Consider the following 142,064-nt stretch of genomic DNA (forward strand, 5'->3'; position numbering starts at 1 on the left):
AATCACTCTTTCAATAACTTTCATTACTTGATCAACCAACTTCAAACCTCTATAGTTACCCCTTTCTAATGCATCACCCTTGCCCTTGAAACAATTCACTATTACACTCGACTGCCACTCACTCGGAATAGCACCATCCTTTATAATCTGGTTAGCAAGACTTGTAATAAGCTCAACTCCAATATATCCAGATGCTTTTACCATCTCTGCAACAATACCTGATACTCCTGCAGCCTTGCCAATCTTCATTTTCCTAATAGCCTCCACTACCCATTCTGTCTTGATCTGCATAGCTGGCCCTTCTACGACATCATCATCAGACAAATTATCCTCGTCCCAATCAAACTCAGTGTTAAGCAACCTCTGATAATGATTCTTCCAAGCTACTCTTTTCTCCTCCTCTGTGCTAGCCAAAACACCTTCATCATTACGTATACACTTCTCACCTACAATATCTTGATTAGTCTTCTTCATTTGCTTTGCTATCTTGAATACCTCATTGCGCTGGTCTTCCCTTCTTAACACATCTGCAAATCTGTTTCTCTCTGCTTCTGATTTTGCCTTATACACTGCTGTACGAGCCCGACGCTTAGCTTCTAAGTAAATATTTTTACTACCACCTGACTTCCACTCTTTCAAAAGTTTCCTCTTTTCCTTTATACACTGGTCAACCTCATTATTCCACCACCAGGTCTGTCTATGTCTAGCTGGTCCTTTCGTCCACCCACAGGTATCATCAGAAGCTTCCAGAAGACAATTCTTCAAAGTAGTCCAAGTACTTTCAACATTGTCACTATCACATTGACTATTGTAGGCTAACTGCTGAACTTTTGCACTAAATTGTCTTGCTACAATCTCTTCCTTCAGCTTCCAGACTTTTCGACGGGGCCTGTACTTTCCCTTGGCTTCTCTGACACTCTTCAAGATAATATCACAAACCAGCAACCTATGCTGGGAAACACACTCTTCCCCCGATATAACTTTCACGTCCTTCACTACTTTCTTGTCTGACTTTCTAACCAAAAAGTAATCTATCTGTGTCTTACAACCACCTGACTCATATGTTATCAGCCTACTCTGTCTCTTACTGAATGATGTGTTGCAAACCACCATGTCCGTTGCCATTCCAAACTCAAGCAATCTCTCCCCTTCCTTATTTCTGCTCCCAAATCCATAGCCTCCATGCACACCTCTATAACCTTCAGATGACTTCCCAACATGACCATTAAAGTCGCCGCCCACCATGACAAGTTCAGTGTCTCCAAACTTTGATGTGACTGCTATTAACTCATCATAAAACTTATCTTTATCTTCCTCACTGAGTCCACACTGTGGAGCATAAACTGACAGAAAAGTGACAATCCTATTACCTATCAAAAACTTTATCACTATAATACGACTATTAACACGCATAACATCTATTACTTTTTCTACCCACTTCTCTGCAACGAATATGCCAACTCCTCCATATCCATCACTATTACCAATCCAAAAAAGCTTATACCTTGCCCTCCTACCTTCCACAAATCTCACTGAAGCTCCTCTCCACCTAACTTCCTGAACACAACACATATCAACAGATCTACGTTCTAACATTTCAACTACTTCACCTGCTCTACCTCTCAGAGTACCAACATTTACACTAGCCATCCTCAACCTAGTGTTATCTACCTTGTGATGTGATAGCTGGGTAACGGTCTGACGATGCTCACATCTGACATCTGTCCTACCGTGCGCGACACCTTCACTCCTTAGAGTTCCAGCCCCGTTTACGCAGTTTGTCTGACTAACTATTCTTACGGCCATTAATAAAGAGTTTTGGCATTGTTTTACAGCTGGATGCCCTTCCTAGCGCCAACCGTTCACAGACCGGACTGGGTGTTTTTTAAAGTGACACCATCACTATGTGGCATTTCATGGGACTTCCACAATCGCCCCTTTAAACTAAGGTATGGTGGAGGACGTTCAACTCCTCTCTTGTCTCTTAAGGAGACCCTTCACCGAAGTTGTGCAAGGAAAATAAATAATTTTTGAGAAAGTTTGTGCTAAATTTAGTGCTTTCAATTTTATTTTGTTCTTTCTTTTTGCTGCAGATTTGGCGAGTTGTCAAATATTTAAAATTATGTTAAGTACCGTCGAATTTTATCCGCGTTTCCAATTTTGTTAACTTCTGAAACATACCGTCTTAGTGGTCAAAATTTGGTGACTATTCATTCTAAATCACATTTCACAATGTCAACTGAACAATGTCTTCTTTCCCATTCCTTATTCGGACAATAAATAAAAACATCCGTTTTTGGTATTTGTTGGTATTTATTTTTGTATTTGTTGGTATTTTGACAGCACGCACGGTTTTATATTTACAAATTTCACTTCACGTAAGAACGCTTGCATTCTGTTAATTTCTAACCGTTATGTTCTTTGACAACTCATATTTTACATTATAATTTTTACAAGAAACAGATGCAGTAAAGCCGGGAGCGAAACCAAAAGCGGATATTTGTGATGGAACATCCACACGATCCATGCAGTACTGCTACCCAATCGTGCACGGGTTCCTTAAACTCGTTTATACATAGATTGTATTAGTTCTGTGTAGCGTTGTGCGTCGTTTGAATAACTTGACTGGTTGCTCTCCTTCTCTTCATCCTGCTGAACGCGCTTGTTACCATGGACACATGAAAGAGAAATATATTTTAGCTAAATAAATAAAAATAAAAAACGAATGTCTTTGATGCTGTCCCAACAATCCGAGGTCTCACAAGTTTAAAAACGCTCTTTTTAAATGCGTCTTCACGGCGCATGCCTGAAGACATCTCCTTCGCAGATGCAAATCTTCCTTCAACGGAAACGGAAAGAAACTTCATTTCCTTCTTTTTCTGCGCAACGAAGGAAATTTCGCATCTCACAATGTCAAATTATATTGAAGCATTTGATACAATTTGATGAAGGTAAATAAAAGTAAGTCATTTGGAATGTTTGAAGTTTTCTGGGGTAGTACCCTAGACGCTGCGCTCATCCTCCAAGACCAAACAATATCTCTGACCACATTGTTGATAAACGGTTAATCATTAAAACAGAAAATTCTTCAGGTTTGGGGACTTCAAGTTTCTTCCGTAGTACATTATTATAAGCAGTTATGTCAAATTCTTGTTTGAATTAACACCACTTTAAGATCGCATAAAACAAAAAGTTTTTAATTTTAACGAAAGACACACAAAACCACTATAGAGTCGAAATGAGGATTACCCGAAATGAAATGTGCCATAACTTTGTACACATGCACAATAATCGCCATCAGGTATACAAAAAAAAACAAGATTTTTAGGATTGAAATTGGTTTACATGGTTATCCTGAGGGCAAAATTAAATCACCGAAATGAGTTTTATTTCGCCAAACAATTATAAGTCCGTATATTACTAAGGAGCCATTATGATTCTTTAATAGGGGGACTGAGTTTTTCACGGAATCTTTGTTTTCTTACTTCAATCGTCTTATAGTGTAGTTTTAGGTGAGTTTTTGCTAATTTAGTTTAATTTAGATACTTGTAGTTCTTGTTTATTCAAATCTTCTTTCGTTAGCGTTTAACCGTGAAACGTCTGTGTTTTCCTCCAATCAAAAGTTGTACCACGTGACATTTCGACCAAGAGAATTCTAGTATTGAGTTTGTTGCATTTTGCACTGTGTGTTTCGCGCTTTCAGTATATTACTTTTAGCTGACATTTTATATTAAAATACAGTGTGTTCACGCTTTTCACGTATGTTATATGAGTCTCAATATTGCACTTAAAATTACCCGACCTATACTTGATTTTGATTGCCCACCCTGTAAAAAGTTTAATGTTTCAAAGACAACTTTCTTTTTGTGTTTTGTAAGATCATGTCAATCAAGAGGGTAGATTCAATTGTGATGACGTCATGCTGTATTTGAAATAAATTAAAGAAGAAAGTTAATTTTGATGTCACGCTCGGTTATTTTTATTTTCTATTTCATACAATATATATTGTTATATTCTTCCTTCCACACCCTTTTTTCTATGTAATTTTATTTTCATACATTTTTTTTTAAGATGGCGATGTATAGTTTTACTTTCCCTCACTCCTTATAAAAAATTTATAGCAAATAATTTTAAATATATTTTTAAAAAAAAGTATATAAATATAACATTACACTCTATTACTTGTCTCCTCCTAGACCATTTTCTACGAAGGATGTAAAAATTACATGTTTACAAGAAAATATTAGGTACGCAAAAAAATTTGGAAGAAAATATGTAAGTAGATTTTAATTATTTTAGGATAGGGCTATTTTATTTTCTGTAAAGCAATTATAATTATTAATTCTGTTTTTATATTTTGAAACCGAAAGTGTGGTATTAAATTAATTAACTTCTTATAAACTCTCTATATGAAAAGGCTAAGATTAATCAAGACAAGTCTATTTGCCTTGTTTAACCTGATTTTTTTCCTCAGTTCTTCATTTAAAACCTTATTTAAACGCATGGAATATTGCTAGCAAAGACATCCTACAAATCCTAGTGGTTGATCCCCCAATCTCCCCTACTCCGAGCCCCACAGTGTTAAAGGGCCTGCAATGGTATTCACCATTGATAATACATATTATTTTTAAGACAACAAAAATGAACGAATGTTAAAGAGAACGAGGTGTTGTCACAGTCGAAAATACGATGTCGATCAATGATAAGATGGCATTTTTAAATTCCCGATTATCATCCAGTTACATTTCATAATATGGCAGATATGCAGTAACCAGTGCTTCTTGTAAAATAAACGCTGACGTTCATGGACAGTCCATATTAGAAGAACATCAAAAGGTTTTGTTGTTCAGGGAATAAAATCTAAAAGCAAGAGAGTATTCCCTTTTTACTCAAATTTTGTTGTCCATACTTTTTGACTAAAATTAATTCAAAAACCGTATATTTTATACAACTCTCTAATCGCAGTAAATTGTCATTTTGAAATGTGTTTTCCTGTAGAATAAGGTACAGTGTGAACTAAGCCTAACTTCCTTTCTTGCTCAAGTCGTCTGCCGTTTATTATTTATGGTTATTAATAACTCACACAGAACGAAACTAGATGATTTCGTTTCCCTTTCGCTTAAAAATCGCCATTAATTTTTAACGTCATGTAACACACGGCACGAAATACATGGCAAAATTTTCCTCCATGTCAGGCTTTTGATTTCGACATACTAAAAATGATAATAAAATTTTGAAGAATAAATTAATAAAGTTTTTTTTAAAAATCTTCATTTTTTCCCTAATTTTTCTGCGTACAGCGAGAATCGGTTTCATTCAAAGAGAAAAAACATACTTAACAAAGTTCGATGAATTCTTAGGCGTTTTATAATCGCTTCCAATAAGTTGAATTATTAAAATTGAGATGTTAGGTACCAACAAACTTAGATGCACAGATAAACCTTTTTTTTTATACATTGTGAAGCTAATATAAAAGTTAGTAAACTTTGATAGTACCATTTACATGAGTCAGACATTTTCTCAAGCCAAAAAAACTTATATTGTGTTTCTAAACATGCAAACAACATTTCTGATCAAAGAAAGAAAAAAATCAACAGTGATTTTTTCGTCTATTTTGTTCTCGAAATAAAATGTATTGAAAATAAATTTCCACGCAAAAAAGGCTATGACAAAATAATAAAATATAACTTCTATTTTCGGTGAAAATGCTCCCATACAGAGAATATATATTTAATGAAGTGGAAATTTCTTTTTAATTGCGTATGTGTAAAATATTTCACAATATGCCAACAAACGTATTACCAGCGTTCGCAGATTTTTCACTAAAATCTGAGAACATAATACAAAAAAGAAATATTTCCACAGAAGAAAACTCACCTTTCGCAAAACAGATGGACTCTAGTGGTGTTGACATCAGAAGGTTTGTTTTTTGAAAAATTTGTTTTCATCACGACTGGATCCAGATGAGTTGGTACGGCTTTTTTATCTATAACTTTATTGGGACAAGCGTTTAAGAGAAAGGCTATTTATTTCAGAATCGAAAAATCGAAAAAAATGTTGACGAGGAACTTTCACGAATGTTTGATTTGAAATCAAAGATTTAGCTACGTTAAGGGATGAAGTGAATGCGGAATTAATGATTCCGAATTTGACTTTTATTCATAAACTTAAATTCCGAATTCTTCTTAAAAAGACAGACATTCTAAATCTTGTCCCAAGTATTTTAACTCTTTCCCGATTCGTTTGCATTATTCCTGTAAAATTTTATTTAGCCATGAGTAAAACATTAGTTATTTGGGGCTGTTATCAAACTCTAATTTCGCGATCTCTTCTTCTATCAAGGTAGTTGAAGTATAAAAAGAAAAAAAATTCGTTCCTAATTTAGTAAATCGATAGTTATTTCGCAAAAATATCCAAATTTTACTATTTTAATAAAAAACGGTAATTTTCAGAATTAAAAAATAAAAGCTTTGAACAATGCGGTCGTGACACAAAATAATTTTTTGGATCCATAAAATTGGTCAATTTTTCTGCATAACAACAATATATATAAAATAATTTTTTTTACAAAATTATGTTTGCATTAATATTTTTTCTCTCTCTTTCAAGACAGTAGAATATAAATATGCTAAAAACATAGTTTGTTTGCAAACACATAGGTATAAAATCATCTTGTATGAACATTTCGTGTTTCATCTGCTATCTGCAAACAATCTTTCAAAATGACCCTAATATTTTCATCCTCTTCCTTCTGTGTGAGAGCTGATTTGGGAAATAGGATCACTTATTCACTGTTGGAAATTCTTTATTAGTTTAATGCGACAAATTATGAACTCTCTTTTCCATTTAAAGTTTATGTTATATAAAAAAGAAGAATTATTTCCTTGATAATCTCATTAAATATGAAAGAAAGATTTAGCACTGGTTTTTATTTTAATAGCCTTCTATTGAAAATAGTGTAATTTTATAATATTGCAGTTTACATGCTGGGAAAGATTTTCTATTAATATTCTCAACGTTACGTCTTCACGAGCAAATGACAAGGCTTCTTCTTCTTCTTCTTCTTCTTCTTCTTCTTCTTCTTCTTCTTCTTCTTCTTCTTCTTCTTCTTCTTCTTCTTCTTCTTCTTCTTCTTCTTCTTCTTCTTCTTCTTCTTCTTCTTCTTCTTCTTCTTCTTCTTCTTCTTCTTCTTCTTCTTCTTCTTCTTCTTCTTCTTCTTCTTCTTCTTCTTCTTCTTCTTCTTCTTCTTCTTCTTCTTCTTCTTAAATTTTTCATTTTGTGTTTCTTTAGATTTAAACACATCCACTCAGCAAGATGTGGTTTACAGCTCCAGTATTCGAAACCTTTCGAGGAGGTCTGCACGATGTTTACGACATCATGTGTGGTTCCAACGATCATGAAGATCAAGACGCAGAAGAGGAAGGCTTTCTATCGTCCGACGCTTGCTCAGAGGATCCGCACTGTAAAACTGATAAAGTTTCCAATCTTCAAACATTTTGGAACATCTTCAACGCAAACCAAGGTGTAGTAATTTTATCCATGCCTTTTGTCACCTTGTCCGGCACATACATGAGTTTAATCTTTACCGCGATTGTGGCAGCCATGTCAAATTATACAAGTAAAAAGTTAGTGAGGTGTTTATACGAACCTGATCCAGCTACTGGTGTCGATATACGTGTCCGACACAGTTACGAAGAAATTGGAGAAGCATTCGGTGGAAGTTTTGGTAAATGGATGGTATACCTAGCCATGTTGGTTGAGCAGTTATCATATTGTACTCTACTCTTGATTCTATGTGGATCAATTTTGCACAGTTCATTTCCAAATGCGCCTTTCAACAAGATGCACTGGTCAATGTTGGCCTTCATACTGGTCATTCCAAACGCGTTCATGATGAATCTTGGACAAGTCGCTTTCGTGAGTTTGCTCACTGTTGTCATTGGTCAAGTTGTCTATATTACAGTGGCTGTTTACAGCTTCTGGCGATCTGATAACTGGTCCATTAGCGAAACACCTGACTGGGATATTGGAAAGTTCTTTATATCTATGGGTATTGTCGTTGTAAGCTATTCATCTCAACCCTACATGCCCGCCATTGAAGGAAGCATGAAAAAGAAAAAACATTATGGGAAACTTATGGACATTACATATATCGCAATAACACTGGTTAAAATCATTTTCGGTTTAATTGGCTATTTAACGTTCAAAGGAGACACAAAGCAAGTAATTACCAACAATCTCCCACATGGTCCCTTCAAAATAACTGTAAATATATGTGTTATGATGCTGGCTGTGTTCTCCTTCACCTTCCCAGCATACACCGTGTTTGTCTTGATTGACAAAATACACGTCAACCGAAAATGGTTAAACCAAAAAATGAAACGTTTGACATCGCCAAAGCAAGAAAGAAAACAAATGGATAGCGAAGAAGAAATATTGGAAAATACTGTTCTAATTGATAGTGAAGATGAAGAAGAATCCGAATCGGATGAGATGGAGCATGTACCTATGTCAAGACCAAAACGAGCATTTGTTCGGCTACTTCTCATCAGTTTAGCCCTAGCAGTAGCTGTACTCGTTCCACATTTCGGATTATATATGAGTTTCGTTGGAAACTTCACCGGAATGTGTTTAGCTTTCATCTTTCCGTGTTTATTTCACATGAAATTAAGACAATTGGGTCCGTTTGAGATTATGTTACATACAGTAATTATCATTTTCGGTAGTGTCTCAGCTGGAGCAGGTATGTATTACTCTACGAAAGCAATCATGGAGGCTTATTCTGAAGCAGACTAACTTAAATAAAAATGCATTTCATCACTAATGTATGTTGTTTTTATTTTTAAATAAATATATACAAATTAACTTCAATGGCGATATGTTTTCTTTGTTTTTGTTTCTCTATCTGCATTAAGGCGGATTTCCATTCAAATCATTTCCATGTTTACGCGTATTTATAAACTTAACATTAATCGTAAAATTACTCTGGCTCCTCGTGTCTTTTTTTTTAAAAAAAAGAGAAATCCTTCGTGCTCTGCTTCAGTATTGAGTCTTGTTTACACTATATAGGATTATGATTGGCTAATTTTTGAACAATTAACATTTTCACGATCGCACAAGTAGGATCTGTTCCTACTTTTTTGCGACCGATTGCACGCTGTAGAATAAAGCAATCACTGGTTTGATTAACATGCCCATATCGATTTATTGTCTTTATACGCCTAAGCATGAAAATAATTGGAATGGAAACCCGCCTTTAGTCCTTGGGAGTGCCAATACAAGAAGTTATGTCTAGCAGGCTAGCTTCCATAATGATAGACAAAACGTGTTTAGATTAACTGTTAAAATCAATGTTTATTTCACCTTCTTCAAGCGTAAGGAGATTGATAAACAACCTGAGTCTATGACTGCACTGTGTTATACTGACAACTTGATAAAAGCATTTGATTGAAATAATATCACTCCCGTCCCAAAGGTTAATCGTTTCATCATTAAAAGCGATGAAACCTAGTAAAACTGGAAGATTATCGCTAAATTCATGTTGGTACAAATATGTGGTGCAACTGTTGAAACGAACTGGTACCGTTAGAAAGTTAATGAAATGTAGTTTTAGAAACTGTCTTCACTTCTTCAATATATGTAATTTCTGCTTGAAAACGGGGCTTATAACTCCCAAAGATTCAGTATATATTTTAATTTTAATATTTTAATTTAAGCGTGTTTTACTTTTCTCTCTGGTTTAAAAACCTTGGAAGGGCCTGTATAAGATGCTACAGCTCCACAAGCTGTAATCTTGGTAAAAATCAGCACAAGTTTTTTATATTAAGATTCAATCATTTATAACTTATCAAAGTTTACTGGTCAATGTTCGCTTGTTTGTATTTACAACATCCATCTTCAATTATACATGTGCAAAAGCAGCGATTATTTGGACCATCTGACGCTTTTATCATATTTAAACAATGCCGTAAAAAACTTCCGTTGTATCGACAATTTCGTGCAACGACTGGAAGGTTTCGTGTTGGTTTATGTTGGACCTGACGCTTGCTACCAGTAACCTCTGACGCAACGCAATTAAAAACAATGCGCTATAAAATTCAAGATGGTCATATACTAGAAAAACTTTTGACGCCTTAAGGTGTAAATGGGGATGGCCAACACAAAATGCAAATCATTTTATCATTTTAAGAAATCTTGAGCAGTGGGGTATACTCCGTCTGGTTTAAAATTTTCATTTTTTTCTTAAAGAAATCAGCACTCTTTTAAAACTTCGTTTAAAAGATGTACTTGACTTTTAAAATATAAAAGCTAACTAGCTAGCTGTTATGTATCAGTATATTTCAACAGAATCATTAATTAGTATCATTTAATTCCCCGTTCCCTCTATGCGACAAATGCGCAATGCATTCTGGTAGTTGTAGTCAACATAATAAACAATATGGCGGAACATACGGACTTCACAGTGGCAGAAAAATCAGATAAAAACTTTATTACACCGGCAGAAAACAACAGTTTTTTTGAAAACTCATTTCATTCTCCTAATTTTGTATCACCAGTCGAGCCTCCTGTATGCAATGTATCGTGCACAACTTACAAAAATGGATTAGCAGAAGATTAGCAGGAAAGATTTTAAACCTTCAGTGGCACACAGAGTATGTTCAGCACATTTTGTGGGAGGTAAAAAAACCTACATGAACAACATTCCTACTATAGTGCCAAAAACTATCAAGCCATCTGTCACCATACCTAGAAAAACTCTTAATAGTAAAGGTCTAAAGAAAGAGTACATTCCTGTAGCTAAAAAAAGTAAACTTGAACAGAATGACCCTCCTAATGCTGAGCAGGAGTTACAAAATGAAATAGACAGGTTAAAAAAAGAAATGGATAATTTAAAAGTACAAATGTCATCAAAAGAAAAAGAATATGAACAAAGAGTAAAACATTTACAATCAGAAATACAAGGTCATAAATTTACAATTGACCGGTTTAAACATAATGAAATGCACTCTAGGTTCTATACTGGATTTGAATCTTACAAGTTATTCACAGTTCTACTCGATTATTTAAAACCTGGTGCTAATTCACTAATATATTGGGGGTCAAATACAAATATGGAAAAAATCATATCACCAGATTGTATAAAAAAAGGGTGTCCAGGAACTTTATCTGTTGAAGAAGAATTTTTTTTAACATTATGCCGATTGCGATGTGGATTTCCTATCGAAGACATGAGTGTGCGATTTAACTTATCAACAAGTCACATCAGTCGTATATTAATAACATGGATAGACTTCCTCTACTCACAATTACGTATGCTGCCAATATGGGCTACAAAAATTAAAGTTGTTGAAACAATGCCGAAGTGTTTCAAAGAACTCTACCCAAGCACTAGAATAATTTTAGACTGTACTGAAATATTTATCGAAATGCCAACTTCGTATAGAAGCCAATCTGCTACATTTTCAAACTACAAACACCACAATACAGCAAAAGGTTTAATTGGAATAGCACCAAATGGGGCTGTTACATTTGTTTCAGATTTATATGTTGGGCGCATTTCAGACAAAAAAATCACAGCTGATAGTGGTATTTATAGCTTGTTAGAACCAGGAGATTCTGTTATGGCTGACCGTGGCTTTGAGTTAGACGATGATTTACCAGTTGGCATGTGCATGTCTTTCACAGTATAAACAATAAAGTCAATCTCTTGTAGCTCTGTAATGGCTAAAACGCCTTGACACTGAAAGAAATGTACATGATTTTTCTTAAGCTTTGGCTGTCCATTGTCGAGTTGGAGAAAGAATTTTTTATCCCCACAAGCTTCAAGTATTGACATGTTAATTTTTGAATAGGGACACTTAACCTCTATCGCCTTCACTGAATCGCCACTTTTAAAAATGCCATCAGGACTTGCACCCAGCCATGGCCATTTCGGATTAACAAAAAAGCCACACTTTTCAACTTGAACTTTAAATTGTTTCTCATACAATAACAATACTTCGGATTCGTTGTTCTTGCCCCACTCACAAGCAGTTGACTTTATTTTACCTAAGTTTTCAGGAAAACATTTTTGTACTATTGATTTAGGGTATATGTTTTTACGTCTATTGATAACATAACCAAAATTTGAAGAAATTAATCTCTTTTTTCTTTCGTCATACCAGGTATCTGATAATGACTGTTGTAACGTGGTAGACTCAATTTGAGCAACATCTGCATGTGACATCTGAAGTTTGCGTGTAACAAAATCTTGATCATCAGACTTAAGCAAATTAAGTTCTAAAGAACCATTTAATGACTCTACCACTCCACTGACAACTTGTCTGATTTCTATTTGGTCTACTTCCAAATTATTATATGTCGTAATTGACGTTTCATAGAAGGAAGATCGAACATAATTATTACTTTCCAATAAATTGGCAAAAACAACACCTTGACCCAAAGCAAATAAATCATCGCTTAGTTTTTTAATTTTTTCTTGTGAAGGCTCATGTGTAAAAATTGGGGATGCACAATAATCTCTTTTACCACACACAATAGGTCTTTTTCGTGTCGACAACAGATCTTTCGTTATGTTAGCTTTTTCGAATTTCAGTTCTGAAAATTTTATTGCCTCGTTTCTGCCCTCACCAGGAACATGCCATTGCTGCAATTTATCAGTACAAGTTTTATCATCTGGAATGATATTTAAATTTAACTGTTTAAATTCCACAAGTTGGTAGAGTAGTGCTGCAACATGTTTGCAGCATCCGCTTGCACCAGCTTTGCAATTACATTTGGCATACAGAATGTCTCCAGATGCTTGACACAAATGTACATAAACAGTGTATCTATCTTTCCTCATTGAAGCAACCACAAAACTTTTCACAATGAAGGATAATTTCTCAGCCTTTATGTTTGGCTTTACCCTAACTTTCTTGACATAACCATCTTTAAATAGTTGATAGCCAGCAATTTTATGTTTTATAGCTCCTCTCTCCTTATTGTCAAAGCTTTCTCCTAAAACCATATAGCCATGTATTTTTTCGTGACTTAAAGGTGGGAGAAGCTCCAAACTTTGTGACCAATCTTTAATCTCTCCTTGCACCTTTTCTTCGATATCACAGGAGGAATATTCCTCGTTAGTAATCTCTCTAAATACTGGTCTTGTACCCGTGCAAGAGTTTTTAGAAAAACTAGGGTCCAAGGTTGTTGTTGATAAAATATTTGAGGATGTATCTTCAGGCTGTAATAATTTGTCCATGGTGCTACTGCTTATTTAAAAATGGAATCACAGTATAATGGCGTTAAATCTTTTTTCCGTTATTTCCATAGCAAAATTATATTTTTAAATGCTGGAGATAATATTATCCCCATAGTAGTTTGCGTATTTAACAGATGTAAACAAACTACGCTATTGCGAGCAAACTTTTGCTAATTTGCTGTTGACTACAACTACCAGAATGCATTGCGCATTTATCGTATAGAGGGAACGGGGAATTACACGCTATCACATTTTCTTGATTACAATGCTTCTTTAAAGATTTCATCACTATAAAATATAATTTCAGGATAAACAATCTCTTTTCATATCATCCTAACAATAAATTGGAACAGAAAAAACAACAGTATTGGAGTAACTTATTATATTGGATTGGTTAGGTAATTGGTTGGCAAGAGTGGTACATCGCATGACATATTTTATAAAACATATTTCATACCTATTCATCACAAATCTTTGCACTTGACATCGACTTGTGACCAGCAACTGGATTAAAAACTTTCTCGGTATCTACGGCCAAATGTGGATTGCATCTTTTGTGCGTATTTTCCAGGAAAGAAAACCGTGAAGCTGGTCACTTTACAGTTGTGGATGTCCGTCTGTTCTTCTTCACGCTAACATTTTTTTGATTATTTGCGCCGGTGAGGTACATAAAACGAAAATTGCATCAATTAATATTAATGACAGCTAAAGTAGACCGAGGCTTGGCCGAGGATACAACACGTGCATTTATACTATGCTCATGCGCATGCGCATAACCCGAAAAGTCGGGCTACATTGTAGTGCAGAATCGGAAAAAAACTTCGTTCCCGACTTATCGCAGAACGTCGGAAACAGAGCTAATAACTTGGTTTGAGACAAAACTTTCTAAAGCCAAGCATTGAAAAACATATACAACCAAGATCCAAAATTATCCCCATGTGCAAGTGAAGAACGAGGGCTTGATCAGGCTACTATTTTAGCCACAGAAAATGTGTAAGCAGGACAAATCAGTAATTATTCATAGTAGCCAATACACCTCTACCAGGGTCTTGTTGGCCTTCAAGTAGGTGTTAGCAGGTTTGACATCAGGCAACAAACACTGGGAAAGAGAATGCCCCACTGCTATGAGTTTCAGTGTGCTGTTCCGAGGTGGCAAGTTAAAACGTATCGCTCAACCTCGTTCCCAGGGCATTTTGCCTTTTTGATGAAAATGATAGCGGCGAAAAGTTGTTGGCCACTCCGTAATAACGGTTCAGGGGCAACAAGACCTTGGAGACGAGGTTGCGTATCGCCTTGTACGGAGCTCCGTGTTACTGTGTGTCAAATAATAATTATCAAATACATTACCACTGAAGTGGTACCACCAACGGACTCGATCCATACGTTTCTTCTTCTTTTCTTACATCAGCTGTATAATAGGTGTCACAGGACCTAAACAACCTCAATCCCAGGACCCGCAGCATTTTTTTATATCAGGATTCGTTGTGCATTTTTTAGGTTCACACAGCTAACACATCAATAAAAAGGGAGCGTACAAAGTGCAACTAAAATATAACTAAAGATACGGTAGCCGATTGCTATATACAGGTTGAAACAGAATCGAGTTTCAGGGCTTAATACATATTCTTGAGGTCCTTTATTTTATGTCTATACAGATAGATAAAACACACTTTTCTTATAGATATATTTCTTAAATATAACACAGGCAGCTAGATTCTAGCACACGACCTTGTACAGATGTCTTAAACTATCAAACCTGCTCACAATCAGCAAATCAAATGACCAGCTGCGTATAAATGTTGAATATCTCGATTAGTAATTAATGACTCGCTCATTCATGTTGCATCCTCTACTAAAACTTAATGTATGAAACCAACAAAGAGAACGCGAAAACTTATGAATGGCTGATTTTATAGTGACTTATGTATACAGAAATAAAACGGGGGTATATTTATCTTTAACAGCTCCGTATTTTTAAAAAAATTCCAAATAAAAATATATCTATTTGTAAATTTCTTTTTTTTTTTTTTTGCGTTACTGTTATTTATCACTTAATGATTTTTTTTGAAAAATATACACAATTTTTTTGGAACTTGATATCAAATAAATTTATTATGAAAAACCCCCGTCCGTTCTTTAAGCGTGCTGTGCTTTTTTATTTTGATCACAGATCCTGTAGATGGTTGTGACTGCTACAACGTTTTCTCGTACGAAGTTTTATAAAAATAGATAAACTTCTATATTTAATTTAACAGAATGTAGCGATACTTTCCTCTGTTTTCAAATACCTTTATATGATGTCACGTCATCATAAAAAGAAGCGAGAAAACTCGACAAGGCATCGATCAAGTTCGAAACGACGAAGCCGACGCCGTAGCACGAGTGAAGAAAGCGAGAACACTGAAGAAACGGAAGAGACTACAGAAGTTACTGATGAATCTACTTATAATTGCAAAAAAAAGAAAAAGAAGCAAAAAACAAAATCAAATGACGCCAGATCAAATCAATCATTTACAAGATCAACGCGAATGATAGCTATTTCAAGTCCCTCCACGTTTAACCCTGACGCACGCGTGTCGATAACTACAGATACTTCAGAGCTTCCTCCACCAGCGCCTTCTTCGAAAGAAAAACAACAACACCAACATCAAGGGAGAAAAGATAGCAACAGACACAGTAAGTCACCACGACGGAGAGACTCCTCAAAATTAAGGGATGCGAAGAAATCACCACGAAAAGACAAGCATAGGAAGAAAAAGAAAGAGTCTAGTAAAAAGGAATGCGTGGTCACACCATGTTGCCCTCTTTGTACAAAACCCTACGAATGTCCGATTTTGTTACAGTGTGCCCACACGTTTTGTAAAGACTGTGTTACCATATTTGTTGAAGCAAGTGATGGAACATTTTTCAAATGTCCCGTTTGTTTGACAAAAATAAAATTAACTGGAGATGATGAAGAACTGTTTTGTCCAAATTTTGCCATCCTGAAGCAAATCGAGGGCGCGAAAAACGAAAATGAAGATCTTATCTGTTCAGTATGTGAAGATGAAAACGAGGCTGAATATTTTTGTGAACACTGCTCAGATCTTTTGTGCGAAGAGTGTGTTGATGCGCACAAAGTTGTCAAGTATACTAGAGAGCATCTTATTAAAGAAATCTCAGAGATGTCAGATATTTCGAATTTAATTCAGAAGCGATATTTTTGTACTCAACATAATGAAAAGTCACTTGATGCATTTTGCACAAAATGCCAACAGTCTGTTTGTTCTGAATGCGTATCAAAGCATCACTATGGCAACCAACATGACTGCATATCAATACAAAATGCCTCGAAGATTAATCGAGACGAAACGAAAAGAAAGATACTAAATATTAAAAGTCATGCACCGAACCTACAAATATCTTTGCTAGATATTAAGCGAGTCAAAAGAACTTTGAGAAAGCAAGTCAATTCAGTGAGAAGCGAAATCTCGGAAAGTATGAAACGACTGATGGCTGTCTTGAAAGATAAGGAGAAAAACTTATATCAAAGTGTGGATCGTGTATACAAATCGAAAATTAATCGATTAAATTCGCAAAAAGAAAAAATACTAATCGAGTTAGAGAAAATCGAAGCTTGCGGTCGAGTTTTAAACGAAATGGAAAACCATAAAAATGATGTTGAAGTGCTACAGATGAAAACCACTCTTGAGAAGTGTTTGAATGATTTAGAAAGAAGCAACCCTAACTTAACCGTGGACAAGGAAACTTTTTTGCTCAAATCGAACGAAAACAACATCAAAAATGAAATTTCAAAGCATGGTCAAGTTTTCCGTGTGGGCGACCCGGTTAATGACAATAAAAAATCGAAATTTTTAGGTCAGAGAAAAGGAGAAAGACATTTAGATGATGCTGTATTGATTAGTGATTTTGAAGATGAAGCTAAGAACAGTCAATTAAACAGTAAAAATCTTTTCGCGAAATTTGTCGATACTTCTTGTGATTATACTAAAGGGAAGCAACTAAAAGCGAAAGGTAATTGGTTGATTGTGAGATCACGTGTTAATGATATCATCAAATATGGTAAACTTCGCGATTGTATTAAACACAAACCGAAGAAACTTTCACAATCTGATGTATACATGAAGAGATTGAGACGTTCAAAAGCGAGAACAATGAAGGCGAAAGGTAATTGGTTGATTTTGAAGTCTCATTTATCTGATGTTTTAAAAAACAAGCCACCTCCCAAACTTGCGCGACAACGTATCAAACAAATGAACGCTTTGAATGTTTGGAGTTCTTTAACCAAAACAAGAAAGTCCATTAGACCACATGCTATTAAAGCGCGTGCTAGAGCCAACTGGCTTCTTGTACGGTCACGTGTTAGAGATATCGTAGATTACGGACGAATAACAGGTGTTTTACCACTAACGTGTGGTATGTTTTTAAACATGGCGAGCAGAAAACGTGAAAGCAAGACTTTACTAAAGTTAAAACGTTTTCGCGCCATTACAATTCGAGCACGCGCGAATTGGATGCTTGTGTCGTCTCGTCTAAAAGACATAACCGCGTACCCCAACAAGACAAAAAGGAAACCTTCCAATGCAGCAGAGAGCTGGAGAAATTATCGAGAGAAATTACTGAATAATCGAGACAAAGCCACTCGCAATAAACAAATAGCAGGTGGTATCAGAGCGAAAGCAAACTGGTTGATTGTTAAATCTCGAATTCCCGATATTTTATTGTATGGTTTGTATAGAGATCATTTGAATGCAAGAGACAAAGGACGAGACAAAAAGTCTAGAAGTCGTTCAATATCGCCAGTAAAAGACGTCGGGAAACTGAATAACCAAGGCAAAACACAATCAATCAGTCCGACTAAGTCTTTAAACGCAGTTAAGAGCAACTGGGATATTCTCATTAAAGGTACGAAGCTAAAAAGACCGCGATCAGCCAGCCCTTACAGAAATTCGGAGAAACAAAAAGCAAGCTGGGATAGGCTTATAGGAAGTATCCCAACTGAAGATACCATCGCACTTACAAACTGGGACAAACTCATTAGAGGTGCGTCCAAGACATCAAATAGCAATTCTAACATCATACCCAGAAAAAAAGAGGCTGTCAACAATTGGGATCACCTCATTAACAGTCCAGTAAAATCAGTAAAGAAGAATGAAGCATTAAGAAATTGGGCATGCTTATCAAAAGGTAACATGGATGAGAGTAACACCGAAGCGAAGAGTCGAGATGCTCTGAGAAGCTGGGATGCCTTGATATACCATACACCATCTCTAAGTAAAAGAAAGTCAAAAAGTTTTGACTCTCTGAATGATTGGGACAAACTAATAGCAAGAACGCCAATAAATATAAAAGAAGGACTGAAAAACAAGAAGGAAGGAGGGCTAAAAAACAAGCAGCATGCGTCAGACGAAATCTCCAAAAAAAGTTGGGATGTTCTTATTGAGGGTACAAAAATAGACGATACTAAAAGTGGGAAGGATCACTGGGATAAGTTAAAAGTTGGACTTGGACGAGCAAGAAGTAAAGACAAGATTAGTGAAATGGAGAAGAAGTGGGATAAGCTGATTGCAAATGTCGAACCAGAACAAATTAATAAAATATATGAACCACTAACAAAAAACCAACGAAAAGTAGATACTCAATCTGCTGAAAAACATTGGCTAAAATTAATTAATGGAACTCCGGGAAAAAACAACGAAGCAGAACGAAACTGGGATAAGTTAATATCGCGAACAAAACCAGATGATTTGAAAGCTTTAAAACACTGGGATATGTTGATAGCACACAAAAAAGATGAGAAAGTGTTACAACGATGGGACAAACTACTTCAAGGTAAGAGTTCTATTTAACCTTGTTCCCAGGGCATTTTACCTTGTTGATGAAGTTGAATAACGGCTCAGGGGCCACAAGACCCTGGGGACGAGGTTGAGTTCTATTGTGTACATAGTTGAAATGTCCTTTCAACGTTGTGTACATAAAAACAACACAATTTATCGATAATTTACCTTATGTTTTCGTATTTACTGCTTAATATAAACACCCGCCTACCCTTTTTGTCTCTAATAAGCCTTTCTCTAATTAGCGCCCCTTTCTGAATTTTTAATAAGCGTCCCCCTTTGGATAAGCGCCTTCCGTTTTAAATTTCCCTGAAACTTCCAAAATTTCTATTAAACGTCCAGGTGCTTATTAGATCAAATATAATATTTGAACATACAATCTGATTATATGATATTCCGTATTAGCGGATCTATACATTGTTGACACTACCAAAACATATCTAGGGCCCAGCGTGTAAATCTGCTACACTGTAGCCAAATTTAGAAAACTACTTTTTGGCAGATTTTTTATAAAACTGTGAGAACTTTTAATTCCATGGGATTGTAATATGTTTCCTATACTTAGGGACTACTATCGATAAAGATAGCGAGAATAACAATGAGGCTATTCACAATTGGTTAAATCTTGTCCAAGATACTTCAAGCAACGACGAAGAGCGGGCACTCCACCACTGGGATAAAATAATTAAATCTGGAAATAAAACTCAACCAAGCAAAACAGCTTATAAACACTGGGATAGATTACTAGAAGGTAAAATAATCAAGCCTAAAAGAACTTTTGAAATATCCCCAGCAAAGAACTGGGACATATTAATCGCATCACCAGCTCCGATTGTTTCTCCTGTTCCCAGTCCCCTATCGTCCAGATCATCAAGTCTATTTCGAAACTGGCACAAGCTTACATCCAAAACACCTCCGCTACCAAAATCAATGAACGCAGCAAAAATGAACGAAAATGCTGTCAAGAACTGGAATACTTTAATTAGGAACAGAGGGGACAAAGAAGAACTAGCCATCGAGAATTGGGGTACGCTATTAAGTGGGGAGAACCCGTATGAGGCGTACATAGATAAACAGCCTCCAGGAGTAACTAAATTGTACGAAAAGCCTACACCCCGTGGAGAAGAGACTAAAATGTTATCTTTGAATATAAAGAACTCCAAAGGAGAGTTTCATAATGTTGACTTGAAGTTATCATCTCCTGATAAAAGTATCCTTTCAGCACATGTGGCGGAGAACAGCGATGGAACGTTTACCATATTTTGTTGTCCGAGGATCGACAATGACTTTAATATGTTTGTTAGTCTCTCAGGTAAGCAGTTTAAAAACGAAATAAAAGTTGTTAACTTTTATGGAAGTTTTGCCGGCTTACGAAAACACGAGGTGGATTTAGCCTGCAGGACGATTAGCCTGTTACGTTGGCATTTAACGCCAGGACTTCTTACAAAAAAAGGAGACAAAGTAGTGGCACGCAAAGGCAGTATCCGATAAATGTGTTCTTATGATGTGCTGGCAATTAATAGCGAAAATTTATATCAAAATAAAACGAATTTTTAAAATCTTGTTTGCTGTTGGTTCATACTATTGAATGGATTTTCTTTGACAACTTCTTTGACTTTGCACAGACAACCCGTTGGGAATAATAATAAATTTGAATTTGAAGAACAACCTTTATTGTACACATTTTTTAGGAATATTATATTCAATTACATACAAAATGTTCGACCTCTTTATCACCACCTTTTTTCACCGCCTTTTTTCTCGTGAGAACAAGATAACAAGTGAGGATATCCCAAGTACCCCAGAACGAAAACTTAATCACGTAATTCAAAGTAAAATAGACAACCTCGATCCCAGTATCTCTTCTCTCTTTCTATATATCGGACGGCGAGGTGAGTCAGAGCTGTCTATAAGGGCAGCGTAAGTAAGGAAAAAAAGCCCTGGGGACAAGGTTATAAGATGGAAAAAGTTAGAAACTCAATTCAAAAGCTGTATTTCGATTTAAATTTCGGAACTTGCTCTGGCACATTTACATGTCTATGATTTTGCATGGATGCAGAATTTCAATATTCTGACCCAATTTAGTTAACTACGATCGTGAACATAAATTATGAGACAAATCAGAAACTCATATAAAATTGGAGTTTGTCACTCCCCCCCCCCCAATCTCAATGTTGTGAAGTCAAAACATCTGTCAAATGCAAGTCTAGGCTGTCCACAACATTGAGAAAGGGAGAGGGGATTTTTGAAGAAATTTTCATCCAAAAATGTCTCGATATATTATGTCCACGATTGTAGTCTAGCTTTGATCTTTCTCCAAGCTTTGGTCAAACGAGAGATGAATCGACTTCAGTGGAACAAATATTTTCAATAAAATTTATACACATATATTTTTTAAATTAAAAAATCTTATATTACAAATTTGCTGAGTCAGCATATATAAAAATACTTCGTGAAAAAAAATAAACACAAAATGAGAATTGTTGTTTATATTTTTAGCGATTTTTTACGACCAAAAAAGGGCCTGTCTTACATCTGACGCGCAAGGAAATTTTTTTCCAAACAGAAAGTAAAAGAAATGCAACCCGTTTTTCCGATTTGGTTTTCCTCCAATGGTTGGTATCGCAATTGTAATGAATAATGTTACTATTAATAAATAAATAATAAAATAATTTTGTTCTTTTTATATCTCTATGGTGGAGAGTGTCTTCAACAGTAAGCTCGACGCTCTAGTTTATCAACAGGCTGCATTGTAAAATTCGCAGCAAGTTTCGTTTTCTTTTTTCAAAAATGTCAACGTTTTCTTTTGCTTACACCAACGTGTTACAGCTGAGTGTGCTCCTCCGCAAGGTTTGTCTTTTGTCTTGTTACAATTATGTGCACTCGTCCGCAGATGTTGCTTTCTCTATAACTTTCTTCTTTAGTAGTTTGATTCGTTCATCTGCTTCTCTTTCACACTCTTCTCTTGAGCTAAGATCGTCAAATATTAGTCTTGTTTCAGAGTTGGGGGAACCGTGCTCACCATGCTCGTATAGTTCGTAGAAACCATCCGAGTTACGCGCATTTTCGTAGCTTACTTCATCCTCCTCATCATCTGACGTATCTTCAGATCTTTCTTGTATCGTTGGGTGTGCATATAGAGGATACGAATCAGAAGTTACTGACGTTCTTCGATTGACAGGCAGTAATCTTGCTACTGATCCGTTTGGATGTTGACATCGACCATTGCTGTTGTTCACCATGGTTACGTGGGTACCATATTCTGCCGGATGAGCTCGTCTAATAACCGGTTGACGAAATCCATTTAGGGGAAGTATTGGATAGTATGCTTTGACGGGATCTGTGAAGATAACCGGTCCGTTTGTGAGCGTTGTGGCCGGATCTTTATTGAAAACACCTCCATTTTTGCATAATGTTTTTGGTCTTTCCTCCTTGCTTGTTTTCTTAACTCGTAATGTACTTGGTGGGGTAACTGTGCATTCACTCTCCTTCATTGAGCTGTTTTGTGATTTATGACTAAACTCGGAATTTGTATCTATGACAGAGTCTGCTTCGCCATCTGTAGCCGTTGTGCTGTAAGCTGGATCAGTGTCGAGTGATTCAAGTGTGTGTAGGCTCTCGTTGTTACGTGAGTCAGTAGACGTTTGGTACGGTTGACTTGAAGATGCGCTCGCCTTGCATTTCTGGTAACCAAAATCGTCAATTTTGTCGGATATGCTCTGTTTTGAGCTGCTTCCTACAACTGTAGGTGCTGACGCTGTACGACTACCCCAACCTGTTAATCGTTTAAAACGTCGTTTACCACGAAGGTCTTCTAATGTACGCACGCGAATACCGACACTTTCGTCATCTGTCGGCCCATACGACGGCTCGGGGGTACTGGTTGGAAAAGTAGTAGATAATCTATATATATCCCAATCAGATTGATCTTCTGTAGCAGTTGAGTAGCGATTATAATCTTCAATTTCGATTCGTGGTTTAGTTACATGGCTTCCGTAAACACATTTCATGAAAATGTCACTGATTTGCTGTCGAAACAACAGAAACACCAACAAGACAAGCAACAAACAAAGAAGCACGCCCACCACCAGTATCGTGATCAACCATGGTTTGGAGAACAACGAATCTATACTTTCAGCTTGTACCTTTTCCACAAGAACAGTCTGTGTTGATACTTCGGTTGGCTTCGCGTTTCCAGAATTGTTTACAGACACGGTGCCTCTAGTTATGTTTACAATGAATGGATCTATCATGCTTGGATGTATGGAAGGTAGAATGGAGTTAGTTAAAGATGTACTAGCTAACATTGGTGATGTAGGCTTCGGCACGGAACCGTAACATTTCAACGCTCCAACGGTGATCATAGAGTTCTCGTTAGTTTCAGGCCCACGACTGACTGTTATTTGAGAGACGGGAAGTTTTGATTTGTCCTTAAGAAAACCAGAATCCGATCTCCATTTTGAATCAAACATATCGCAATTGCAATATTTCATGTAACCTAGACAACAAAAGTGATGTTCGTCAAAAGAATGGGAAAGAAAATAAAGTGGATTCTATAAAGGAAAAGGAGCCAGACTTACCGAACCTGTCTCGGGCACATGAGTTGTCCATTGCGCATCCACATTTACGACTGTCTGGCGATGCTCCTCCCCAATAATGTTGTATGTCATAGTCACGCGATAACCAACGAACACCTTTGTAATCTAAATATCTGCGTCTGCCCACTCCTCCTAGTAACTTCGATTTAAAACAGTCATAACGTACATATTGTTCGCAATGCGTGCTCACACTCATTAAATTAATTATGGAATCGATAGCCACAGGATACTCATAGTCAATTTCGTAGAGGCCGTTTTCAAGTGAATCGTGCGTCTTTGCATCTTCCAAAGCTGTTTCATTTTTTGTTGAGTGATTAATAATTGTCGCCCCTGTTTTCATGTCACAATATGCCTCGAAAATTCGTTCATTGGTGGGACATAGTTTGTACATTTTACTGACCTCTTCCCCTTCGTCTTTATATTCCTGACATGTTCTTTTGTATTTACATATGTTACATGTTGCACCGATATATCCAGTGTTGTTACAGTTACATATAGCTTTTCCCATAGATTGAGTGCACGTAGAACCATGTTGACAAGGGTTAGGAAAGCATACGTCTTTCGTCTTGCATTGATCACTTACATCATGTACTGATTTTACATCCGTTGAGTTTAGAGTTATAATTTTTCCGTCGTTCTGAATTTTTCGGAAACACGTTATTAAACTGGGTAGTTCCGGCGTGTTTCCACCAAACCGGATGATTTCCATGTACCATCCTAGTTCGGATGTAAATTTAAAATGTGGAGGGGCTTGGTATGTCTTTTTAACTTGATCGATCTTTAGCATGACTAAACTTTCTTTTCGTTTTATTACGAGTTTTATCGTGTGCCAATTTCCATCATCGATTTTTTGCGATGAAGGAATCGATATAGCGTTTTTTTTCGATAAGCGAGAAAAAGATAATGTCACTTCAACTTTTCCTTGCCTAATATCTACTTCAATGCCACCGTTTGTGCATTTTTGAGTTGCAATATGACCGTTAGGCTCGAACGTGCGCAACTCCATTGTTAACGATAACTCGTTACGATTTAACAAGTTTCTTTTAACGTCCAGATAAGACGAATATTTGGACAAACCGATAATATCGTACTTTTTCGTTGGACACGTAAACATCATATTTCCAAACGTTTGGAATCCCGTAAATTTCTCGCTTGCTCCATACAATAACCCGTTACTATTAAACAAAACATTCGATAAACACCCGATATAGTTTTTTATTCGTGTTACGTTATAACATCGATTTTTGCCGAATCTTTCACTGTTACCCACTCCACCAATGTAAAGAAAGTTGTCTAAGTTTAGCTGTTGAAACTGAAGTTCGGAATTTAACGATTTTGTATCGTGATCTATCGTTAGTTGGACGTGTGTACCGTTTTCGCGAACCAAGTTTAATCTGTGCCATTTATTATCATTATATTGCTTGTCTAATACGATTGTGTGGATTCCAGACTCTTCCTCTGTCGAACCAAAGTTAGCAGTGTACCTTTAAAAGAAGGTATTAAGTTTTCAAATATGGCGTCGAAGTTGCGCAGTGGCCATCACAACTTGACTTACGTTAAAGCAGAATTTGACATTTCTAGTCATAATTGGAACAGTTAGCTAGAACTCTAGAGTGCACTTCTCAGGAAAAAATAAATAAACAGATTTTCATTTCAAAATTTATATTCGGTTGTTCAGAAATGGCAACCTACGAAGCCCTTCAAGGGAATTTTGCTATTCTTGTTCTGTGTTTTCAAAATATAAAAAGTCAAATAATTCTGGTACGAGTCCGTTTACTCTAAGATGGATACGACCTTTGGGTAAATTTATAGATGGAAGAATTTGCAGTCCAGAAAGTGGTTGTGATGACTAACAGACACGTCATTTTATTATTGAATATCAGATCTAGACTGATGATAATAGCAGTTCCATCCGCGCAAAATCAAAAGTTATTCATATGAACACCACGCCTATCTAAAGAAATTATTCAGTCGAAAATTTGATTGATAAAGATTTTCAAACTATTTTAATTAACTAGCTCATTTTCTTTTCTTCTTCTTCATAATATGCTGTTATTCTTTATTGGTATTAAAAGCACCTGCGTATAGTAATTTCATAATGGCAGCTTCAAAGCTTCTTTATGGACATGTTATTTTTCTTGTTTCAAAGTCACAAAAAAGCGACTTCATTATTTTATTTATTGATCGGTAAACAAAAGCAGATTCCAACTGATTTCACCTTAGGATGCTTTTGTTGACGAGAAACGAGATATCTTTAAACCCATATCGAGTATTAACTCTATACTCATATCGGGTTAGTTTAATTTTGTTGTTTTGACTTAAAATTTAACATCATAGAACAATTTGTTGGTTATCTTTCAAAGAAAGGTGTTCTCTTTTAGAGAGAGGCTTAATAATTAAACTAGCCGTTCGAATGATATTGTAGCTGTCAAAATAGAAAATTTACCGGCATGGACAAGACATTTTTTCTCTGGTCGAGTGAGACACAAAATTGTCGAGTGAGACGCAAAATGATAACTGCTTGTCCGAAAACGTTTTCTTTTTACTTAAAAAATCACGTCGTGAAATTTGTACGTGCTGGCGAAATAAAAACTCGCGTTCCATTGAAGTTAAAACACGTGCAGAAAACGTAAAAAGGGAAGCAAAAGGCGCCATTTAAAAAAAATACGCAGAATAGAAAAAAGAAACGTGATAAAGAAATCTTCTTGTTTTTCCTTTTTCTTAGAGAAAGAAAAAGTGAAATTTATAATTTAAAGGATCTGGTACTTTGGTTGCTAATTAAGGGAATTTACATTAGTTGAAGTTCATATTTGCTATTTTTCATAATTAACTCAATTTAAATATATTTGAACTCACTTGAGATAAACAAGCAAAAAAACAAACAAGTCAATAAATTAAATAAATAAATAAATTGAATGTAAGAACAACGCGTGAAAATATTGAAGTGCAGTGGTGCCAATAACATAACCTCTTTACCAGACTTCCCATTTCGGTTACTGTTGCATTAAAAATTATTATTTCAAAGGAGTTGTGCACTAGTTACCTGCATACCTTTTTTTATTTCAAATTTTAAATTCTTACTGTTATGCTTCAGGAGCTACGTACGCGTTTGAAAGCTACATAACTCATTTTAGGTGTCCACTTGAAAATGTCCCACCCATATTTAACGTCAAAAAATACAGCTGTCTTAAACAAAATAAAATCAATGAAAAAATGTCGTTATTTGCTTACAAGACAGAAGGACTTCATATCTCTCTCATACGGAAACACAAAAAAACACCTTCGTACCCAGGATTTTTTATTAGTATTTTATATTAGCATTATCGTCAAGCAAAAAGTCTGGAAACAAAGTTGTGAAAACACAAAATACTCAACATGATTTTTTTCCTTGCTAAATAAAATATTGAAAAGGAAAGAACTTAACATCGCTTTCAAGGACAAGTATCAAGCTTATTGGTGAAAATCGACGAAACAAAAAGTAACTAAGCAGGCTTTAGAATTTCAGAAAAAATTGTTACAAGTTACATAATGAGAATAAGATGCACGTTTTCCATGGTAGTTTCTCGAAAAACACAAAAAATATCATTAACACCTTTTCCATTTCAGCAATTTGAAAGTGTGAACCAAATGTAATTTACACCGTAAAACACGATTAAGTTTCTCAAATTTATTGTGCTCACTTCATGTTTTGTTTCCATGACAACAAGTGAGAGAGCGTTAAACTTGTTCTGTTGATTTTTTTCCTTTTTGCGTTTTTTAATTTGGCAAGAACGCAGTGTAACCTTACTTATGCGGTTCAGTGTGACCTGACTATAGCGGATACGTTTTGTAGAATGTAATTTTTGGTATTCATTTTACTTGAATGCAGGCGAATTGCATGTACCTTCCTAATCGAATTAATCTTTCCAAATTACTCTTTATCTATACAATTTAAATAATTTGACGGCAATTTTGTACATTAAAAGCTACTTTAGTGAATCAAGTTAACGATACCGCAATATAAAAGTTATATATGTCGGTTTTTAACTAATAACTGCGTGCGTGACTGCAGGAAGTTGCAAATTAGTGAGTTCGAGATAAAACATGTTAGGTGCCAAAACAAATAGAACATGTTGGGAAAATACTAAAATGTCGTGAATGGAAGAAAGCTTGCATTTAGTAACTTTAGTTTGCATGAACTGCGGAAGCCATTCTACGCGCAGTAATGCCTTTAAATCCTATAGTGTTTAAAAGAATAAATACTTACACGACTTTTCCACGTTTTAATTCGAGCAGAATAAAATCTCCTTGCTCTCCACAGCCATACATCATAACACCAAACGCTTCAATCGTTTTAAACATAAACGCTACTTTGTCCTTTCTCGTAGCGTGAATATTCTTGATCTTGTACTGCACATACTGCGAGCCGTTGAAACTAGCTGTAACATCGTAGGCTGTGGCAACCTCCACCAGGATACAGAGAAGGAAGAAGCTTACCAAGAACAAGTAGCTACCCATAACATCAATGTATTCAAATTTTGTTCAAATTGTTTGCAAAACAATTGCGAGAGATGTTGATTAATGTTTAAATTATCAGGTTGTAAATATTTCGTCGCGGTTTTGGGTAATGTGTTTCGCCTAAAATAAAAAGCTGGCTTTTGTAAACTCACGTTCTGTTTATATACAACAGCTGATTTGACCGTTCCAATGAATGAGTCGGAAAAAGTCAAAACATGTTCTTTGTTGGTTCTTCTATACTGGCAACAAAAACGACACAAGTTTTGTCCAAGCATATAATCTAATGTCGCCTTTGTTTTATATAGATTCGTATGCTCATAAATTATGCATGTTCCTTTTAATGTATTCACGTACAGTAAAGAATCGATTGGTTGTTGTGTGTAATTATCTCTTGCATAAATTTAATTAAAGCATAGCTGTATCGTCGGTTTATGTAATAAATAACAGAAGCCAACACAGAGTTGAAGCGTTTTTTTATAAATTAGTATTCGATTGTGCAATGAAATCTTATTCTTCACTGTGGTTTAACTGTATATGATCTGAGTTGCACGGTTGATAAAATCATGAAAAATACTTGAAACGGTAACCTCGGACCTAGGACTCATTTTCATTCAAATCTGGTTTGCTATGTTTCAAATAAAATAAATGGACAAAGGAGCGTGGGAACGAAGTTGTTGAAACTCTCCAAGCGTCTATTGCGTTTTGTATATTACATTTTATTAACTAAAAAGGCTTTACTTCTTGGTTTAAGAAAAAAAAACTGGTAACTAATTTGCTCTTTGTACATAATCAAGATTAGCTAATTATATTTGAGGAGATTGCACGTGGTTTTGGATAATACTTTTAAGTTTTATCCAAGTTTAAGTAAGTAATCCGCGAAAAAAGCCTTTCCTTCATTAAATCAATCCATTTGTGTCCTTAACCGAAAATATTAAGCCGCATAATTGTCTTAAAGTGAAATTTATCTCCAGCCATTTGTCTGGATTTCTTTTTTGAGAGATGAAATAGAATGAAGATAAAAAAACCCGAGGATAACCAAGCTATAATCAATTCAGACATGACGAAATCAACATATAACATTTGTCTCTACCTAAAAGATGCAGAATTTCAATGAAAAACATTTTCTTGATGTTTCATGCTTTAGTGGAACTAGCTTCTAGCGACATATTGTTTTCCCTAAAACGTCAACAAAATTTCACGTTGCGAGGATCCTCTTTATTGATATGATATCAAAACAATAAGAAAAGAAAAAGTTGTGACTTAATAAAACCTAACAAAACATCAGATGTTTCTTTAAAATTCAGCTGAAAATAAAGACGATAAAATTTGCGGAGACTCTCCTCCGTGGTTGATGACATGATTTACTTTCGTATCACTTTTTCTTCAAAGTTCGTTCTTATTTACGTTTATTTATATATTTTCAAATTATATGAGACAGTATTATATTTCAGTTGGATATTTCGATATATCTTCTAAAGCTCATGCCATGGTGTTGCATATATACTCTACTTTCCTGTACCAAAGGAGGAGAATACAAAAAGGTGAATCGATCAATTCTATCGAAAAAGTAAAGATTAATTTTGTAGCTCGTGTCGCGTAAATAACTTTGAAGGAATTTATTTTTAACTCTAACAAAGAAATTGATCCCATTGTAAAGACCATTGTTAGAAGTATCACATGGTCAGCGGTATAGAACGTTTTGTTTCGCATTATGACGTATCTGGGAATGTTTGACCGTTATTCATTACAGCGATGTGTTCAGCATGCGCCTTTATAAATAAATTTAAACTTTTTGGGTTAAACGAGGAACATTTTTTGCAACTTCCTCTATTTTTCTGAAAGTGTTCACGGCTAATCAATAATAAAATCATATCATTTGAAATTCTTTTTTTTCTCTTGGCGATCAAAACAAGTAAAGAGAAGTTTTCCTCCCGTTTATTAGCAGGCCATTATTTTTATTTTTATTTTATTAAATAAAATTTACATTGGTTGTCGTAATAAATATGATGATTTTATCATCGAATTTATAACAGAAAAACACACAAAAGACGAACAGCGAACAAAACGAGGTAAAGATTCGTGAAATGTTACATGTGGTAACTGCTGACACGAGGATAGTTATGGCATATGTTCTGCAAAATAGAACATTGTGGTCCTGAAAATACAAAAACTCTGGTCTGCACTATATACACCTATATAGTGCATATCCTTGGTCACGCAACATTTACTAAAATACCTGAAACAACAATAATAACGCTGTTCTCTTCGGACTTTCTGATAAAATTTTTTATTTCAAATATCTTTAATTTACCAGCTGAAGAAAAGTGTGTTCTAAGGTAGCATGTGCCTAGTCGAGAGAAAAATCCAGAAGGGTATGCACATTATTTGCTCTTTATGTTTTATCCTTTTCGCCAGAAAGAAGAATTGTTAAGCAAAAACTCGTGTACTTACTCAGAGAAATTATTGGAAAACGGTGTATCAGAAATTATAAATACAAACAAAAGAATATGCAAGCCATTCGGTGAAGTTGTTAAAGAAGCAATGATAAATTTCCACATGATTGTAAATAATCTTGATTCCTTCGCTAAACAAGAAAATGACGATGTTTATGATGAGATGAGCAATATAAATTACCAAAGCAATGACAAAGTTCCAAATTAAACCGAAAACCTCACAGTTATTGGGAACACTTTTTCATCTGTTAGTAAACCTAGATTTTCCAATGACGAACTCCATGAAAAAATTCGAAAACTAAACGAATCTTAAGGGGAAGTTTTTGAAGTCGTAAATGATTGGGTCAGAACTTACACAAAAAGCTTGGCATGTAACGTACACCATAAAATTGAGCCAATTCACATCATTCTAGCAGGACTTGGAGATTGTGGAAAGTCACATTTGATAAGAACAATTTCTGACGTGCTGAATAAAGCACTTTCTTATCGCGCAGGAAACTTAGAAAAAGATAAGATTCTTATTATGGCGCCAACTGGTGTTGCTGCTATCAATGTAGAGGGACATACAATACATTCAATCTTAGGTATACCAATTGATAGAATTTTTACTAAAAACATTTTTTAAATTGAATGATAAAAAGAGCTGCATGTTGCGAAATAAGCTTTCAGAGCTAAGCATTATCGTAATAAACGAAATCTCAATGGTTTCAAACAAGCTGCTTTTGCATATTTACCCACAGCTAACTGAAATATTTGGATGCTCAGATGAGATTCCATTTCCAGGAATATCTATAATAGCATGTGGTGATTTCTACCAACTTCCACCAATTCAAGCAAGACCAATTTATGCAGACTACAAAGATGTATTGTTAAATCTTTCGCATTGCTGGAAAGCATTTAAGATTGTTGAACTGAAGTTATGAGACAGCGTGGTGATCAATGTTTGATTGAATTATTACACAATATCAGGATAGGGAGATTAGAAACGCGACATGAAGATTTACTGAAATCTAAATTTATTTCTCAAAATGACCCGAACTACCCAGAAGATGCTATTCATATCTTTGCTGTAAAACCAACCTGCCTCTAAACACAACAAAAATATGCTAAACAATATAGCATCGGATAAAATAAATATCAAGGCCATTGACAAGATTTCAGAGAATATTCCTGTGCCAATGGTGAAAAAATTCAATAGCCGCACTCAAATGGAGACAGGTGAAGTAGCTCAAAACCTTCTTTTAAAACTTAACGCGAAAGTCATGTTGACATCAAATATCGACATATCAGATAAACTTATTAATGGACAGATTGGGACTGTTCATCGTATAAAAACCGATGGATTAGGAAAAGTAACAAAGTATATTTGAAAATGGAAGACAAAAAGCACAGGAGTTAAACCATGAGAAAAGATCCATATGCTATGCAAGAAAATGTTATTCCAATAAGCAGGATACAGGGGCGAATCCAGTGTACGTCAGCGCCGTCACGCGATTGACATAATTTTTACTAAGAATCGTAAAAAATAATAGGGTACTGTGATCCTGCAGTCCCTGCGACCGTTGTCCTTTATTTTATGGACCTTTCTCTTATGTGACTGAGTTGATGGATACGGCAAAAAGCGACTTACATCCGAAGAATTTTCATGCAATGTGATTGACTTGCTGGCCGAAATAAGGCGTTCTGATTGGTTTACAAAAAACTGAGGACTTTGACCCATATTTACGGCATTCGAAATGTGACACAGCATGTATTTTTCAATAATCATTGAATTTTTTTGTTACCGATGCCGTGTAATTTGAATTTCGGACCAAACGAAAGCAATTAGGAGGGTTTTTTCAGACCAAATGGAAGCAATCAAGAGATTTTCGGACCAAACGAAAGCATGCAACAATGTATGGTGACTCACCATGTATGCTGCAATGAGATGCGATAAATGTGCAAGAAAGATACGTAAAGTTATTACATTAAATCAAGTCTTTATGTCAAAAATATAATTACAGTTGCTTAGCTATAGATATTGGAACATATGTAGCTAGCTAGCTAGAGATTTCAATGCAGAGTGGGTTATTTTTTAAAGTTGTTGTTGTTGACCAAAAACTTAGAGAGTTCTGCAATTGCTTTATGTTAAGAAGATAATGCTTTATTATTCTTGTTATCTTAAACACTTGTAACATATAGCTAATAAGACCATGCACCACCTAACTTTCATATGAAAAATCCTTTTTATACTTAATTTTTAGTTTTCACGAAATAGGCCCAGAGCACACGTAGACTGATAATAACTTCCTGCAGATGTTTATAGCTTACTACTAGGATATATCATCTGAGGAATTTTAATATTGGTACAAGTTTGTCAATTTTTTAATTTAATTTTATGAGTGGGTAGTATAAAAAAGCATACTTTTCGCTATGGTAAAAGTCCAATAACTTGTGCAAAAATTAAAACAATAGCTTAAAACTTGATATGGTATAGTTTTAGACCAGAGCAATGAAAGAGAGCCCAATTTACATTGACCTATCATTGTAGTTCTTAAGTTTTTTAATTTAGGAATTTTCGGGGACGAGGCATTTTTTACAGCATATCTGTTTTAACACAGATACAAGTACAAAAACCATTAAAAGCAATTTTTATGATTGAAATAACTCAGATAGGAATTGATAAAACTAGTTTAAGCCCAAATATTTTAACCAGTCCAAAGAAATTGTAAAGTACCGGAATATTCAACTTAAATTATGTTGTTACAAAAGCTTAATCATGATTACGACTACGGTTTAAGTGATAAAATTTTTGTTTGTCCTTTGTTTATTATGTTATCAATTGAATAATATTTGAGCAAATGAATTTTGCAGAATAGGCAGTGACCAACCAAAAGGGTGCATATATGTTTTATTCTGTAGTGCTACATCCAACATGTTGTACAATACAGAAGCTAGTTTCGACAATTTACTTATTGCCTGGGATAATTATTTTAGCTCTTAAAGTCACTGGAGATTTGTTTGTACAGCTACATGTCCTAGCTACATGTTGGTAACAATACACTGGTTGACGTGCTGCAACATTCCATCATTAGGGTTTTTCCTTTACCCTGAGGTATATATATATAGTAAGAATTCTGTTTTACTTTCTTGCTAAGAAGAACATCAAGGTAAGTCATTTATGTATTCCATCGTACATATGATGACCCCGCTTTGTACAATTAAACTGGTGTAACACAATAGAATTTGTGGGGAATGAAGCTGTTTTTACTTGTACTATCAGGCTTGGTTTAGTTTGTTTTGGTAGACTAGTTGCGATAGCATGGTTAGTACTCTGAACACATAAAATTTTTGCCACCTTTCGCCAAATACTTTAATTTCCCAGTGGTAAGAAAAATTATGCTGTGCCTCCAGACTGTTCAGATACATCAAAAACCAAAAACCAAATTTCCTATTTTCTTAAATGTGGTGCAAAGTGCAAAGTTGAACCTGTATTTACATCATTTAATGCTAAAAATACTTATGCTCAAGCTCATATTCTGTTTTGTCTGCAAGGTGTGGATGAAGGATGTGATGATAATTTTACAGCCAACAATGTTTGTAATTTTGGTTAAAACAATTCAGCTTTCCCTAGTTAAGCCTACTTTAGCATATAGCAGACTGTCCATGTCTGGAATAGCTAATATTACGTTATTAGCCATTTCCTAGACATGCTGACGACCCCTGTTATTGGGCGAAACAGTCTTAAAATATTTGAACTTAAACTGTTGTTTTTAATTTTCATACACCTTTTTGTAACCCTTTAAAAGAAGGTTTGTTATTTTCTTGTCCATTCAAAACTTTAGAGCAAAAAACGTCTCTAACAAAGCTAATAATTTGGACATTATTTAGGCCGTTTTTAATGCGTAGAGGCTTAAAATAGCGAAAGTTTGCGGGGCTGTGCCCCGGACCCGCCATGGGAGGCTTACAGAGCCCCCCATGACCCCCAGCTGATTTGGGGGCAGCAAATTTATGCGTTTTTTTTTTGCTTCGCAAAAATTGTGATGTTAAAAATGTTGTGATGTTAAAAATGTTGGAACCGCCCCTGGGATAGAAAAGGACATTAAATTTAATAAATAGAATCTAACTTCTTCTACTATGAAACGAATGCATTCCCACTAATGCTTTCATAGGCTTGTACTGTTGAAAACGTTTGATAAATTGTTGTTTGTTTTGATTTAATAAAGCAACGAGCCTTTCACTCAGGACAAATCGATGTTGCATTAAGTTACAAGCTTAGAGGGTTTATACCTAACGGGAACATTTTCCAGATCAGCTATTAAATCAGACACACGAGCAACTAAGCAATACAATTATATGCGAGAACACTCAAAATTGAAATCAAAAGATACTGGCGTAATTAGTGTAAATTCTATAATAATAACTTTGCTTAATACAAGATCCTACAGCAAACATAAAATGATATAAAATCCAACCGCGTTTTCATGGAAAGTGATTTATTATGCCTAACAGAAACTCAGATACCATTTAATTCATACTGCGACACAAAACTAGATTACTTTACTTTAATTCCAGACAACAATGTGGATAGGTTTTCTAGTTTTTTTAGTTGGTCATAACGAAACTATAGAATTGTTTGATATTGTGAAAACTCCAGGTGCAATATTTTTTAAAATGTCGAAAAAAACATTTCATAAGAATGCTGTTATTTTCTACTACTACTATATCGTAAAAATTCTGTTAATTGAGATGAGTCATTATACCTTCTTCAACATTTTTTGGGAAACGAAATCGTTGATGTTATACTCGGAGATTTTAATTTAAATGCATTTAGTGACGGAAACTATTTCCTTGATTTTCTCACTGATTATAACAAGTTGTAACCTCTCCAACTCATATATCTGGTTCACTTATTGACCACATATATGTCCATGTGAATGTCCTCAACACCTTCGATGCACTCGTCAAAAATGTATATTTCAGTGATCATGATGTAGTCAGGCTTAAACTTTCTCTAACATAATGTTTACGAAATCTTCTAGAGGGGTCATTTCAAATCAATTTATTTATTTTTTCAAGATATTTACGCTGGGTTAAAAATGAATCAACTCGCTATGGTTATGTAGAATAATTCCAGTCAAATATTCCTATAACGAAAATTCAAACATACTCTAATGAATGTTAAAAATTCTACTATTACTTTAATCATTCATTTTTTTTTTCGATGCAAGTCTCATTGTAGTTCCTGGTGATATAAAACCATTGTTGAGCTAGCAGCATCGGGCCTTACTTTTCTCATATGCCCTCAATACACCAATTCGACACGACAGTACCGCGCTCGGAATTGGAAGTTTGGACTCTAATTACCTTGGTTAAAAAATATTAGCGCGGGTCATTTAAACTTCAGAAAACGAAGTATAAACATATAAATATATACAAAGTATAAACATCCATTGTTTTTATCATCTTATATTATGATATGATATCTCGTATAAATGTGGAAGAGCTTAAAAAGTATTTAAGACTGCAGGTATTAAAAGTTACTGGGATGAAAGAAGAGCTTGTTGCTCGTGTATTTTCTGCTGTTGAAAACAACGTGCAACCAGTGTTGTGTGCTGCTGAAGTTACACAAAATTTGCAGATAAAATATAAACAAAATATAAGCGCAAATTAAGATTGGATTAAATTGAAATTCCTGATCCTTATCTCATCACTGATGGTTGGATAAATGAGCAAGATGGTTTTAAGTTGTAGCCAATGGTTTTATATCTTGATATTTTTAATTACTTAATGTTTTTTCCGTAAGAAAGTAAAGATTTAAATGACTATAAAAAAACTCATAGACCATTTTAAGTAATGGGTGAGTAACAGTTGGTTCACCATCAACAAAATGTTCAGAGCATACTTGGTCAAGGTTTCTATTCTGAGCTATCTCTATTTACCCTTCGTAAAGCAATGATCCATTTCTATCGTTTTTCATAATTTCTTAACAGACTAGGGAAGCAGTATAACTTTTAGGGGGGGGGCTTAACCAACATCCACACTCCTTTCTAGTTTTTTCCTCGTGAACAGAACAAGATTTAGCTCTCCACTTATAAATCCTGGCATTGCTGTTACAACATCCATTAACTGCACAGTTTGAACCTCCCATATTTAAAAGAAGAAAAGTTAAATTACAGTGAACTTCATAAAAATTACCCAACGTAAAACAACAATATAAGTTTTCTTTTCTAAAATCATCTATATTAAAATGCCCGTAATGTCTGTCTGTCACGCAAAATGAAATCTTAGCTGCGCAAGTAGCGAGACGCACGTGATGCGGTATAAAAAATACAGCAAAACGGAGGAGGGCAGAAATTTGAAGCGAAAGTTCTATTTTATTCTAAGCCAAATAAGTTTTGATTCTGTGACAATTTTGGATTTGTATTGTTATTTTAATTTCACAAGATGTCTTCAAGATTTGTCTTGATTGCTTTTCTCAAATGTTGCAGCGATATACCTAAGAAATGGTTTTTATTCATCTAAATAAACATCCAGGATACAAAAATCCTAAATGTTAGCAAATCTTTTTAAAAGTATTCGAAAGTTCACATATTGGCCAAACATATATCGTTGTCTTGCCACAACGATGATGCAAACAACAACATGATTGGTAATTAGTATTAAGTATGTTGTAAGAGCATATTTCGAAGCTGAAAAATAAGTTTTCATAAGTATACTGAAGCTTAAAGAAATCGAAGTGGCTACAAGTACGTGACCGTATTTTAATTTTTTTTTTGCTACAAGTACGTGAATGCGTAAAATGCTGGTCAGCGTACATAAAATCACCGCTGACGCCCTTTGCGTGTGGCGTGGAGAATATTGCAGAAGGTGCGAAATAGCATTCCTCGTGAGTTATTTACAAGTGAAAGAATTGTTGTTGATTAAAAAAATAAATTTATTGAAATGAATGTTGGTAACGAGTTTTGTAGTTTTGACGAATTGCTAAAGGCTATTAACGGAAGAATTTAAATCAGCTTCTACTGGAAAGCGCAAACATAATGCGTAAGTTTTTTTTTATATATATTGCTATCCGTATTTTTTTCGTTTTAAAAATTATTTTTCTGTGAAAAGATTACATTACTATCACTTTTTTTGCAACTTATTAATTATTACCTGGGATTTTACTAGATTATGTAATTTCTTTACCAGTGCACTTGCCAATACTTGTACCTTCTGAATTATAAATTTTAGAACTTACAAAATGGGATGTACATACCTTATCAAAGTGAGGGTAAAAAGTTCTGGACAAAAACTGTATGTGAAATCAATTACAGGAGAGCATAATCATCCTGTAACTAAAGTAAGTCACCTTGATTGTATGCACAGAAAAAAATCCGACCGTATATCATACTTGCGGCGAGTCAAATATTCCGTTTTTTCTTACAGGAATGTTTTGATGAAAACCTTTCGCTGCAGGTATCACAAATGTTAAAAGTGAAAGCCAAAAAAATTAATTCAAAACCATATTTCCAATCTGTGTGGGAGAAATGTTATCTTGAAAGACCTTCATAACATGAACTCAAAAAACAACGAGAGTGGCCGAAATAATGTACAACAGCTACTCGAAGAAATGAAAAGTGTGCCAGGTAAATTTGAATGAAAGTGAGTGTAGTTACTATTCTTCTATAATAAAAAATTCCGATGCGAAAATAAATGTAAGATAATAACTAACAAATTTTCTTTAGGGGCAACTGTGGTAGCTGGAGACATAATATCTTTATTTCAATCGTCACAGCGACGAAACAATTAAAAAACATCATCTGGCACATTACTTTCATAGTGCAGCGTTTACCGAATCACAATTAGACACATGCATGAAGTGGCTGTGTTCTTCATTCCCCACATTAACGCTGAACTATTTGACAAAGGTACACATATTTTCGTTGCAGCCTGAATGTTCTTTTTTTTGACTAATATGAGCATCATATCTTCATGATAATATTCTTAACATGACCGTAGCCTGAAAACATGTAATCAGCCTTGTAACATACATAGTCAAAGTTGTAGAGATGTAAATAAAAGCTTTTAGTACAGAGAACCCTAAAAAGAAAATATCTTTTCATCGTCAACTCTCCAACCAACCCGCTGGCCAAGTGACTTCTAGAAAAAAGAAATATGTGAGTGCCGTACTTCCAGCAAAAGAAAGTAAAAAATACGTAAATGCCGTACTTCTAGCAAAAAAAGTTAGAATACGGCCACGTACTTGTAGCCACTTCGTAAAGAAATATTCTGATGAGATTGTACTCTTGATTAATCCTGCATGCGTATTAAAGGTTTCTTCTATATGTAATACATTTTTGGGGGCTTTAAAGGTTCTTCATCCTTGTCCTTCAAACATTGATACAATTCCTGACATCATTGTGTAGTGCTGTGAGACTAAGCTCTGGAATACGATACACAACATTATTTCTATCAACACTTGCTATTACTTGCGTGTATGTTTCAAATAACAGTCTATATACATTGTGCAGGTATTGATTTTTTTAGCTCTAACACAGTAATTATTTCTATAGAAGTTGCAATTATGGCAACATCAGCAACTGGAGGATTTATTACCCAAACTTTAATTACTAAAAATGAATATCAAACAAAATTAGTGATGCTTATTAACTAGTGTTGTGAGTTTTTGCGCTCAATTCTACATGATCCTGCACGTGGTGATATGTCAAGTGATGAAAAACAATTATATCAAGCATTGTTACCTTCCAAGAAAGATTTAAAAAAAAGGTCTAAAAAAAGACCAGTTGGACATAGCGTTTCCAAAGAGTAAACAAACAAATTCGGAACTGTTTGATATTTCTATTTTGTGTGATATTTTAATTAACTGTTGTCCTAAGATACAAAGTCCAATTGGTGGATGGAAACCAAAACAGTGCAACTAAACGATTTAGTGATGGTGCTGAAATTATCCGAATACGAAACGCAAGAAATGATGTAAATTATGTTATGCATGCAACAGCACTAACGTTGACACAGTATTATCAGTTATGGAACACCCCAACAGGTGCAATGAGACTTGTTTACAATATTACCAACATAATTGACCTGAAAACTCGCTCGTTAAAAGACTTATTTTAAAAAAAAAGAGTCGATTAAAATAAAAATATTGCAGGCAGAAATTGCAATTCACAAGAAAAATATAAAAGTAAATAGAGATGACATCAAGCAAAATTGTGATAGAATCAAGCAAAATCTAGATGGTGTTAAACAAAATCAACAAAATATCAAACAGAATCAGGATGGGATAAAACAAAATCAAAATGACATAAACCAACATCGAAAAGATATTAAAAAATATAGGGACGAAATCAAACAGAATCAAAACAACATCAAATGGTTAGAGGAAGACATGAAGACTGTCAAAGATTTCCTCACTTCATCATCGTGCAATTTTGAAACTTCTATTTTTCCTAAAACTACAAATAAGTAGCCTGGGTAAAAATCCCTTTTTTTATTACTTGTGCGTGTAACATTTTTTATGTGAGTAATTTTTATAATCTTTAATAACTATACATTTTAGTTAAGTTTTGTTCAAAGTGATCTGTTCTCTGCAACATATACAAGTCAGTAGTACTTAAAATTTAGTAAAATATTCGAAACAGCTTAAGGTAAATATAGATTACATTGTGGAAAGCAAAAATGGTGAAGTAATGCTTATCATTTACAATTCCAATGATCATATCAATGACTTATCAATCTGTTTAATGGACGATGAAAATAAACTAACATGTGTTTCAATCCTAGGTTAGTCATGCAACTATATATTATAAGATTATATATATTTTATAATCATTAATGAAATGAATAATGGTATGATGTTCTATTGCATTGTCTGAAAGTCTACTTGATGATGTATGCAACGACCCGTTGATACATAAAAAAATTAAGTGCTAACAACGAAAATTTAAGGAGAAGCCTTTAAATATTTTGCTGGCGTCAACAAAAATCCGCAAATTTACCCCAAAATTATTTATTTGAAAATTTGTTTGACAGTTGTTTTCATTGGTTAGGGCTTGAAATGGTGATCAAGGAGATCATCTTTATAGAAACATTTTCTTTTGACAAGTGGTTACAGAGATTTGAGATTTAAAGGCATTTTTGATGACGTCATCAACCCGTCGGTTCCGAAACGGGTGAGTTGACCCAATTTTGTGGAACTTATCCAATTTGGATTCAAATGAAATGACGTCAGTTTTTTCCATCCGTTTCCAAGTTATAAGTTATTTGGCCTCAAACTTAAAAGTGCACTGCAATCGATTTACCAAGTTTAATAATACCAGCAACAATAGTAGTTAATGTTCAAACAGCCTATAAACAAATTAGAGACAAACAAGAGTGCGCATTCTTTAGGAGAAAAAAATTTCTTCTTTGGAAAGCAGAATTTTTGACTGCTTTAGTATTTTTAGTCACAGACAAACGTTTCGTATCAATATTAATGACGTATTAACCGTTTAGCCGCTCTATGCGGGAAAATATAGACCGAGGTTATGACGAATTTGTGTTTCTACGGCATAAATATAATGGCTTCTCATGATGAAAACACGTGGTTAACTGATAAGGAATATTCAAAATGGAGTCGATCCAACCGTATATAATCCTTGTATGATGTAACATCGCCCAAACGTAACTCTTGAAACAAATTATGAAACATTCCTTATCCACTTCTCTTTTAGACCCAAGGTTTTACCCATACACAATGCAATGCAAGCTTGTGTTTGCGTTCTCTTTAAAGGGATTTTGAATTTTATACTTCCTGCTGCACAATATAAATTGAATATAAAAAAAGAATATAAAACATATGTGTGGCCACAGATAAAATTTGCTGCAAAAAACTTGCTGCATTTTTTTGCTGTGCGTGGACGAAAAATGCTGGGCATGGCCCCGAAGCTTAATATTTTTGTATGTATTAATTTTCAAAAGTAAATTATATTGTGATTTGTCAGCACAAAATTTTTTTCGCAAATTATATATTTTTTCATAAATGGCAAAATTGTAGAGAATTAAGATGCATAAGTTTTATAAACAGAAATTAAAAAGAAAGAACTCAAAAAAAAAAAAAAATGACATTTACGGAATTCGATACACACGAAGAGAGATACCAATACTTTAGATAATGATTTTTTATTAGATAATGCAATGATGACCGCACATCTGTGTACAACCAAGCATGTAGGTGTTATAACTCACAACATTGGTATTGTATCAAAACAGATCGAGACTATAGTAAACAGGCAAACGGAAGCTGCAGATGTTGAATTTGTATGTGATGAAAAGCTTATAAGAATTATACATGCTTCTATATCTCTACATTCTGTTCATCACACGTTCTGTCTTAGTGTTTAAACCAGTAGCTGATACTTCTATGATCTTATCGAATTTTTTCGGAAAGCACGAAATTATTGAATTGAAAGTCGCATTATAATCATAGTAAAACCCCCTTGTTTAAGCAAATTTTATTACTTCATACTAACAAGCAGACAAGGATGTGCGAAATAGCGATGCGGAACTATGTACGAAAGTGAAATTTTTCACGTAATAACGGCTAGTTTATTACAACACTGGTTTCCTTTCATTTAACCTTCATCCCCTGGAAATGTCATCAATAAAATCTGCTCATATTTATCAGACACATCATGTAAATTAACTTGGGAAAAGGATGCTGATAAATATGCAATTAAAAAAGAAGCCAGTAACAGTTCAGATCGGAGAATTTTAGCAAGTAATATTACCTCGAACACACATACCGTGACTGTTATAAGGGTGGAAGAAATGTGCAAATTTTTCATAGTTGCAAACAACCGAGTTGGTCAATCTGATGACTGCACATTATCATACCGACAAAGGTAAGAATAAAATTATTCTTAATCTAAAACTTAAACCTTAAAACTTTTGATTTTATTTACACGCGTGTGTTGTTGAGAAGTATTGTTATATTGTTAGATAACATTGAATACTTATATTCACTTTTTAGGCGTCCATTTGTTGAATAATATTCATATCACATCTTAGGGATTGTTTATATTTGTCAATTCCCTTAGAATGCAATAAAACGTCAAAATAACATTAATTAATTTTAAGAAAATTTACCCAATATTTATTGTCTCTTATGTATCAATAAATATTTTTTATGCTAAAAATTTCTTTATTTTTTATTAATGATTTAGAAAAAATTACAAGACAGATACAGAAAATGAAAAAATACTAAAAGTACGACATTTAAATAGGTGATAGACAAACCTAACTACCAAAATAAACAAAAATAAAATATAAGTAATATACAATATATTTTAACGTTTTAAGAAAAGGGCAAGAAGTTTAAGAGAAGGGTTTAAAAAGGACTGTTATCTCAAAAAAAGAGGTCCCTCAAATCTTCCCGACGATTTAAGAAACACAATTGTGTTATTCAGTATAGATACGTTTTCGACCACGGAAACTTTTGTTCGAGCGGAGAATGATTTTTTCATTTATGACGTCAACAATAATCCCGTCCTTATGCTAATGCCTGACGTCAACAAAGAACAATGTTTGTTCTCGAAAAAGAGTTAAGCCATAATTTCCAAAAAGTGTTTTAACATTACTCTTCGTAAGTTTAGCCAATAAAACGATTTAGCGTTTTATTACATAAGACTAGCGGAGCCCTGAAAAAAAATATTAATATTTGAATGCTTAAGAATGAAACAAACTTAACTTAATTAAAAATAAATCGTTAATCAAGTGAATTTATTGCAGAAAACGTCGTAAAGACAACAACATACGCATCGAGAGAATATTTATTAACCAAAAAAACCCTTGCGCAATTTAAACTAACTGAAGATATCCAAACAATGCACCTTCTTGTTATTTTAAGACATTTTGGTTTTCGATACTCTAAATGGGAAAAGTAAAAATCAGCAAAACGCATTAGTCGTCAAAAGAAGAAATCAGTAAAATTGGTCGGTAAAAAAAACACAAAACTGCGTCAAATTTATCGACGTTTTTACCGCATCACATTTATTTTTAGATATCGAGAAACTTATTAGAAATAATGATATAAACAAGTTACAACGGTTACTCTCTGTTGACCCAAACATCGTCCATATGACAGATATATTAGAATTCACACCATTGATGTTGATAACAATGAACACCGACGACAATGCATCAATGGCGGAACTTTTAATCAAATCTGGAAGTGATGTTTGGGCCGAAAACTTAAACAAATGGAACAGTTACGATTATGCTGCATGGAGAAATCACTACAAAATTCTGGATGTGTTATGTCGTCATGCTGTAACATACATCAACCTTGGAGATGTTAGTAACAAAACAGCATTATATCATGCTGCAAATCGCGGTCACATCTCATGTGTTGATGTTTTGTTGCATCATGGTAACGTGGATGTGAATACAAGAAGTGATGAAGGAAAAACTGCGCACGATGATGCAGGAAGAGCGTTAAACCTACAAAATAGTGAAATAATAAGACGGATGATAAAAGATTACGAAGTAAGTTCACTTTATTTAGTGGTTTGGAAAGAAGAAGAAATTTATATTTAGTTGTAATTTAATGTTAAGACAGGCCGCAAGTTATGAAAATTCACGAAGTAATGGGAAAGTCGTGGAATTTAGTTGGGTCTGAAAAATGTCATGAAGAAAAGCAATAAAATTGTTGACAGTGATTGCATTTTTATATCTCTTTCCATTACCAATTATTTTATTCTTTTTAACTTGCATACCATTATGACCGAAAGACTTATTTTATAATTTTTATAGTTTGGAAAGCAATTGTGAGGAGTGTAGCAAACAAGCATGTTAATGCATGCATTTTAGCTACAATCAAGAATAAGATTTATTGATTTTATTAAAACTACTTACTTTAAAAACTGCGCATCTGATGTTTGGGAGGCTTTAACCATCTGAAATCTGAAATCTTTCCCAATATTAAATAAATATTTACTTAAAACAGGATAGCACAACTTTGACTTTTCTCGAGTTATTAGGGATTTTTTTTTAACTTCTCTACGTCCTAAACGCGCCATTCTCTAACAAAAACTTGAAAGAAACAACGCATAACCTGTTGGAACTGGCTTACAAATTGTTCCTGTAAACTGACAATAAAATGCAATGTTACAATGTTATCAACAAATATATATGGAATCTTGTGCCAGTAAACTAGCGCCATTTATAAGGAAATTTTTAATGCTTTTGTTTTCGTTTTTCCCTAATGCAAAATCAGGGAATGCGTTTAAAAATTATTAACAAGTTTTTCGCGGTAAAAAAACTTCAGGGATGACACAAAACTGTAATTTTAACGCTTAATTTTTCTGTTGAAAAATTTTGGCTGATTTTTTTTTCGCGGGCATGCCTTACATTTTGGACTAACTCGCGGTAGTTTTAATTTGTAAAAAATTCTCTGTAGTTTTGCTTTTTGTTAATTCGAGGTAGTTTTAATAAAAATCGCTATAACGGAGTTCTTGTTGCGGAAATGTCCTTTATTTGAGTACTTCGCAAATTTTTAGTTTTTAGTTTTTAAATCGCGCCCGTGGGAAAGTAACTTGTTAAAAAGGCTGTTTTGATCAAACAAAATTATTTCAATAACTTGTCTCCTTCTATCTCCTGGTAACATGTGACATGGGTTGTTTTCGGTTTGTCTGACTGATTCACTGGGACTCGTCGTTTTCAATAAAATTTGGCACAAAAATATATACTCCCATCACCTAAAAAAATTTTAGACCAAAATTGGTCCTAAAATTACACTGTTCTGTTTTCAAGAAAATTTAATACAGTAACCAAAAAGTATTCTGAAAATAATGGTGGAATCAAAAGTTTGATTTTAAGTCATCTAAAAATATCATGTTAAACCAAAACGGCGTCTCTCTGTCTGGTACTCTAGACAGAAAGGATATAGGAACAATGGAACTGTTATATAAGGACCCTTATTTTCTATTATTTTTTGCAAAACAACAAGCATCTGTTTAACAAAAAATTTAATCTATTTTTTTTTAGAATCAACAGTTCGGGTTATAATATTTTTCATTTTATTCTATTTGTAATTTCTATATGTAATATTTTGATGAACAGATGAGCAGAACAAAAACAAAAACTACAGCTTTGCGTGCGACTCTGAGTTCCAGGTACTTACAATTAATAAATTGCTTTGCTTCTCACTAAGAAAAAGTTTTCTTTAGATGGAATATCTTGCTATAACGTTTTTACAACCACACAGCGAAGTAGTCATTACCACGATTTAGTTTATTGGTTAAAACTTGCTAATGTGCATATATTCCTACGACAGCATTTTAAAATCAATTCTGTTCTTTTGTTTAATAATTAATTTAGTATTGGGCTATCATCGCATTTTCTGCATGCATCAATCCAGTCTGTGACAACAGATAAAAATGTTCTCTTATATATTCAATGTAATTCAATTTATATGATTTTACAAATATTTGTATCAATTTTACGGTATCTTTAACATCTATATCAACGTTGTTTTTTATTTTTTTGGTTTTTGTGTGGCAAATCATATTTATTTGAAATAATAAAAAGCAGTTAAAACGTAAGGACGCTGATGGAAGCAAAAAATAATTTACTTGCAATTTTTGGTGAAGAACAAGATTGCAGAAAGTTGCGTCGGTCGCTATTTCTTACGGTTAACATTTCTTTTGAGGATATAAGAGGTAGAGTTTTGGGATTCCATGTGAATATCAGCTGTTATTTCTTCAAGTACTTCTGGTTGGCTGTCATTTTTATCTTTTGGTTTCAGTTTTAATTTCATAGAGTAGCTTGACAGGAACTCTGGATTTGGTCTATCTATGTATCTATCCAAGATATCAGTACTGTCTGGTGGCAAACTTAAAATCTCTTCTTCGTTAGAGTTAAGTTTTCTTCATTTTTAAAAGATTGTGGAAGAGATAACTCTAAGGATTCATCAGTCGTAAACCATTGTGACGGAAATATATCGTTTTCAAACAGTACAGATTTTTCTCTTTCGAAAACGAATTTCACATGCTCTCGCAAGCGTTTGAAAGCTATTTTGAGAACGGAAAGATCCTTCCAAACAATGTGCGACCGATTTTACCAAACGCCTATAATCTTTATCAGCACCAAGAAACAACCTCGACAGGGTTTGAGTGCTATAAAATCTAGTTCTACGGTCAAACCTATACAAAAAAACATACCGTAGTGATGTCTTAAAACAACCTTGACAGAGTTTGTGCGCTATAACGTTTTATTACCTGGGTAAAAGGGCGCCATCAATATCTTCCAAAATCAAGCAATGTGATTGATTAGAACTTACGTCATAGAGAGCAACATTTCACGGTATTGCCCGCTACCATAGTAACCATGTTTAAAGTTTAAATATGGTAGCATTAAATGTAAATAAACAAGGAAAGAATAAACAAAACGCGAAACAGAAGTAAAACTAGCTACACAATAAAGACCTGTAATGCTTACACGATATTCGATTTAAAAAAAATATATTTTAGTTCGAATGTACGTTCCATATGGGAATAGTTTCTACGAAGACATGTTTTTTTTGTCTCAAAATGCAGTAGCCGGATAATAATTCCTATAAAATTCCTATAAAACTGTTTATTTCGGGCAATACGGGAGAATATTAAGCGATGTCAAAGTATTGTCAAGTTAGCTCGGACAATACTTTGACATCGCTTAATATTTAATATAGTATTGCCCGAAATAAACAGTTATAATAGGGTTATAGCTCCACAGCCAAACCATCACGGAAACAATCTTGACAGGGTTTGTGTGTTATGAAGTTATAATTTGAAAACACTGGAATTAATTTCGGAAATTATTTCTCATGCACTGCAGCGTAAAATTTAGATCATTTTTTTTTACTACGTGGCGTGACAGGGTTGACATCCCGCGCCTGCGCTCGAGAATAACTAACGAACCTTGAAAAAAGGAAACTGCCATAAAGAAGTACCGATTGTCGGTGTGATACAAGACAATGGACGAAATAATGATAACATAAATAATATCTTAGGAGATACTCGCGGAGTAACATTAAAGGAGAGTTAAAGTGATTCTATTAACTTGTAAGGCTTTAAGTCAAAGAAATAGGCTGTAAGATGTCCGCCGTGTAATATTAAACAAACATACGTGACCCGTCATTTGCGACAAAAACACAAATGGAGTTGGGCTAGTGCAGCAGCTGCACAAGTCAGTTTGTATGACATCAAAGTCAAAGATTCCATAACAAAAACAAAATAAGGAGAAACATCAAAATTATCATCACAAAAGAAGTGCTGCGTTGAAAATTGCATGGCTGTAAGATCAAATATGCCTGATCATCTTCAAAAGTACCAGAAATTAGTAAAAGTTCCCACGTACTTTCAGCTGCTAAAAACCTCCTAAAAAGCTGTTCAATGTATTTTGGAAAAAATCTACACCTTTTCATCTGCTGTTACTTTAGGAAATGTTATTTATCCTATTTCACTGCAACAAATGTCCTCAACCGTAATATCGACATCTCCTGTATCTCCGGAAACAAGTACAGACATAACCAGCAGAAAAAAGCTTGATAAGTTCTGCTACCTTAGAAAACATCTCAACAAAAAGTCGTATTAAGTAGTAAGCGCAGGTCTTTCGATAATCAAACTAATTCTGTTTTTTCACAAGCAATACTATCTATGCGTGAAGAACCTGCAGAAAGGAAAGATAAAGCTGCAAAGCGCTCAATCAATTTTACAAACTCCGGCCCTACCAAAGCATCGGTTGAACTTTGTCAATTAAGACTAAAACCTAGATTTCAGAGTGATAAGCAAGAAAAATGTCACGTCTAAGACAGCTGAAAAAGAAGAAAGAGAAATGGTTTATGATGATATTGAAAATCAAGTGCACGATAACATTGAGGATTCTTGTAGCGAATGGAACCTTTTGATGAGGATACTGACAATAATGAAGATAGGAATGGTCGAGCATATGTCTGTTGGTGCAGATGTCGAATCGCTAATGCAAGAGTACCACTGAGCGTTATTAAACTGTCCATTAAGTTTTAATTTTAAATTTATGAGGAAACAGTAAAATAAAAATGTTTTAACATAAAAATGGTTTAACATATGCCAAATGAAACGCACTTAAAATATACCAAAAATTTAACAATCTTATCATACCATTAGTAATCTCTTTATAACTGTGTTAATTACAATTTTGTGAAACTGCTGGTTAAAAGCTGTAAAAGTCAACATTTTGTAGATTTATTTTCTCAGTCTTCATGTGCACAACTAGAATCCTAAAATTTGATCATAACCAAACTCGTTTCCATGTTGTTCTGTATTTTGGCAAGTGTATCTAACGGAACAGATAAGAGTATTTTCTAGCAAAAAACATGCGCACAGTAAATTTTGTTATTAAAGTTCTCGCTTACATTTTATTGTATTACAAAAGTACGGAGTTTGTTTACAAACATTTATATCTTAGAAGAAAGCGAGCAATAAGCTGAGTGGAAGATTCTTCCTGCGAAAACTGTATGGGACTTTTAGGAGATGTATGTTCGCAGTTTCGACGTAGATTTATTGAAGAATGATCAGCAGCTTGCTTCGTAGTAGCTTCGTGTACGTTACACGATGCATATAATCATTGTAAGAGTTTCTAAATTCCTTTCCCAAAATTTTTATCCTTGCTTTCGAATTTTGAATGTCGTTTTCCACCTTCAACTGCTCTGCAAGAATTTCTGCATTTTGTTTCTTCTCAAGGTAGTCTGCTTACCTTTAATTCTGCAACACGTGCTTCTTCTTGAACCACCTGACAAAATAAATTTTTTTGATGCCTTTGATGTTTGTGACATCACTGTTTTTTTTTTCGTTCAGATTTTTTTTGGCATCTTTTAACCATTTGTGGACGGCTTCTTTAAACTCGACCATTGTTCGATATTTTTCGTCAATCCCAGTTTCGGCAGCTTCAAGTTGCTTATCAGAGAACAAGACTTCATACCTAACATTTTCAGCTAACAAATCCCTGAATATTTCGTTTACAGTTACAATTTCGTCCTCCATTGATTCTGCGTTTTCGCCTGCCCTTTCCCCTTATCTCAAAGTCGAAATACCTGGGTCTCTAACATTAAAAAGTAGGGGCATGGGGCTTTTATAATACAATTTTAGGCTGAATGTGTCCTAATATATTATGCACATAATATTAGATTTAGAAAACTGATTTGTGTTTTTAAAATTACCACAAAATTTTGTGCCCGATAAAAAAATTTTATGGCAAGAAAATGAACAGAAAAAACGCACGCCTTGATTATAAACTTAGCAAAAGTGCCATGTGTCGCATGGTTTACTCATTGAGAAGTCTGTAATGGTCACTTCGCATAAATATTATTCCTCAAAGCTAGAGTTGTGTTCAGTGTCGGGAGTGTGAATCAGCATGTAAATGTTGCAAAGAAAAAAGAAAGATATAGCGACCATTTCAAGTTTATGCGAACTTACGTCCGCCGACGAAGAAGAAATACCAAACATATTGTTATTAATTTCAGCAAGTGCTGGTATAATGAATGAAGCTCTATTTACTTTTTCCGAACTAACGATTGAATTTAAACGTGTGAAATGCTTTAATCGCAGCAACTTTTTATATTGGGATTTCCGGCCTTTTCCACAAAACTTGGTACCAAAAGCCAACCTCGTTCCCAGGGCATTGTGCCTTGTTGATAAAGTTGATAACGGCGAAAAGGATCATTGTTGGCCACTCCGTAATAACGGCTCAGGGGCCACAAGACCCTGGGGACGGGGTTGACCACAAGTTTAATTGGCGAAAACTTTTCAAGTCCTTTTTAAAATGTTTTGCCTTCGAATCGTCAAATTTAAGGATAAAAATATCGAATATTAAAAGGACGAAAACCATCTTAGCGCTCTGTACTTAAAAGTAATATTACTGTACAACCAGTGCTTCCGTAAATGCTTGCTTGACGCTTCACTCTCAAATAAACGATTTCATTTTATAAAAACTTGCAGCACCCTTGTCGATTAGGGCGCCTCGTCGTCCAAACTAATACATTTTGGTACCAAAAGACGGGTTTAATTTATTTAGGGAGGATTTATTACGCTGACAGTGATTGCTGGTACTTGAAACTTGCGGGCAAACCATTAAAGCTTTTAGTCCCTTACTTTTTTTTATATAAAATCAAAATTTAAAAAAGTAAAAACAAGACTCCTTTACTTTATCTAATATATTTAGCCTTCGCGATAGAATTATCCAAAAATGGTGCATTATATCATCTCACCATATTCACAATATAATTGTCCATGATCTTCATTTAAAAAGATTGTTTAATATTCTGCTGAAACCTCCCAAATTTTCTATCGGGTAAACAATTTCTAACTTCAACTTAAAATGGGCTACTCTACAATCAGTAAAAAAAAAAATGGCCACAATTTTTGAAGTCAGTCGCCACAAGATTCACAGTGGGATATTCACCAGCGAGATATTAAAAACACGATATTCACAAGACATCGGTTAATTATTAAATTTAAACTCTTAAGCTGCGCTAATTGTTGCTCACATATTGTAGATGGTCCGACATTACTCGTTTTATAAAATACGTGCAATCAAATATTTTATTTATAAAATTCAGAAAATATCATCCAGTTCAATAACAAATAATAACCTGGGTTTATCTCCCTTTTGAAACGTGTTCAGAAATTACAGCTAAATCTAAAGTCTCATGTAGGAGCAAATCTGTTTTCGTCTTGCCACCACAAGAAACAAAGAAAGCAACACAAGTGTTGCAAACGTGATGCAAATCAATTGGAACTGATAAATAAATGACGGGAAAAAACCAATAACAAGACACAGCATCAAACTAATTGAATGACCATTGCTTTTCGCGTGACTTTCTTTTGATGGATGGTAGATATCTGCGAGGAATATGCTAAGTGAAACCACTTCAACACACCATGCCAAACATAACATAATTGCTAGAGTTGCGGAAACAGGGCAACTGAAAGTGCCGTGGCTTAACAGTGAAATAAGAAATGCCTGTACACTTGCAAGAAAACTTATGACAGTCACTTGGATATATATTTCACTGTCATTGACAACTGCGTATTTTTTCACAAATGACGACACTAAGATGAAACATACACCAGTTGATCCAAGCACTAAGCTCATTCTTTTTGGTTCCGACAAATTGTAGTTTTTATCCTTGGAGAATGCTATATCTGATGAATACAAAGATTGAAGCCTTGCTAATATGATTGTAAAAATAATAACATTCAGCTCTAAATTGTAGAATAGTTGCATTATTGTATGCAAAGCCTTCTGACGTTTAGCAGTGGCAACTTCAGCTTTAGTATTTCCACTTGCATTCGGTTTTTCTTTAATAGACAATTGAACAGTTTCTTCGGCGTTGTATCGTTGCGAAGTGACAAAATAGTCGTCAGAATAAATTTTAGAATTATTCTCAGCGAGAAGATTTTCCATATCCATTTGCTTTTTTTGTTCCGACACAGTTTCGGAACCTGAACTAGCATAATTCTTATCCTCAAAACAGTTGTAATCAGCTGAAATGTCATCCAAATTAAAAAAGGAAACAAGCAAACATAACATCCATAACACGCACAATACCAAACTTGTGATGTTTGCATTGTTGATTTTCATACCAAGAACATGCAAGTCCACATGGTCAAGCATTATGTGCAAAGCAGGAAAAGACACCAATGTAATAAAGTTCCATAATTTTAAAGCTGCTACCTTTCCAATGGCACCCTGCGTTGAATAAATTCTTCCTAGCTGTCCAGCCATAATTGGTAATGAGGCCTGGCAAACACCTTGAAGTGTTCTACCAAGTAGAGGAAACCCTACAGAGATTGGAATTGCATACAAGCCGTTACCAACAACTCCACATCCACAGAGTATCAATAATGACTTTCGATGGCTTTTTGTTTGATTCACATACTTTGGTAGAGTGATACAACCAGTTATGGCCATGACGTAAAACGAAACGATGGTAAGCGAATAGAAAACATCAGGATGTTGCGTTTGAATCACTTTTTTCAAGTAGTACCACAATGAAGGTATGATAAAAGCGTACTCAGCTCCAACCAGCGCAGAAACGAAACAGAATGAGTAAAATGTGCTTTTGCTTGGTTGTTTCTTCGACATGTTGTTGCAAGCTAAAAAACAACTGCTAAAATAATACAGTTCACTTAATTTGAGTATACCTCGTATAGAAACGAAGAAGACAATGAGTAATGGGATGCGTTACCAGATAATAATTAAAGAAAATTAAATTAATAAATGTAATTATAGATAGGAGTGTTTGGTTTACTGATACCGTTATGAGGAAATGCAAACAACAATTTATATTTAACTAGGGCCATTATGTCGGCCGTCGATAAAATCTATATTATAATGTCCGTATACGTCTGTCTGCATTTTAAATGTCATTTTTTCATATGTTACTGGCTGTCGTTATTTACAAAACAACGCCGGCGTCGGTTTTATTTTTGTAACGACAAGGGGCAACGAGCTGCAATTGCTGGAAAAACACTGAACTTGAAGGAAGCTTTTTAAACAACAACAACAATAACAATGGTATAAAAACACATAAAAATCTGATCACTCCCAGTCACGCCCAAGAACTCCAATCAACTATGACTAAGCACTTTTTTATCACTATATTTTTTCTTTATCTGCAAAAATAACAAATGAATATTTTTTTCTTACAACTGCAGTTTAACAACCGGGCTGGCTCGGTAGGCAGGATAAAATTCTAGATAACCGCATGTCTCTAGCTGAAGTATATTTTAAAGGAGAGTCGAACAAAATATAATTTTTGTGGCAGCCAGAAAATAAATTTTAAGCGAGAGAAAAAAAATATAGATTTCTAAATCCTAAAATCTACTAAGGTTACTACTATAATAACGAACAAATAACGTGCATCATGCATCTCAGGTTGGAGCGGCTGACAGAATATTTTTGGATATTCGTGCAGTCGTTAGCCGAGAATCGAATATCTCAGCAGATATCCGATATCAAATATCTGTGCGAGATATAATAATGATAATATGGTGGCTTCATCTTTATTCATGAGTCTTTATCTTTACTCACAAAGTTAATATTTCTTTAGAATGTTTAGTAGCATAAAATAATAAAAATGTTCGTCACATGTTGTGTAATATTTTTTGTTATTTTGATCTTTAACTTTTCATTATTTTGTGCGTATTCACCCGTGACCATCACAATAAGGAGAAATACACTCCATTGTTTTTTAATTTAGCCACCCGATTGGCAAATGTGTGAAAGTAATGAATTATAAAAGAAACAGCACTTACAAAGATGTAAACAAAACTGGTATTTTTAACAGACTGTTTTATATTTTGGATCTAGTCTGATGTCGTTTTCCAAAGTTTTAGGTGAAAATTTACTGTTTTTATTTAAAAAAACATAAAGTTTTATAATACACCTTTCCCGAATTTCATTAATTATAATAATTATGACGTCATCCAAAATTTTATAATGGCTGTTCAAATAAAGATATTCAGATAGAATATCAAATTATCATGACAAAACTGAAGTTTCTAGAGCAATATAATACTCTGGTTGGATTTTATTTAGATTTGAAGAACATAATTATTTTAAAAAACGAGGCTATTCTTAGCTGAAAGCTCGGCTAGATGAAGGGTTTGACCGTAACTTTCAGTTCGCAATTGAGGCACTTAACGAACAGAAATATTTAGGGAGCAGAATGATTTTTAGTATCGACCTCTTTCATTGAGTTTGACATAATTAGGAAATTCGGGAAAGGTCTATTCTACGAATCAATATAAAAACATTCTTATTCTTTTTTTTAGAACTTTTTTTGTTATGATGGCTGTAACATGTAAATTAATTTATGATGTAGCCAGTCGGTCTGGTCTTTAAAGTCAACACTGTCATCATGAACTTGTATTCAGCAACCGTTTCGTGCGCAGTTTGCCTCTCTTTTAATAAGTAGATAAACTCTAGATAACCGCATACCTCCAGCTAAAGTATCTTTTAAATTAAAATAGAAAAATACAATGGCTAAAGATTTAATCATGTTGTAAAAGAAATTCCAGCTTGCGTGGAATTCTTTGCGTTTTAACATGAACTTTACGCTGATGATGCTGTTACTAAAATATCGTCGAAACTTAGCCCAATGTACTTTGAGTGTTTTCATTTACCTATCTGTGTTCGCCATTTTATAAATTTCTCACGCGTCAGCGAGCTGATCACCTACCGAGTTGTGGTTAGTTCCGCCATATAAGCCGGGTCAGCTTGACTCCATATAATCAGCCCCTTACCTAACACACTATAGTAAAGTTAAGTCTAGCATCTAAGTTACGGAAAAAAAGTTCCCTACTGGAGATTCAATTTATCTTTATTTTGATTATAATAAAAAATTTTTAGCCATGAGCCAGTTAATATCAGATTTTTTTTTTAAAAAAAGAATAGCTTGAATGGAGGAAGTTGAACTTATTAAGGTGAAACTAATTACAACATAACATCTGCAACGAAACTTCATTCCATTGGCCATATAATTATATCTTTTAAGTAACTTTTGATAAAATTAATGTGATTAACGATAACATTAATGTCATTTACGTTTTTTTTCATAAATATAATTTGTTTATCAACCACGCTTTTGACATTGCTAACACGCTGCCACATCCTCGTCCCCAGGATTTGTTGCCTGATGTCACAATGTCAAAAACAATAGTTTTGGACATCTATGTTGGAATAAAAGCGTAGCTATGTACAGGATATCTTTCCGTAAATGCGTTGCAGATGAAATAATTTTAAAAACCGAGTGCTCAAGTTTGTTATCTTCATACCGAAATTTAATTATTTGAAATAACTAATTCACATCCTTGTCCCCAAGAATTGTTGCCTATGTCGAAGTCGCAAGCGCTTACTTGACGTCTCGATGTCAAAAAGCCCCTGGGGACGAGGTTGACTAATACACACAGTATTTACATACAAGGCAAGGCGTGATCTCACCTCAGTCTCTATGTTATTTAAACATGGAGACTGAGGTGAGATCACGAGGTATTGAGACATTTCTGAAGACTAACGTTAACAAAGTAAATAAGGGTCTAATTAAAAGTAAAAGAAAGCATACTAAGAGAAGTTTTAGGGAAGCAGTTCATTGCAGAATTGGTGAAGGGAGGGTTGTATTGGCATTCTATAGCATTTGCAATGCTATTTAAGGTAGATCACTTTTTAGGTTGGCCTACAGCACGTTAAAACTACGTTTAGGATAACACTATTCTGGTTGAAATAAATTGTTACTGCAGAGACAGATGCTTTGCATAATGATGGGAATAATCAGTCAACAGACTGACGACAACAAGTCGATTTCTCAGCAATTAAAGAAATAAAAGAATTATTAAAAAAATTCCTTGTCAATGCAACAGCTTAGCCTAAATAATTAGCCTTAAAAAGAAAAGTATTAAAATTAAAGGACTGTTTTGTTATGACGCGGTAATAACAATGGGATGTAAGCTGTGTTTTTATTGCAGCTAAAGTTGCAGGACAGTTATTTTATGAACAATATATTACACCTAAAGCATATTGTGTGCATACTCCATTTATGACGTACTGTATATCTTTACTGAAGCGCTCCACCTAAATGTATGGTACTGTTCACGGATCTTATTAATTTCTTTATTTATTAATTGGTATATTAGGCGCTCAATATGGGGTTCAACCCCACGTTGCACAGTTACTTGTGGTATAACCCAGCGTGTCGACACCAGTACGCCGGCTAATCTATATAATAGTGTTTGGTGTGTTCAAAATGGCTGCGCAGCTTCTTTCCTGCACCTTCACTGGAAAACGACTAGTTTGTTATTTACAGTTGTAAAGTATAAAATTAGTATGAGTCGATTTAAAGTAATATTCCTGTAATATCCTAAGTATGAACTGATTTCTAATGCTTTCACATAAAATTAGGTTCGTACTGCATTCTATTACAGCTTTAAAATACTCAAATAAAGCCAGCCAATTACCCCTTCTAATGAGCAAATAAAATAGCTAAGCTTCTAAGATTATAACAATTCCAGACTTTTAATTTCATGTACCATTCCTAGTGGAAAAGCTCTCGCTTTTGGTTCGAAACGTTGTAGGTCCAATTCCAGGCAAAGTCATGCCAAAGAGTAACGTAATGTATTGTTCAGCATGAAAACAGACTTGATATCTTCGGCAGTTTTTTAGCTAAGCGATTACTGTGCATGCACTGCTTCTGAAAATTTAATAGTAGCTTTAATTGCACTGAATATCCTTCGCAGATAGTACCAAAAGGAAATAAAGAGGCTATTGTACGAAATAAAAAATCATCGCAAGAGTAATATCCATTATACATAATTAACGCCACTTTTTAATTAAATCCGCAAAATCAAATCCTTACGAGGAATCTTGAAAGTTGCTTAACAATAAAATTCCGACACAGTAAATGATACATTTATGGGACATCACAATTGCTTAATCTGGCTTTGTCAGTCAGTCAGTCGCAAATTCTCTTTGTCTCATCAAGAACTAATCTGGAAGCAGGCCCAAATATAGAGAGATATATAGAGAGACACGCAACAATTTTTTGCTCTAACACTAATAAGAGGCTGGCTTATTTTTAAGTAGAAAACAAATAACGGCGCAGCCATTACATACATAAGTTAACAGTATTTTAGTTGTAATTGTTCGAAATTAATTGTAATGGACTTCTATACGCTAATCTTATTGAGAAATGTTTTAAGGAACAATGGAAATTAAAATTTTCCCAATTTATTGCAAAATTTCCCATATCTAAACTTGTCGAAAAGACAGATCATGTTAACATGGAAGTTTTGAACTTTATAGTAATGCAGTTCCATGAAATCCATCATTTAGTATGAGAAGATCAACTTCATAACTTCGAAGAAAGCTTAACAAGACAAATGATATAAGCTAGTTCGCAAAACACAGACGTTGAAAGTCATAATGACATGAAATCAGATTACTCCAGGTGTAAAAAATTCAAAACATGTTCAGCATGTCCTTTCGATCAATGTAACAAATATCAAAACAAGACAAGTGTTGAGCATTTTATTTGTTATGTATGGAAATAAAGGGAGATAGGTTGTTTACATTATTTAAAGCTTTATATACAATTTAACTTCTTTTCAATAAATTGTATTGATAGATAAAATACAAGTTTTGTTAATCCTTATGGTAGTATTAAAGAAGGTGCAGTGACAGAAAACGACAAATGTTTGTTTTAAAAGAAGCTATAAATAGCTAGCTAGTAAGTAGTTAAGAAGCAGTATTACTTGTGAGTGATGTTGGCAAGAATAGGATTCTTTATTTTTCCATTTGTAAAAACAGACTAGAAAATATCCTCCTTAATCTAACAAAGCTTTAGAGAGCTGAACATTAGTAAACAACCCTTTAAAATTGTCAGTAGCTAGCTAGCCATACAAATGCTTAGTGAAGTCGGTTTTATAAGAGTTTTGCATAAAACTAGCTGGCTATGCGTGATACTATTGTTACGTAGCTATACATTGATTCTATTTTCACAAGAATGCAGAAAATTCAACAATTATAACTGAAATTTTATATTTTTTGTATTTGTATTGGAAGAAGAAAAGATTGCTAAACCTTCTTTTACTGGCGTACTTGAATCTTCATTCTGTTTTGAAACTGTTGCCAAAATCTAAAAATCGTAGTGCAAACTAAATATGAAGTATAATATGTCACTAATGGGTTTATTTGTAAATTTGAAAAACACCATTCTTAATCAAGGATTGTTTGACTTTTACTTTCACTTTTACGAAATTTTTAAACACAAGACAAGATGAAAAGTAGATTGCTCTAATTGTCAATTTTCTTACAACGAATTATTTGGAATCTTGGCGTTAGCATTCAAAAACATCGACTTGGTTGGTTGGCTAAAAAATATACTGTTACTAGCCGTTGACAGGCGGTGTTTCCATTTATAAAGTATTTAACACCAAGTTTGTGGTTGGTCGTTTAAAAACAGTATACTGTAACCAGGCGTTAAGAAAGGCGGTGAATTAGGACTGAATGCTGTGATATAATGTTGCATAACGTTTTTTATCCTAAGAATTTCGAAAACGATGCAGCGATTTAAATAATTTATTAATGCCATTCTAAAATCAATTGGGAGTTATTATAACTGAAATTTTTTTACAGAACAAATAAAAATAAAGTGTAGAGAGAGAGAGAAGATGTCTCTTGTATTGTTAACAATCATACTATACCTGTATGTTTTTGTAAAAATCATTATTTTTTATTTTTTTATTGTCACCTTAATCACTAAGTTTAAGCGCATATTTTGATTAGTTTTGTAAAACATTTCGTCAGATATATTTCGGCTGGAAGCACTTATCTCAGTACTAGCATGTTTTTAGGTATGACTTCAGCGAAGCATCAACTTGCAAATCAAAGTATAAATGCAAAGAAACCAACACGTCCGCTACATTTGCTTACATCAGCATGAATAAACTCAACAACACAAAGTTGAATGGAACCATACTATCAACACATTATGTTGAAAATACTACAAGATGTATTAAACTCTGCGCAATGCATGATGGATGTGTTTCAACTAATGTTGGTCCAAACAACGGATCAAATTTTGTTTGTCAATTGCTTGGTGGTGACAAATACACGAATCCAACTTTACTTGTCAATGCTACTGGATGGTCGCTTTTTACGACAGCTGTAAGTTTTTAAGATATAGTGGCCAAGAAAAGGAATTTGGTGGGATATTCTCTTTCATGCAATGCAGTAACCGTTTAACTATATAACCCCCCAAAAACGGATCTAAAGCGGATGAAAAACGAAAGACTATGTAGGGGATTTATAATTTCCAAATCCATTGGTAATAGTTTTAAGGCAACATTTAGGAGTAAAAAACATACGATCGACTTGAGATACACTAGGAAAAACGGTTGGGTAATTATACACCAATAATATTCAAGTTTAATTGAGCCTCAAAAAATTGTCTAATTTTTTTTTTTTAATACTGTTTTATATTTGTACAAATGGTAAGGTGATATGTCTGAATAGTTATGTAGGATTATTTTTTCACTTCGATAACATAATCACAATTATTTTCAATGACTTAATTAGAAGATCTTTCTATATTCAACCTTCAGACCAGATGCGATAACAATCCATGCAATGGAAGATGTTTACCACAAAATGAAACCTTCAAATGCGCTGCTTCCTTAAATCGTAAGTTGAGTATTTTAAAAAAAGTTGATACCTTCGAGAAAACGTGTATAAGTTGAGTCATGGCAAATTTATTGTAACGATCAAGCTTCTTTTAACTCTCACGTGCAAAATTATTTGTATAATATGTGCACCAATTCATCTGAGTGATGCTTCAGCTCGGAAAATTCCTGCGTATTAATAAACATGTTTTTGAAAGCCGTGATTCATTGGATATATTCTGTTTTAATGTCAACAACATGGTGACACGCTAGGGATTTTAATTTTGCGCAAAATACTATTTTATTTATACCCCCATGTCGTATTGTTTCTTTTGGTCTCTTAAAGGTCTGATCCAACAGCTGCTTTTTGTTTTTATTTGCTTAATTTTGTTAGTATAGAATTGACTTTTTCTGGAAATCTTATCTCATTTTATTTTATTTTGTTTTGTTTGTTTGTTTTTATTTTGCAATGTATTCACAGGATGTACATTTCAAATATCATATCTATTATAAACGTGTGTAGGATCTCATTGCTCTCGTTGAGTTTAATTCATGGATTTTATTAGCATCTGTAGCTTATGACCGGCCTTTACTAAATTTCACATTTGATAAAGACTTTGGTTGCTCTGGTTGCCACGTTACAGCACATTGGGGAGATGGAAAACGAATAAATGTTCCTGACCGGATGAAAAAAGTATTGTATTTTCCTGAAAAAAGTGAAGGAGAACAAAGGCTTTTATTTCCCGGGGGATGCTTTAGGTGAGGATGTTTTTATTTACATATATATTATTGTGCTAAAAGTGGATTTACAAAAAAGAATAATTTTTTTCTCGAAGCAAAATAAAAAATTTCCTCAAAAGGTTTAAATATCTGGGTTTATGGTTCGAAATCCGTAATATATTTCAAAGCGTTTAGCTTCAACAACCATCATGATCACGTCAATATGTACAAATGCCTAAATATCGTTTGGTAAAGCAAATGTTTTATAAAATAATACACATGATAAATAAATTGAAACACATTTGTAATGCTTAAACAATTCTAAAGTGAAGGATTGAACAAATTTATTCCGCGGATTAATATAAAGCAAAATCGACAAAGGAAAAAAGACATCCTCAAAAAAGCGTATTTTCAAAACTCGTTTTGGACTGTCCAGTCTGTTTATTTTTTTTACCTAAGTGCTTTAAAATCCAAACTAGAAATGCTAGTTTGACTGGTTCTTTTCCTGGAATATTTTTGGTAAGGTTTTGTCACATCAGTGTTCTACGATGTCCTAGCTAGTAAAATTCTAGCGAAAAATATTATAACATCACGGCTTATTCCAACACTATTACACTCCCCTTTATATTAAATATCAATATCCAAATATTCAAATCTTTCGGGGGAAATTAGGTAACCAAATTAATTATCAACTTTTAGACCAACTGGCAAACCTTAGTATAAATTTTTGTTTGCTTTATTTAGAGATTTAACACCTGCGTTTCCTAGAAACTGCGACAGTGATGGATTCATATTTTCATTTTGGTACAGAACGTTCATGCGTTCGCTTGGTTCAGTGTTTGTTTTAGATCATTTGGTGAACGGTTTTTTAATAACTTTGAAGGAGAGAAATGCAAAAACAGGAACTGCGTCATGGATTTTTGTTCTTCGAACTACCCAACATGAGTACCGTTTTCTGAATTACCAAGGTCCAGACGCCTCACAATGGGTGCATTTACTTCTAAAATTCGATGTTGCGAATGACTTGTTTTCTGTTTATATTAATGGCAACCATTCAATTGATGGGATAAAAAGGAAAAGAGAGGGCGGTGGTATGAATTTCCATTAAATTATAATCCTTTGTATCATTTGATAACACAATTTTAACATTTTGTCGATGAAAGTCTTTTACTATCTTGTCAAAATTCAATGAATTAACTATCGCCATATAATATATAAGAAATGCCATTAAAATAAATCCATTTCAAGTTAGGATTTTTTTTAAATGTCAAAAAAAAAACTTTATCAAGAAACCTTATATTGAAAGCGAAATGAATTATCACTGACTAGTCGGTGGCCTGTGGAAAAAAGGACGGCGAAGCATTGCATTGCGTGCTCCTTGCTACTTGCGGTATCATTTTGCGTGACAGACAGACAGACGTATACGGGTATTATAATATGGCTGAATGATTCTGATATATTTTGCATTGTAATCAGTGTCTCTTTTGTTATTCTTCTTCAACTTAAAGCTGTTTCTTAAGAAATGTATATTTCAGCTTCCTTTTCTAGTCATTCTTTTGATCCAGTGTAAAGCAGTTCCCTACTCAAGAAGCTAGAATATGAGAATTTATTTGAGAGGGTAGTCACTCTCACAAAACTATACAACATTTTTAATGATGGAGTTAAAACAAACTGTTCGGTTTGCCTACTGTATTGAAACATGAGATGTTTTTATTTATTAAAAAAAAATTTATTTGAAAACATTTTAGGTTTATATCATGCAAATCATATAAAACTGGCTTCTGTCGGCGTATATGGTAAAAGATACTACGCAATGTTTGATGACATGGTGTATTATAATCGTTTGCTTACAAATGAAGAAATTCTCAACCTGCACAAAGTAAGTTTAAATAATAACTTTCTTCTCTAAAAAATTTTCTAGCCATTACCTCCATCTCTCGTTAGTAACTTTATTGTCACTGTACCCGCTTATCTTAACGTTAACCTCAAATTCTTTTTCTTTCTTTTTATTTTCAGGAGCAATCAACGCATTGATGAAAAATATATATAAATCATGGTGCAGAGACAAACATAACGTTCGTATGACATGAGATTTGAAAAAAGAAACAAATTGTTTTAACGGCTTACATTCACATATTTTTATTTGTTGTTAAGCACGAAAGTAGACAAAAAAAAGTTTGCTGTAACATGTTTAATTTTTTTTTATATTATTGTTTGCGCACAGTTAATTTGAAAACTACAGTCTTTTTTTAAACTACGAATTAATTTTTGAACTTTTACGAAAACCTAACTTTAATTCAACCCATATTTGTTGGAAAGTTATATTATGAAAAGAACCAGCAGCGGATTTAGGATTTTTTTCAGTGGTGCGAAATATCTTTGAGAAAACTAAATCAGCTGTTAGTGTGATCAACACAACTGGGGGTGTGGAGGACGTTGTACACCAAACAAACGCCCTCTAACGTCTCACAGCAGTTAAAAAGAACTCCTGGGCTTGTCCATGTGAGTTGGTAAAGTTGTTAATTTTACTTCAAATTCTATATTTTTACAATTTAATTCACAACATAAACCATGGGTACCGTGACGTACTCGTCATAACGGTTATACATTTTTACGATCGTTTTTTATATAATTCCAGCATGTCTTACCAGGACGTCTAAATTGTTAACGAAACTTATTCAATCTTTTTTTTTGCTAATGTCCAAATGTCAACTTGCAAAAAATGTCTATCATAAACCGCAACACAAAGACAATACTATCCCTAAAAAAATTAAACCAGTTATGGTTTAATCCTCCCTCTAAAAAATCTAAATTTAAAAATTGCGTGTCCGCATGCTATGTTAGCTGAACAAGTCGACACTTACTTTTCCGTATGTGTGAACATCGACGCAAAAACAGTATTGTTTTAATGCTTGTAACTGTGAATCAACCATGAACAACGTCAACATAATTTCATCAACAATTCGATCATTAACGTATTTAATGACTCCCAACTCTCTGGATTAATGAACTGAAATAGTAAATACAAATGACAAATTTTGAATCAGAGCATTAAGTTGTAATTGTAACGACTACAAGATTTTTTTGTACGTCTAGTCTGAATTTATGTTTACTGTTTTTTAACTGTGCATCTTTTTAGTTATAGCCTAATGATGATATAAATATATTAAAATAAATTGGAAGAATATGAGTTGATAGACCTATTTCCATATCTATTTGGTTCCGCGAAATATGCATATTCAAAATGCAGAATAACACGAAAACGAGATTAGTTATGAGCAAAATTTTAGTTTGCAGCGAAGTAGTGCAGATATCGTTTGTTTACTTGCAATATTTGCAAAATTAATTTGTCATACAGATTGTTATTAACATTTGATGATAATATGAGATAATAGCATGCATCATTGGGTAGTTCTAATGCTTTTGTTTATTATTCTTCGTGGTAAATGAGCTAGGTATTAGCTAGCTTTGAATATGATATGAGTAGCTAACTGACTGACTTGTTTCAAACAACCTTGAAATTTCAAAATGTTTACCAAAATTGGCGATGTTGCTGGTATATATCTTGTGTCCAGTTATTGAGTGTACTTTATTTTTCAAACAACATCTGTGAAAATAACATTAGCCAGACTTACTGACAGTGGTTTTAAAATAGTAGTTGTGTTGACCTTGCCTTAAATTGTTAATTTTTTTTTTAAGTGAGGGTAGTTTGGGAGGTATTTATAACTCACATTTTACACATTTGTGATTTTAGAATTAGGATACTAATTTGACTTGATGGGAAAAGTTGGACTTTAAACCTTTCTTGGAATGTTCTTCCTTATTTGTGTTAAATTTTAAGCCTCTATCATAGATTTAATTTGGTTAAAAAAATTATCTAAAACTTTAAAATATAAGGTTGACTAAAAGGATTTCTTAAATTTTGTATTCAGAGAGTTCCCATCTCGGTATTTTTTTCAGGCAAATAAAATTGTCCAGTGATTGGTCAGAGACAAATTATTTCTTGAGAGGATCACTTTACAAAAAAATTAAAAAATTGTTGGTTAAAAAAACACAAAACATTTACTGACATAATGTCTAGAATTAAAGATATTTTTTTTAAAATTTTGTCCACCAAATGCTTGTCATATCAAACTTTAATAAGTGAAAACAATTTACTTTGATAAGTGAAAACAATGTGAATTTTTTTGTGACGTCCAAAACAAAATTTTTGGTTTTGTATTTTCACTTTGGAAATATTTCATTGAGATTATTTTCTGTAAATAAACAATTGGAATAATTCTGCAAGATTAATTTTCAAGATTTCAAAAAAGCAAGAAAACAAAATACATAAGGATCTGGTTTTTAAGAACATTGACACTAAAAGTTTGACAAAAATTAAGCACGTTTACAGCTGAAATCTAGACATCATTATAAGAAAGTCTAATTTTATTTTCCTTTTTTGAATAAAAACCTAAAAAAATAGGGTGCCATTTAAAAAAAGAAGGGGATTTATTATAGCTCTGTGCTCTATCAATTCATAATACTTAAGGGTTAATCATCGCAATGTTTGATACAAATGTACGATTATTAACAGTCTGTAAGAGAGGGAGTAGTGACAGAGGGAGTGCGACAGTTACATAATCACAACAGCCAATACCAAAATATTAATTTTAAATATCAGTTTACGCAACAAATGTTGAAAAATGATTTGTTGGTAACTCATGCAGCTAAGCTATAGCTACAACCCTGGAAAAATGCTTGTGAAAATGCTATAAGAAAATCCAGCCTTTGAAATCTCTTTTCTGTGCCATCCCCTTTCCCCTGAAGTCAATGTTATTTTTTTTTAGGTTTCTGGAATTCTGTTAGCATCAGTCAAGCATATTCAATATTGATTTTTGGGGAATTGAGAGCTCAAAATGGTATTTACAATATGTTTTTCCAGGGTTATAGCTTAGCTGCTGGCTACTTTTTGGCTTAGCTATACTAACAATCTAATTTTTTAACTGATCAGAAGTAATATAAAGTGCCACTGAGCGTTAGTAAACTGTATATTGAGTTTTAGTTCTAAATTTACTTGGAAACAGTAAATAAAAATGTATTCACATTATTCTGAAAATGGGGCTAGGTTTAACGTGGCTAGGAGGTTATAGAGGTTTAGCTAGCTAGCTAGTTAGCTAACATATACCAAAAGATACGCCCCTAAAATCTGCAATATTTTAATTTTTTTTGTCACATTACCACTACCAAAACCCTCTTTATAACTGTGTTAACTACGATTGGATATGGATATGAAAATAGGTCTATTGTTGAATTGTATGAAAAACATGGGGCTGTAGCTACGCACTTCTTCCAAGTTAAGATGTTGAAATAGATTTGTAGGAAGCTGATTTATTTTGAAAACAACGAACGCTCTTAAAACAAACTACAAACAACAACAAACTTTTTAGTCAACTTATTTTCGATATTTAATAACACACACACAAAACAATATTAAGCAAAAATATTTAATGTGTAAAATAAACCTAGAAACATTTTTATGAATGGGATGGCATCTGAAAATTATGATGGCCCAGTTTAATTGTGTGTAATCTAAAAATATGATAAACTATCCATTCTGTGTGTAACTTCCTTAGCACAATAAATAAACAAACAGTTTTGCATAAAAATAGTTTGCCGATTGTTGTTGTTTGGTTCAGAATTCATAATTTTCTTTAAAAAACTTTGGCAGTCTCCTTAAAAATGCCTAATTTATAAAATTTAAAAAAACATAGTCAATACAGATTATTTTCATCAGATTGACCTTAAAGCACCTCATTACAAGTTTAAAACCAATATCTTAAATAAATAAATGGCTAACAGACTATTTCTCTGATAATACACTAACTGTGTCTGTTTTTGACAAGCAAATTAGATGTGTTCTTTTCCTTCAAAATAACTGTGATCGTATGCCCTTTTTGTCACGAAAACGACGAGCTTTTGGACCTTGGCAGGCCATCAAATGGATTGTTCCGTAAAGCAGACATGGCAAAAACTGCAAGTTGCGCATTTTTAAGCTTGTTTACTTGGTCTGCAAAATCAAAGCTTTCGCCTGCTAGCCGCGGGGTTTTATCAGGATGATTCTACTTAGCCATATGTAGAAAAATAACTAAAAATCCACCTCAGCTCAAATCACCCAATAATTTAATGTTTAGAACTGTAGATCCGTGCAGTTTATTCACAGCAAACTTAGGTCAGGTAGGTTATTTGGTTAAATTCAAACTCTTAAAATTTACTAATCGCATCCGACGTCAGCATGGCCAATGTTTTTTAATTCCAGAGCGTTTACAAAGGTGACAACGTAGCTATCTGCTGCATAGATTTCGCGAGTGGACACATCTTAACATTCTAACAAAACTTAATCTAAAAATGGTTGTCTCTTTATCGTTTTATATGATACAATCCACATATTGAAACTAAAATGCTCTTTGTACGTAAAAACTTAACACGTAATAAAAAAAGAAGTTTAAGTGAAGGTGATGTTATTATTTGATCGTGAAAATACAGTTGTTAAAATGTGAAAATCCGTAATTAATTATAGTGCCGTGTCATTGCATATATGTGTAGAAGTGTCAACCCGAAATCTCTTTGTGATTTGCTTCACTGAAATAGTGTTAGCCTTGTTATATTGGTTCCCACGTCTGGCAAAACATCTTCGTCCAAGATATCTTCCAAAATATTGGCCAAGGTTTCTTCCGTGCTGTCTCCAAACGCGCGTACTACAAAATATAAAGAAGATACAAATATAGCAAGATACTGCCATATTTTAAATAACAACTTAATTGCTGTATTGCTTTTTCGGCGTTCACCATCACTAGCATGTAAATAAAACATGGCATGTTAAAGAAAAAAAAATTCCCATAAAGTAAATATCAGATGTCAAGGGACTCTTATGCCACTATGAGTTTCTTTAGAAGAAAATTATTTTTAATCAACTACTGACTTCTTTTAAGAATACGATACAATTTAAATCTATTGCAAAATATAAGACATACATTCTGAAAAACGTGGATATACATTTGAACACTGATATAACGTGTTTAATTGGCCAATATCAACTTTAGATAGTTTGTCGCCTCCTAACTTCAACAATCTGTTTCTTTTCCATACAATAGTTGGTCGACCATTCTTGCTGAAGGAGTATCTAGTTTAAAGCAGATAATATATCATATAATAATATAATATATCATATATAGTATATTTCCAAAAACAAATTACTTTGAATTGGTCAGGGCTTTTACATGGTAAAAGATTCAAATATAGATAAGAACGTACTTTCCGTATTGCATAATGCTCTTTCGATCGTACGGATATCCAAAAGTATTACCATTGTGACTCTTATCGAATGCGTACTCAAATCCTAAAAATATTACCGCATTATAGTCAAGCAGAGTATTACGATCATAATTTGCTATTTTAATCGCGAATGAACCAATTATTATCTTTTCTGTTAATAATGATTTATCAAAAAGGTTTCTCTCTATTTATTAAATTCTTTCCTATACAGAACGTAGTTTTAAGCTAAAAACATATTCATTAAACTACCTGATTTCACATTTTGAAGTTTAACATCAACATAACTGTCACGATCTGGTCGAGACTGCTCGTGGTGAAAACCTAAAATAGAATAAAAAGATTATCCATACTGTAATACTAAATTTAGCATTAAAATTTATCATTTAATACTAAAACCAGGAGGTTTTTTAATTAATATCGCCATTACAATTGCACCCAAAATCTCAGTATTAATCTCCGTCGAAGTAAACCTCGTTACTTTATACCAACAGGTGGGCAAAGATGCACGAAATACAGCGATGCAGGGACTATGTACAATCGAGATTTATTGTGGAATTTCCCACGGGCTAACACCTAACTTATTATAAATGTTATAACGTTTAGTGAAGACAATGTTGACAAAAGATTACCCAAAGCGTGGTAAACTTCATGAGCAATAATTGAAAGTGTGTCACAACCAGATCCTAGGCTGATGGAACCTCCAAAAAAAGTCATGCCAACATAAGAGTTGCAGCTGAAATTAAAAAGTTGTATTATAGAATGATTTAAAGAATAATTGGTTTTGAGATTGAATTAAAGTTGCAATTTACGCGTTTCGCCCTTGCGTCGAGTTCCCATGCCACAATAAGATACAAATAGGTTTGTTTTGGCTGAAAAAGAGAAACTATACCTACCCATTTCCTTTATAAAACCGAATATATTTTTCATCGTTGTCGGTTTTTCGTACCAACCGAATGCACGATATTGCTTGCAAAGCAGTCGCTACTTCAGCAATACGATTTTCGGCGAGCTTACCTAAGAAACGAATGAATAAAATTTGATCGTGGTAGTTGTACACATACGCAATTGTGAGTAAGGTAACGTATAAGAAAATAATAAAACTTACCTAGCTTTTGAGCTCCATCTGCAAATCCATACGGCACACGAACTAATCCATCATCACCTTTCGGCCATAAATGAACTGCAGATATAGTATCACGTTTCATTTCTCCGTTACGTATTGCTTTCTCCCAAGATCTTGGCAGAACAATATCTCCTTCGAAGTTATTGCTTCTTGCTATACGAACATAGAAAAAAGCGCAATGATGAACATCTCATTGCATGTGTCCTATTAAATTGTTTTTACTAAAATCATGCTGGAATTTACCTTCGTTGTTGATTTTTAATATTTTATCGAAAACAGATGCTCCATGACAGCTCAAGACAACTCCAACTATCAAGAGAAATGCTAAAAGTAAAAAGTAAAAAAACTAAATTAGAGAACCAAACATTTTGATAATTTTTTACCTTAAAAAAAATTTTGTGAACTTACCTGAAAAATTAGTATTCATCATCATGTTGAATTTTTACTTCAATAAAAGTTATTTCGCTTGGGGCAATATTTATACTCCCTGTGAAAAAGCAAACGTGCTTTTCGTAACAATAATATCCTGTTTATCAACTGATTCTCTCTTTGCTGTTAATTCAAAAGCTATTCTTATCAAACAGTATCTGCTTCTTCTTCCCCTTTTGTCGCTGGCATTCATGATGCACCCAAAAGAATGATTGCAGATGAACATGATGTATTAATAATTTGTTTACTTTACAAAGCAATTGACAGATTTCTTTAAAAAATATACAATAATTTAGTATACGTGCTTAATTTTTTGATTATTTTATCTCAGCAACGAATCTTTTCCGGAAGGGAATTCATATTTCTAATACTCACGACTTGGTAATAAACAATCATTGAATGCAGATTATTATAATTACTTAATTCAAACACGTTTACAAATCGAGGGGAGTAAATACGTGAAAAAAAAAATCACAAAATATTCTATTTCGCATTTTAATGAATCAGTATAAAGATGAATTGATGATTGTTAGAACTAAAGTTTTTGAACACATCAAACATATCTAATTTGATGCGATACAGATGATCAGGTATTATATCAATAACCGCGTATCTTAATTAAATATAAATCAAGTGTACGTTAGGTAACTGTTGTGAAATTCTGCGGCCAAAAATCTTAGAAAAGGATATTCTCACCCTAGAGTTGCAAATGCTTATGCTAGGGATGCAAGGACATAAACTTGAATATAAATCTGATATTAGGCATAACTTCTGTTAATGTATTAAATGTTTCTAACAACTTTTATGGGATGGATAAACGGTGTAAATTGATTGTAGAAGAAATCAAGGGGGATCAATAAAAGTTTGAAGAGCACATGAAACACTACTCTATACTACTAACAATTTTTAACTTTTATTAATTGTCCGAAGGGCAATGGCTATTAGGGTTAGAGAAAAGTGTCTCCTATTTAAAAGTTCCTGCCTCACTAAAGTGTCTCATGTAATACAGTCCCTGGTGACAAAGAGTTCGCTATACCGAAGTGTCTACTATAACAAAGTTCCCCCACGAACACGTATACGCTTTGAGATGGAGTAGCGTTTTATAAAAAATACTTTCAAGCATTTTACTTTTGTAGTATATGTGTTTTTTTTTGACTAATCCTATCATTAGAAGCGCAATAGCTTTGTACACATGCGACTGAAATGAAATTGCCTTCAAAGACTATTGTAAAAAATATATATTTTGTAATTTTCAGGAATATATCATGCACGAAGCTTGACGAGATACTTTTTACTAAATGTGAAGGAAATTATATTACTAGAACTAACTCAATCCTCCTATTTCATGGAAAGTGCCCTACTTTATACATTCTCTGGTAATCGTGAAGTTCAAATGAAATAATATTAAACAAAAATAAACATATATAGAAAATGTAAAAATAATAGTCAAAAATCACTGTCGATAGTTTTAAGGTTGTTTTATCCTAACCGAAATCATATTTCAACTAGAAAAATTCTTAGTATGTACTTTATGATACATGTTTCATAATAAATAAATCGTAGAATCAGAATATAAAGTCTATTTTAGTCAAACGATGACCATTCAGCAGGAATATTGATTTCACTGAGAATCGGTATATAAAATAGCATCCTTTTTTTGCATAGAAACTGAAGTAAAGATTGGATCGCGCTTTTTTCCGTTCCGTTTGGTGTGCTACAACCACTTCCAAAAGTATTAACCGACTAACAATAGTATTCATAACTCATTTTTTGCGCTAAAGCTCAGGGTACCATTAAGGTTTTTTTAATTTTTTTATTTTTTTCACTTATTCATAAATAATGAAAAAACGTCAAAATTGACTTTGGTTCATTTTGTTTTCTCAAAAACACCACAGTTTGGATGAATCCACCTTAAATCTCTGTTCTGAATATAACTTGAAAATAGATATAGGCCAAAAAGCCGAGATATAGCACTTTAAAATTAGCATACTGAAAGAAAATCATGCTATTTAGATTAATACTAAACATTGAGAAGAAAAATCCATTTAATGCAGTTGTTAATTTTCCATCCCTATAAAATACAAAAAATCAACAAAAAAATCAAATTTATGTTAAAGGTATCTTTAGAAGGTCTTTTTAAATGTATCTTTAGAAGATATTTTTAAATGTATCTTTAGAAGGTATTTTTTAAATGTATCTTTAGAAGATATTTTTAAATGTATCTTTAGAAGGTCTTTTTATATGTATCTTTAGAAGGTATTTTAGAAAGTTAATTTTTCATACTACAATTTGAATAAATTTTGAATCCTTAACCTATTTTATTCGAGTTGTAGAATTGAAAAAAATCCGTTCTAAAGATTGCGCCGTTAAAACACATTAGAGCGAGCCCTAATCTGACGAAGGTATAGAAGCGCCGTTTTTTTCCAAGTTTTAAACAGATTAGATGGAAAAGCTTTCTTGAAATGACAAAATGGAATCTAAAAAGACACATTACGTAAACATTATCGCAATATTAAATTATATTTTTCATATAAATACATTAAATAATACATAAAATACACATATATCAACAAATCTTTTTATTTTCCTGTTGGATTGCGTGAACGGAAATTTCTCTCTACATGACATGCCACGTATGTAGCTATCATTTTACATTATGATTTCATAATATGGTAATATATTATAACAGATCAATTCATGTTTATCATTATTTCTTCTACTATTTTAACAACGCGCACGTTTTCTATTCATCTTTTATTCTACTAAAACAGAATAATTTTTTTGTACCATAGCAAACGTAAACATTCCAGCTCATGCAAATTGAAAGTGTATTGAAATAATCCATCGAATTATGCTGCTGTAACTGTTTGTGTTGCTACATATCCATACGCCTTTACAATTGTTAAGATCACGTTTTAAGGATATCCCTTCGCCTTGTATAAGATGTATTAAAAGGACAATTGATGTACTATTTTGGGTAAAAATTTTCAACTGCTTTATCATAATTTCTATTTACATATGGTTTTAAAATAAATAGTTACACGTGCATGGTTTGATTCAATGCTTTATTAAAGAGGCAATGTTTTCTTAATATTTAATCTTTTCTTAGGCCAGCAACACAAACAAACAAACAGTTTGTACATTTTCTTTAGAAGCTGATTAGGGTGGGCGATTAATCATTACACGCATTTGAACCAATAATCAAAGAGTTGGTTTTATTGTATTGCAAAATGATGCGTATTAATAGCAGATTTTTACATGCTTTAAAAGCATCGTCACTACAGGTAATTAAATATATGTCAATATAAATGGTGTTGCATACTGATTTAATTGTTTAGGTAGACACACCTCTTAAGGTAAAAACTAGTATAAATACCGATGGCCCAACCAAAGTTCCCAAAAGTGAAGTATATTCAACATGTTGTTCAAGTACTTATCAGGAAAGTTTACTTAGTTTCTAATTCGTTGCGCTCGACGGAAAATAACCTTATTTATTTTCTTATTTTTGCGACAGGGAGGACTCAAAGAACTTCGAGTAGTAGTAGTATGTTTTGTAGTGTCATCTTAGTTAGGAACCGTGTGCTATCGGTAATCATAACACAATATAAACGTTTCCGAAACCGTGGCTAAGCCGGATGCGAAAAACCCCATTCTATGGGGAAACATATCCTTAGACCCCAGTGTTACAGTCACTAACCCTCCAAGGTTAAAGGTATCATTAAAAAGTTACACTGTTATTAACAACAACATTATAAACTATTCAAAATAAAACTGCTTATCTTATAGGTAATCAAACAGTTTCAACGTGTACGGTTCAAGAACTAATTGACATGTGAGCGCTTCCATGCCTTGTACGCCCTTTAAACACTTAAAAAATCACGTGACCGGCCTTGGCCGTATGGCCAAGGCCGGTCACGTAATTTATACGAAAATAAATTCAATAATATGTCAAAAATAATTTTTGTGACAATGCAAATAACTTAGATTTTCCATAATTCCTCAGGGACGTTTATTGCTGTTGGGACTTGCTTTGGGATGTCATGGAGAAGCTATCATGGATACAATATTGAGCATCAATAATGCTGGTAGTATATCATATCTTACTAAATTCAACTTATAATGACTGTTTTCAACATCTAATAGCAATTTGTTTTATATTTTGATAGCTGGACTCAATTTGCAAGAGGGTGATATTACTATTAGCTCAAATACCACTCGGCCAATTACTCTAGGCGGGAGAGAAGTTGGAGAAGTTTTATTACAAGTACACATTTGAATTCAACTATTTATTATTTTTATGAGATGGGACAAAAAAAACTGAAGATTTAGCTAGACAGACTCACGAAGATAGTCTTTTTTTATTATTTTTCGCGATTGACAGCTTAGATTAGATCAATACAGGAATAACAAAAAAACATTTACTTAATAAATAAAACTTTAAAAATACCAACTAAAATGTAATAAAGTCGATTTGAAAAACCAGATTATTGGAGACAATAGACGCCCAGATGAAATGTTTTGTGGAGAGGTAAAAAATTGAAGACAGGGCATGTTCGAAATAATTATATCTTTAAAATTATCATGCAAATTGGCATTTACCTTTTTGATTTAAAATTGCCGTGATTTTTTCTTACGCTTGCTAAAATTTTCTTTTCCAGGTCTAGCAATGCAGAAAAAAATACTACAGTTGCAAGTATTTTCTCAACTTCTTCTTGCATTGACTTTGTGTACAAAACTGACGCTGATGACAAATATATTGAAATAGGTTCTACTTGGTTGATTCGTCTATTTTCATTGGTGGCAGGGTTTTAACAAACTGTTCGAACTCATTTTCCGACAGGTGTTTTATCCTGCTCTCATTTAAGACTTCTGCTGCTTCTTAAGAAGCTCCCAGCAAGCTGGCGATTCTTTCAAAGTTGAAAGACGACACTTTTTGTCTCATCCTTGCGGTCAATGTGAAGTCTTTTCAGGGGGTTATGTGTCAACTTGGTGATTGTTGATGTGTTCAAGCATTTGCTCATCAGACATGATGAGTTTGTTCATATCTAAAGACATATCTATAGAACATTTTAATTTTGGTTGTACTGTTATCCGTTTCTTGAACTTTAAGAAAGATGTAAAGAGACGGTCCGAGTAGGCCTACGAAGGCCGCTCGTTTTCATAGTATGTAAAAGATCTTAAAAGATTTATTTTTTGTAAAGCTTGCATACTTCCGTTTGTTCTGCGGATTACACCGACCACTGCCTCACATATGAAAGCCACATGACCGTGTTATTATTTTCAATCTTTTTTAGGTTCATAGTATACAGACCTCTCTTAATATTTTGTGAGTTTTTATTCTTACTCCCCACAATTACGTAACATAAAATTAGTTATTCATGAAAATCAGAGTTTAAGGTGCGAAGGATCACAAGAAAGTCGGTTAAAATTGTTTGTATTTATTATTTGCAGCTTGAGGATTTTGTAATCTTGAAAGATCACGTTACATTAAATCTACGATTGGTTATTCATAAAAATCAGGCCTGTGATTTAACGCGCGAGATATCACAAATTTATTATTTGCAGCTTCAAGACTTTGTGCATGGTTAGCAGAACCCAACTTTTGGCTGACATACAGAAGTAGTGGTACACCTTTTTAAAAATCTCGAGAATCAATATTTACAGCTGAAGATCAAGTCCAGCTTTTTGCTTACCGAGCACAAATTTTTTGAGAAACCAGAAAACCAGAAAGAGACCACGCGAAATCTAGATGCGCAGATGAATGTAATATCTAGGCTGATGGCGCGGTAAAGCCTGTTTTACATGGGAACAGAATTTATCTAGAAATCTTAAAATATCACTTAATGAATTGCAGCACTAACAAAGATTATTCCCTTTCCTCTAGTTCTTTGTTGTACGAAAATAATATCGAAATATAGAACGTTAGTACAACATGTTCCAAAAGGAACATTCGAGATTTGGCGCTTAAGTCAGACTCGGGTGCAGCAAATTGTCTTATTATCCAATGAAAATATTGCACTGTTCTTTATCAGCCAATAAAAACACAACGAACTTCTTGTTAAGGCACCTGACAACAAGAGAAGAATGCCTATATAGTCAAAACGTGTTGTCACTGTACTACTGTTAATTATATAGAGTTTATAATTAATCTGATTATTTTGTTTTGGTTGTGAGTCAGTAAAAAATAAGAAAGAAAGTAAAAAATGCTTCAAGTTAGATGCTCAATACATATAGTTTATAATTGTATTTATAATTGATAAGTAACATAATAATAAAATTAGTACAATCGACTCTTTGCGAAATACAGCTTCTTGCATTTACCCCAACAATTACTGTAGTAGTAGATGTTGCCCCTTGTTTTGACTTTCGAACGCTCATATTGTTCTGATCGTATGTATGTTAATATTGAGCACATGACACAGTTAGGGGGATATGGTGTTTAGCCTGCAATATGGTAGTTGCCAAAACAACTTAATTTGACGATGCTTTCTGTGTAACCTTAATAGGGCGTTCAGGCTAATTATTGCTATAAGGACAAGCCAACATTAAGAATGTAAAATTAACAAGTCTTCAAACTTCATTATAACGAGCAGTCTGTTACCGTGTACGGCTTCCCTATTAGCAGCTCCCTGCATTTTTGTTACTACTGCGATGCAGGTGAGAAAAATAGTCTCACCTAGAAGAGAGGCAAACAACTGTACAGGTGACATTACATAATTCATTCTCGCTATGGCCCGCGGCCTTGTGGTTATGGAGTTCGCTTCGTAATCACAAGGTCCGTGGTTCGGCCCACAGCGCGGGTATGTGTAGCAAATGCCTTTACCACAGCTACGGGCCAACCCATGCCATGTGAGGGAAATTGGGTAATTATTGACGGTGTATATGTATACTCAATGTATACATTCAGAACACAGGACCCACCTTGTTAACTGTGTTTCCTACGCTGAAGTGGCTATCCTGTATAAAATTCGAAATAATAATAATAATAATGGCATGTAAGATTTCATATATAGGTTAAGGACGTTCTAGGTTGAGTTTTGTTATTTACGAAGTGTACAATTCATGACAGAAAAATATTTACAGTTCCGACGACAGTATCGATCGTTTTTGTAATTTATCTAAAATAATAAATATTGGTGTTGTGATGGCGCACGGCGATAGTTATTAGTACCCAAATCAATAAACGAGTTTCAGTGTTTACGTTTTGACGGAATCTTCTTCACAATATTCTACCTGCAAAGTCATATGAGAAAGAAGTTTTTCAGGTAACCTATAAAACTTATTATTTTTATCCCCACTTTTATGCTTCAAAAAAAATTAACTTTTCAAATACGCTTTCGAATACTATTCGCACGCTTTTTCTTTAACTCCCCCCTTGATCTCTTACACACAGTTTCTACAACAAACCCTTCAACCATTGCATCGTCGTAACGTGAGGAGAGATTTACAAATTAAAAACCTTGCCCCAGAGCTCCTTTTAAGTTTTTTAAACAATCTCGCTGAACGGGACGTTCCGTGTGGTGGTCGTTTCTTACGGGACTCCCGTCATTATATTGTCCGTTTGTTGTTGTTGTTTTTGTCCCTATGCACTAACTATAGATTTTTGTAATTTTCTGGGATAGCTGCCAGATACTTTCTATCATTATTATTTCATTAAAACTGAATGACGAATGGAGTGGTGTGACGAGGGTTCACGTGATTGGTCGGTTCGCCGAAAGATTTTTATTATCTCCGTGATTGTTGATGTTCTGTAAAGTATACGTTTTCAAGAATCATGGCCTTATATACTAGAAGTAGACATCAAACAAAAAGCCGGAAGTTTTTCATGCACTTTCGGTTCTATTGAGCTTAACTTTATAAAACCACAAGGAAAATTTAAAATTTAAGTTTAAAGAAAATTTAACTCGTGATAGATCAACTAACTTTAAAAAAAATCAAAAGTAAAAATAAGAATTAACGCACTATTGATATTAACATTCTGAAAATTTAAGTTTTATTCTTTGGGAAATTTGACCAGGGCGGATAAAGTTCTTTTGTTATCGTGTTGGTATTCTAGAAATGGCAGACCATAGCTGTGGGAAATCGAAGCGTGCGACCATGTCGTCGAAAAAAATTGGAATATTATTTTTTCTTGTGGTTATTTTGTGTTTAGTACCTCATACTCGTAGCAGGAATGTACCTAAAAAAGGTAAGGTAAATAGCATTGTAGCTAGCTGTGTATTGTGTGTGGATATTAAACTCAAAAACTCGCTAGCTAGCTAAACTCTAGCTAGCTATATAGAGCGCATAAAAGTTTTAACCAGGCTGGTAATTTTTTTCTGAGCTACTTCTGTTTAGCTAGCTTTTTAAAAGTTTAGCTAACTAGTTATTTTGTATCAAGTTATGTAAAGAATAATTCTATATTTGAAAACTTTTTCTTTAGCAGAAAAAAAATCCTTGCTTTGAATGGGAATTTTTTTATTCCTAACAATCGGGAAACCAGTTTTAGTTTTTCAGGTCCCTGCAGTGCTAACGTTACTTCTGCATATTCTAACCTTGCTCGATAAAATCAGCACAAAAATTAATAAAATGTTTACATTGAATTTTTAAATTCTAACGAGTGGTTTCATACAAGCGTGCCGATACGAGGGTGCCGATAAGCCGCATATATGCCTTAAAAAGTGCAGGCATTTTCAGGTGAGTTCGCCGTTTTAAAAAATTAGGTATTTGCCTGAAAACCCCTGCATAAACCCGAACAATGCCCGAAAAAGAAAAAAAACAGACACTAATAATTCAAAAAATTATAAAAATTAAAAAAAAATTACTATGTGGTAGCAAAGTTCTTAAAAGAACTGTTTTTGATAGATAGATAGATGTGCATATTTTACATGGCTAGCCTCACTAATATAGTATGTTACAAGGAATTGAATTTCGGGAATGTTCGGGCCAGTTTGGGAACGTGCGGGCGATTCTGACAACAACTGCCAATTTATTTTGAAAAGTCGCCCGAACTTGCCCTTTTATATGAGGGCGTTTGTGGCTAATTGTCACCCTCTTGGTTCCATTGTCATTTTATGTTTTTTTTATTTATATAAATAAACTAATTAGTCATGCGTTGCGTTGAATCTTAAATTTTTGAGGGAAGACAGGGCAGTACTTAAAAGAAAAAACATTCCAAAAAATTTCAGCTTCAGTTATACTTTGTTTTCCTGAAAAAAAATCTTGACAATAACCCCTTACTCAAGTTTTTATTTACTGTATAACTTTCCGCATACACCTCTGTTGTCTTTAATAGGCCAACATCGGTGGTCTTTTCAAAACTGGGCAGGCAGTCCTTTTTCACACTTGTGCAGAGCCACCTAACAATCTCGAAATGTGATTAAATAAACTTTTTATATAGGTTTATTGAGGTGGCAGACACTGCTTACTCTGGTAGAATGTTCCATTTATTAATAATGAAAAAACAAATCAAAATTTTCTTTTATTCAGCCTACTATTTATTATTTTAAACACTTCTATGATGTCAGCTCTTAATTACATTGTAAAAGACTTTCTTATATGGTAGATGACCAATACCTGTGATCATCCTAGTATATTTTCTTTGGCCTTTTTCTATTTTGTCAATGTCCTTTTGCAGGAATAGTATTGTTCTGCCCAATCTTGGAACGCGCCCCGTCTTAAGACTGGCCAGGCCAATCTTCTGACAGTGAAAAATGGGTGGCCAGTCTTAAGACTGGACTGCCCAATCTATGGACGTACATGCCCAATCTTAGAACAATAGTGAAAGACAAACAGAACAATAATTTTTTTAGAATTTACCTCTTAATAGGAACTTTAAATTGAAACTTTTCTTGGAAAATCAAAAGGCCAAAAATTTATATATATATATATCATGTATTTTATGTATAAAAAATTGAAACTACTCAACCATATTAGCATAGTCTATAAGGTTTTTCTTCTATAGACTATGATATTAGCTAGCTGGCTACAGGTCGCTAGCTGGCTAAACATCTCATCAAATGAAATTAACAGCTAGTTAACTAATAATATGGTTGAATACGATTTTTCTGATTCTTCATAAATATAAACATTTTATATTTAAAATTTAGCCACTACTTTACAAGCTGTATATAAATGCTAAATGTATAACATGTGCTCTACCAGCTACGATTTTCACTCTACTATGTCCAAAAACTGACCGGGCCAATTCAACAGTACCCAAAATATGATGTTTTAATGTGCCTGTTTGTTGGGACTTGCAAAAAACAAAGCTCGTGTGGTACATCCCTTCTTTAAAATCCAAAAGGCGCCAAAGATGGGCCTAACATGGTCTTTTGCCCAATCTTGTGACTCCCTGCTCAGTCTTAAGACTGGCCGGCCAGTCTTAAGACTGGGCAACTTTATGTCCAAAGATTGGGCAGCGTCCTAAGATTGGGCAGAGCAGTATCTATGATTGTATGCTGTATTCAACATGAGATCTCACTGGGGATTTGTATAAACTAGTCGTTAGCCCGTGGAAAAATCCACAGGTTCGCCCGTCCTTTTCATTGTCTCGCTACCTGCGCAGCTGAGCTACCATTTTGCGTGACGGACGGACGAACAGACGTATACGGGTATTATAATATAGATGCAAAGTTGTTTTTGGTTTTGCATTCTGTTTGCTTTTGACACGGCTTCTACACCTTGTTTACTAAAACATACCCACCAAGGTCTTTTTTAGCATCAATATATAACTCACAATGTTGATTGTTCCACCGATATGTAGAAATTTACATTTATTAAAATTGAGAAGCTTCACCAGGGAAATATGTTCATTTATTTGGCTGCCAGAAACTTTAAACAGAATGTGAAAATTCGTTCTAGAACTAAAGGAATTTAATTTTAGGCAAATAGTGGTATTTTGGACAAAGTTCAAGATTTAGATGATCTCACAGGAAAGACTGCTAACATTTATAGGCTGCAAAAATTTATAGCTGCCATTTTGTCCCATTCATGACATGATTATAAGTGTAGCAAGTTGGATTCAATTTTGACAAACATATCAAAAGTTATGAAGAGGGGCGGAATTAACCTATTATAATGTTCGAAAATCCTCAGGCCGAATAGGGTTAAGCACTTAAAGTGGAGACAGAAGGGCTGTTAGTACAGGCATACAGCGTGTGACAAATCTAGTGGAACCTTTACAAAAATTAAACCTTCCTTAACCATGCCACTGTAGTACTTGTATATGGTATGCCAAAAATCCAGTGAAGCTCACACAGCATTTGCTTTTGGGTGTGATGTATTGTTTCAAAAAACTTTTCCATAATTACTTACCTGAAGATGTAAAGTTTTATTTACGATCCTACTATGGTGAAGAAAACAACTTTCCCATAACTTTAGCTGAAATAAAAACACAGCCTGTTGTTACCCTATCATAAAAAACAGTCAGCCAGCTTTTTGTTATTTTGTTGAATTCCTTGCGAAAGTTCAAAGTTAATCATGAGTGACAATAAGTTGAGTACTTATTGCAAGTAAACCATGGCACACAACCATAGAGAGTGCAAAAATCAGTGTTCTCTATCATGCATAATAAAGATCTTATTTGCTAGTTTCTCGTGTTTGTCAATTGCAACATTATACCACAAATGCTGGTTTTCACTTTTAACAAGTTCATTTCAATGTCAAGAAACATGCATTTTATTTAAGTTAGTACTGTTCAAGTTACATATGGGTAAGAAAACTAACAAGGGTGAATGCTGCAGGCTAGTATTTGACATTGTGAATGACACTTAAAACTTTTTTATAGATAATGAAGAAGAGAAATATATATTAGCTAAAGATGAAAACTGTGCACATGATGTCAAAAATCTGTGTCCTAAAGTTAAAAAAGATAACAACTTTGCAATATTTCTGTGTTTGCAAGAAGCTGCACTGGTAAGTTTGAAATCTTTAATTAAGGGTACATTTGTTTGAGCTTTTACAAAATCACTGACCCTTTCAAACACTTCAAGTTAAATCTTTGCCTGATTCATGTGTCATGTTTAGCAGAAGCAAATTGTATATTCGGCAAAGAAAGCAAAAAGGTCAACATCATTGGCCAACTTGACTAAAACAAATCAAAATAGGAAGTTCACAGCCCAGGGCTATCATTATGCATGCACCAACTCTCAAATTATAATCATGTGGTAAATGTGAACAAATATGGAAGAAGACACCTTGTTTTTTCCCTATATTATAATAAAAACTTTTGAGAATAAATTTACTGGATTAAATTTGGTAGCTTTTAAGATTATTGACAGGATCAAAAAGGCAGAGACAAATGTACAGAAGCAGGACCTTCCTTTCAAACATTTCACTCTGTTTTTGGAAGTTACAGTAGAGCTTAACCAAATAAAAAAGAAGTTGGTTGGGCAGGTTGAAAAGTCTAGAAGGTGTTGAAACGGATACACCCCAAGGACACCCAACATTAACAAAAAAAGATAAAGTGACAAACAAATAGTTAAACTTGAAGATTTGTGTTTCAAATAAAATGCTAATAAAAACTGTATGATTAACCTGTTTTCAAATTTTAGAAAGATGAAGATGATGTTTCGGATGAATGTCATGGGGTATGTACTTTGCTAACTGTACAATATGAATACAAATAAAATAATCCTATGTGTTTCCTGCAACTTTTTTAATCTGTTTATGACTTTGTATCTAGACCCTATGGCATTACAAATACAATTTAACACGAAATCCTCAATTTGATGAAGTTGCTTTTAAAGTTTGTGAATCAACTCTAGAAGAGGTAAACATCTTGTAGTTTGATTTTATTATTTGTATAGTAAGGAAAAAAACTTCTACTAAGGCCACTAAAGATTGGTAATTTTAAAAATTTTAATGATGTCAGAAATAGCCTATCTAAAAAGACAATATTTTTTAGATATTTGTTTAACCAACACCAGTTAGCATATATTACATTACCGCATTTTCCGGTATATAACGCACACATCGTACAACCCGCAGCTTAGCTTTTTTAAAGAATTACAAACCCGATGCTATCAGATAGCCTGCACCTTTGTATAACCTGCATCATATTAAGAAAAAAATTCAGCATATTTTACCTCACCCGAATCATTTTATAAACATTGTTGCTTTTTTATTAGTTTTTTAGTTCTGTGTCATTATTTTTTTTTCATGATGGAGAAAAGAGGGGAACGTTTTAACTTGTGAACCCCAAATACGAGAACCGAGTGTCTAAACTAGCAACTCTCTCAGTCTTACTTCTTTCCTTAATAAATAACATAATAATTATCACGGATTGTCTGTAACAGCGACGTACAGAACATTCTTTTCTAATGTTTATATAATTTTATTATACATTTATATCTCAGCAATCACAGTGTGCATGATAAAATAAATCACATCAATGGGAAGAAGTTGCATGTGGCTTATTAATTGTATTTTTAATTTATTTTTCATATTTTCAATGGTCACCTGTTGCTTGAAGGTAGTGAATATAAAAAAAGAAAATTATTATCTATAGATTTAATTTTAACATTATTAATTATTAATAAGGTCCTGGGCACTAGGTTGTGAAATACATGATACCTGCTATACTGCTCTATTACCAGAAGCAAGCCATTTCAATGTGCTCAATGTGATTACAACGATATCAATAGATTATAATTACATTAACACCAAAAAAGAAAAGATTTCCAGAATTGTGTTTTAGAGAGAGCTTGTAATAGGGGCACTGACAAGCAATATAAATATAAAGGAATTTCAATAGGTGAAAAAAAAAATTAAATGCAGTTTGCAGTTATATTAATCTTTTATGTACCATACTTTTTTCCCAGACCACCGAGTTGCGCAATGTCTGCTTTGTTTTATTCTGTACAATTTTATAAGGTTGTTAGTACTACAAATAAACGAAAAACAAGGCACAAAAGATTCTGTTAAAAAAAAGAAACCTTGACTTACTGGCACCAGTCAATGTATAAACTTTAAATTTCACAATAAATGACTGAAAAATAAAAATTATTAATAACCCGCACCACATTATAACCCACACCCTAACAGTGGAAGTCGTAAAAAATCAACATAACCAGGTTATATACCGGAAAATACGGTATATTGAATTAAATATTGAAAGTGATCCATAAAAATTACCATAATTTTTTTTCAGCATTTCTTTTCATTTTATTTGCCTGCAGAAATACACTTACGGAAGTGTTTTCAATATTCCTTTACTCCAGTACAGTGCTACTGTTTTAGCAAGGCAAGCGCACATAGTGCAAGTTCCAAGTCACGGCCAGGAACCATGTAGAAAAAGTTTTAAACGAAGTAATTACTTAAACTTTTTATCTACTTTGAGGACAAATAATATTTCCACTTATATGAAATTACGGATAGTTGAATAGCGGATGTTAATGATATTTAATGTTTTGCGATATGGTTTTCTGTAGGATTTATAACAAAATACGTGATAACTTTGTAAAAAAGTTATTTAATAGTTTTTAATAAAATACGGCAATGTGAAAACTTTGTCTCAAGGAAATGACCTGAGAAGGTAACAAAGTATTTTATTATAAAGTTACAAGAAAGTTTATTTTGCTGTTTATCCATTTCTCACATTTACACAGAGTGTAATTGAAATTGAACTATGTCTTTACCATTAAAATCACAATCAAATCTTGTCTTGAATTCTCTTCCCATTTTAGAACTGTTTTGTGACTGGCTTTGTTATCTTTACCTAATTGACTTTTGCTACATGAAGCCATTCTTTCTTATTCTGCTTTGTTGAAATTGTGATACAAAAGTTATTTTCACAGCCAGGGGTTTTGAGCAAAAATGAAACTTAATTTGAAAAGAGAAAAAAAATTGAAAAACGAATGGAACTTTGAAATACTGAAAATAAAATTTATGCACAATACACGTTTTTCAATATTGAGTTTCGATCCGGGAATTTCTTATTTGTCAGGTAAATTTGATCTGGGAAAGAAAAGAAAGACTTGCGAATCGCGATTCGCGGACCATTAATTTGAACACTGTGTAGGGTTTGAAAGTTATTTAACAACGTCATCAGCACATCAATTCCCATACAAGTTGGTTGTCTTGGCCTGACAGCAAAAAAGTATTTAATGTTATTGACATTGACTTTAACTAAATTAATTGTAAAACCTAGTTAAAAGATTATTTAACGTTAAGTTCAGGTGTCAAGATCTCTAATTTAGGCCACTTTTTTTAGTTAAAAGATGTTTGCAAAGATACACATCACACTCCAGGATTTCTTATGAACTGTCTTATCGAACACAGACACAATGTTCAAGATCAAAAGTGTTCTTCATTTTTAACACGAATGTCAAGTATTGTGTTTTCTGACTATCGTCTGATTAAAGGTTTTTACGAGAACTGTCATAAAGACGTGAAGACATTGAATTGTGGTCAGTTAGCCGCCACAACAGAGGACGATGTGAGTATAATGCCCCAATATTAGTTTTTAACAATTACGTATTGAGTGAATCACCAGGGTGTCAGCTGGAAATTATGGCCATTATACCATTTAAGAATTTTCTTACAGCAGCATAGAAAAATAAATGCTCAATTGGCAACTAGTATTTCTTAATTAAAATAACAGACGAAATAAAAGCTAGCTAACTTCCTGATCACATGACTATGTGAAATTTAAGTTGTTATTTTAAGTAATTTTTAGTGTGATTTTGCAGTTTATATCTTGTGACACACATTTTTGTTGAAAGCTAAATAATTCTTTTCAAAAGCTCAAAACTGTGTTAGGTCTGCAGGAAAACTCCATAAAGAGGGCTGAGTTTATGCAAGTGTTTAAGTGACAATTGTGAGAAATTTAAACTGCAGTGGACAAAAGATTTTGCATGCTTTTTAAAGAATTTATCATCAGAAAATTTTCAGTGTTTATTTTTGATTGATTAACTGGATAGAGGACCTTTAGGGATTTAGTGGGACTTTAAAAATCAATTAAGTAAAAGTAATCCCATTATGCAACTAATCTTAAATTGAATGAACTTATTTTATTGTTTTAGCCTCACCATGAGCAAGCGGAAGTAGTTAGCTGTCTTGAAGCAAGTATTGATAGTGTTAGTGATAAATGTCAACATCAACTGCTACGTATTGCTGAACTTCAAGCAGATGACTTCCATCTGGATCGTCCATTGTTCTACGCTTGTCAGGAAGCTAGAGAAAGATACTGTCCAGACGTAAAAGCTGGTGAGGGAAGAATATACAAGTGTCTTTTAAATCATGTTACTGATGAAATGATGCCAGCAGAGGTTTGATCAAAGTTTTTTTGTTTTTTCCCTTCTTTTTTTAACCAAATTTGCTTATTCTAGGAATTATCTAATTGCAGGTGCAATGGGTTTAATTTCATTAATACTAATCTTTCTATCTTTAGAGTTCCTTTTTTCTTTTTCTACTTTCATTTTATTGCAAGTCTTATTGCAAAACTTATTATTGTTATTATTTAGTAGCTGCTAACGTTTTAGAAACAGTTCTCAGTGTCCTCCTTTTATTTATTTTAGTGTTCTACGAAGTTAGAGGCACGTGAGAAAATGATGCAAAAAGATGTGAAGGTAAAATTGCTTTAAATTAATTTACTTATTAATAATTAGGATTTGTTTTGTCTGGGTTCTAGTGGTCTCGACCAATGCTTGCAACATGTGTATTTGTGTAGGTAAACTATCCATTATGGAAGGAATGTCAAGGTGATTTTGAAAAGTATCAGTGTGAAAAGAATGGAGCTTCACAAATTGGGCAAGGATCCAATCTTTTGTTATGTTTGCAAGGAAAAGTGTCTGAAGGTACCATTCTTTATACGTCTCCTTTTATGGCATGAATTCTCTGGCGTTGTGAGAATTCATTTATAAAAACAACAGCAAATTTTTATTTGAGGATAAGAAAAGCAATATAGTAGTTAAATTATTTATTAATTTTTAAGTTATTTGGCCTCAAATTTAAAAGTGCAATGCAATGCCTTTACATATCTGATTAAACATATTGAAGTCAATCTAATGTATAGTAAAGTTAAAGTTTTGTAAATGACGGAATTGTTTTGTAATCAATGTTTTGTAGAAGGCGTGAAAGCACATTTTAAAAATATAATCCAAAGTTTTTGTAATATTATATAAAATACTAGTCGATAAGGCCCGTTGAGAAATCCACTTAGTCAGATGGAAAATAGGTTGTTTTAGATGTTTTGCTTACGTCAACAGTGCATATAGAAAAAAAATTTATCAAAAAATTTATTCCTTTACTTTAATGAGTACAGGTTGAGACACTGATCAAAGTAATATAAAGGATCATATGTTTTCGACGAACGCCTGAGGAGATATAAGGGTTTAAAAATTTGCTGACGCAAATACCAAATAATAACAACTTAGAACATGCTGAACCTCAATTAAACTCTCAAGCCTAAAAAATTTAAAATAAAAATTAATGTAACAATGCCCCTTTGTAATAAAACACTTGCAAGTTAAAAAAAGACACGGAATAACTTTTAAAATGATCAGTTGTTGTTTGCTGTCAAAACTTCCCTGCCAAATCCAAAATCTATAAGGGCTTGAACATCTTTTCTTTTACGTTAAAAAGTTTTTACTCTTAAAGAAGCCCTATCACATAAATTTTTAATTAAGCACCTAAGCACCTGCGTGCTTTGTGTCTCCGAGTCTGTTGGGTTTTTTCTTCGGACAGGACAGGTATTTTAGCAGCACACTTGTTAAATGTAGTGCCTTTATTTTGCCCTTATTGCGCTTATAAAAAATTTTGGCTAACAGACTATCCTTTTAAGTAAGTCAATAAATTTTACCTTGAGATTTGTAAAATTAAAGAAATGGATATGTGGCAAATATCTGTCTGAAATGCCTATTGCTATTGTCTTGTACAAAATCTTGACTTTACCCGTCACTGAAGAATGTGATTGTTACTGTTTTGCGTAAAGCTATATATCTATTTATCCTTTTAATAAATTTATGTTTTATATATGTTTTTTATCTTTAGGAAAACCTGTGTCTCCAAATTGTCAAGCAGAAATGAGAAATTTTGCAACAATGGTGTTTGATAATTATCAAATCAGCCCTATTATAGTTGCACATTGTGATGTCGAAATTCACAACTTTTGCAGTAACCTGATTGGCAAGAGAGATGATGGTGACATGATGGATTGCTTAATGACGCAGGCTACTACTAATGTTTCATTAGGTGCAAAATGTTTTGAAGCGGTGAGAAATACGATTTATTTATTTCCAACATTGTTATTTAATTTTTTGTTCTTTCAATCAATGCTTGAAAGTAAATTACCCATATGTGGGCAAGTTCTTCTCAAATAAATTAGTTATGGCATTCAGTGATGTTGCACAGTCAAGTTATGTAGGTCACAGTAACAGGCGAAATAATGCAGGAGCAAGACCTCAGTTTAGACTTTCTTTATCTAATTTGCATTTTTGTTTTATTTACTATAAAAGTTTAATCTTGGAACAAGATAACTAGCGTTTTTACTAGTCATCTTAATTCCCACTTCTTAAAGCACAACGCCACAACGCCATCAGGAGATGACATGCTAAACAGAAGATGAACTTTTCTGGGTCTTAGGCCAAAGTTGACAATACCTTTGCTGCCACCAATACCTTATTGGTCATCTTTTTAGTACTATCTTTGACCCTCTCTATCTCTATTAGTATAAAAATAGAAGGTTGGTTTACAGATTTGTTGCTTTTATTTTTAGATTGGTGAAGTATTAAAAGAAACAAATGCTGGAAATAATTATAAAGTTGACAGAGCATTATATGTGGCTTGTGAACCAGTCATATCTTCACTATGTCAAGGAAAAGAAGACGCTATGTATAATTATTTTAGTTTATTAAGATTTTTATTCTCTTTTTTTTATTCCTACGTTTTGTAGATTAGTGGCTTTCATCTTCTGATTTTTTCAAATGGCATCTCAAATGAATATCCTATTATTTGTGACTATTAGTTTTTATTTATATATTTATATTTATTTCTAGGATTTTGGGATGTTTAATGGATCATGCTCACAACCCCAAAATGCCAGAAGTATGCGCCACACAAGTTTTCCACTTGCAATACTTTTTATCAAGAGATTTTCGGTAAGTACTTTTTCACCCTTTTTAGTTCCTCTTGATGCAGTTAATCCCAGATACTACCATTTTTTTATATATTTTTTATCTACTGATGCACTTAACGTGAGCATTAATAAAACTTAGGATCAATATTTCTGGAAAATGAATCTTTATAATTTTATCCGTGAACTGCAAACATATTATTTTTTATCCAAAAAACATTAAATTCCTTTTTTTTTTCTATTTAATTCAAATTTAGTCAAGAATTAGAGCTCTAGTATTAGTAAAACAGTAAAACAAAAAATATAGTATTTTGCAAGAAGGAAAGCTGACCTATATTTGACGTGATGTCATTTTCTGTTCCCTTTGACATCATTAAATTGTATTTTTACCTGATCATGTTTATATTGAAATGTTCTTTAACTGTGTTTCATCATGTAATTACAAATGCATCAGGAAATGCCTTCCCCAGCAGTGTTTTATTATTTTTTTCTCACCTTGACCTATTGACCTATACTACTTTGTCTTTTGCAACTTTTATATAGCAAGTAATAATTTTGATATAAGTTGAACAATTAAATAGTTCAGACATAAATTATTTCAATTTTTGCTCAAAATCACAATAATTTGTGTCACAAAATGTTAATCCATCTTTTTGAATCACAATATTTGATATCCCAAAATTATTAAAAACATACCAAAAACGTAATATCTAATGTTGCAAAATGTAAAAATATTTTGATCGTTTAAAATTCATTGTTGTGTCTGGACATTCTTCTTCTTTGAAGTATTTTAGTTTAACTATTTTTATTTTCCAGGTTAGATGCTTCTCTTTATCAAGATTGTAAGCAGGATGCTGAAGAAATTTGTAAAGCAAATAATTTTGATGCTAAAACAGAGACCAATTCACCAGATAATTTTGTCATTGCATGTCTCTATAGAAATTCTTTTGCTGTTGAACCAAAGGTACAGTAAATATTTTGTTTTTATACTCTGTAGTAGCTATTGTTTAACGACAACAAAATATTAACTTTTTAAATTGTAAGAATGTCACCCAATTTTAGGGACTAAATTAAAAATTTTTTAGGATGGTTACTACTGCCAGTGATCCAATTATAAGTGACACATCAACCCTTACGGAATATTTCTTAATAAGAAATATCCAAGGTTACCTTGCTGTCTTAAATTCTATCCTTCAACTTAAAAAGACACATGACATATTTTAAGCCAATCATAATCATACTTAATGACGCAGCCATTATGGGTTAGAGATAGCAAATTGTATTTTAAAATCTGTTTGGTTTGGTGTAAAGCTAACCCTAGCTCTACTTGTGCATTGTTATTAAAAGTTGTTTTGTGATTACATAATATGAAACTTTATTTTTGGAATAAATCATTTAAGCATTTAAAAGTAAAACCTGGCTTTTATTCACATACGAATATGCTAACGAAAAAAGTGTTGACAATATTTAACTAAATTATTTAATTTAATTATAAAACATTCCAAAATTTCTATATTAACCCTAAATAGTTATAGCAGTCCGTCAACGATAATAAAAACTTTATTGCTGATGTAAACAATTTTATTTATTGCTGATGTAAACCATTTTATTGCTGACCTAAACAATTTTATTTAAGAATAACTTGTGACTAACTTGTATATAGTAATGTATTTATAGTAATTTTAAATATTTTAGATTAACATAGAATGTTTCTGATTTAAAACAAGTATTTACCATAAACATCAAATAATCGTTTTCGTAGGTATCGTCCGTTTGTTCTGATCATATACGCCGTGTCATGCACCAACGAGCCACTAACATCAAACTAATGCCTGAAATAGAACATCCCTGCCTGGCTGACCTCGGCAAACTCTGTATTGATAAAACAACAGCCGAAGGGGAGGTATGTTGTTTTCAGTTTTGTTTTGTTTTTTCTCGCAGGTATCAAAAGATTGCTCTGCTCATATTCATCGCATAATGGCGAGTAGGGCAGATACTGTTAAATTAGTACCGCAAATTCAAAGTGCATGTATGAGAGAATTGGGAAGTACCTGTTTGGATAAAACTGGCAAAAACGAGGTACAATTTGCCAAAAAATTTTGAAAGAAATGTTTCTCTTCTAGTTTTGTATATATACTGTAACAAGTCTAGACCTGTCTATTTCTTTTAGGAAATTGACTGCCTCCAAAATAATTATGAAAATCTAAGTGACAAATGTAAAAAAGCTATTCAAGAGTTTACAGAGATGGAATCAAAGGTAAAATATCAAAACAATAGATCTTTTGAAAGGAGAATTGTTTCAGTTTTTTTTTACGTAAATATTTTATTATTTAGGATTTTGACTTGGACAAGCATCTAGTTGATAAATGTGCATCTATGGTCACAAAATTTTGTCAGGTAAGGTACAACTAAAGCCTTTTAATTAAAATGTGGAGTCATCACTGTGAGCCTTGTTTGTTTACATGCGATTAATTGAAATTTTCAGAGAGAACTGGAAGAAGGAGACGGAGAGAAAGTCCTACCTTGTTTAGTGCAACACAAGAACGATGTTAACATGGATCACCAGTGTGCAAGTGCGGTTGAACACTGGCAACTGGTATCAAAATTTTTGTTATCTGACAAAACACAACAATATTTTGTGGGCTACCCAAAAATATTTTCTGATTTTTCATGATCTTATGGGCTTAGGTAGTTTATGACAGCTTTGACAAGATACTTCATAACAAAACAGCGACTTTAAGGAATAGTATGCTTGTACTGATATAAGTTCTTATGATTGTCATGGGATTTTAAACTGTAAACACTTCAGATAATATTGCATGTACTCGACTTTACGAAAAGGCATTTGAGTAACATGGCAGTTTTTACTTTAACTATTTTAAAAGTAAATAAATGTGTATTGTTTGCAACGAGTCCTGTTTTCTGTTGTAGTTGGAAATGAAGGATTACAATTTCAGTCCAGCCTTAAAAGACATGTGCATGAAAGACATTTCAATACATTGTAAAAACGAAAGAACAAAGTATGTACATAAAAGTTTATTTTGTCCAACATTTTAAATATCAGCCTTTCCATTTCATGTCGGCGCAGTTGTGTTTCATGTCAGTGTTTATATTTTTTTTGGCTGTACATGAACAACAATTAAATTCCAGAGTCAATGAGATCATAACATTTTAGGTTCAAGTTATATGTGGTTTAAATAAAAGCCACATCGGCAAAACTAGCCAACGTAAATTAGGAAATTGTTAACATGTCTGTTTTTGCCTCGGCTTTCACCAAGGGTGACTTTTATTACAAAGGCTGGGTATGCTGTTGCCAGGCTCTTTCTAATTTGTCTTTTTGTTATTAAGATATTTTCTTAATTTACAAGAAAATAAATCTTAAAACGAAATCAAATTTGGTAATCATTTGGTGCAATTTCTATTTTTTATTTTTGTTAACTGCATGAAATACTTTTCTAAGGTTCGATGCTGTAAAATGTTTGTCGCAAAAGATTGTAACCGACTTCAAATCTGTTAGCGAACATTGTCGTGCTCAAGTCAAGAATGAATTGATGGTACAGGTAAGTTGCTTTTTGCCATACTCTTTTTTATTAAACGTTATTTTTGTTATTTAGGCTGCATTGTTTTTATAAAATTGATCTTATAAAACAGACTGTGGCTCGTATTAATAAATCTATATTGTACACCGTAATAATTGCTGGAGTAGTCCTTTTTCACACGCAGCATTTTCAAGACATGTGTGGACTAAGCTAATACTAAGCGGCTGTTAATCTTCCTTGGGTCATTGGGAAGTGTTTTGAGGATGATGTCATGCCGTATATCGATATGAAGTCCTGAGTGAGAAAATAGCACATGAGAAGTGTCTTGTTATTTGTAGTGATAAAAACCGAGGGGTGTGTGTGTGTGTGTGGGGGGGGGGGGGGGATGGAGTGCCAGAAGGTGAGGCAAATATCCCTGTAAACTTAAACACTTAAAAAACAAGCTGTAGTGATAATTGTCAACAATAATTTTTGCTGACATTTTTTTTTTTTTTTAAGATCTTTGGCAATATTTGCGTTAAGATTTCCAAATAAATAATTAGGTTACTTTAAATGACTTCAACGAAGTTTGTTAATATAACTGGACAACAACTAGAAATCAAGCCGGAACTTTTCCAGTTCTCTATGAATTATTTCATATGTGAACAGGCCTAAATGTATCGTTTTGTTATGAAATGGTCAAGGGATAGTGGGCACAAAAACAGCTATGTTACTGCCGAGTTAAAGATGATATATTTTAAATTTCTTTAGAGTGAAAACTTGAGATTAAATCCAGAATTATTTACAGCGTGTGAAATAGATATCCGCAAACTTTGTCTACACGTGGAACCAACTGCAGGAAAAGTACGTTTGTCAGCTTTTGTTTCTTTTCTTTTGTTTGTTGCGACTATCAAACCTTTAATTGTTTACACATCCAATGGCATTCACGAAAGAGTAATTTTTTTTTCAACATTCATTTTTGTTTTGATGTGTAAAGGTTATATGCAAATTATCAGTACAGCATATGTCTTCGCCCTTTTAAAGCTTTGAGCAGTGAGTTTTGCTAAAATATGCCCGATTGAGTCCATGCTTGAATCTAACTTTATATATTTGGCCATTCACCAAAGAAAGAACAATCCATTGACTGGTGGATTTTAAACCCAATGCTTTTGATATAGTTTTCTTTGACTTTCCTAGATTGGGTTTATTTTAAATGTATAAAAATTGAGCTTTAATTTAATTGTAAGTGATGAAAGAAATATTAACATATTAAAATGTTACACTTGTTTTTTAATCTGATGATGTTCTTAGTGTATGAAAAGTATTCCAAATTCACAAATCTGGCCAAAATTCCTCCTCGTAGATGTTAATTAACAGACGACCTTTGTATGTTGCAAGTTATATTTTACCTTTGTGTTTTGTATTTTTTTTAAGTTGGAAGAATGTTTACGTGAAAACCATCACAAACTTTCGAATCCAAAATGTAAACGATTGCTTTATGAGCAAGAAAAGGTGGAAGCAAAAGATCCTGAGTTGGATTACAGATTGGTGCATGTCTGTGCTAACATGGTGAAACGATACTGCTCTGGCATTTCGCAAATGTCAGACATCATGAGTTGCTTGAGACAGTTTACACATGATCAGGATATGAGTCGAGAGTGTAAAGAAATCGTTTTGGAACGGCAAATTGAACAGGCTGAATCATTCGAATTGGATCATGAATTAGTAGAAAATTGTGAGGCTGATGCGAAGAAATATTGTCACAAAGAAATGAAGAATGCCAAAAGAGGTGTAGATGATGGAGCTGTTTTCGGTTGTTTGGTTCAGGCACTTATGAATAAGAAGGTATGTGTCTTTTTGACGGTAAGAGGAGGGTTGTGTATTTGGAACTGTGTCAGTTGAGAAGTTGTTTTTTTTTTGTTTCAGAAACTAAAATCAGACTGTGAGCAGTTTGTCCGAAGAAGAGAAGAAGAAGCAGCGATGGAAGTTAATCTTAATCCTCTATTTCTTAAATCTTGTCGCGAAGAGGTATGTACGCGTGATGATTGCAGTAGGATTTCGATGCTACTATTAACACTTTTATTCTTGTTTGTATTTTTTTTCTTTGCGTCCAACAAGAGTATGCGATGAAAGTAGTAAAAGCAAATTCCACTTTTAGTGTTTTTATGATTGTTGTTGTTGCTGTATTCATCGGGTGCACATATTTTTTATGTGTGCGTAAAGTCATTGAAAGGTGTACTTGTCTTTCATATTGTTTTTAACTTGTGCATACACTGCAATAACTACTTTAGGTAGAGAAAACTAAGAACTTTTTTAGATGCTTAGTCCTCCATTCTAATTCCCGTCAGTTTTCTGTAACTGCGGACATGTTACATAAGATGTAGGCAAATAACGTATAGTGCGGGTGGGATTTTTTTTTCAAAGGCTTACAACTAGTCTATTATAATACCCGACTTTCCGTCTGTGAGCCAAAGATCTGCGAGTAGATACGGTTAATAAATTCCACGCCCTTACAGCTAGGTAAGTTAAATGACCCCAATTTTTTTTGTGTGCCATATGTATAAAATTTCCCTTCGCAAAACGCTTATGAAATATCATTCTTTCATAGGTGGATCGTTTATGTGGAGGTCTTTCACACGATGACGTCATCGATTGTATGAAATTAAATCTGCCACAAATCAGATCTAAAGAATGCGTTGGTGTAAGTTGCTTCTATCTTTTTTATATACTCTGTTCAACTGATTTAACTCCTAAATCCAACCCCGCTCCATAGTGAAAAGTTTGTAAAGGGGCCACCTTTTCTTGATTTATAGAATTTTTTTACTTTAAACTGAACAATCTTGTGTATAGGAAGTGAGAAAATTGATAGTCGAAGGTATAGAAGACGTTCATGTTGATCCGCATCTTCAAGAACAATGTGCGAGAGACATTCGAACCTTCTGCAGCGACATGCCAAGAAAAAGTGGAAATGGTATGGTGGTTTTTTTAAAATAGTTTTTGGGTGTTTTTATAAAATTTAGTTTATGTAAGGGTACATTTTGTGGAATGAAAATCAGGGATATATGAGGTTAGGTGTACATATGATTGTGTTTTCTTAGAATATTTAGCTGCTAAAAATAATTTTTCACAGTATTATAATAAAAACCTCATTAGGTTGAATGCTGCTTTTATTTTATGCCGTGTGCTTCCATTGCTCAAACATGTCTTACTTTTTTCATAGTTGTACTCTGTCTCATTGATGTCCATAAAGCAAAGAATTTACACTTGAAACCAGGATGTGAAAACTTTCTTTCTAAACGAATGCAGTTATACAATGCTGCAGAGGTGGTATGTTGATAACATCATGTTTACTTGTTTTTAACCTTAATGGGGATTTCTAATCCGTTAGATTATCATTTCTGTTAAGATTTTGTAAATTCGAAAGTCCTTTTCTGGAATTATCACAAGCAATTGCTAACAAATTCAATGAGTTCACTTTAGCTGCTTTAATTACTGAACACCTTATTCTGTATATTTTGATCGGTAACCTAATTTGTTAATATGAGAATAATTGTTTTTGTACATGCATTTCCATGCGCGCAGTATTTTGCAGAGCATCAGAACTCATTCCACCATTATCACTTCTTTTGTAGGACCTGGCTGGTTTCGACAGTATATCAGCAGTGATACAAGCTGTACATCAATCACCCAACAGAAATAACATCTATATGACGTTAATGGTGATTTTAACCATACTTTTTGTAGGTGGCATTATATTTGGAAGGTTTACAAAGCGTGTTCGTGCGGAAGTAAAGAACAGATAACAAATATAATTGAAAAAAACAACCGATATTACAAATCATAGTCGTGTGCGCGGATTGATATTATTTATGTTATGTTAAGATTTTTTTCTTTCTGTCTGATCCATCATGGTTGATGTTAAACTCCCTATATTATTTTTATATGTCGTATATAAATATTATATATACTATCAACGATGGAGGGTTATAGCTAAGCAGTGGAATACATTGAAAATGCTTATAGAAGGCTGTATTTGGTTGATTAGCATACTTCCTTGGTGCTGCTTTTTGCTTGTTTGTTTGTGTGCGGAATCTCAGTTCGTTGATCCAAGAAAAATCACCAATGCCAATTTCAGACCAATGCGGATAAAGTAAAGATTTTTTTAAAAAATAAGCTTTGTTGCATTAGAAGCGCTTAATAATGTGTTACATTTTTGGAATGTTTTGTTATCATTTAATAGGTAAGTTTAGTGGATAGTAAAGCATTAGAAAGCTTGTTTTTTATTACTTGGAGAGAACACAATATTTTCGTTTTGTCAGTTTTTTTTAAAGTTCTGTTTCATGGGTGAACAATAACATCTTTCGTATTTTCTATCATTTTTTAAGCGAACAGTGACGAAAACAAGACTTATTACATGAATACTAACTGGGCGAATATTTCCCATTTTTAATTTTTGCTTTTTTTATGGGAATTGATTTTTTATATGTATACTTAACGTATAATAAATTTCTAATTTTTTGTTTATTCGTTTGTTTGTTTGTTTGTTTGTTTTAAATGTATTTTGCTGGGAATTGAAAAGCATGAAAAAGAGAGGATGTTGATTTTTTTATTTTTCGATTGAAACCGTTTTTCTTAATCTTTTAAGCGTTTGACAGGTGTAACAAAAATGAATGGTATATTTGATGCATACACTTTATCAAGCATTCAATGATTTGATTTGATATATAAAATAAGAATTAACACGAAAGTTTAAAGGTGAAAAAGAATCTAAAGTGATCGACTTCACAAGTGGGGAATTAGAATATAAAAAACTTGTTTCTGTATTAGCATTTTAGTTTCACTTATTCAAAGACTGCCTGGAAATTATTTTATCGTGTTGATGCCGTTTTTATACTGTTAGTGAATAGATAAAATCAATTCAATATGGCTGACCAACAGCTGGAGGAATTGTTCACAGATTCTGAAGATGAGTTGCCAACAGGTTGGGAAATGAGAGTGACAGATGCTGGGAGAGTTTTTTATGTCGAGTAAGAATATTTTGTTTGTTTTATGCTTAATTGCAGCTGTGGATTTACCCGCAAAGGAAACTCCCACAAAAATTTAGCTGGGCCTAATTCTGAAAAGATTCCCACAAATTATTTAGAAAGTGAGGATTTGTAGAAATAAGTATCGCGAAGAAACTGTTGGCGAAAAATAATACATCGTATAAAACACGCGCGGCATTTTCTTCCGAAAACCTCTTTGCAAAACCTGTTTGTCAGATTCATAAAAATAAACCCATAAAACAAATAACCAAGCAAAAAATTAAGTTAATCTTGTTTTCTTTATGCCAAGCGTTGTCGCATTAACCTCAATTTAACCCTCCGGCCATATTTTTTTGTGGAGAGGGGAAGGAATATACTTTTTACAACATTTTAAGACTTGATCTAATTATTCTCCTCAATTTCGTGTTTACAACGCTGCCTTCCTCTCACGTGAGAAGAAATCAAGGGATTTTGTCCCATAGAATCCCCAAATGGTACAAAATATTAAAAACAAAGTATTCTAAGTTATAGAAAAAGCCTGAGGACGAAACTACTGAAGAGAATGACTTAATTGTTGAACAGATTATCAGTTTTGTGTGTGTGTGCAAAGTTTTTGGTCTATAAAAACAACACGGAACTATGTTTTGTTTAGTCATTCAAGTAAACAAACACAGTGGCAACATCCGAAAACTGGTACCGAGAAATATTTATCAACAGGTGGGCGAGATGATTTTGCAAGCTATAAGAAAGTAGTAAATAAAATAATAAACTTCTTTCATTTTTTCAGATTATTGTGTTTTTTTATAGTGTTACCTTTTGGTTGGGAAAAAGCAACAGATGAAGAAGGCCAGACACTGTTTTTAGAGTATGTGGTCTGCAATTATTGATTCTCTACTTACCATGAACACTTATGTTTTAATTTGTATTTTTCATGGCAGTTACACATTTAAGTATTGCGCCGCTCGTCATGTTCACATTTACCGAAGTATTTAAAGGGGCTACGGAACGGCTGTTGGTTTTCGACTTTAGTGACTTACACAAAATTCGAGCTGATGGCGGCAAAAAATGTAAGTTAAAAACTCAAACATATAGATATATCTAGAATTTTTATCTTCTTTAGCCTTGGCCATGTTTTCACCCAGAATGACTCTTGCTGAAATATTTCTTTGTAATATACTTTTCGAAAAAAGATATTGAACCAGCGAGCAAAGTGCGCTGGTCTGTTCATTGCGCAAAAAGCGTTTGCCGGATTTTTAATATGTGCGCGGGATATACGGAATGTGAGCATTTTCACCGGTTCGTAGCTCCTTTAAGTAACACTCGCATCCTGTGTTAAGAATAAATCGTCTTAAACTTCTTGGCCACTTGTCATTATAAACTCTTTTTTTAATGCAACTTTATTTGCACGTTTATTCAAACATTTTTCAATTTCGTCCGTGTTCGAATTAGCAGATTCGAGACTTGAAAGGTGCGTCGTTTGAAACTAGTGCTACATAAATACGGAGAGTGAGTGTCCAGTACGTATAGCATTTCATCATGTGATCTGAAAAATAAGCGTCGATGTTCACAGAATCTGCCTTACAATCATTTAGCAGTGATGTGGTCACATTCACACAATTATATTTCTTTCTAGTCGCGTGAATAAAAAGAATACGTATGTTGATCCACGTATTGCATATGCTATGTCAGACAAGAAAAAGGCGATGTTGAAGTTTGATGCGGACAGTTCAGCTATGACCGTCATGAGAGGACAGGACATGCGAGGGAAAACAGCTCTAATAACTGGTGCGAACTCTGGCATAGGTTAGTTGTACGCATGTTTGTACACACCAGAACGCAAGTTAAATTGTCGCTTTTTAATGTCACTTTATTCTTCCTGCAGTCGATGTCAATAGTTTCTACTTTTGTTGCAATATTATCATCACTGTTTCTGTAGTTGATGTCAATAGCTTCTACTTTTCTGCAGTCGATGTCAATAGCTTCTACTTTTCTGCAGTCGACGTCAATAGCGTCTACTATTCTTCAGTCGACGTCAATAGTGTCTACTTTTGTTACAAAATTGTCATCACTGTTTCTGCAGTCGACGCCAATAGCTTCTACTTTTCTTCATTCCACGTCAATAGCTTCTACTTTTGTTGCAATATTAGGATACGAAACTGCTCTAGCGTTGTCATTACATGGTTGTCACGTGGTATTGGCTTGCCGTGATTTGAAAAAAGCAAAAAAAGCAGCTGACGTCATCAGAGTGAAACAGGTATAGGCATGTTCCATAGAACTTTTATTTTTATGTTTATGACACGTGATCAGTATGCATTCTGTAGCCGTTTCGAGAACTTTATTGCAACATATTTTGGTGCTTAAGATTTAACTGTTTCATTGAATATATTTTAAATATGTCTGTGCTGGCTGCTTTTATAGTTAAAGAAATATAGTTAAACCCTGATAAGTATCGCTAAAATAAATCCTGGGAAAATGTCTCGAATTTCAATAGACACTTTCATTTCGAGTTAAAAAATACGAAATGTGTGTTTATTCAGATTGGGTGATTAATACTAAGCTAATTGTATCCACTAAATAAAAATTGATTTTTTAAATTGTTTTGTTTTCATCATTCTTTTTTCAGAGCTTGCCTGTGCCAGTGGATGTTCTGGAGTGTGATCTGGCGTCGCTTGACAGTGTGAAAAAGTGTGCAGAGTGCTTTCTACAATTAAAATGGTTTGTTTTTCTTTTTCTTGTACCATTAGAATTCATAATTTTGTTTCATTAATCACTAATGATTTCTGTAAAAAAAAATTTCTCTGACGACAACACAGATGTAGCGGCATTACAACGTCAAAATATTTATTAAAATACGGGACTGCTGTTGTCGATGTATCTTGTAATAAGAATTTTTTTGTTAAAAAAGCGTAAAAAAAGATTAGCATGGTCAAGTTAAAAGCAAGAATTTTCACGATTCTCCTTTACGCGTATTCTGAACGTTCATAGAATCTTATTGTGTAGGTTTTTATGTAAGCTGACTTTAAATGTTTTTTCGATTTAGATATGTTAATGTCCCCTGTACAATCTTATTTTGTTTTACTCTACGCGTGTTGATTTATCGAGACATCCTAAATTCCGTCACCTTAAGGAAAGTAAGTTTTTGTAAAAGTAGCCCATGTCTCGCTCATTTGTTTACATTTTTCGTAGTCCACTTGACATTTTGGTTTGTAATGCTGGTGTGATGGGACTCGCTTACTCACAAACAGTCGATGGCATCGAGACAACATTTGCAACGAACCATCTTGGTCATTTCTACTTGACAGATCTGTTAAAAGATGTTCTCATTGAATCAGCACCCTCGCGTGTTGTTGTGGTGTCATCAGAATCTCACAGGTACGAAATAATTTTCATCAAGATTAAAGAAAGGCTGCAATGAATTTTAATTATTTCGATCGTCACCCAATACACCGCTTTACGGTTAATCACGCATGCGCGAGAAAAAATATATTTAGCGCGGTAGGTAAACGTTAATTTACTGTGAAGGGAATGATAGAGAAGTGTCCAATATAGCAACAACGATATCCTTTATCATATTTTTTTCAGCGCCTGCTCCGTTTGTTGTTTCTTGCTAGCAGCCACAATGTTTTTCTAAACTTAACAACATATCATAAAATTACGAGGATATTCATGATAATTTTCTTACGCATGAACACTGGCCATTACTGCCATATGCAGTACTTCGTTGTTGAAGATATTTATAATAAACTAGTCAGTGGCCCGTGGAAAAATGCACGGGTCTGTTGTTTTTATACCGCATTGCGTGTCTCTCACTACTTGCGGTACCATTTTGAAAATGTCAAGTATTCGTTGTCATGATGTAAGAGTATCAACTAGTTCTTGCCTTTGTGTTAAAAAATTCTCAGATGCTTAACAGTCCAAACTATTTTAATTTTTCACAAAAATTAAATGCGTCGATTGAATTTCTGATCTTTTCTTGAGGAATTAGCATCAAATTCTTTCACTTGGTTTTAGCAATATCAATGAAATCTGTTCTGGCCTAAAATAGCTGGCGAGATGACGTAAATGTTAAGAATTAATATTCAGTGAGCGCCCATGCTGATTTTTTTAGTCTTATATTGTTTATCGTAGGTATCCATCTTTATACGACAACGCGTTTGATGTTCCTAACCTACCAATGAAAAAGTCGGAATATTGGTCGATTGTTGCATACAACCAATCAAAATTGTGCAATTTGTTGTTTACATTCGAACTGAACCGTCGACTCTCCCCGTATGGTGTGTTCTGCAACGCGGTGCATCCTGGGAATTTAGTCTATACACAACTTGCACGCCATTCGTATTTTTGTAAGGTGCTGTTTACACTATGCAGACCGTTCAGTAAATCGCAGGTAAGTCTCCCTTTCAATAATTGTGCTTTGTACATAATTTGATTGGTTTCTCCCTTGTGATTCTTTCCACAGCGAACGTCACAAAAGTCGTAAATGTTGAAAAAAGAGAGTACATTCATAAATTTTAAGTCAAGCATTCATAGTTTCTTTAATGTCTTTTTTTGCGATGACTCTCATATGAAGGTTCACCATGACGAAAAGCAGATGATTCTGATTACTGTAGTAGGAATCTTTCTTTTTGTAGGCCCAAGGTGCTGCAACCACTGTATATTGCGCCGCCTCACCACAGTTGGAAAATGTCGGGGGCTATTATTTCAATAACTGTTGTGGATGTCATCCGTCCAGTTTAGCCAACGATGAAGAGCTAGCGAAAAGACTATGGGACTTTAGTGAAAAATTAGCTTATAGGAAAGTGGATAGTGAAGGAAAAATTCTTGGTGTCAGATAAAACGCTGTTTTGACTATCACCTCTAAATTGTATCCTGTTAATTTCTATTGTTACGTGTAGTTTTACTGAAAATTCAGTTGTATATACTTGTAAATATTTTCTAAATCTACTTATTATTTTAATAAATATTTCAATTTATATACTTCTTTAATTTTTTATTAACAGGATCTTAAGAAAAACTATTCTTATGCCAATTACGGCTGGTAATGGTATGGGGAGTAAGACGCAACAACTTTCACCTGATGAACACTTATGCCCATTATATAAGCAGCCCTGTGCAGAACTCGCAACATTTTTACTAAGTTCAACTCTGCGCAGCTTATAAAAGCAATATTCAGCTGTGCTTGACTCGATTGTATAAAGCCAAATGCCTAGACGAGCGTGACGAGCCGAGGCCTCGTGAACATTTTATGAGTTCGGTGCAGCATAGTTTACATAATAGGCGTGCCACAAATAAGCTCCTCAAATAAACACGTGATCCCTCGTAAAAATTGCAAAAGATAACAACTATCAATTGTGGTAAATAGACTTCGCAACACAGAATTTAATAAAAAACGTCTTTTTGAAATATCGAAAGGAACTTTGACGAAAAAAAGTAATGAATATAGGAAATCATGTTGTCAAGATAATCGCGGAGATTTTTAGTAATTTTAGTAATTGTTTTTCTTTTGATAAGACCACTTCAATCCTCTCCCTTTTTCTTCACAAAATCTTTGAATTAAATATATGTAAAACAAAAAAGTCTCTGCTTCAGCTTGAAGTGCTTAAGCGCTGGTCTAGCAACCATCGAACAGAGAAAAAGACGTTATTTTTTCACATTGTTCTAATTAAACTAGAAGAATAAAGTTAGTACAAATCAACAATCACGCAAGGATATATTGAATGCCAGATAATAAACAAGATGAGATGAGAGCAAATCAAACTTCCAGAAGAAATACTTATATTTTCAATAATAAAAACATGAGTTTCCAGGAGCATTAATAAATTCATGAGTTTACAGCTACCCTGTGTTGCTCTTGGTAAATTCCATAAATTTTGCAAAATTAAAAAACAAGTCAGGTACACGATTCAATTTGTTTTACAGACTTTGTCAAAAATCGGTATATTTTTAACCCGTTTTGACTCATTTTACCCACGAATTCCCCTTACTGGGCCGGAGACTCACATTTGAGAGTCAATTATTCTTAATCATTGTGCAAAAGATCAGAAGAAAACTATTGATCCAATTCTGAGAAAAGCTGGTGACGAATGGATGCACGGATACAGGTCAATTGATAAAGCCTCACAGTACCAAATGTGTCAAAAAATTAAAACAACTTATTTTCAGAAAGTCAGACGTACGAAGTTTTCTGCTTTGCGATTACTATGACTTGACAATTTTTGCGCAACTTATTTGTTCCAGCAGGAATGGAGGCAAGAGGCAAATAAAAACAAGACAAATTGAATATTTATTATTCAGCTTGTAAAGCATTTACATTCTAAGCATTTGAGTTGGGTCCTCGTCTTCGTCCTGGTGTGATGACAGCATTAGCAAATCGAGAATTGTATTGATGTCGTCTTTTACAACGACCTGTCTTTGGTTTTTTCTTTTCTTGCTTGTCGACCTAAAAAAGAATTTTATTTCTAGATTCTAACTCACCATTTGAACTTTGAAGAAAGAATCTGAAGCATTTTTTTTCAACTTCACTGTTTTTCTCTTTTTTTTTAGATTTTCTACTATAATTTTAAGATTCTTATACACAGACACTAGGAAATTTCTAATTTAGGCACACATTCAAAAATTTGGCAAAGTTTTAAACATTCAAAGACTACAAACAGATTTATTTTCTACGAGACAATTTATCCAACTAGATGCGTTTTCTGATATATTTTAGTTAAGTTCGGAAAACAATTGACATTTGAGCACTAACTGCAACAGACCCCAATTCAACAGGATTTTAACTTGCTTGTTACCCCACAATATTATTATTTGCAAGATATTTTCACCATTTTCACAAAAAATACCGACTTGTAAATTTCTTTGCAAAATTTTTATACAAGTCTTAATAACAAGTTACTAACAACTTAATTACAAGTCTTAATAAAAGTAAATCTTAGGACAAAAAACTTCATGTTACCTTTGGTGTTTGTCCCTTGACTTTTCCAGCACGAGCTAAAGAACCATGGACTTTACCTAAAATAAAAAAGCAGCATCATAACGAGTGCAGTACGGGTAGTTTCTCTGTCTTATAAACATTCATTAAATCCTTCGTATTTCCGTCTCTGATGCTCCGTTGTCTTTATATTCAATATTATTCTGAAATATCTGTATCTCAAGAGTACCATGCAGAAAACTTTCATTATTCCCTCTGCACCTGCCATGATAATTAAAGCGATAAAAATGTCAGTTGATTAAATAACTTTTTATAGGTTTGTCCAAATTGAACTTGGCACACTTATAGTACGTCACAAAAGGAAAAAAAATGCAGCAATAAATTTTTGTTTTATGTTAGCGTCTTCAAAAGTTTTAAATTTGCTTAAAATACCACTATTGTCATAAAATTTAATTACTTTAGTTCTAGTGTGAATTTTCAGATTCTGTTTGAAGTTTCTGAAAGCTAAATAAAATTTATTTATCATATTTTCGTTTTTTTGTGAAAAGACTGCCCGAAAATCCTGTTTTTCCTGTTTGTCTATAACATGCAGGAGGAGTTCGCAAAAAATCCTGTTTTTAGGTAATTTTTTGAAAAAATTAGGAAATCATATTAATCACGTGTCCATAACATGCAGGAGGATTCTTCTTGATAAAACAAGTTTCAAGTTCTAAGAATAATCCTAACAGGAGTTATTATATTTTCCCAATTAAAAGGATTGCATAGAGTTTGACAATAATATATATCCAACTCCCTTCACTCTAGTTAAATTACATGGTGATTTCTTTACAGAACGTATAAAGTTTGGCTAATAGGGGCAGTTGCACTGCTTCTATTCGCCAAAATATATGCACATTTCCACAAATGTTGCTGCTAAATATAAATATGTTGGTCATTTTTGTTGAGAATGATCAGAAAATTTCAAGCGTGTCAACCCGGATCTTAGAATTAAAAATGATTAAAAAAATGTTTGAAAAACCAAGGCAGGTTTCTGTGGCCTGCTGCTTTATACCTCAATTTATCGCAATGGTGGTTTTCTAGGAAACATATTAAAGTTAGTTATCATATAGTCTAATTTTAGGAGCGCAAAAGGTAATCAACTTGTAGAAGATACTCAAAACAAGATATACCCAAACTGAGAGACTCAAATTATTTAAATTAGAATGTTATATGTTTACCCAGGGTAAGCCGATATTGTGAAAAAGTTTCCTTTATGAACTCTTCATTAAAGAGTGGTGATATAACAGTCAGGGTAAACACCTAATTAAGCGACGGTAGGCTAATTAGGGCACACCACCTAGTTACGCAACTCATGGTAGACTAGTTAGGCAATATATATTTGTTGGCTTTTCACACACTCCTAAGAAAAAATCGCAAAAAATCTTTGTTCAGAATGGATAGTCTACGCGACCATGATTCCAAAATTGTCATTTGTGCCTCGATATGTTGCACAAGTAAGAATTATGTTAAAATGAAATATATAATCTAATTAGGTTAAGTGTGGTCTATTTAGATGACAATAGTAATTGGTCAAAATTGGCTGCAAAGTAGACATATTTGATTTACATAAAAATTGTAGTGCGAAACGCAATGATTTCAACATATTTACAACAGTAAGATTTTGTTTGTCTAGTTAGATTGCACGTCGCCTAATTAAACTACATCACGTTGCCTAACTTAACGACTGGCCTAATTAGGCCATGCCGCCTAATTAGGTGTTAAACCTGACAAGAGGGTGCCAATATGCCGCAAATGCCCGCATATATAAGGTTGAGTTCTGGCCACTTTGTGAATAAAATTGGTGGTTGTCCCCCGATCCTGCCCGCACTTTCCTGAACACGCGAACATGGAGCATTCTCAAAATGCAATTCCTTGTAACATGCCATGCGGACAATAGTTGGGAAAAAGGGGACTGAACATAAAGGAGTTAATAAAGTTTATAATATAAGTTATTTATAAAGTAAACTTTATCAAAAACCATCAAAAACAGTTCTTTTAATTATTTTTTTTCAGTATGAGCAAAGTAGACAGAAGAGAGCCTGGGTATTATGAATTTATTTATTTATTTTTCTATTTCATATATAAAGCTAACTTAATATATTTTATTTGACTAGGTCTAAAGGTCTGTACTTTTATTTCTATTTATCTATGTTATGCTCGCTTATCGGGTGATAGGCATATATACCACATAGTAAGTTTATTTTAATGTTTGTAGTTTTTTTAATCATATTAGTCTCGGTTTTTTCGGGTGAATACTTGAATTTTTTTCAAAACACTGAACTCGCCCGAAAACGCCAGCACTTTTTACAGGGTATGCGGCTTATCGGCACCCTCGTACCCTGACAAAGATCGACTTGGCAATAATATCAGTCATATCAACTTTCCGTTAGAGTTACGTAAATACAAAATTGTCTACAATGCATGTAAAAGTATTTGGTAAGAAAAAATTAGCCAAGGAGGAGATGTGGGTGAAAAGTGCTAGGTAAGTTTTAACATACAAAATCTCTGTCGCCAACACTCTAGCTAACGAGGCAAATTGATACAAATGACCTCTTTTTAGGTAAAATATGATATGCTAATGTTGAAACTAGAACAATGATAATACCTCCGAGTACTCGTACGCCTAAGGAGATCGTAGACGACGCATTGATTTCACATTCACAAAGTGACTTTTCATCTTGAAGTGGATGTCCACCATAAACAAGGACTTGGTCCTCTACGGGGACACCACTTCTGAAAGCAATCAATTCCTTTAAGTCACTGACAGAAATTGAACTGCTGATGTCGTAGACATTAGTAGATTGGCCCTGAACAAAGATCTGCATTATGACTTCTTTAGATGGAGGATACAACCTCTTCTGCCACAATTTTATAAAGACTCGTGCACGGCAAGAACGAAATATTTGTCCCGCATTGCACCACGAAATGAAAGATTTCAGGACGGCCCTGTTTTGAACCACCCGATTGACCGAAATATTGCAATCGTAACATATAATCATAAAAATTGACTTAACATTTTTCAATCAGATGATTGTGGCATGTTTGCCCCGTTTTGTTTTTAATGAAAAGTACACATAAGTTGTATCTTATTATTATTAACGTTTCCTGAAAATTTGAAAGAAATTGATACGACGGAAGGTAAAAAAACTGGAGAAAACACGCTTTCGTCTCTAACAAACTACTCTCTTAAAAACACAATTTTTACCTCCTTTTTTCCGATATTGTAAAACGAGGGAGAGCCGTAGGAACGCATGTACAATTGAATTATCGTAAAGGTGTATTAAATTTATTAGGTATAGTTCAATGTTATCCAACCTCAAAGAGGTTGAATGTTGTCTACATTTTTAAATTTAACCACTTAATAAAATTTAAAAAAATATCCTGTGCGGTATATGATGTTTAATAAAATTTTATCAGCAGTTGCCGAATAAAACTAAAGTTTATATTCCTGAAAATTCAAAGAATAGACTGCCCCGCTTTTTGCGGTAATTCGTTCCGCGGGGTAAATGCCAAACGAAGGTTATCGGGGCTGTTGAAGAAGTAAACACACGATCTTCCTCAAGATGGCGGTAAGTTATAACGTAGAAATGTCAACTGAACCTGTTAACGGAACTTTGTAATAAACTGCTGCTTTCACTTTTAAAAGAGTTAGCTAGCTGGCTATACAATTTGCAAATTATTTTTCGTAAAAAGCTGTGCAAGCTTCCAACTCAATGTATTTTTTGAACATTGTAGCCCAAAGTTTTAAAGAAAGGTCAGAAACAAATCAATGAGGAAAATACTGCAACACTTGGATTTTACAGAAATATTGTCTTTGCTGTCAGTGTAAGTTATTTTATAGCATCTCTGTTTGAGTGGATAAAAAAAGTCTAAAAAACGTCATTGCAGAGTTTCGGAGATAAATGATTTTACAGAATGATGGAAATAGATAGATAGATGTGCATATTTTACATGGCTAGCCTCACAAATATCGAGGGATATACCCTGTCTATTATTTCCAGGAGGGGCCATGGCTTAGATGGAGAGTCCTAGAGTATTTAATGCTAATTTTGAGCTACGCAGACCCAATTAGGGCCCACTCTCTACTAGACAACTCCTGGCAACATCCAACGGCCCACACAGTGTGCCATCTTCCCAATTTCCCTCACATGGCTTGGGTTATGTTGAATCGCCGTCAAGAGGAATCGAACCCCGGTCTCTCGCACAGAGTACAAGAGCTATAACCACTAATCTACTGCGCCATGATATATAGATATATAGATAGATGGATATAGATGGTGCCGACTCCCCGGAAACGTCGCAAATTCCACGGGGGCTGTCGAATGATTTCCTGTGCTTTAAAACGTTTTGCCCGGAGAAACCCAAATCAACCTAAAACAACATTATTTTAAACATTTATTACCAGTGGTAGTGGATGTTAGACTTAAATCTCTGGTTATGAAGGAGGGTTAGTCAACGAAATAAGAACGCGTATATTCATATTAACATAAATATCTGTCTTCTGCGTATTAATGAAGTCCATAGATAGTTTACAGTACAGCTACCGCGCCATTATAGCGCATTATTTGCATATTGGCACATAACGGCGTGGTTTGAGTACCCAATACCAAAACATAATGGTAGACTAATAGTCATATACTCAACAGTGGGAGCTCTGAAAAAACTGTTTTTATATCATTTATTCAATAAATATATATAGCTCTGTAATATAATCTCACAGATAATAAACTGAGAGTAAAATGACAAAAAACACCTTCCTTCTTTGTGACAAAATTTAAATAAGAATAATGAGCCTTGTGCGCTTTGCATTTTTGGCAGTTTTGGACGGGCCCAGGCTTTTCTGGGCGGTTACAGATGAAAACCTTGAAACCCCCCAGAAAAACGCCCGTGGACGTCTTAACATATACTGTGTTTTCAGTGAGTCAGCACCCTCATATTCCAAAGTGTGACATTATTTATTTAATTTTTAGCAGTATGCGCTTTGACTCTGGCAGTTGCCTGGAGGGAAAAAAGTTGTTAGGATTTAGTGAAGAGAGGTCTTTTATTGTGAATTTCTTCTAACAGGAACATCCTTTGGGTTATAAACTATTATTGAGGTGTAGGTTGATGCCTTCTGATTTATTTAAGTTCATTAAAAGTCCTAAGAACGCCTTTGTGTGGAGAAATAGAATGATACTTTGCTTCACCTAGCTCCCTCATCTTTTTTCCTGCCAGGCAATTGCCAAAGCCAAAATAGCTTACCGCTGAAAATGTAATCAAAGGAATTTATCTATTGTAATGTCAGCATTCTATGAAAATGAAACAACATATCATGAATACACTCAATCATATTGCCGTGGTTTTCCATGGAGGTAATGTGTCCGCTTGGTTTTTTTCCTTTTTTACCTCCATTTTTGCGAGTGCTTCGGGCATTACATAATCACTTATGCGTGCGCAAGTATATATTGGGACTGTGATTTCATGAATTATGCACATGTACGTTTTGACATTTGTAGGACATAATTGTATTAAATTTAAGCAAAAAGTAAGTAATTTGGACAGGAATTTAAATTTTGCAAATGATGAAAAGACTTGTCCAAAAAGAATCCAAGATAAAAAAGTTGAGGGGTCTTGAGGGCACTTACAACTCTCTAAGGATTCTGGGCCAGTTTTTTCGTATGCTTCTAAATCATGCATAACATAATAATATTGTTTAAAAAGAATAAAAATGATTATATATTTTTTAATTCTGTCAGGATTTTCCAACAATCTTACTTTTCCAGGATTTCGTTGATTGCCAACCAAAAGCAGTTAAACTGTACCAAATCAAATTAGGGGGATAGGTGTGGTGTAAATCTACACCTGAAGTCCATCAATTCTACAATTTTATTTTTAAGGGAATGTTTGAAGCACCACATTAGTGTTTTGTTTAAGTGAATCAATCTTTCTTTGTTTTAGGTCGTATATGTTGGAGTTACTGTAGTATTTTTTGAATTACATTGGAAGAGTTACGTAAGTTTGTTTAACTTAGTGTTTAATTAAAAAATAGGTAATACACGCTTTCACAGGAGGGAGATGTGGCATTACATAAAACATTAGCAACACTACTGTACTATTGCTGTGATTAAAATCAGTCATAGTGTTATTGTTCATTAATTCTGTTAGATATTCATGATTAGCATATATGTCTTTTTTTATTTTAGCTGGCAATATGCCTGTCTTCATTGATATATATTGCATGTTACAAATTCATGAGTCATATGGTTCAAGGAGGCATGGATTTGACCATGGAGGGAGGCATGGCTGAACATGCTAAAGATCTACTGTTGGTAACTGCCATCATCCAAACACTTAGTCTTATATCAAATTATTTCTGGTTGCTTTGGTTAGTGGTAAGTGGTAATACCAGAAGTATCTTGCCGAAAATAACCAATACAGTATCGCGTAAATAGGGTATATATTACGTAAACAAGCAATCAATAAGAAGAATTATATTAATTTTAAAAAAGCAAACGTACCCTTTCCCTTCTTTGATTTGTTCACTATTATATGCTTCTTTGATACTATGATTCCTCCTTGTTCTACTTGCTCGCTTTTAGTTGATGTAACCAATATAACATAATTCTGGTTAGTGTCCACTGAATAAAAAGGCCTAACACAAGTTTTTGTGTGTGTTTTACCTAACACAAGGGTGCACTAAGTATATTTTTGTGTTTTGAACAACAACTCTTTCTAACTTCACTGTAGGTACCTGGCAGAGGGGTATACATGCTTTGGGTAAACATACTCAGTCCTTGGTTTTTTGCTGAACCACCACCTGAGTTAGATGAAAAGCAACAGAAGAAAATGGAAAGAAAAATGAAAAGGCAACAGTATTCATACAGATAAAGAGATGTTTTTATTGGAAGGGGGATGGGCAAGGACATACCTGCAGTCAATGCTTTGATAGTTAAAACATTTATAAGCGCAACGCTGTGTTGTCTTTAAGTAAAACTAAAAACCTAGGAAGCTTTGAAGATTTGAAGTTGCTTACAAACAGCATACACCTACCGTAGAAATAAACATTCCCTTGAAAAGTTTTTAGTTTTTTTGTTTTTGCCCCAATTATTTTAAACAAATATAAGTCTTTTCTGTCTATTCTCAAAGGCATTGCTAATTTTGTCTTTTTACAGAGAAATTTTGTTTTGTATTTTAGATTCATTTTGTCTCTAAACAATGTTTCTTTATAATGAGTCAATTTAGAAGTTTTTATATTATTTCTAAATTTTAGCTTTTAGACATTTTTTTTTTCATTTTGTGTTACGTGGAATAAGGGAAATTTTGTTGAATGTATAATAATAATATTGAGAGAAGTTTGGATAAATTTATTTATTTAGTATATTTGAAATATAAAAGAATTCGTAATATTGATTTGTGATGTATTGAACTTAGTTACCCCTTTTTGCTGAGAAAATCATGGCTGATCCCTGCAAAATCCCTTCATCCTGACATCCTTTTTGTAAAAAACGCAATGTTTTTTTTAACTTCAGGTTAGGTGCTCACAACAGTTAACTCACAAAATACACGATTTTTATAAGAAACTCGTTTATAATCAACTGAACTGGGTATGAATAATTGCTTTGTTTTGTCTGCTTAGTATGTTAGTATTGAAGGTTCCTCATTTCTTAAACATGATAGTTTAGTAGGCGCATCATTGAGCAAAATGAAATGATGTTGGACATTTAATTGCTAATAGTAACTTTAGTTCTATGCCAATATAAGCAGAGACAACACAAAAGCATTTTATTGCTAAAATAGAAAAAGACTCTCTCAAGACTTAATAAAAATGAAACTCCACGACAAGGAAACTACAATAACTTCTTTACACACTTCAGTTTATTTTTAAGAACTTTCTTTTATAAAAAATATGACTTCTTTTTTTTCTTCTTACGTAAATTACGAAAATTAGTCGAACAAATCATCTTTATACCTCTATGAATAAATTTAAACAACTTCAGAACTAGATATTGATTTGAAAATTAGCAATTTGAGATCTGACTAAAAATCAAAAAAGTTTTTAAGAAATCATGTATTGAGAAAGTTAAAAAAATAATTTAGGGGTCTAGCTTTATAAACTTTTCAGAAAATACCATTTCAAACTTAGAAAACATCAACAATGTTTTTCGTAAAGAAAACTTCTATCTACTTATTCGTTTTTATGAAATAAACTCACAGGGGGCTTTTGGGACCAGTGCACCCTGCAAACAGCGCCCCGTGCTTGCAAATGACAAATCAATGGAAAGCAGTGATAAATCTTTATACCGGAGAGGATTTTGACATCCGATATTTTGGCAAATTAGCAATGATGTTTAGGACTTTAAGACCATGTGCCAGGACAAAAAATTAATGTGATTGCCAAATTGTACATGGAGGACTAAGGTTGATATAAGCATTTGATAGACGCTAGCGGCACATGTTGAAAATAAGAATGACTACTAAATAAACACATGGATACATAATGGCGTTTTCACTCGAATGCACAGCCAGTTGGTTAGCTATTTCCGACCACTGCTGCCACTTATGATACACCAACAGCCTGTTGGCGTATCAAAGTGGAAGGTCATGAAACATAGATTAGATTGACAAATTTTGAAGTACATTAAGTGGAAGTAACAAATGTTTAAGTTCTGTTCATAGTCTGCTATTTGATTCTTATTTTCTTTTCTTTCTTTTTTTCTAACATTCTCATAATTTTATATATATTATTTAAAAACAAAAAACAATTTTTGGCTCTTTGTTTACTTTGTTTATTTTTGTTTTAACAGGTCACTCGTTGATAACAGTGGAGCTATATTATATCATACTGATGTAAACCTGTATAAATATGATTATTAATCATAATAATAATAATTCGGCAAACATACATTAACGACGCTTATTAAGGACTGCGGCTTTTCTTGAATATTTATAGTTTTTACTTCCCGATTCAAGAAGTGAAAAAAGTTATATTTATATGCCTTCCAATTTAAAAGCACAAAAAATCTGTCCGCTAATTAAAAGTGTCCGCCTCTTGTAAAGTTGATATTTTCAAGCTTATTTTTGAAAAATGAAGTATATATTTTATGTCTTTTTGTTGTTGGGGGGGGGGGGATATTGTGTGGCTTGTCAGAACTAAACTGTACTACGTTTTTTTTATAAGCATGACATTTATAAACATTCGCAGGCTTAAATTTGCTCATTTTCTAAGCACAAGAATTATATAAAGCCTAAGAAAATGTTGTAAGGTTTTATCTTTTTGGTTTTGTGAGCAGTGTTTTCTTTTTTTGTTCTTTCTGTCTGAATTAACCAGTATGTAGTGAGATTTAAGTTGTAATTTCTGATGTTTAAAATTCAAATGCAATATTTTTTTTCAAATAAGCATATTTTGAGCCTGATCATGTAATTTTCATTAGCATATTCCAAAAGTCTTTTTACAATAATTAACCATAATCTAAGCATATTTTGAGCCTGAAAAAAGCACTTTTTATAAGCCTCATTTTGGAATTTTTATTACTTATAAAAAAACATGTATTCTAAATGTTTAACATAGCAACAACAACAAATTTCCTACAAAAAGGTGTCAGTATCCCTTCAGGTGACCGCTAATTAAAACGAGAAGGTTTAAAAATACTCTTTTCATGCAAAAGAATGTATCTTATCTTAATGTCATCTTATTTCTTGTCTGATTTTTAGAAAATTTTTTACAGAAATACCTCTCTATAGCGAAGACCACCTCAAAAAAATGTCCGCTAGTAAGAGATACTTGCCAATTTTTATTATATTGGTTTGGATATCTGCTCTGCAGTGTTTAGCGTATAGTGAAATCGACTGTAAAATTGGTTTACGGTCTGACTTCGAAGGAGTAGCCTAAAGACAAAATATATTGTAAATATGCTACTAAAACAGACTCAAAATCTCACAAGAAACTATCAGATTTTGCTGTGTCTTAGCGCAGAAAATGTATTATTTCGAAGTTTTAATAGATTGTCTCAAGTAAAATAGTTCGCAAGAGAAAGTGCCAAAAAATCGCCCGAAAAAGAAGATAAAAGAAAACTTAGCAAAATAAATTCGAAATAGCATATAAATATTTTCAGGATCCTTAAAAATCCGCGACATTAAAGTAGAAGTACATACTTTGTTGACCCTCCCTAGCTGGCGGAATATTCTTGTAGCAACTTTCTTCACCCATTAGAAAAAATCCATCTCTACATTTAAAAGATAGGACAGCATCAAAAGATGGTACTTACGTTTGAAGGTGCGTAAGTGAGACATGACTAGATACTCACCCTACCAACGAGAGAGCTTCGTGCAAATCTCACTGGATGCATCATTTTGCAACATTTTCAATGCTCGTGCATACAGGCTTACTTACTTTTGATCATGCTGTTATCACGTGGTTCAAATTGTTCCCAGATCCATGTGGTGTACAAAATTGTGCACAAATAAGAAAAGAATACAAAGTTGGTAAAAACAAATTTTTCGTATAAAATAAAACGCTTTTGCTCAAATAGTCACATCCTTTTCGTTAGAAACCGAGCTACAAGCACCACCAGAAGGTCAAAAACTTTTTAGAGTAAAAAAAAAAAATTGCTTACGCATACTTTTTTGTTTTAATCAGAACTTAAGTTAGTTTGGTCACTGAGACTATTTGAAAAAAAGCATGGAACCTAGCTATGTACATATGTATAAAAAAAATAAACAACAGGGTTTGACTCTTTCCAAATGCTTCAACAACGTGCTTATTGTGACGGTGAACAAAAATAATTTATTGCACCATAATAGCGGTTACACAATGACCATATTCCACTGCCGGCATTTTTGTCACACCGTCTCGCTCAATCAAGTCATCTGTTGTAAGCATATGAAGTCTTCATCATCGTCTCCAAGAAGACACGTGCTATCATTTGTATCAAACGATCCCACTAAATCTTCAAACGTTTGTCTCGATGTACCGGGCTGTTGTTCATTTTCACAAGTAGAATGAAAGTTCTCTCCGTAAGATGGCGGAGGCAAGTCCATTTTATACGGATCATCCGGTTGATACCCCGGAAGAGATTCGCAAAGTATAGTATGTCTTAAATCTTCAGGTGATAAACCGCTGAACACGTACGCAGGTTGAGGCACGGCAGGTACTTCTTCATAACACGTGTCAATAACCTATATAAACAATCACTTTGAGTTAAAAGAGAAATTACTGTCACGTGACAATTTTGTCCCGTCCCGTCTATGGGGAATCACGATTTAGCTAAGCGTGATCCCCACTTCACGACTACTTAAATTTGCATGTCTTACCCACATATCGTTATTTGTATAAAGGTTTAAAAATGAATCTAACAATAGGCCACCGAACATATGAGGTATTCTGTTGCTAAAACACCAGTGTATCTTGTACTTTTTCATGAGGTTTGCTATGTGCTCAAGGCTACTCTAAGTTAACAAAATCCTAATAGATGAGGATTTTTATAGAGGTGCAAACAACCTATCACTGTGCATTAAAAAAATGCAGCACGTACCCTGCTCGATTCCTGTCTTTGTCTTTGAAGCCTTCTTTTACGAATGCATAAATATATCGTCCAAAATAAAATTTTTACCACTACAACCACAATTATAATACTAAACGAGAAATCACAAATGGAGTTACATACGATTGGGTTGCAGCCAAGAATTGTGATTTGGAGGTAATAAGAATAACTGAGAAAAGTTTAAAGAAGAAAGCCTCAAAAACACATGAAAGCTTTAGCAAGATGTTCAATGTATGCTTAATATTGATGGAACACAGAAGAAATCTGGTAATAATTGTGGGTCTGTTACATGTCAATTTTCAAGCTCTAGTTTGAACAGTGTGAACTTTCTCCTCGCTTCTGTTTATAGAACTATGTGTAATTTAACGAATGTCCGAGTTTGTAAACCTGATCACATGAAGGTGAGAATAGTTTCAAAAATAAAACTATCAGGCTGAACGTTTTCAGGGGGTTTTCACCAACTTTTAGGTGTTTTTCAAGATTTGACAGTAACTATCTTTTGTGATATTTCAAGCTTCCAGAATACACGTACATAATTGTACAAAAAATAATAATAATGAAAATACTAAACATTTAAACCTATGGAAAGTTCTTTGATAAGAGTACAAATACAACATTTACGAGGTAATGGTAATTTTGAAGTCTTGCAGGCACCATAACGGTAGACAAAAAAGATGAAACTTACATATAAAATAGAATTTGTGTGTCGCCCATCATTCATCAGCTCATCTTAAAAAAAAATACAAAAATATCATGTAAATGTATAAAGCATTTGGAAATTTTGAAACACGTTATTACATATTATCAGTTGGGTACATTTTTTGTACTTTAATTAACAATAAAAAAATCAAAATATTGCAAGCATTTTGTTGTTAATTCTATAGATTCTTTCTTATACATTCTAAATTTTTCTTATACATAAAAGAAGTTTCACGTTGCAGCGATACTTTAAACAAGAAAAGACAGACCAAACATTGAAATCACTATAGCGGCACATCCCAAAAACTTACCACCAAAAAATTGAATGGATTGTAGAAATCGTATGATTGATATATGTATAACTTTAATCCTAAAAAAAATAATGGCTTATCGATAGAGCAGAGAATTAAAAAAAAAATAATTATGTTAGCTAGCTAAAATGAGAAAAAGATTAGCTGTAACATAATTACTAAGCCAATTACAGGCTAACATGCTGTGTGTTTCATTCAAAACGTCAACAAGAAATAATCATTACTATATGTTGATATCAAGAAACTGCTGAATTTTTGTTTAAAAATGGCTGCTAAATTGGTACGGGATGCACAGAATAGCAGCCCACGACAACTCAAAATCTTTATGGATTATTACTAACTAAAAATAGCAATATATCATACACTACATAAGTTTTTCTTGTTTTGTCTACTAAAATAATTTCTAATTATCTAAAGAGAGAATTTAAATTTCTTAACGTAAGAGGAACCACGGTGCATGTATATATTGAGGTTTTACGCCAAGATAAAAAATGAATGGTTATTTAGATTTCACTGTGATGAGATCACTAATGAAAATGAATTATTAAAACCAGGTGAATCGTTAAGCACAATATGCAAATAAGGCAACAGATTGTACTTTTCTAACACATTGTAATGTAATGTTGAATAACTAAATAAGAAAACACTAAAAGTGTTTTTATTCGCTTTTCTATGTACCATCAGTCAACCCTAAAAAAAAGACAATGCTGTAACTTGGGGAAACAGTCAATAATTGTGATTTTTTCTCAAGAATGTGAGCCAAATTTCGAGCAGGAATGTGGTAAGAAGTCAGCTTTGTATCACAAAAGTGTTGCCAACTTATCTTTTGAATAAGTTGGCTTTTAAGTAAGAAAAAAACCTTTGGTAAAACAACAATATTTAATCATTACATACAGATTATTTACCATTATTAGTTTTCAGGGAGTTATTGCATGTACATGACTTGGTTCTCATATCAGAGTTGATGAGAAGTGGAAAAAGGACAAGGATATAAGAGAAAGGATTGAGAGTAAAAGCAGCACAGTATAACAACATGATTAGTAGCATTGAAGGCAAGTTTGCAAGAAAGGGTTTGGTATCAACTTGATTATTTTTTAGCCTTCTAGGCATTGGGCGCATATACATAACAAGTGCAGGAAGGTTAAGAACTGGCCTTTTGGATGTCGGCCATTGTACGGGTTAGACTATGGACATTAAAGTTTTTCCAGCTTTAATGAGGTACAACAGTAAGAACTTCTGTTACTTAAATGATAGTTGCAGGCCTATCAATAAGGGAAGAACAATTGCTCTTGATCACGCAAAGACTCGCCCAATTGTGAGAAATCAGGCCTATGTGAGAATTGTTATGTTGTACATATATAGCACAAAAATCTTGACCATTCAGAAAGGAATTTAAAATGAGAATTTTAAGGTAGATGTGTAACTCCAGCTTAAAAACAGGCAATATATTGGTAGCATAAGTGATGTTATTCAGATAAGAAGATCAAGTTGGTTGATGCACTTGGAGATAATGAAAGAGAACAACTCAGTAAGAAATTGTTTTACTCATAGCGTACCTTTAGACTTCAAAGGGTTAAGGTTAGAGGTACACTGAGAAGACTTAATAATAAGTCTTATCACAGAAGAATAGGAATTTATATCGAGATAAGTGCTTGCTTTTGGCTATATATTCAAATAACAGGTGGTCATTTCAATATGAAAATATAAAGTAAATATGTGCAACTCATTTTATAAGTGCCATTGTTAAGATAAATGTGGATAACAAAATTCCAAAGCTATATTCTTATACTAGTCGATAAGCCTTTGTATTTAAAGGCTGAGATCACTTTAAATGATCACGTTTTTAAATGGCAGGTATTTCAAATTTATTTTCATCACCTGTCTACATGATCATTTTTAAATAAACATCTTTTAAATGATTATATAGTTAAAATCGTCGTGTATTTCAGTACTGAACGCTTTACTTTTGTATTAATTCTATCAAGTGACTGTACTAAAGTAAGTGAAACAACAGAACTTAAAAGAAAGATAGATATAGATGTGCATATTTCACATGGCTAGCCTCAAAAATATCAAGGAATATCCTGTTTATTATCCCCTGCCACCGCTTGGATGGGGAGTCCTTGGGTATTTAATGCTTATTTGAGCTATACAGACCCAATTAGGGTCCACACTCTACTAACACCTCCCTGCAGGATCCAACCATCACACAGTGTGTCATTTTTCCAATCTCCCTCATCCCTAAAGAATTGTCGCCAAGGAGAATCGAACCCCGGTCTCCCCACACACAGTGCAAGAGTTATAGCCACAAAACTAAGGCTACCTAATAGTTTTATTTAGTATATAAACTTGGGAATTTGCATGTGTCCATAAATTTTAATGCTGAATTTAAATATGTTGATCATTTTTGTTAAAGATCATCAGAAAATTTTAAGCATGTTAATCCATATCCAAGAATATAGCTAACTAGCTAGCTAGCTATCAATTATTTTTAGAAAAATAATATCAATGGGATTGTTGAGGGGAATATCAAATCAAAAGTAAGTTAGATCTTTGTCATGAATGCTTAATTAAACATAGCTAATCTGATTTTTCCTGTACAGTATAGCAACAAAATTAAAATCTATACTCTAAACAACTCTAAACAATACTCTAAGCACCACTTAAAACTAAAATTAAAGTATAAGAAAGTAAAGGAAAGTGGGATTGAGGAATGAATAACAAACAGTTGATGAACGTTTTACAAGACCTAATAAACCATTTAAGGAGGAAGTTTAAAATTAACACTCTTCCATCTTGTTCAACATTCATGGTCGCCTTTTTTTTGGTCAAGCACTGTGCCAACCTAACATTGTCTTGAACTTCTCATATATTTATTATAAAAATACCATGCACAAAACTGGGTTATCGAGAACTGTAAACAAGGGTCTCTGGAAAACCTTGAGCATTGTTTGGAAGAGGGCCATTTTTAATATCATTTAAAATCTTGGTCCTTTGTTGTTTTTTACTTACAACCTCGTTCCAATGGCTATTTGTTTTTTTAATAATGCTCAGGCCAAGAGACCCTGCGGACGAGATTGTTCTGTTTACTGCTGCTTAATTCGAACATTCGTTTATTTGAACATATTTTTCGATTCAGATGTATACTATATATCGATATACTATATATAAACTGTGTACGAAAACCTTGTCTTTAGATTAAATTAATCATCCTCTATAATAATCACTGTTACATGTCTTTTAATGCCACTCAGAGATGATGTTTGTAAGTCAGCTGTAAGATTAAAAGTCACGAAGGTTGTTGTGTAGGAGTGGTCCGTAATATGTGAATGCTTTGCAGATAGATGAGACGTAAGTAGTTACTTGCCGACGCTAGTAAGTTTTCGACCCTATTAAAGTTTTGTTGCACAATATGTAGCCGTACACCCAACGCTATTCTTAAATTCATGTTCGCTTTAAAAGAATAAAATTTCCATAACATTCCATTCTCGTCCCCAGAGCTCTTTGAGATTAAAAGCTCGAAAGTACTACTACTAGTTTATCTTAAAGAGCTCTGGGGTCGAGAATGATAAAATTCCTCTCCTTAAATGTTGTTGATCGATGTCAGAATACAAAAGGGAGCCTATAATATATAGTTTGGCTTGCCGAACTATATATTATACAGTCCTTATGATAATTTTTATTTCCAACTTTTCAGGCTGAAGTTTTCAACACAATTACGTCCCTGCTTTTATAACATTCCTGCTCTTTTGTTTGTTCTCGATGAAAAGGACCACGCAGACAGGTGACCCAACTATCACAACATTTTGGAAAAATTCCTCTGTTCAATGCTATGTTAATTGGACAATGGTGTAAAATTGGTTGCGTTTAATGATTTAATGGGTAGAAACTGGTATAATTTTTATTTACAACTTTTCAGGCTGAAGTTTTCAACACAATTACATCCCTGCTTTTATAACATTTCTGCTCTTCTGTTTGTTCTCGGTGAAAAAGACCACACAGGTGACCTAACATCTATGACAACATTTTGGAAATATTCCTGGTTAATGCTATGTTAATTGGACAATGGTGTAACAATGGTTGCGTTTAATGACTTAATGGGTAGAAACTGGTAACGCGGCCAACATAAAGTTAAGTTTTGAAAGTCAAGAGCATAAAGAAAACTACATCACTATCCTGGATAACTAGATGAGTTACGAAATTGCAGTTTTGTCAAAGAATTGCAAAGATCGCTGAATATGGAAATTTGCTTCATAAGAACTATCATCGTAATTGGTCCTTACCTTTGTACAAGATTTTAGAAATGCATTTACCAGCTGTCACGAGATGTCATTTAAATAAAAAACGCTTCTAGGTGAGCTGAGTGAATCGGGGATTGTAGGAAAAGTAAGACAAATAAGGAAGGTAGAAGTATAGCGTAAAAAAGTTAAATAAATAAGGAAGAAGGGTAGTTCTGAGATGCAGTACGCTTGAGATATTCATGGCGTATTCCAATCCTTTTAGCATAATATAAGTTTTCGACATATAAAGTCATTCCAGAAAGGTTTTTTTGCGCAGAGACACAACAATGATTTGATCTGACTGACAGGATTGTTGAATGATGCTTGCAAAGATATTGAAAGAAAACCAATGTTGAAAATTTCTCCGGTGAAAAATAAGCTATAGTAGATAATAAAGCCAAAAAGTAAATAGTTAAATGGTCATACGAAATACATGGAGTGTTTGATCCCAGTCTGGAAAAATGAAAATAATTGTTTCCCCAACATGCAAAAAATATTGTGGCAAAAAACCGGTAAAATTCCAGTGCGCATGTGTATTGTATTACTTCAAGAAAACATTAAAATCTCGAGAACATGATATCATATGAAAAAGAACTCTTAGATTGACAAGTGCGCGCTAAATGTTACCTGACGTAAATGAGAGATGCAACCTTTTTTCCAGGCCATCTTGTATTTTTCTGATATAAAGACCGCAGTAAAAGCGTGTACTTTATTTAGCTTTCGCAAATTTCAATCCGTATGTTATTCTCGTCCCCAGGGTCTCCTAGCCTCTGTGCTATTTTGTAATACATTTAAATTTATCTTAAAGGAATCCTAATTCGGCGAATTATGTTATTTTCTCCCCACAACTGATATCAACTGGTCAACCCGAACAAGCTCTGCCTTTACCCGTGTTTTAAACCGGACACTGACTTTTTTGCTAGCCTAGCTAGCAGCCAACTCAGAGCTAGTAAGTCACAACATTTATTAGCTAGCTATAGCTATAAAAATATAAAAGGTTGAGCTTTTTTTTTACCTCGTCTCACAAACAGTTCAGATCATAACAAAAACTATTGACTATGTCCACACTTTTCCCTTTCTCTACTATTGTCTAAGCCTTTTGAACGAAATCTGACCTCGCAGCAAACGATACACGGTCAGGCAATGCCAATAGAACATTTTGAGAAACTGAATCCAGGGAAATAAAAACTATACTAAGAACTTCACGTATCAACACATTTCGCAGCTGTCTTCGTCTTAACATTTCACCATTGTGTTTATTTTTTTACCGGAGACGAAGAAGGCCAAACCAAACACAGATTCCTGCGGATTGTGTGAAAAAGTGCGTTTTAAAAAATGATCTTCGTTCTGTAGATAAAATAAGAATTAATATTGTGGCGTCAAAATTAGGAACAAGGGTTGTCGTGAGAAGTGATCAAGTTTAAGATCGAATTCGTGACAAATTTTCAAAATATACTTCAAAATCCTAAGAGTAGTGATTAAAAGCTTTGAGTTACAACTGCTAAGGTTAGGTTGACTAGGTTTTGTAACCTTTGAAACAACTAATCGATGGAGAGGTATTTATACACGAAATATCTCAAAAAAGTTCAGGTGAAATATTTCTTTAAAATATAATATGATAACGGTATAAATCTAGGAAATGAGTCTCGGCAACTTTCTTTCCGTGAAATTTGCGAAATATGAAGACTTGCTAACTTCGCAAATATTATTGTCTCTATTTGGAAACTGTTATATATATATTTGATAGGCACAGCATACAAAAAACATAGGAATAATTTATTTACATGATAAATAATTCAAATTATCTATATTGATTAGCAAAAGAACAAAACAGCAGGCGTAAAAAACACTTTTTTAGATCAGGACTGAAATAATAACAACAAACAATACAATATTATTCAGATATTGAGGATTAAGTAAAAGACTGCCTGACACATTTTTACCATTAGATCATCGTCTAACATCCAGCACAAGAAACAAGTTGTAGAATTTTTTCCGTTTAATGCAACATTAGGCAAATCCGATTAAACTATCCTTATTGTATTACTTAAATTCCTTTCATTGATTATTTATAAGGTAATAATTTAAAAGCGCAAACGCTAAATAAGTAAACACGACTAAAACTAAAACATGTACACAAGTTGTTTGTGAGTTTTAAACTCTCACATTTATGTCAATACTCAGGAAGTTTCCAAGCAAGATTCTCACAATCACAACAGTTTGGAAGTGAATGATTGTAGAAGCTTTACTGGGAGTAGCAACTCTTTTGATGTGAATGACATCGTCACAACATAATGCTAGATTGGGGATCACCTCATAGCATCGCGCAGTTGTTCTGTTTGTTCAAAGCAGTAAAGTGAGTTACAATCAGCAAGGTTACTTCTTGGTGAGTACGAGTGCGATGATCATGATGATCAAGACGACAGCTAACACTAGTATACATAACATTTTTCGACTACTCTTCTGGTGCTTTTCACTCTAAACAAATTTCAACAGCATTTGAAATATGCTTTACAAGTACAACTCTGACTAGATAGCCAATTATTTTATTATTAGGTTGATCCTATAACAGGCATCAGAATCAAAAATTGTGTTTGGACTTATCTAAAACTAATCGCGAGGAGGAGTGGAGAAAAACAGTAAGGGTGTATTCACCACGTTAAACAGCTTTTAAAGGCGAAGCCCTTGTCAGGTACATGAAACAACAAAAACATTTGATGCAAAAATAAGCATGGTTAAAGCAGTTTTTCCAAAGCTGTCGAAGTTTTCACATGCCCACCTACCATCTTGTTACTGATCGCACGGCTGATGAAAGAAACGTACCTTTTGCAATTGTTGTAAACCTTTTTCAACCTGAACTGATGCTTGTTCGACGTTGTAATCTATCCTGTCTAATATTGTACCCTAAAAATATAAAGAATATTAAAAAATAAAAGAATATAAAAATATATTGAGAATATGAATGTGAAAAAGAAGCAGTTTTTATTCTATTATATTCTAATAACCTTCATACAAATTACAGCTGCAGTAGCACTCAGGGAAGCAAAGTTAGGAGCAGTAACGCCATGAATCACATATTGTTAATCAAAGAAAACAAAAAAAAAACTGCAGCACACAAATTCATGGTTGAGATTAAGCTAGGCAGGAGTACTTTAACCAAAAAAACAACAACAACGATTGTTTTTAATTCAAAAAGTCTTTTTTATACATAATATTTTACCTTACTTTGTGAATTTGAGTAAAATTATCCCAGGAGGGGGAATAAATAGAGAAAAGGGATAGAAAAATATCGCCCTCATTAATAAACAACTACATTAAATCTCAATGGAAAGTTGAAATCTTCTTACTCCGGAAAATTTTTTCTCCCGTAAAATTTGTAAACACCAATTCGCGAAAATTTCTTGTAATAAAAAGAACAAAAAAAATTTGAATTTATTCCCTTAACATATACAGTGGACTCTCTATAACACGAACCCCTATAACTCAAATCTCTCCTTAGCTCGAATGTTTTTTTTTTGCTCTCTTCATGTATTTTCTCTCTATAACTCGAACCTCGCAACATGTATCTAGAACTTTAAATGACACAAGCAGTTTTTTGCATTGTTTTGGCTCTGTAAACGTAAATAGAGTCTAACTGATTCGAATGTTTCATATCAACATGTGTCTTTCATACAAGAAAGCAAACTCTAATTTTGTTTTCTTTTCTTCCCAAGAATAAATCGTTGAGATATTTTTTATTTTTTATTTTTTTAATCCGTTCTTAGCCTAGATTTCATATAAGGGAGAAAAATCACGCTTAATTGGCCATTTATACACAAATTATACAAAAACTTTTAACTCTTTATTACCCAAGCCTCTCTATAACTCGAACGGTTTCCGATTCCCCGTGGCTGTTCAAGTTATAGAGAGTCCACTGTATCACAAAACTCTGCATACCTGGTCTACTATCAACATAGCCAAATCTTTAAATATTGTGTTTAAATCTCCAATAGATCGTACTATATGCGAAATCTCTTCTTCACGTTGTCTCACGATTTGTTCGTTTTCTTCGACCATTTGTAACTGTGCTGTAGTAAAACCCTACAATCAAACACAACTGTTGGTATAAGGTGATGCTTACACTTCACACACTCTCGTAAATTCTTTAGGAAGGCGAATTTACTTTGTCGTTGTGCCGTAAATACAATATTACCAATTTGGTACTTCTCAAACAAACTAGATGCTACTAGCAAACTAACAGACATATTCACCTACTTCAGTTTCGCGGGAATTACCAATGCATAGATACGATTGTATCAGATCAATTATTTTTATTTTAATTACATTTCCATAAATTACATTCTTCATGTAATTCATAAAAAAACTCGCTTATCCTGAATTCCACAATAAGACTGTGAAATAATAACATTATATGCAGACGTAGAAGAACTAACCTTGTCATACAAGTCATCAAAATTTTCATCTTCTTCCTGCATAAAAGCATTGGTTGGTTGAAAATCGTTATTAAAGTATTTTTTTTCGCGTTCTTCCCTATTTTTCATTTCTGTAATAAAAAATGTGTAAATAATCATGGAAAAATCACGCCTTATTTATCTATTTACAAATATTAAATTTTATTTCCTCCGATGCTTTATCATTAATTACCGCAATGTTTTAAATAAACGCCCAGGGCGTTTGCTAATTTTTTGATAATGTGCTTATTTTGTTTATAGGGAGTGTTTTAAAGAGGGCGGAAATTAAATTTCATTTTATCTTTTGTCCTTGGCTAAAGAAATCATATTTCTTAACATCATATTGACATGATTATTAATATGGTCATCGAGTCAATTATATTAGAATTTGTTCGAGCATATCTCCTTTTGCTATTTTAATGAAGATCTCATCCCCTGGGAGAAGACAATGAATAATTCAACATTTGCACTATGTTTCAAACAAAAGTCCCTCTAAAAAGTGCTCCCGTTAGAAGCAACCTTTATCGAAAAAAGTCATTTAAAGGGGCGTTTATTGAGGGAGACTAAAAGAAGGGGGCGTTTACTTGACGGATTAGGTTATGCCAAACACGTAATTCACGCTCTCTGTTAAGGGAGCTATGTAAATATTCTGAAAATTGGAAATTACTACTTTAGATAAACAAAGCTCTTTTTTAGTAGCAACTTTAACAGTAAAATACAGAATAAAAAATTGCGAAATGTCTGACGTGGTTTAAAAAAGAACATTTAAGTCAGAACTTAAGCAAAGATCACAATGAGTAATCAATTGAAATCGTCCAACTTACTTTTTAAATATATTGATTGTCCTTTTTTAAAGGAGATTGATAATTCTTGTAATTGTGACGCTAAAGTTGATACAACATTACGAACTATAGTTTGCTCAGACTTGCTGGCTCCATGTGCTTTTGCTTGTATAGTTTGTATACACCGCTGACATTGATGAAATAACTAAAAAAATGGAAAAGAGATATTTTCTTAATAAAGCTATTATGTGTACATTTTTAGGTAAAGATTACAGTGAAGGAACTCAGCAAAACCCACTTGCACAAAATTCACTTCCACTCCTGCTTCAGCAAACAATAAATTAAAAAAAAAAACCACACTCAAATGCAATTCTTCAATATAAATGTGCGTTAAAAAACCACCTCATCCTGGTATTGTTCAAGAAATACAATTATTTCCACAAGATTTCATTAAACTTTCACAAATACACTATATAAGAAATCTTCTTAATTCTGTTTTCTATTAAATGTTCATTGGTTTTTGTAAGAATTAACTTTTGTGAATAAACAGCCTATTTTAACATATTTTAAAGAAATAAACGTTGGTGATTAAGCCTTTTTTTAAATTTTCTCATGTCTATCTTTCGTTACTTGGGCAAAAATCGCAAATTCTTAAAAAATTCTTATTTTATTGTAATACTAAATTGAAACATTTGATTATTTTATGCAAACAGATTTAACACAGATGATAAAAAGTTGTCTCGTGAGATATAACCTGTGTAATTTCTTGTGTAGTAACATCTATGGTATGTTCTTCATTTACATTATCATCTAATGAAGGTCTGTTTAAATGTTTATTATGAAGAGCATTTAAATCTTTCGCTGAAAAAACACAATGTTACACTGGTTACAATATCATGTCCAAATCAGAATGCAAAACTGGTTACTGAACAAATTGTTATGTCTTGAATAAAGGGAAAAAAATTTCCATAGAATTTCTGTTAAAGAAAAATTTGTAAAGTAAAAACAAAAACTATTAACCTACTTCTTTTCTTTATTTTTGAAATGTCATATTGTACCTATAAGAAATTACACTTTCATGAAAAATGTCATACGTACAAATACTTTGCAACCCACCCTGACTAAAGCAAAAAATAATCCTATTGAAATCACTAGAAATTACTCAGCAGAGAATAATTCAAGAAAGAGAAATTAAACATGTTGTACAAAAGAAGTTGAAAGATTGTTGTTTTTGTGCAAGAAATGTTTTTGCATTGTGTTTATTATCACTTGCAAGGGTCAAATTTAAATCAATTTAATTTTGTTATATTCAAGGTAAATGGAATAATTTTGTTTCATCATTTTTCATACATGGTGGATCCAAAATGGTTTTTGAATTAACTGATAGTTATTGGTAGTTCTTTGTTTGTGCTGAGTGGTACGTTGGTGCTGAGTGGTACGTTGGTGCTGAGTGGTACGTTAGTGCTGAGTGGTACGTTAGTGCTGAGTGGTACGTTGGTGCTGAGTGGTACGTTGGTGCTGAGTTGTACGTTAGTGCTGGGTGGTACGTTGGTTTAAGTAAATTTAAATGTTGCAGGTAGGTTTGTATGAGAAGAAAAAAAAAGAAAAAATATTTACCTCTTCCACGGCATCACTCCTAAAAATAAGATTGAGAATTTTAATTATATTTTTTGGTTCTACTGCATATACTAAATGATATCAGTTTAAATAAACAAATTTTTTTTTTAATTTATTTTCCATAAAGTTTGTATTTATATTTAAAATTGCCAATTTCTTACGCATGTTAAATAATTTTGAGTAAAAAGGAATGTAATAATTGTTTGTTCTATCAAAATTCCATGTAGGCTTTTTAATAAAAACGAAAAGATGTATATACAGCGCTTAATATAACGGCCGGTCAACGGTCACTGACCGCTAAATTTTGTTAATTGACCGTCAGGATCGCGTTACGAGCGGTCAGACTGAAAAATTCAATTTGACCGGGCATTTTGGATCTCCGACGGTCAGTATGACCGGCAGTGGTCAAATATTAATTTTAAGCACTGATATACATTTTGTTAGAAATTAAGGTTTTTAAATGAGGAATTTAACAGATGTATAAATATAGCTTAAAATACAAACAAAAATTATTTCCGTTATAAAGGGAAATATTCTAATGTCAAAGTCAGCTATCTCTACTATTTGCCGTGACTATTTTGCTATTAATGGCACCCTTGTTTTATATAGCAAAATTGTTAGCAAAATAAAAACACCCACCATTCTGGGGGAAGTGATGCCACACCTGGGTGTTGCATGCTTTTTCCCAATTCCAAGTCCTCATCTGAGACAAGTGCTACAGTATCATCCTGTATATAAAATACATAAAACTACCTTTTAATTTCCATTTATTTGTTATCAAAATTGTTATATCATTTAATATCATTTCAGGAATATTAGTTGCATATATATATACAGAAAAAAACATACTGACCGCTTGACGTTTTTTTGTGCCTTTAATTTTATATTCTGGTTCTCTTGTAGCATTATTTACTGATGTATTACGGAAACTGATAAAAAGTCTAGTGAGACTGCGAGTAGCCATTATATATAGTATATTTTAAACTAAATAAAATAAAAAGAGTTAAAACAAAAATGCATAATGTAAACCATTGTCAGTGACTGAGTTCAATCCACACAATTAGTTGTCTAATGCTGTTATTAAAATTAGTAAAGATAGCCACATAAGATAGTAATCGCACTAGCTATTATATCATATTAGTTATAACAGTATAAAGGCACTGGTATAGATTGGTACATCAAGACGATGGGCATACTTTGGCTAGCCTCACAAATATTGAAGGATATACTCAGTTACACAGTCAGGGAAAACGGCAAATTAGGTTATGTAACCTAATTAGGCTATCATCTCCTAATTATGGCATGCTGATAGCCTAATTAGGATTTGAAATCATATTTTTAACCTTCGCAAAAAACTATTACTTGTTTTTTACCAATATTGCGCCTAACTAATCAAAATTTCAACTAAAACTTACGACGGGTTGGCGAAATATTTACATTTATTTAATTTCCTGCAAAAATGACCTAATTAGGATATCAAATAGCCTAATGAGGATGTCGAACTAAATGTGGTTTTCAAAACAGCGGTTGCGAAAAGACGATGTTTGGTTGGAAAGAATCTCCTAGTTAGGCCATCATAAGCTAATTAGACTATGCTCAAAATATTTTGCTGATTTCGGTCAATATCTTTTAGTTCTGTCGTACAAATGCAATGATCTTTCAAATATCAAAGTTTTGAAATTTGACTGCACAAAGAGAGTGAAATAGCGCGTTAACTGTGATTTTTTTGGTTTTAAAAACTTTTTATAGCCTAATTAGGATAGCATAGCCAAGTTAGGTTAGGAATGCCTCTCCTAATAAACATTTGGGATAAATTAGGCAATGTAATTACTTAGAAAGATGCTATTTTACAATTTAGTTAGATTAGATTTTGATAGAATAGCAAGATCTAGTTCAGGACACAGAGACTGCAGACTGAATATTAGAGTAGTATCTGAGATCAAAGGTATTACTTAGAGAAGAATTTTGCCTGTCTAAAATTTGATAAATCGTTAAAACATTTAAGGACTTATTACACCTTTACGATAATTTAATTGTACACACGTTCCTACGGCTCTCCCTTGTTTTACAATATCGGAAAAAAGGAGGCAAAAATCGTGTTTTTATGAGTTTTTTATAGACGAAAGCGTGTTTTCTCCAGTTTTTTAACTTACGTTGTATCAATTTCTTTCAAATTTTCAGGAAACGTTAATAATAATAATAATAATAAGATACAACTGATGTGTACTTTTCATTAAAAACAAAATGCAGCAAGAAAAGTTATCACGAAAAAACGTGTTTTCTCATTAATAAACTCTTATAAAAGTGTGATGTTTACCTCCTCCGATCGCAAAATAAGCTGCGATGGAGTGTTAGTTTTCCCGAATTATCTTAAAGGTGTATTGTAATAAGGTCAGTAAGCTTTAGTACGATGGCCCCTATGGCTCACTTCTCTTCCAAATCAAAATCACTTCTCTTCTATAAAACGAAACACTTCTCTTCTGTATTTTGACACTTCTCTTCAGTATTTTGACACTTCTCTTCTGCACTTAACACTTCTCTGCATGTGGCTCTTTACAACTTGAATTCTAAAATCTGGTCCGCAATTTTACATCATTGGTCCATGGTTTTAACCTTTTGTGAGGTTTATTACACGGGACCAGTCCCCTCGCCATGTGACATATTTTTTCAACAAGAATAAGGTCTGATGATGGTACTGAAAACTGTATTTTGGAAGCTGTTGAGATTGCATTAAGATCTCAGCATAATAACGAATATGCTGGCACTGGCAGCTTTATTGTTGGTACATCAACAGCTAATCAAAGAATCGAATCTTTTTGGTCACAACTTTCAAAAGACAGACCAAGTTGGTGGAGGTTATTTTTTAGAGAACTTGCAGACTTAGGATTTTTAGATGCTGGTGATGCACTCATTGCTGAATGTGTACGCTGCTGCTTTATGGATTTGATCAGAAAGAACCTTAATGAATTTGCGATTCATTGGAATCAACATCTGTTAGCACCAAGCAAAGGTGCTACTGCTCCCCGTGGAAGGCCTGATACATTGTACTTTGTTCCAGAATTATATGGTTGCGAGTCTTTTAAAAAAACTTTAGATCTTAATGACATAGAAGAGTTTAGCGAACTATCTGTACCAGATCACGATAATGAGCCTGAATTTATTGAATTTGCGGAAACAGTTCTTCCAATGGAGGGTTTCTCCAAACTTAAGCCAGATACAGCTCATGAAGCTATTGATTACTATATCGCCTTGATTTGTGCAGTCAAAAGATATATGTAATACAACACCTGTAACAATGTAAAATGCTTGGATTTTAGAAATATATATCTTGTTTTTTGAAAACCACGAGTACTTTTCCCAACAAACATCACAATGTTTATTGCTGCAAAAAAATATCTTGGTTTTTGTAAACCACAAGTTCTGTTCCCAACAGACATCACAATCAATGTTTATTCCCGGATAAAGTAGGGTCAATTGTAAGCCGCAAAACGTTCTAGTTTCCCCGAATCGCAATTATAAAAGTTCAAAGTTAGTGGAAACTAGATAAAAAAGCAATCTCGTATTACGCTTCTGGGACCGTATGAGAATATAGCTTGAAATTTCGCAAAGTTTTTCCCGCGAAAAATCTAATTTTGTAGAAACGTTAATATGCCCCCGTAAGAATTTATGCAAACTTTACTGGATACAAAATTTCCTATGCGCAGAGCCCGGGGTGTGCCATTTATTCATAAACAAGATCTGGATAGTTTCATATATTAAGGACCAGATTCAGTCTGGGAAATTTTCGAGCTTATGGAAGAGAAGTGTTTCGCACTTGAAGAGAAGTCTTTCGAACGGAAGAGAACTTTTTGTATTTCTAAAACTGGTGTCATGGATTTAGGCATCAGTGATCACAATTTAGTTTATGTGATCAGAAAATTCAAAAGTCCAAAATTTGAACCTAAAACATGCAAGGTTCGTAGCTACAAGAACTTCAGTGAAGAGGCTTTTCTGAAGGACCTCAGGAATTTAGACTGGTCATATTTTAATAATTATAATGACCTTGATGAAGCATGTGAGAAACTGAATAAAAATGTTAAAACAGTGGCTGACAAACATGCCCCTTTCAAAACACATAGATTTTCTGGCCGTGTTGAGGCATGGGTCACTGATGAATTAATAATAGCCATCAAAGAAAGAAACTTCTTGAAACGGAAAGCATCAAAAACAAAATCCATCATAGACTGGGAAGCTTTCAAACAAAAAAGGAACCAGGTAATAGGTCTCAAAAATCGACTTAAAAACGAGTACTATAATGACGTTTTGCAGGACTTTCAAAAACGGCCAAAACAACTTTGGAAAACCCTAAAAAAACTGGTTCCTGATAAGTCAGGCAACACTACCTCGATAAAACGAGTAGTCCAAAACGATGGTACAGAAACTTCTCACCCAAAAGAAATTTCCAACACATTCAATTCATTTTTTGTCAGTGTTGGTGCCAAACTAGCCTCTAAATTTTCTTCTGACACTACTAATGTTAATCCACCTGTTAGCGGACACGATTTTCGGTGGGCTCGTATTGAGACCAAAAGTGTCAAAAAAATAATTATATAGTTCACTAAAACTTAATAAAGCTACAGGCTTGGACCAAATTGGTTCACGACTGCTAAAAGCAGGTTCGTCAGTTTTAAGTATTTATTTATCAAGTTTTTTCAACAAATCTTTATTTACTGGTTATGTACCTAAATGTTGGAAGACTAAAAGGGTCTCGCCTATTTTTAAAAGTGGCAATAAAACAGATCCTACTAATTATCGGCCTATCTCCATTTTGCCAATTCCTATGAAAATTTTTGAAAAGTTAGTGCATGAGCAAATGTCTCATTTTATTTCTGAGCACAACTTCCTGAATGACAGACAGTCCTGGTTTCGAAAACTCTTTTCCACAGAAACTGCAGTAGTCGATGTCTCTGATTTTATTCTTACTGAGCTCGACCAACATAACTTTGTTTGTGCTGTGCTCATTGACCTTGAAAAAGCTTTTGACACTGTTGATCATAAAATTTTGTTAAAAAAACTATGGTGTTTTGGCATCAGAGATGCTGCCTTTGACTGGTTTGAGTCCTACTTAACGGGCCGAATGCAGCTGACTCTTGTAAACGACACAGGATCAGATCTGCTTCATGAAGACGCTTTTGGGGTGCCGCAGGGATCTGTGTTGGGGCCCCTGCTCTTTCTTTTGTATATTGATGACTTAAAATCTGTCATCAATTCAAACTACCACCATCTATATGCAGATGATACAATAATTATTTCGTCTCGTAAAAACTTGGATACCCTTGTCTCCCAGGTCGAGTTAGAACTTTCGCAAGTCGACCTCTGGCTGAATAATAACAAAATGACTATTAATACGGACAAAACTGAAACAATCTTTTTCGGCAACCACAGCCAGTTAAAAAAAGTTGAGAACAAAACTATCAACTATATGGGTATTCCTTTGAAGAGGAGCGAAAAAGTTAAATATCTTGGGGTAACATTTGATCAAAAAATGCAATGGGAAAAGCACATTAATGACATAAATAGAAAAATACTAATTAAATATTCTAAAATTAGAACCATTGCATACTGTTTAACACCTCACACAAAAAACCTTTTAATTAATGCACTTGTCATGCCATATTTCAACTACTGCTCCTCAGCATGGGCTTGTGCCACCCAAGGTAGATTGGGAAAACTAGAAAAACGATTAAAATGTGTCCGTACCTTTCTTGGGAAAGAGAGGGAATATTCAATGAATAATTTACTCATCAAAAACGATGCCATATTAGTTTTCAAAGCCATGAATCACATTGCTCCTGATTACATGTGCTTTCGTTTAAGACTTCCATCTCTAATGTATTTGGCAAATTCTAATGGAGATCACTTTTTAACTTTTTAATTTTTGTTTTTCATTCTTTTTCTTTTCAATTTTCACAGATTATAAATGTTACTATGTTTGATTGAGCTGAGGCAGTCTAAGGTTTATCATTTTTTGTTTCTTTTTTGTTCTAGTGGCCCCCAGTGGAAACAATCCACTAACTATAGGTTTTTGTGATTTTCTGGGCTAGCCACTTTAAATATTTATTATTATTATTATTATTATTATTATTATTATTATTATTATTATTATTATTATTATTATTATTATTATTATTATTATTATTATTATTATTAGAAGAGAAGCGTTTTGACTAAGAAGAAAAGTGCTTTTATACAGAAGAGAAGTTAGCTATAGAGGGGCCATCGTACTTTAGAATGCGGACTTCGTTAAATAAAGAAGAAGTATGTGCATTAACATCAGAAAATGTCAAAAGCCTTACACGTTGTTTTTGAAGAAGGAAAGTTCTGTTGGTATTGGGATTAGGGTTTTGGGCCCAAAACGACTCTATTTTTTATTGAAATTTTGGACATCAGAGTCAAAAGAACAAAATATTAGCTACCTATATAAAATAACAAATAGAATAGATTTAGATTAGGATTTAGATTCAAGAGGGGTATTTCATGACACTAATCTTTCAGATAGCTCACGCTTAAGAAAAAGAAAATTTTGTTGATGTGTCTAATAAAAATTGGGTGAGTAAGCACTCACAATTTTTCTTTTTTTTTTCCGTCTCTTTTTCATTTTCATTCAATGTTGTTTTCGTCTACATCCGCCATTATGAAAAGTAAAAACATCAAAGCAAAGGGGATGCCTTCCGTGCTGTAATTTATTTTGAGGGGCGGTTTTACACACAGCAGGGGGTGTTAATTCTACCACCCTTACATAACCTAGGTGGTCCCCAGTACAGCACCTGACCAAAACGGAAGAAATGATATAAAATCAGGAGAGAAAGACAATGCTGATGTCATCATTTTTAACATCACATAATACGCACTCTTGTTTTGGTAACAACAATTTTTATCAAAAAATAATAGCTTTCCAAAACTTGCGTTGCAATTGTTGGACCAAAATGATTCATGGTGCGTGGGTAATCATCAACCTCGTTACAGGGCTTTTTGTCTCTCATCGGCGCTGCGCTTATCACCGTCCGATATTCAAAAAGAGACAACTTGTCCTGGGATCGAGGTTGGGTTAATGTTATAAATCGGTCCTTACTTCAATCTCAAATGTAAATGCCTTCTCATGCCTCTCCGGCTGCAAAGTTTTGCCCAATTTACTTATGACAATTGTCAATTTTAAGAGTATGTAATATGAGAACATAATAGCCAAAAAATACGCTTTGTCGATAATTGTTTGAAAAAACATGTGTCTACTTCGACATAAGCCATTAGTTTTTCAGGGTTGTCACCGCACATTTTTTTAAAATTTGCGCCAATATAACTGGAAATTGTTATTTAGATTACATAAAAAGGAAGTACTCGAAAAACTAGTTGAAGCGAAAATCTCGCTTCCTGTTAAAGCAACATACTTTGCTGGAACAACAAGTCCGACCTCTTTTTTTCTCTTTCCAATCACAAATGCTTCAAGTTTGTTTTCAGGCGCTGCGTTTAAAAATTTTGTAAGTAAACAAGAAATTTCTATTGGTAGATGTCCAACTAGTAGTGTTACTTCATCGGTTGATTAAAAAACGCCAATAGCATTTTGATCATATTCAATTGCTTCTTCCCGGATGTCTGTTTTGCATATTAATTTTTGTCCAATATGTGGTGCCTAAGCGTCTTTATATTTATTGATTCCTGGAAGGGGTTGCCAGCTGAATTAATACGTAAATCGTTAAAAGCGTGTGCCTTAACATCGGCTACTGATGGGAGCGAGGATAAAGAGATCCATTGTTACAAAGAGCATCAACCCTGTCAGGCTGGTCTTGCAATGCTCAATGAACAAATACAACTGGTAAACGAGACGGAAGACAACCCATTTATCCCAGATGACGAGGAAATGATTGATGCGGCTCCCTTAGAGACGATCGTACACGAGTACGAAGAAGGCGATAGTGATATTGAGATCGATTAGGGTTTTTTTTTTATTATACTTTTAGAAATATATGTTGTGTTGAAATCGTTGTTTTTATTTTTTAGCACACTAGATTTTTGCATAATTTTATAAGCCCCGCCCCCTCCCATTTAATCCCCCTCCCGAATAAGCCCCCTCCCCCCAAAACCCATTTTGACAAATAAGCCCCCGGGGGCTTAATCGATAATTTACGGTATGTGACGCCTCGAAAGGTGTTTTAAATATTCAAGTTTATTTCTTGACAGTATGAACCTTAAAATGTGTAAACATAATATGGACTTACTATTTAAACTGCTGAGTCAGCAGAAATTTCTAGTTACAATGTATAATAGGTCAGGAAAATTTGTTTTTCTAACGAGCTTCAACTTTTTACCACCTCCTCATTTTTTATTTATTTATTATTAAAATGAACTTTGGTTTAAGGCTTTTGTTCTGTTTTTCGAAAGATTCCTGGGTAGCATCTGCCGCATCCAACGTTAATAAAAAAGTATCTAGAGTAAACGCATTTCCGCGTACTACATATCATAACCATATGAGTTACATCTTTAAAAATTTTATAGGAAACGAAAATGCTATCGGAAGTTGGAGCTCGCGCAGCACAGTACTATAGAGATCCTCCTAAAATTCTACATTATGCGCCATCTTTGTTGTTTAGCGTTATGTCAATTACGTCATTTTTTTCACATAATATTGCAAGCGCGAAGTTTTAAAACCATATTCGCAGAGATAAGTCCGTGTGTTTTTTTACGCTTATCAAAAAGTGATCACAGAGTAACTTTTTAATATTCTTTGTTATACTACTGGTCAAAAAAAATTAGTTAAACTTTGCATTCCCAATAGGGGAAGGATGGAAAATTCCAAAATACTTTTTCACAATTTCAAATAACCACTGTCTGCTAAATTACAGGCATATAAGGAATGAAACAATAGAAATATTCCAACAGGCAAATAAAGGACATATTCCATCAGCAGTATCTTTTTATCCAAAAACGCACAAATTCAATTTGTGTATTGTATAATTTCATTTTTTCCAATCCTTGTTTCTATCCAATACAACAATAGTAATACAAGTCATAACAGCTTTTAGTTTGTCCATGGAGGTGTTTATCTGAATGCAATCTGAGTTTAAGAAAAAAAAAGTAACTTAAGAAAAAATTAAGATACCGTCACTAATAAGCCGTTCACTGTTTGTTTTTTAACAAAAATACGTTTAAAAACATTTTCAGAACGGGAAAGTTGGTTTCGCCAGTTTCACCAAGCTACAACGGTCGTTTGTTATTTATTTTTATTGGGTGATCTGAACTTTTATGGAGCTAGATTTTTATTTGCTTACAAAGAGTTTCAACAGACTAAAATTCTTTTAAAAAAACGAAATAAATCAAAAATAGTTGTTTTTATTGATTTTTACGTTTCATTAGTTTTCCAAAAAAAAAAGCGGTGTTTACAAACTAACTCATTTTTCTACTTTCATATTTTTCTTTTACCTTTTGCTGCTCTACTCTCGATAAGTGAAACCTCCAAGGGACAGAAAAAAATGGTTCCACTTATCGAATGTTCCACTTATCCGAATTGCTCGATAAGTGGAGCCTCTATGAAACTGAAAAAAGTTCCACTTACCAAACTACTTTGTTATCTGAAATCTCAGGAGACCGAGGAATTTACGAATAATCAAAAACAGGGGGAGGAATAAAAAAAATGTTTTATAGATAATTCCACAGTTCCACATGATGATTCTTCGTAGCAATGAAGTTATAAAAAATAAACTTTTATACTAGCTTGTTTTAAATTTTTAAACTTGATAGCAATGTTTGCATTCGAAAAAAGAATGTTTTGATTAAAATGATTCAAACGTACTGTAGATGATTTTTCTTTTGGAAAAGTTCCACTGAAACGCTCAAACAATGCACTCTAAAAATCTAAGCCTTGGATTCATGCGGAAGATTGGGTCCACTTAAACTGACAACAGAGCAGTGGTTGAACCAAAAAACAGCAGCAAATCGTACTGCGCAGTTAACAACCGTTAGACATCTTTGTCATGAACAAAAATGAAAAATTTAGTATTTTTAAGTCTCGAATAATATGCATTCAATGATAGCCTGGTGTTTCTTCTGTAACTCACTTGATGCGACTTCAAAATGTGTTAGAATAAAAACGTTTCTTTATACTGTCATTGGCAGTAGAATGGATACGAAGGGAAGTCTTTTGCATTTGTCCCCTTTTCTGTTGAAAATCACAAAATCTCTGTCGCTTTTGCAACACAGTGCAGCCTCCTCCGTCTGTCGTCATGTCACAAAACACTTCTACAGTTTGATCACCCACTTTTATATGATATAAACCATCGTCCTTTGCACCTTTTTCCCGCCATTCCAGACTATCTATTTCATCTGAGATTTTTTAACAGGTATGCAACGATGATTGAAATACACTTTGAAGTATTTGAAGCCACTTAGCGTAAAACAATTTACAATTGACATTTATACCAGTCATATCGACGTTGTATGACAACAATTAACATTGTAAAACCACACCACCTAACCAGTCATTTTCTTTGGTCGCGGTTTTTGTAATAACGGCGCAGTATTCAATTTCCTGTCACTAGCTACTTTCACAATATTTATTTATACACATAAGATAAAAAAATGCTAAACTTTGCTTTGAAATAATATGTTACTGCCATCTTTTCATTCTTCTACGCCTTAAATCCTCTTCAGAAATGTTTTTTCTGGTGTGTGCATGGTGACTTAATTGGCAATATAGTTATTAGATCCCTTTTAAGTGTACTGACATAACCCTTTCGAAGAAACACACAGCGGTACTGGGTACAAAGTTCGTGTTAGTAAAGATACATTGGAATTGGTTTACTGTTTTACTTTCAAATACCAAAAGTGTTTAATAAACAACAATAAATTAGATGAAACATTAAACATTATTAGATAAATATATACGCTTTGTTTTTCTTTTTCGTTCATTAAAAATTCAGAAATCCAGAATTTTTAATGCTGCCATTTTTTTAACAGCATACTATTTGAAATATTCACCAAGGTACAAATATTTATAGGATAAGCATGAGATCCGCTAAAATTTGAAACCTGTCTGGTTTAATGAGACGAAAGAATGCACAAACATTGCCAACTTTCACACAGCGCAGTCTGGGCACTAGTTAAGCGCTTGTAGGGATACATTTTTCATAATAGTAGCGCACAAGAAGAACACAACAACATTAACACAAAATTTAATTTGTGGCTTTAACATTATAACACTAAATTTGAAGAGGGGTATTCCTTAATGGTTTATGCACTGTATTCTATCCAAAAGACACAAAATTCAAGGTTTATATTTGTGATATGGTTAGTCAAGCTAAAAGTCATCTTTAGAAAGCTTGATGGAACTGCTTTAGCCAACTACAGAACCACATGAAACACTTGAATACATACGTATTCCACACTAAAATATATAATAATTTTGATCAGGTTGACCAAAATTAGCTCTAATCCTATTAACACCCGTAAACTTCTACTTAGATAATCAAACATGGCACACCTGTATAAAGTCTTAATACAAAAAGATTCTAGGTATAAAACTAATTGATGACGTCATCAGAATTAAAAAATAAAACTTTGCAAAAATTATTTTTTGTTTTCAAGCGCAATTATATCGTCTGGTCTGGTTAATCTCACAGGTTTACTAGGAAAAGAAAGTTTACGGCAGGTTCTCACTACCATGTTGAAGTTCAGTTTGAAGAAGGAGAATCTTTTCATGGTTCTTATTTCGGCAAAAATGCCAAAAATCTTCTGCTCGTTTGCGAGAATTTAATTGCAAAAAATCTGAGGTTTTAAGGTATTTGAACGACAGATAGATTGTACAATACGAAGTACTCAAAAGAAATAAAATAATAATAATAAAGGGAAAAAATAGAATGATTTGAATGTTAAATTGTAATTCATTGTTTTCTTTTAAAATTTAAAATTGTTGATTATGACTTCCTAAAATGTATCCATGGCAAACGAACAGAAAATATTATGAAACTGAAATTTGTCCCCAGGCTCCGTGTATGTTATTCACAACAACACCAATGCTTAGCTTAAAAAAATCTTAGAGACTAGGTTGCCAAATTCTTTCTCTCCACCTCTCCGTCGTCGATTAAATTTACGCGGGGTAGAAGAAGAAACATGTTGTCCATATATTTCTTCGTAATATTTGGTTTTCTAACAAAAACAAGCTTCTGTACCTCTTTATCTTGTGCACGGGAAACTTTGGAGATCGTGAAAGTAGCGAATGAGAAGAAATTGAATGCTGAACTGTATTTAACAAAAACTGTGAAAAATGAAAATAAATGTTTTGATGTGTGTTTGTATAATGACTTTTGTTTGTCATACAACGTCAATATGACTAGTAAAAATGTTGAGTGTGAATTATTTTCGAAACTGGATGGAGAAGAATTGTTAATTCCACAAGTTGGCTTTAAACACTTTAAAGTGCATTTCCATCATCGTTGCATACCTGTCAAAAATTCTTCTCCTCAGATTTGTGATTGCCGATCAGTTCCTCGTGCTCAAAGAGATTGTTTGGAATGGCGAGAAAATGGTGCAAAGGAAGATGGTTTGTATAATATAAAAGTGGGTGATAAAACTCAGGGAGTGTTGTGTGACATGACAACAGACGGAGGAGGGTGGACTGTGATTCAAAAGCGACAGAGATCGAGTAATGCTGTGAATTTTTACAGAAATTGGGATGAGTACAAAAACGGCTTTGGGGATGTGGAAACAGAATTTTGGCTTGGGAACGATCACCTACATAAACTGACATCCATGGGGGAGACCACTCTTCAAGTCTATTCTACTGCCGAGAACAACATAGAGAAAATTTCAGTTTTCACACATTTTAAAATCGCTGATGAAGATAATTTCTACCAATTAAGTTACCGAGATAGCACTGGCCCGTCCTTTACTGCAGAATACTCAACTTTTAATCACAGCAAATTTACTACGTATGATAAGGACAACGATAATGCAGACAACAAAAACTGTGGTTCCTATTTCAAAGCCGGTTTTTGGTTTAATCACTGCAATCTTGCCAATGTAAACGGACCGTATGTTTCAACAAGGGGATTCTTTTGGAGACATTGGAATGTACCTGATGATCTTGATTCGTATGAGTTAAAAAAAACGTTGATGATGGTACGGAGAAAGCCAAATGAAAACTTGCTTCTTTGATTGCCTGCTAATTACGCGTGTAGTACAGTAGAGTAGCGTTATTGCCATGTTATCATTATATTGTATGAGGAAATAAAACACTGTAATTAGTGAATAATGGCGTCATCGACGATTTAGGATCACGCATAAACTTAGGCAATACGATTGTAAAATTATATTTAATTCATAAAGAACTGTTAAGAGCTGTGCAATATTCCATCCTGTTTTTTTTTGTTTTTTTTGTATTTAATATATACAATGATATTAAACGGATACTGACCGGCTTTGATGTTGTACTGTGAAATACAAAGCCCGAGGTCAAAACTGTGCCCAAGCAATTCAATTGCAGAAGTCGAATATCTTAACACTCTTTTTATATAAATATAATTCTATAATAATTATAATCGTATATCCAGTTAAAACTTTTATCAGATTGGAAAATGTCTTTATTTGAAAATATTTTAGAGATTTTCTTCCTTCTTTTCTTTAAGTTTACAAAAAAAGAATGTATTTATTTTCACTTAGATAAATAATTTATCAAGCAGTGGCTGTGTTTTTAATTTTAATTGACTTAAAACAGCATCTCATAAAAATATAGTTTGGTTCCTCAATATTGTGAATGTGTGTTCCTGGAACAAATTCAGCGATTTTGTAAATTGCGTTATAGTGTATGATGTGGTTCATCCTAGTCCCCAGGTTTTTTTGTCTTTTTATTATGAGGGAAGGCATCAAAAAATACCCTGATATCGTTGAGTGATTTTTGTCCAGTATATGGCAAGATTGTGCGAACATGTTATAAGGAATACAGTTTGAAAGTTTAGGAACAGAAAACGCACTAACAATTGTATTGTCTAAGGAGTAAAAAATACATGAAAAATTATCTTGGTGACTGCAATAAACGTCTTTAAAGGTTGGAAAAAAAGTTGTCCTGTTTTATGTGCACGTAAGGCGAAAGTCAACTTCAATCTCTTCTTGAGCAATCTTGTTTTTTTTTGTTGATCCTATATAATAATACGGAGATTCCGTGTGTCTGTGTGTGACTTTTGTAAAGTGGATTATATTCTTCACAACTTTCTTTAAGAAATTCTATAAAACTTCACCTGTAAATTTGTTTTGTAATTTACCAAACTTTTGTTAAAATAATATAAAGATTTGTGAAGCCATTACAAAGCACTTAAAACTTTGAGGCCAAAGAACTTCGAAACGAGGTGGTGACGTCAGTTATTCTTCACCGCGTGGGTAACTAGGGACCGCCTGAGACCAATTTGGGTA

The 142,064-nt window shown here is 33.5% G+C and overlaps 12 protein-coding genes across 17 annotated transcripts; 7 read left to right on the forward strand and 5 right to left on the reverse strand.

Annotated features, from left to right (window-relative positions):
- Nucleotides 1-4,164: 4,164 nt before the first annotated feature.
- LOC130614637 (vesicular inhibitory amino acid transporter-like) lies at nucleotides 4,165-8,871 on the forward strand. Of its 3 annotated transcripts, none has more exons than XM_057436073.1 (2): nucleotides 4,165-4,275; nucleotides 7,291-8,871. In XM_057436073.1, the coding sequence occupies exon 2, from the start codon at nucleotides 7,315-7,317 to the stop codon at nucleotides 8,794-8,796; it is 1,482 nt and encodes a 493-aa protein (XP_057292056.1). In that variant the 5' UTR covers nucleotides 4,165-4,275; nucleotides 7,291-7,314; the 3' UTR covers nucleotides 8,797-8,871. The 3 variants fall into 3 exon arrangements, with proteins under 3 accessions (XP_057292056.1, XP_057292057.1, XP_057292055.1); XM_057436074.1 differs by lacking the exon at nucleotides 4,165-4,275 and adding an exon at nucleotides 5,773-5,920; XM_057436072.1 differs by lacking the exon at nucleotides 4,165-4,275 and adding an exon at nucleotides 5,851-5,971.
- Nucleotides 8,872-15,306: 6,435 nt separating this feature from the next.
- LOC130614634 (uncharacterized) lies at nucleotides 15,307-20,798 on the forward strand. The gene is made up of 2 exons (XM_057436068.1): nucleotides 15,307-19,075; nucleotides 19,646-20,798. The coding sequence occupies exons 1-2, from the start codon at nucleotides 15,538-15,540 to the stop codon at nucleotides 20,569-20,571; spliced, it is 4,464 nt and encodes a 1,487-aa protein (XP_057292051.1). The 5' UTR covers nucleotides 15,307-15,537; the 3' UTR covers nucleotides 20,572-20,798.
- An 879-nt stretch (nucleotides 20,799-21,677) lies between these two features.
- Nucleotides 21,678-28,436, reverse strand: LOC130614635 (contactin-associated protein-like 2). The gene is made up of 3 exons (XM_057436069.1): nucleotides 27,925-28,436; nucleotides 23,661-25,162; nucleotides 21,678-23,578 (listed from the first exon to the last, which is right to left on the reverse strand). The coding sequence occupies exons 1-3, from the start codon at nucleotides 28,173-28,175 to the stop codon at nucleotides 21,954-21,956; spliced, it is 3,378 nt and encodes a 1,125-aa protein (XP_057292052.1). The 5' UTR covers nucleotides 28,176-28,436; the 3' UTR covers nucleotides 21,678-21,953.
- A 22,655-nt stretch (nucleotides 28,437-51,091) lies between these two features.
- LOC130614288 (uncharacterized) lies at nucleotides 51,092-63,452 on the reverse strand. Its single transcript, XM_057435713.1, has 2 exons — nucleotides 63,408-63,452; nucleotides 51,092-52,764 (listed from the first exon to the last, which is right to left on the reverse strand). Exon 2 carries the CDS (start codon nucleotides 52,751-52,753, stop codon nucleotides 51,305-51,307), a length of 1,449 nt encoding a protein of 482 aa, XP_057291696.1. The 5' UTR covers nucleotides 52,754-52,764; nucleotides 63,408-63,452; the 3' UTR covers nucleotides 51,092-51,304.
- LOC130614289 (uncharacterized) lies at nucleotides 53,453-62,731 on the forward strand. 3 transcript variants are annotated; one of them, XM_057435716.1, is made up of 7 exons: nucleotides 53,453-54,006; nucleotides 59,017-59,329; nucleotides 59,767-59,845; nucleotides 60,390-60,582; nucleotides 61,288-61,634; nucleotides 62,292-62,422; nucleotides 62,560-62,731. In XM_057435716.1, exons 2-7 carry the CDS (start codon nucleotides 59,102-59,104, stop codon nucleotides 62,575-62,577), a joined length of 996 nt encoding a protein of 331 aa, XP_057291699.1. In that variant the 5' UTR covers nucleotides 53,453-54,006; nucleotides 59,017-59,101; the 3' UTR covers nucleotides 62,578-62,731. The 3 variants fall into 3 exon arrangements, with proteins under 3 accessions (XP_057291699.1, XP_057291698.1, XP_057291697.1); XM_057435715.1 differs by lacking the exon at nucleotides 53,453-54,006 and adding an exon at nucleotides 55,682-55,822; XM_057435714.1 differs by lacking the exon at nucleotides 53,453-54,006 and adding an exon at nucleotides 58,550-58,868.
- A 13,935-nt stretch (nucleotides 63,453-77,387) lies between the features above and the next one.
- LOC130613720 (Golgi apparatus protein 1-like) lies at nucleotides 77,388-96,582 on the forward strand. Of its 2 annotated transcripts, none has more exons than XM_057435056.1 (25): nucleotides 77,388-77,597; nucleotides 81,177-81,304; nucleotides 81,943-81,978; nucleotides 82,074-82,160; nucleotides 84,603-84,827; nucleotides 85,414-85,659; nucleotides 85,909-85,959; nucleotides 86,061-86,187; nucleotides 87,383-87,603; nucleotides 88,107-88,222; nucleotides 88,387-88,488; nucleotides 89,280-89,427; nucleotides 90,405-90,542; nucleotides 90,634-90,720; nucleotides 90,798-90,860; nucleotides 90,949-91,059; nucleotides 91,395-91,483; nucleotides 91,924-92,023; nucleotides 92,753-92,845; nucleotides 93,416-93,826; nucleotides 93,908-94,009; nucleotides 94,590-94,682; nucleotides 94,832-94,952; nucleotides 95,202-95,308; nucleotides 95,614-96,582. In XM_057435056.1, the coding sequence occupies exons 1-25, from the start codon at nucleotides 77,468-77,470 to the stop codon at nucleotides 95,782-95,784; spliced, it is 3,303 nt and encodes a 1,100-aa protein (XP_057291039.1). In that variant the 5' UTR covers nucleotides 77,388-77,467; the 3' UTR covers nucleotides 95,785-96,582. The 2 variants fall into 2 exon arrangements, with proteins under 2 accessions (XP_057291039.1, XP_057291038.1); XM_057435055.1 differs by lacking the exon at nucleotides 90,405-90,542 and adding an exon at nucleotides 90,226-90,366 and having other exon boundaries at nucleotides 77,390-77,597.
- A 139-nt stretch (nucleotides 96,583-96,721) lies between these two features.
- On the forward strand, nucleotides 96,722-101,982 carry LOC130613722 (WW domain-containing oxidoreductase-like). Its single transcript, XM_057435057.1, has 9 exons — nucleotides 96,722-97,008; nucleotides 97,658-97,722; nucleotides 97,813-97,870; nucleotides 98,639-98,808; nucleotides 99,153-99,259; nucleotides 99,629-99,720; nucleotides 100,192-100,377; nucleotides 101,134-101,392; nucleotides 101,637-101,982. Exons 1-9 carry the CDS (start codon nucleotides 96,905-96,907, stop codon nucleotides 101,838-101,840), a joined length of 1,245 nt encoding a protein of 414 aa, XP_057291040.1. The 5' UTR covers nucleotides 96,722-96,904; the 3' UTR covers nucleotides 101,841-101,982.
- Nucleotides 101,983-103,280: 1,298 nt separating this feature from the next.
- On the reverse strand, nucleotides 103,281-106,986 carry LOC130614403 (FAU ubiquitin-like and ribosomal protein S30). Its single transcript, XM_057435831.1, has 3 exons — nucleotides 106,578-106,986; nucleotides 103,958-104,013; nucleotides 103,281-103,444 (listed from the first exon to the last, which is right to left on the reverse strand). Exons 1-3 carry the CDS (start codon nucleotides 106,969-106,971, stop codon nucleotides 103,319-103,321), a joined length of 576 nt encoding a protein of 191 aa, XP_057291814.1. The 5' UTR covers nucleotides 106,972-106,986; the 3' UTR covers nucleotides 103,281-103,318.
- Nucleotides 106,987-107,448: 462 nt separating this feature from the next.
- Nucleotides 107,449-111,357, forward strand: LOC130614117 (transmembrane protein 208-like). The gene is made up of 5 exons (XM_057435521.1): nucleotides 107,449-107,541; nucleotides 107,708-107,797; nucleotides 109,910-109,963; nucleotides 110,155-110,343; nucleotides 110,699-111,357. Exons 1-5 carry the CDS (start codon nucleotides 107,536-107,538, stop codon nucleotides 110,837-110,839), a joined length of 480 nt encoding a protein of 159 aa, XP_057291504.1. The 5' UTR covers nucleotides 107,449-107,535; the 3' UTR covers nucleotides 110,840-111,357.
- Nucleotides 111,358-114,430: 3,073 nt separating this feature from the next.
- Nucleotides 114,431-116,650, reverse strand: LOC130614119 (uncharacterized). The gene is made up of 4 exons (XM_057435522.1): nucleotides 116,502-116,650; nucleotides 116,177-116,220; nucleotides 115,483-115,582; nucleotides 114,431-115,126 (listed from the first exon to the last, which is right to left on the reverse strand). The coding sequence occupies exons 2-4, from the start codon at nucleotides 116,206-116,208 to the stop codon at nucleotides 114,809-114,811; spliced, it is 450 nt and encodes a 149-aa protein (XP_057291505.1). The 5' UTR covers nucleotides 116,209-116,220; nucleotides 116,502-116,650; the 3' UTR covers nucleotides 114,431-114,808.
- Nucleotides 116,651-122,476: 5,826 nt separating this feature from the next.
- LOC130614132 (syntaxin-16-like) lies at nucleotides 122,477-128,615 on the reverse strand. Its single transcript, XM_057435537.1, has 10 exons — nucleotides 128,485-128,615; nucleotides 128,271-128,359; nucleotides 127,632-127,650; nucleotides 127,039-127,072; nucleotides 126,769-126,875; nucleotides 126,057-126,219; nucleotides 125,215-125,324; nucleotides 124,718-124,861; nucleotides 123,605-123,685; nucleotides 122,477-123,259 (listed from the first exon to the last, which is right to left on the reverse strand). Exons 1-10 carry the CDS (start codon nucleotides 128,593-128,595, stop codon nucleotides 123,158-123,160), a joined length of 960 nt encoding a protein of 319 aa, XP_057291520.1. The 5' UTR covers nucleotides 128,596-128,615; the 3' UTR covers nucleotides 122,477-123,157.
- An 11,065-nt stretch (nucleotides 128,616-139,680) lies between these two features.
- On the forward strand, nucleotides 139,681-141,176 carry LOC130614449 (fibrinogen-like protein 1). The gene has a single exon (XM_057435879.1). The coding sequence runs from the start codon at nucleotides 139,770-139,772 to the stop codon at nucleotides 140,811-140,813; it is 1,044 nt and encodes a 347-aa protein (XP_057291862.1). The 5' UTR covers nucleotides 139,681-139,769; the 3' UTR covers nucleotides 140,814-141,176.
- Nucleotides 141,177-142,064: the final 888 nt, after the last annotated feature.

The sequence above is a fragment of the Hydractinia symbiolongicarpus genome, chromosome 11 (assembly GCF_029227915.1).
Source record: "Hydractinia symbiolongicarpus strain clone_291-10 chromosome 11, HSymV2.1, whole genome shotgun sequence".
Taxonomy (NCBI): domain Eukaryota; kingdom Metazoa; phylum Cnidaria; class Hydrozoa; order Anthoathecata; family Hydractiniidae; genus Hydractinia; species Hydractinia symbiolongicarpus.

Excerpts from the sequence above, each read along its gene's own strand:
- LOC130614637 (XM_057436073.1), top strand. The coding sequence starts at position 7,315 with ATGTGGTTTACAGCTCCAGTATTCGAAACCTTTCGAGGAGGTCTGCAC.
- LOC130614634 (XM_057436068.1), top strand. The coding sequence starts at position 15,538 with ATGATGTCACGTCATCATAAAAAGAAGCGAGAAAACTCGACAAGGCAT. Across the intron at positions 19,076-19,645 it reads ATGGGACAAACTACTTCAAG|GGACTACTATCGATAAAGAT; the intron begins GTAAGAGTTCTA and ends TCCTATACTTAG.
- LOC130614635 (XM_057436069.1), bottom strand. The coding sequence starts at position 28,175 with ATGGGTAGCTACTTGTTCTTGGTAAGCTTCTTCCTTCTCTGTATCCTG. Across the intron at positions 25,163-27,924 it reads TTAAAACGTGGAAAAGTCGT|GTACACTGCTAACTTTGGTT; the intron begins GTAAGTATTTAT and ends CTTCTTTTAAAG. Across the intron at positions 23,579-23,660 it reads ATGTGCCCGAGACAGGTTCG|GTTACATGAAATATTGCAAT; the intron begins GTAAGTCTGGCT and ends TTTGTTGTCTAG.
- LOC130614288 (XM_057435713.1), bottom strand. The coding sequence starts at position 52,753 with ATGTCGAAGAAACAACCAAGCAAAAGCACATTTTACTCATTCTGTTTC.
- LOC130614289 (XM_057435714.1), top strand. The coding sequence starts at position 58,834 with ATGTCTCTTGTATTGTTAACAATCATACTATACCT. Across the intron at positions 59,330-59,766 it reads GGTCGCTTTTTACGACAGCT|ACCAGATGCGATAACAATCC; the intron begins GTAAGTTTTTAA and ends TTCAACCTTCAG. Across the intron at positions 59,846-60,389 it reads ATGCGCTGCTTCCTTAAATC|CATCTGTAGCTTATGACCGG; the intron begins GTAAGTTGAGTA and ends GGATTTTATTAG.
- LOC130613720 (XM_057435055.1), top strand. The coding sequence starts at position 77,468 with ATGGCAGACCATAGCTGTGGGAAATCGAAGCGTGCGACCATGTCGTCG. Across the intron at positions 77,598-81,176 it reads CAGGAATGTACCTAAAAAAG|ATAATGAAGAAGAGAAATAT; the intron begins GTAAGGTAAATA and ends ACTTTTTTATAG. Across the intron at positions 94,010-94,589 it reads TTAAATCTTGTCGCGAAGAG|GTGGATCGTTTATGTGGAGG; the intron begins GTATGTACGCGT and ends ATTCTTTCATAG.
- LOC130613722 (XM_057435057.1), top strand. The coding sequence starts at position 96,905 with ATGGCTGACCAACAGCTGGAGGAATTGTTCACAGATTCTGAAGATGAG. Across the intron at positions 97,723-97,812 it reads CGAGAAATATTTATCAACAG|TGTTACCTTTTGGTTGGGAA; the intron begins GTGGGCGAGATG and ends GTTTTTTTATAG. Across the intron at positions 97,871-98,638 it reads GGCCAGACACTGTTTTTAGA|TCGCGTGAATAAAAAGAATA; the intron begins GTATGTGGTCTG and ends ATTTCTTTCTAG.
- LOC130614403 (XM_057435831.1), bottom strand. The coding sequence starts at position 106,971 with ATGATTATATGTTACGATTGCAATATTTCGGTCAATCGGGTGGTTCAA. Across the intron at positions 104,014-106,577 it reads AGGCGTACGAGTACTCGGAG|GTAAAGTCCATGGTTCTTTA; the intron begins GTATTATCATTG and ends TTTTTATTTTAG. Across the intron at positions 103,445-103,957 it reads TCAAGGGACAAACACCAAAG|GTCGACAAGCAAGAAAAGAA; the intron begins GTAACATGAAGT and ends ATTCTTTTTTAG.
- LOC130614117 (XM_057435521.1), top strand. Across the intron at positions 109,964-110,154 it reads AATTACATTGGAAGAGTTAC|CTGGCAATATGCCTGTCTTC; the intron begins GTAAGTTTGTTT and ends TTTTTATTTTAG. Across the intron at positions 110,344-110,698 it reads TCTGGTTGCTTTGGTTAGTG|GTACCTGGCAGAGGGGTATA; the intron begins GTAAGTGGTAAT and ends ACTTCACTGTAG.
- LOC130614119 (XM_057435522.1), bottom strand. The coding sequence starts at position 116,208 with ATGATGGGCGACACACAAATTCTATTTTATAT. Across the intron at positions 115,583-116,176 it reads ACACAAATTCTATTTTATAT|TATTATAATTGTGGTTGTAG; the intron begins GTAAGTTTCATC and ends TTTCTCGTTTAG. Across the intron at positions 115,127-115,482 it reads AAAGACAGGAATCGAGCAGG|GTTATTGACACGTGTTATGA; the intron begins GTACGTGCTGCA and ends TTGTTTATATAG.
- LOC130614132 (XM_057435537.1), bottom strand. The coding sequence starts at position 128,595 with ATGGCTACTCGCAGTCTCACTAGACTTTTTATCAGTTTCCGTAATACA. Across the intron at positions 128,360-128,484 it reads GCACAAAAAAACGTCAAGCG|GATGATACTGTAGCACTTGT; the intron begins GTCAGTATGTTT and ends TTTTATATACAG. Across the intron at positions 123,260-123,604 it reads GTTTACAACAATTGCAAAAG|AGTGAAAAGCACCAGAAGAG; the intron begins GTACGTTTCTTT and ends AAATTTGTTTAG.
- LOC130614449 (XM_057435879.1), top strand. The coding sequence starts at position 139,770 with ATGTTGTCCATATATTTCTTCGTAATATTTGGTTTTCTAACAAAAACA.